Raw genomic sequence first — 144,179 nt, 5'->3', positions numbered from 1 at the left:
CTGAAATAAGCTTTTTTTAAAAAATAATATTTTTTACTCATCACGGTCTAATTGAAATCTGGGTTTAATGACCAATAACCAAACCATGTCCAAGCTCAAACCACACACCATTTTCCTCTTTGCTGCCTCCAATAGGCATTAACGCAAAACCTCATCTAACACTAAGTGGTTTTTACTGTTGTTGCTGTTGCTGTTTTAGGCCAAGTTCTCTGCTGGGATCTGCCAAGACAGAGTAAAGCCCTGGGGGTCCCATATGTTCACTGGTTCACTTCTGGCGGCTGAGAGTGCACCCCATGGGAAGGACGTCAGCAGGTTAGGCCACCCTGTGGCCTGAAGGTGGAGGGCTACATGACCACAGTGGCAAACACTTGATAAACACACCATTGGTGCTCAGATGTAACACCTAACACAAAGCAGAGGGTCCTCAGAAAGAGCCCAGGGTGGTACTAGGTTTATTTAAAATTTCTTTCCAGGCCCATCCTTATAATAACCCAGGCAGTGGTTTCTATAAAAGCCGGATTAGATCGTCCTGCCCTGCCTGTTAGAAGTTTCCACAACAGATGGAGGGACACAGCTTTAGAGGAAAGTCCGGCTCACATCCGTCTGCGTTCATTATTGGCCCTGTTCTCCGAAATGCTATATGTTATCTTGAGCCTGTTTGTTTTTATCTGTCAGAGTGGTTTATTGTTAGGGAAATGTGGTGTCAGCTGTCTCTTCCCCACCATCAAAGCCGCTTCATTAAAGTTAATAGTGTTTGACTTGCAGAGATCTCTTACGGAGGTAACCCAAGAAAGCCCCTGCTGGCTGTTATTTTTCCGGCAGTAAAGCCACCAAATGGACGCAATAACTGCAAGAATCTTTTAGGAAGAAGAAATAAAAACCTACTGCATGGCTCTATCTAGTAGCTGCTTAATAAATACACCTTGGATTCATGAGGCTAATGCCACTCTTCAGTGTGGGACGGGCTGAAGACCTAAATGACCTGTATTCTGACTCTCCCATGCAAGGCTCTGTGGCCTGGGGCTTACCACTTCCCCTAGTACAAACTTCAATTTATTAATCTCAGAAGTAAGAGGGTATAGAGTATAAGGGAGCTTTGTCTTTAAACTGGGGAACCCTCTGGACAAAAGTAATCTTGCAATGAAGCCTCATGTACAAAGCAGATAAAAGCAAACTTTTTCTAGCTAAAGGTAAGGAGAAATCAGAAGTCCCACCCTCTCAACGTATCTACCTCCCTTCATACTCCCTTCATCTAAACCCATCCTCATCCCTCCCCCAGGGGTCCTGAGCAACTTCTGTAACCTGCTACCCCCACCCCAGACTTCCTGGAACGTCATCTGAAATCCACTAGCCTCGAAGGACTTATCTAAGGTCTTGTCTGCTCAGAGTCTGGATTCTCTGGTTAAGTAACTGGCGTCAAACCCCACCAGGACAGTTTCTAATTAATGTCATACCTTCATGAAAGAGCCCCTGCTCAGTGCCGCACAACATGGAACAGTTTGGGTTTGGTTTTGTTTTCTGCCTCTTTATCTTATGATCACTATTTTCTATTGTGTGCTGTCGTCTCCCTTCACCACTGGAGTGGTGGGTCTCCAGCAAGCTCCATCATATCTGGGTCACTGTCACTTACTGCTAGTTAGTTCAGCTTCAAATGTCAACATGACTCGATTTAAAATATCCTCCCCCGCCTCCCCTGCAGGGCAGGCTACATCTGGGAGTGTGATGCTTCAGCGTGCTCCCTTGCCCAAAAGGCCACCCTCTTCTCTGGCCGGAAAACCAGTAAGAGAGTGGAACCCAACAGCCCGGCACCATAGTGCGCAACGACCACAATAAACTCGGGCATCCTTACCACATCGGCCAGTGCACGTGCGGGTGGCCCGGCAGCCAGCCCTGCGGCATCCGCCCATCCTTCTGTGGTCTTCTCCTCTGCTCACTAGGCCAGGGGACACATCTCCAAGGTGGCTACCCAAGCAGAAGTCCACTAGGGAACCTAACGCCAGTTTCCCCTTCTTGCAAGCAAGGAGGAATTTCTCCCCTCATTTAATTTGTTGAAGGAAGCAGCCCCCAGCCTCTGCCTCTCCCTTGTGTAAAGGGAAGAAAATTATGAACACCGTTGCTCCAAACGACTACAGCCAAGAAGACTCTCTTCTCTCTCCTTTCCCCCCAGAACCTCCAAAAAAAGGCCTTCAGGATGAGAGAGAAGGATCGGGTCAATGACCAGAGGCAGGAGGTCCAAGAAGACTGCCCCAGAGTAGAGAAGGGGAGAAGGGAAGGGAAGGGATGGGGGGAGGGCGGGGGCACGCTGTGTTATTGGCTTTCTTTAAAATGTTGCGTTTGCAGCTACAGTTCTAGTTGCCAAATCCAATACCACAGAAAGAAATCCCACAAAACATCCTGTACACATGTAATACTAGGATATCTACCAGACTACATTTGTATTTATATCTGTGGTCGAGACTTGGATGGGTACCAGCACGGTGCACCTGTGTAAAACTCAAAGGAATCCCAAATCACACATTTCGTTTTATTTTTTTGGCCCAAGTCTCTGAGGGAGAAAATAAAACCAGAGCAAAGAGAATTATTCCTTCCTTCCTCCCTTCCTCCCTCCCTCCCTCCCTCCCTCCCTCCCTTCCTTCCTTCCTTCCTTCCTTCCCTCCCTCCCTTCCTTTAAATCTGTCTATGCAGCCTTTCCTTACACCAGACAAGTGCTAGGCACTTGAGTGAGGCAATGGTAAATAAAACATATTCTCCCGGGATGCCTGGGTGGCTCAGCCAGTTAAGCATCCCACTCCTGATCTCAGCTCAGGGCTTGATCTCACAGTCTGTGAGTTCAAGACCCCTGTCAGGCTCTGTGCTATCCTGCTTTGGATTCTCTGTTTCCCTCTTTCTCTGCCCCTCCCCCACTTGGGCGGGCACTCTCTCTCTCTCTCTCTCTCTCTCTCTCTCTTTTCTCTCTCTCTCTCTCTGCCTGGCCATGGTTACTCAAAACCATAGAAATAATTTTACTTGTATAACACTTTAGCATTACCTTTACAGAGGCTTTTATACCTAATAGTTCATTAGGACCCTCGCATTAACCACAAGACGGCTATGATAGGTATAATCGCTGTTTTACAATGGAGAAAATAGAAACATAGCAAGGATAAGTAACTTGCCCAGCCCCACAGCTAGTTAAAGGCATCTGACTTCTGGTTCCAGGTTCTTTCTGTTTGACCAAACTGTACCCAAACTATCCTGTGATTTCCTTACAAGCGCCATTACAATGACTATACATTCCAGATTTTCCAAGATCCTTTCAATTTTAAATATTCTGTTCCTTTGTCTTCCAATTTTTGCTTGTCAGACCACTTGAACTAGTTTTGAAAATATAGTTACTTATACCGACTTTAGGGTTGAAAAATATAGCTATCGTGGGTTCTTTTTAGTTTAAATGGACTGAAGTTAGATTTAGACTTTATAGCATTAAGGCTATGCAAGAGTCACAGTTTTTTAATCAAATCATCCTTTGGTGTAGAAAATTATTTCACTACACACATTATTTAAGCTATTCTGAAAACTACTCTGACATTCTTTTTATTAATCTTTTTCCTGTTTCAAATCCTTCCATCAGGTGTTTCTGTCAGGCTTCTGAAGGGTCCCATATGCACGCTTCCAGTGCAGAAATGTGTTCTTTTTTGGTTCACTGGAATCTTTCAGAATGTCTGGCACTGAAACAGATTGGCTTTAATTAAAAGGCTATGATTTCTGTGAATTCCCATTAAGCTAGTGAAAGAAATCTGCATTTAAAAAATACAGTTAACACATTAGGACACAGTTGTACTGAAAAATGGTTCGTGTTCTAAAAACTACTTAAGCAGATGAAACTAAACTGCCTGTAATAAAAATATGCTCGTTTTTAGTAAAATCCTTCACTTCTAAATAGAAGGGTTAGTTTAGTACATATGTGCCCAATTAGCCATAAAAACTCAACTAGACATGAACCATGCAATCCGCCAATCTGCCTGTTGATGTTAAAACATAGATCCTATTAACAGAAATGTAATTTAAATGGTTAAAAAGTGATAAAGTACATAACTATAATCTGATACGGTTTGAAATATGATGCTGCTGTATACCACTGACAAATCAGTTTTGAATTATGACTCCAGCAAAGTTTGGAATAGCTCAAGCATGTTAATTAGTGATCCACAAATTCAAGAACTGCATTATATTATGTTATATGGTAATATTCAGTCAAAGCTGTTTGCCCACGAGCAAACGCATATCCTCTAACATTCGGAGAGAAAAGCCATGTGAATGAATCTTTTTGAATTCTAGGTCCTGGATATCGTAGAAACACCTGATAACTTTCCCTCATTCATCTTACTTGTCCTTAAAATGTGACGTAACTCAAGGAACAGTATTTCAGAGGACCCATGAAGTACAGAGAAGTTCACTAGTTACTGGGGAAATGCACAAAGAGCAATCAATATAATAACTTCTTTCCACATCAGTGACCCTCAGACTACGTAGGGACACTCCCACATTGGCAGGGGAAAGCCAATGATAACCAAGAACTGGGAGGAAGATACCGGAATCATTTATTATTAGCTTTATTAGAGATAAATGCGAGCTGATGCACCTTACTTTTTATTACAACACTCTATAAATTTATGGGATAGGCTTAAGCCCATCGAGAAGATCCGGATGGCTCAGCAATGAATTGGTGACCTTGTATGAGAATCACTGCACTAGGTGCTTATAATATTAAAGGCAGGATTTCTTTGATAAACATTTATAAATAAAATAAAATAGATTATTTTGGAAGGCAAACTAAACTCTCATCATCTAATTTAACTTTCATTTTTTTTCAAAGTTTATTTATTTATTTTGAGAGAGAAACAGAGAAAGTGAGTGCAGAAAGGACAGTGAGAGGGGGAGAGAGAAGCAGGCTCCATGCTATCAGCACAGAATCTCATGTGGGGCTTGATCTCACAAACCACGAGATCACAACCCGAGCCGAAACCAGGAGTCGGACACTTAACCGACTGAGCAGCCCAGCCACCCCAAGTGTTTATCTGTTTAATTGGCCACACAGCAGTTGCGCTACAGCCCCTTGCAATTCCTGTTATCTCCATCCTTAGAATCAGCTTCTCAGGTCTAATCCAGCCCCTGTTAGCTCTGGTTCTGCAAATTCCCTCTGTTTTAATACTCATTGGAAAAACCATTCTCCAAATACCATGCCACCGTCACATATTTAGAAAATAGCTTGGAATATAGTAGGCCCTACAGAGGACCTAGGCTCTGTCAAAATTACCAGATGAGATGCTGAATAATGTATTCTAGCTGGTATCCCTAAAATAACAAGTTTCTTGGAGCAAAGGGAGGAAATCAGCCTGCAAACACTGGTAAATCAATTTACTTAGCTCATGTATGAACCACTGGGTATGAAGACCACTGTTCAAAGTTCACCAGTGTTACTGTGGCTCTGTATCGGTAATAAACCTGCGGAATTCAAGAAAGAGTTTCTGTCACTGCTACCTTCCTAACTAAGGCTTTTCCTTTCTCCTTTCAGATTAATTTCTCCTTTCCATTTGCTGCTGCACCTCTCTAGATGGCATTGTATCTTGCCTGGACTATTGTAGTAGCCTCTTGGCTGGTCCCTCCACCATGAGCCTCTCATCTTTCACACTGCTGAAAAGTTAATCTTCTAAAAGCCTCGCACTGATAAAATTACTCCCCTGATTGAAAAACTTGAATTATTGGTTACCAACTCCTGTCAAGAGAATTAAGGTCATATTCCTTAGCCTGGGATACAAGGCACTAGCCTCTTTCCAATGTTGTTTCCCACTTCACTCCAAGCAATCTGCAAGGCCCAGTCCCCTCTGCACAGACTCTCCGGTATTTGTTCCAGCAGCTCCCCCCACCTAGTACTCTCCCCTGCCTCATTCCATCTCCTTATAACCCCTCTGAGTTGAAATCCTTCTCATGTGTAAAGTCTAGAAGAGAGATATTCCATCTTTGCTACAAAAAGTGCAAAGAGCAGTGCCTGGCTTAAAAGCTCAGTAAATGTTTTCCGTTATTATTGTTGCTGCTGCTGCCATTGTGTGCCATGAAGTCTTTAATCTTCACAAATGGACTAACCCCTTGCGCCTATGGGGTTTTTTAATTTAGTGCTCTTATGACATACCTAATTACTTTTTATGTCTTCCCATAGTTATTTAATTATACATTCATCTCCTCTTATGGACTGTGAGCTTCTAAAACAGATCTTATTTCATTCACCTTTGTATCTTCCATGTCAGAATACCTTACACACAAATCTTTGAAGAAAAATGTTAATTATATCAAGCCACAAGGGGGCATGGTTGAGCTTCTCTAACAGTGGAATCCTCTTCCAGTCAGTAATAAATCAGAGTTTAGAATTGAGAGGCTTTTTTTCTCTTGAAAGTCTATTGGTAAATCTGTTTAAAGTAAATATATATGCATTATGTATGATTACAAATCTTAACATGTTGACAGGGAAAGATAGCTGTGATATAGTGAATTTTAAAAAGGAATAAGCAAAATAGAATATATATGATCCAATGTTTATATAACATCTAATCTGAAATATAAGTGAGAGAAATAAAAGTCTGGAAGAATACTCACCAAAATGTTAATTGGTATCTCTGTGGTGGGAGGGAAAATAGAGAGTGGGAATATGGAGGTTTTATTTTCTATTCTGTATCTTTCTGGATTTTTTAAATAACCAATACATATTAATTTTATAATAAAAAATAAAGAAAGCCATTTACTTTAGGAAATCTCAAAGCAAAGTGTTTATTTCTCTTGCTACCTCATCTCTAGTCCCATACTTGATATATTTAAAAGTAAATACTTCAGGAATTTTCTGATAAAGTAAAAGCAAAGAATCTCAAAGTCTCATGGTACATGGTGCCCTTAGCGTCACAGTAATTTTTTATGGCACCCCTTGGATGAAAGAAATACTTAACAGTTCCATTTATTAAGTGTTAAAGTCCAAACAACTTACTAAGCATTTATGTCCTAACAATTTACTGGCCATTTGAAAGAATAATGCACATAAATTGAAAAAATCTACTTTTTCATTCTTAAATGGTCACAATTACTTCTTAATGGCCTGTGAACACCTACAGGATGCTGGACAACTTCTTAAACTTTAGAATCAGATTGGAAACCACTGCTCTCCTCTCCTACTCCACACTGATTTTCATTATGTCCTCAGTTTTTTATCACAGCAACCACCAAAAACCCAGCTTCACAAAGATATGACACCACTGGAAGGAATGTAGCACAATCTCATGTTAAAACTATGAACACCTCGAGCTGGTAGTTCTAGGGCATCCCACAAATGTCAAGTACAGTTGTGTTTCCCTTAAAAATTTAATATATCTCAAGGCACCCTGCAAGTTTACTGCAGCACCCCAAGGCATCAAGGCACACAATGCGTGAACCAGTAAATTCAAAAGATAAAACTGATTCCCTGTAAGGCTGGCAAAGCAGGAGAAACTCATTAAACTAGACTTGAAATTATTCCAACCTAATAACTCAGTCAAAACTACTTTGTTTTCTCTAAATCAGTCCTCAGGGAAGGAGAAAAGGGTGGTGTGGGAGCTGGGCTGAGCTCTGGACTCAGGTGGTCTCCCTGTCTCCACATCCCACCAAAGACCTCTGCAAATGTTGCCCCTACTCAACACTAGGAACCAGCAGACGCCTCCAAAGCAGCATGTTCCTGGGAAACACGCAAATTCTTTTCCATGGTGTCTAGGCCTGGATCTCGAGCCAACCTACTGTTCCACCCCCACCCCCACCTCCCAAAGCTTTAGGCTTTGCAAGGATGCAGGAAAGCGCAGCAAAGCCCCAACACTGAACTTTTAAGGGCAGAGTTAGCCCTCGACCACCTCCGGGGGGCTCCTGGGACCAAACCCCCCAGTCAAGTACAGAACTGTTGCTATCCAAATCCACTTGAAGTCTGGATTCAAGAGTATTTTTTTCTCTAAAGTTTAATGAACTCAATTTCACATCTTGATTTAGTGAGATGGTTTGTGATTTTCTATTATCAACTCAAAGATAATTAAAACAAACTTGAAAGGCATCTCCAATTTGGATGGAAATCCCATGCAGGCCCCACTTCAAGAACTGAATCAAGATCCTATAGAAGCAGAAACAACACAAAGGTCCACAGGCACATAAATGGATAAATAAGTGTGCTCTGTCCATAACAACGGCGTATTATTCAGGAAATTCTGACCCATGCTGCAATGTGGATTAACTTTGAAAACATTATGCTAAGTGAAGTAAGCTGGCCACAAAAAAAGTATATGATTCCACTTATAAGAGGTCCCTAGAGTTGTCAAATTCACAAAGAGAAAATAGAATGGTGGTCACCCGGGGGGGGCGGGGGCGGAGTGAGGAATATGGAGTTACTGTTTAATGAGCATAGGGTTTCAGTTTGGGAAGATAGAAAAGTTCTGGAGATGGATGGTGGTAATAGCTGCACAATAATGTGAATGTGTTTCATGCCACTGAATTATATACTTAAAAGTGGAAATGGTAACTTTTACATTATGTATATAATTTCATCTTTTTTAATCACAGTGATGACTTTCCAGTAAGGGAAGTCTTTGATTTAACTGGAACCATGTCCTTCAATGTCACCTGAAAAGCCTGCAGCAGACCTAGACATGCATCAATTTGGAAGATCTGGCATAAAATGCCTACATGATGTCTCAAACCCCAAGGACCTGTTCCAAAGGAAACAATGTATAAACAAGAGCTATAACAGAGTGCCAATAATAGACAAGTTTCTACCTCCTCCAAGCCTTCAGAAGAAGAGTGAAGAATTCCTAAGAAAATTCAAAGTTTCCCCTCAATTTCCCAATCTTACAGGCAGGAATGTGAAATTCTCACTCCTTTTTCTTTCAAAGTTGATAATACACTTTCCTTCTGCTGTAAATTAGAGACATGACAAAATAGGACCTAGAAGAACTGCTGGAAGAGACAGGCAAATGCACACTGACCCAGGTTCCAGAACAGTGTCCTGGGCTTGAGACTTCCTGGATGATGCTTCCTTGCTGTAATGTAAGGCTGAGGTTGTTAAAGGTCCAAGACACTAGGCTTGCTCCTTACTTGAAGTTTAGGGAGAAGGGGAGGGGTTTCTGTGGACAACCTGGGAAATGCTGTATGATACATTCTCTCTAAAGGCTCGGAGAAGTCCTGTAGAATAGAAATCTGAATTCCTCAAATCTTCACCCATTCATCATTTTTTAAAATATTTTTATTTATTTCTAGGAGAGAGAGAGAGAGACAGCGTGAGCAGGGGAGGGTCAGAGAGAGAGAGACAGACTCTGAAATAGGCTCCAGGCTCTGAGCTGGCAGTCAGCACAGAGCCCGACGCGGGGCTCGAACCCACGAACCGCGAGATCATGACCTAAGCGAAAGTCGGACGCTTAACCGACTAAGCCACCCAGGCGTCCCTCATCATTTTTTAAAATATGCCTAGCTCCTCCCCCTCTTTACTTCTCTATTTTGGAAGTGGCATCCAACCTCAAATCGTTAGAGTCTTTCTTATTTCTCCTTTTGTCTACACATTCCATCAGCCATCAAACTATAAACTGAGCTCCAGCCATGCCTCTTCCATCAACCTTTTTTTCCTTGTCCCCTGCCATTATACTAGTTTAATCCTTTTGACTATCCCCGTAGCCTCCTCCCTGGTCTTCATATCTCTGTTTTCATTTCTCTTAACAGCCAGTATCAGAAGAACGTTCCAGATCACAGTGCTGAGCCTGTCACAACTATGCTTAGAAACCTTCGGTGGCTCCCCATTACCAACCCCTTAGTCTGGCATATGAGATCCTTTCAACCAACCCGTCCTCCGAGTGGCTTCCCCCACTACAGAGGACCTATCACTATAGCCAAGTCAACTATTTTCCATTCCCTGAATTCCCCCGTCCACCGCCATTTGCTCATCCTCAACCAGGTTTGAGCCTCCCTCCTTTCCCCCTTGTACTTATCCAACTTTGAAGTCCAGCTCAAACGCCGAGACTTTGTGAAATCACTGATCTTTTCTTTGAATTCTCCCAAACACTTTGAGTATAAGAATCTCATAGTTCATAATACACTCAGCTTGGTATAGTATCATAAGTTTCAAAATGGTCAATAGCACAGTTGACCCTTGAGCAACACAGGGGCTAAGGGGTCCAGCCCCTGACCAGTCAAAATTCCATGAAGGCTTTACCGATAACATATAAACAGTCAATGAATGCATATTTTGTATGTTATAGTATATATATGTATGTATGTATTATATGTTGTGTTCTTACAGCAAAACAAGTAAAGAGAAAACATTATTAAGGAAGAGAAAATACATTTACAGTTCTGTATTATAGTTACCAAAAAATATCCACATATATGTGAACCCACACAGTTTAAACCCGTATAGTTCAGAAGTCAACTACATATTAATGTATTATATATTGAAGGTCTACAAACAACTTTCAATATCAAACTGTTCTATCATATCTTAGTTTTCCTAAGTGTGTAACACAATGCTTCATACATAAAAGCATTTTTAAAATGTCTGTTGAATAAAATTTAACACATACCATCAAATTCCTAACCCTCAAATCCTAAACACCATCAAATTCCAAGTTCCCATACCCTTAAGCCAGTGATAGTCAATTTCTTTTTTTCTGTCTTGCATCCCAGATCATTTTTCTAATGAAATCTTAAATGGAGTCCCAATATGTGTTTTATGAAGATTTTATATGCTCTATATACAGAGTAAAGCACATATAAGTGAATCTCATTTTATATACACTTATTTTAAATTAAAATGTATACATTTCTTATTATTAAGTGAACTTATGAGAATAGGAAGCTTTTTCAATGAAAATAAAATCTGAAGTAGAGGGTTAGGAGTGGCCATTTGCAGTCAGCTATTTCTGTATCCGGCTTATTTCTGTATTTTGACTTGGTTTCACATGACTCAAAAATTCTGACAGCTAAGTCACAGTGTGCAATTTTATGTGAATGGACATTGGCAAGGTAATGAATTCCCTTTTTTTTTTAAAGCTCTGATACAACCTGCTATATCTGTGACACATTAAGAAAGCCATACACAGGGCCTCCTGGGTGGCTCAGTCGGTTAAATGTCCGACTTTGGCTTAGGTCATGATCTCACAGTTCGTGGGTTCCAACCCCACGTCAGGCTCTGTGCTGACAGATAGCTCAGAGCCTGGAGCCTGTTTCAGATTCTGTATCTCCCTCTCTCTCTGACCCTCCCCTGCTCACGCTGTCTCTCTCAGAAATAAATAAAACATTTTTAAAAAAATGTTTTAAACCCATACACAGAACTAAGAATGCAGACTCTGATTTAAATACTAGCTTTCCTATTTAACAGTGCAGATCTGGAGCACCTGGGTGGCTCAGCTGGCGAAGCACCTGACTTCAGCTCAGGTCATGATCTCGTGTTTCATGGCTTTGAGCCTCACATCAGGCTCTGTGCTGACAGCTCAGAGCCTGGAGCCCGCTTCGGATCTTGTATTTCCCACTCTCTCTCCCTCTCCCACTAGTACTCTCTCTCTCAAAAATAAAAATAAATATTTAAAAAAATTTTTTAACAGTGACGACCTTAAACAAGTTATTCAACCTCAGTTTGTACAAGAATAAGATAGGTTGTACAAATTAATGCTGCAATAGTCTTCAGTGTATTAACATGCAGTACAGAATACACTGAAGTGTGCAGTTTTAATGCTTTATATGTTGAACAGTTAAACACTTATATGTGTAAAGTATAAAGAATAGCAGTATAATGAAACCTATGTACCCACCCAGGTTAAGAAAATGACAATTACTATTGAAATCCCCCATGTGCCCCTCTCGGATCCCCTTTCTTGTCCATTCCCCCATGAGGGCACTATTATCTTTTCCATATTTTACCTTTAATTTTTGTTTCGCACTTACCCCATGACTATGTGCCAGGTTCTGCTCTATGTACTTTCTAAAGCGTCCACATCTAAACCTCCCAACAACCCCATGAAGTGGAGAACATTCTTATCTGCATCCTGCAGATGCAGAGTGTGGCACCGGGACCAAGGCTAGCATGCTCACAGTCTGTTAACGGAGCTGCCAGGATTTGAACCCAGGCAGTGAGCCTCCAGAGTCTAAATTCTCAGATACGCCCAGGTTTGAAACGCAGCGTGAAGGGCACCTGAACGCACACTTACTGAATGCCCACCGTGTGCCAGGCACCATGCTCAGCACTGAGGAACTTAAGGAGACACTTCTTGCTCCAGCACCCGACAGTTCCCAGAACGCTGGTTCCTCCCTCAGCAGCAGACTCAGTCTGCCCACTCAACACTCAGGCCCCCGCCAAGGCAGCCTGTATGCCGCGCCCGCCCCCCCCCCCCCCCCCCCCCCCCCCCCCCCCCCGGCCATGGCAGCCTGTGAGCCCCGGGGAGCCGCCTGGAGCCTTGAGGAAAGGCAAGCAGGCCCAGCCACTTCACCTTGGTGTTGGCCAGGGTGGTTCTCTACAACAATCAATCCCCAAGGAACACGGGAAATTCCAAACTTTCTGCCCCCGCTCTCAGCCTCTTCCTCATCAGGGCTTCCTCTGAGAAGTGAACCACGTAGGAATCTGCAGGAATCCACAGCCTTTGCCAGCAAGCAGGCCAGTTGCAGCTTTGTGGCCCAGCCCACAAGGAAAGACCTCAACTTGAGCGCATGTCACTCCCCTAATTATTCCCTGTGCCTGGAGTCCAACAATAACAGAGCATCTTTCATGAGCAGCTCCCACCACGAACCTTGGGGCCTCATGCATACAGCCAAGTACTGGGAAGTGCTAAAGGGTCAGGGGGTTTGTGCGGCCAGCAGTCCCAGGCCTCTGGGGGAGAATCCCAGCCACTCTCCAGTCCAAACTCCAGCCCCAGAAAAACAGCCTGATGCCCCATCTGTCTCCAGGGCCTACTTCCTGGGGCTGGCCTGGGTCACTGTGGGTGGGGCTCCAAGAAGGGCCAGCAGATCAGAAAGCAGCTGCACCCAAGCCACCAAGGGGAGAAAAGGGGTGGAGGGCAGGAGACTAAAGATGTTTCCTCCAGGGTCACATTTCAGCAAGTGCTCCCAAGGCTACACTATACTGCAAAGATCTGGTTTTCAGTAAATTTATTCACTAAATACCATTCTTGGCAGACTCTGGGAGTGGGGGGTATGGTTCTGGGATATAACAGCAAGTAAAACAGCAGTGTCCCCTACATTACGGAGGTGCAGGGGCCAGGAATAATCATAATAATAATTTCAGATGGTGGTTAGTGCTTTGAAAAAAATAAAATATATCCTTGTCTAACCGTGTGGGTGGGCACGGAAATGGATATGAGCTAATATCTACATAAGGAGGAAATGGGGCGCCTGGGTGGCTCAGCGGGTTAAGTGTCTGACTTCAGCTCAGGTGCGTGAGTTCAAGCCCCGTGGCAGGCTCTGTGCTGAAAGCCTGGAGCTTCCTTTGGATTCTGTGTCTCCCTCCTTTCTCCTCCCCGCTCATGCTCTGTCTCTCTCTCTCTCTCTCTCTCTCAAAATTATGTAAACATTTAAAAAAAAATTTTTTTAAATATGGAGGAGCTAGCTAATCAAAGGCAAGGGAAAAGCATTCCAGCCAGAGAGAATAGAAGTGCAAGACCCTGGGGCCTCTGATTAAATGCTGATTAGGAGGTTTAAAAAAATGATGAAAAACTAGTGCTCTCAAAATTCTAGTACACAGTAGAATTATTTCCTTAAGAGTATAAAGATCAAAGTGCTATGTTGGAAAAAAAACTGTCCTTGACTTTAAATGAAGATGCAAAAAGAATGTATGTGAATATATATTTACATTTATGTGTTTCACAAGGATCTTTTTAAAAAGCCTTTCATGTCCTTTATCCTTTAAACTTTTGTAATATAGGTTGAAAGCATGATACAATCTCTAACTTCCAGCTCGTGCACTGGAAAATCTTTCTCCTAGAATTAATGAAGACATCCGTCCTGTCGGGATGTAATTTACCTCCCTTGTTCCAGAATTTGAAGTAAGAATGCCATGTACCCCTAATTGCAACTATGTAAAAACACAAAACAAAACAAAAACGTGTGCACATGGATTAAGCCGGTGGGAGTAGAGGAAGCGGTGGCAGTTGTTTTTCAATATTCCTTTTGTGCCCTTAAAACTGGGAAGAAAAGAATACATTGTGCATAACTGTTCGATCTTCTTGTCTTCAATGTTAATGAATGTGTTTTTTACTGCTGTTAATATCCCATTTCCAACATCACTACTACCACTTACAAACGATCCCATTTGCAAATAAAGTAGAAAAGTGCACGAGGTCTTCACAAACCCTTGTAACAGTGAGTGCATCTGCTCACGTACAATCCACGTGCACCCTTCTTTCTCTCTGTGGACGGAATTTCTTGGGGGATCTTTCAGGCCCCTCGCCGTATTTCTCCTTAGGCTGCTATTAAAACCAGGTGTGTGGGAGGTGGACCGAAAAGGCTTCGCTTGGCCCAAAGCTCCCCCTTACGGTGTGTTTTCTAGAAGTGAGCTGAGCAAAGAGAAAGTTGGCAGCTCGTCCCGGCCGGGCAAACGGGGTGTACTTGTCAAGAAAGACACGCGGCCTGGCTGCGCCAGGGCCAAGTGTGTAAGGGCAGAAAGTGAGGCCACGGTCGGGGGACACTGCGCCCCCAGGAGTGCGGTCCGCGCGCGGGGAAAGCCCCCGAACCACAGCTCGCCCCCCGGGCGGAAGAGAAGGAGCCGAAGCGCAGCCGCGAAGCCGCCGCCGCGGATCTGAGCTTCACAGCCCGGGGCGCGGAGGAGCCGGCGGAGCCCCCCTCCGGCCCGCGGCGCTCGCTCGCCGCCGACTTGCAGAGCGTCCGCGGGTCACCTGGCGCTTACCGTCGGCGGCCGAAGGCGCTCGCGTCTGCAGGGAGCGGGGCAGGCCCGGCGGGGGCGGGCGGCGCGTGGCGCGGCGGCCCGGCGCCCTGACACTGTGAGCCGCGGTCGGGGTCCTCGGGGCTGCGCGGCGCGTGATGCTGGGCTCCCTCCGCCCGCGACCTTCGACCCGCAGTCCGGACTGCGCCGGCGAGGACTGCGCCCCCTCTCGAGCGCGCAGAGTCCTGAGAAAACTACACCCCGCTCAGCCTGAACCCCGACTCCCGGCCCAGCCCGCGAGGGTGGGGGGTCGGCCACTTGTGCGGGTGAGAGATCCGAGTGTGGGCGTTTAAATCAGACTCTAGAGCTATTCAAAATAGAGACCACAGGCCTGCAAGAAAGAAAGAGGAGCATTATTAGGTTACAAACAGTTATGGGGCAGAGAACAAGGACTCTTAAAAGTATGGTTCCAAGTTTTGAGCGGCCATTACCTCTTCCTGGGATCAAAGGGCAAGCTGACTTATTTTTTCCTTTTGTCTAATTACTGTTTTTAAAAGCTCTTTCCGAAGCTCTGTATAGCTTCCAGCAGGCTCTATAGCTTCCAGCCCGACAGCTTTTGCTGTCTAAAGGGGTTGCATGAATTTTCAGTAACCCCAAGAAACAGCCGGTCAGACAAGACGGCTAGAGGGCCTACCTTCCCAAACGTTTGCCTGCACACTGGACTCCATGAAAACCACTCCATACTGGGCCACTAGCATGTCTTCTGGGCTTGATGTTCTGTTTGTTGGAGAAACGTGCTCTCAGCTTCACTCCCCGAGATCCCGTGACAGCTAACGAGAATTCTGGAGATGTTTTCAGATTCAAGCAACTCTAGTAATTTCCCGCATAACATAGTCTAAAGCCAGTTTGTCAAATCGTGGTCCAGGGACCACCTAGATCAGATTTCCAGAGACCCTCACTACAGATTCAGGATTTAGGGCCTACACTATGGCTGACAAGTTAGATTAAGAATGATGAGGCCCAGGAATCTGCATTTTAACAAGTTTGCCTTGTGAGATTTCTGCTCATTGTGGCTTGGGAATTACTAGATTTGACCATATTGCCGTTGCTGAAATGATGCTTGCTTTTCCATCTGGAGGCCTCCCTCAAAATGCTCAACAGTGTTAAACATTCTTTTTTGTTGTTGTTGTTGAGTGTAGGCTACAAAGTTTGGCTTCCAAACAAACTGTGCCTTATTTCATGGATTTTTAAAATAAGATTATGCCAAAGGCATTACTTCCCACTGTATACGCCCATGAGTGCATCCTGATGATAGAAAAGTAGGTGGGTTATATTGTGTGCCTTCTGCTAACATTGGGCTGTTCATCATTCTGAGCCAGACATCCTCCTGTCCTGCTGCTATTGACTGAATGTTTAGTCTCCCAAAATTCATGTAGAGACCTCATCCCCACTCTGATGGTATTTAGAGGTGGGGCATTTGGGAGGTGATCAGGTCATGCAGGCAGAACGTAATGGGATTAGTGACTTTATAAAAAGAGACTGCAGAAAGCTTCTTTGCCCCTCCCACCATGTGAAGACACAGCTAATAAATGACTGTCTGAACCACAAAATGGGCTCTCACCAGACACCAAATCAAGTGCCTTGATATCTAAGCCTCCAGAACTGTGAGAAATTTCTGTTGTTTATAAGCCACGGAGTCTATGGTATTCTGTTATAGCAAGCCCAAATGGGCTAAGACACCTGCCAATTTTTCTTCTACTGTTTCACTCAGGCCTCAATGAGCACAGCTTTCCTGGTCTTTTCCTGAGTCTGTGATCATGGTGCTTTCCAAAGTGAACTGTACAACAAAATCATCTGAGGAGCTTTCGAAACTGAGCCACACAGAATGCCAGCAATCCCAAAACATATCTGTTTGCAGAAAGTTTATAATTTCACAAAGCATCTCACAGGATTAATGAACTATCAAAAGTGGTACTGTCCTAAGGAGCAGTGAATTGAATTTGAGGAAATAAGGGTGTAAACAGGATTTTTGCAACAAAAATGCTTAATATGTTCTTCTTATAATATAAAGAATTTGTTGGGTTTCTTTAAAGTTTTATTTATTTCTGAGAGGGAGGGAGAGTGTGTGCAGGCAGAGAGGGAGGGAGACAGAGAATCCCAAGCAGGCTCTGTGCCAGCAGCACAGGGGCACGAGATCATGACCTGAGCCTACATCAAGAGTCAATCACCTAACCAACTGACCCACGTAGGCACCCCAGGAATTTGGAAATAACCTGAATTTGTCCAGCAGTAGAAAGTTGGTTAAATAAATTATGATACACTCAAATGAAGGAATACAAGACGGCTATTAACATAGTTCAGAGAATATTTATTGACCTGGGAAGATGTTCTTGGTGAGTAAAGTGAAAACAGCAACATGAACAATTGCTCCCTTCTTGTTTAAAAAAAAAAAAAAAAGTCTAGTGGCACTGACAGAAGACCCATGAAGGCTGACTTACAAATGAGTGATATGAACACCGACAGAGAATTCCAATTTCAAGTACAGAACTGGGAAACAGAGCAATAGACAGAGCTTTGGTTGGAAATCTGTTGAAGAAGTAATGAGATATCGTCTCCAGGTCATTACAGCTGGGTGACTGTCCCCCATGGTAGCAAAAACACTGAAGGCTTACTCTCTGGAAAGGATAAGTGCATTAAAAACAAGCGGATGACATTAAAATGTAAATACTGCCCAGACCCTCTCCCATAGCAGGCTGGAAGCCTGATCTACATCCTGCAAAGAGGAGATTGCAAGATTTCTTCTCTGTGACATGAAGGGCTCTTGATCAGATCCAGTAAAACTGCTTTGTGGTGACGAGACCACAGTTGACAAACCCCATCCACACATACAGAGCTTATAATCAGTGTTTTTCTGCCCACCTGGCAGATACCAAGAATCACCAGATGTTAGAAGGAAAATTCTAATGTCAATGACGTGGTAAGAACAAACAGAAAAAAATAAAGACTATAAAAGGAGGAGGGGAAAAATGATTTTTTAATTATAATTCTCAGAAAGGTAAAAGAAGATATGAATCCATCAAAGAAGAACAGGCTGTTAAAAAAAGAAAGTAAGAACAAGGCAGAGCTCTTCAACAGTAAGAATATGAAAATACAAAGCATAAAAGATATAGGTGAAAAATGTATGAAAATCAAGGAAAGACTGGATCAACTAAATGATAGGCATTCTAGAAAGAGAAGACAGAAAAAAATAGAGGAGAGACTATCATTAAATACATAATTGTTTGATTAATAAATGGGATTTCCCCAAATTGAATGACAAGAGTTTCCAGACTGAAAGAACCTCTTAAGTGCTCAGAAAAAAACGTTTTAAAAATAAACCTACACTAAGGAGCATCATTATGAAATTTCAGAAGAGTGGTACAAATAGATTTTATCCACTTCTAAAAAAAAGAAAACGAGTGACCTAGAAAGGATCAAGAATCAAAACAGCTTCAGACTTCTCTACAACAGCACTACAAGTTGGAAGGCAGTGGTAGCCGATGTTTAGGGTAGACTGTAACTCTGTTGTACTAACGTAAGTGCTTTACAATTCATCCTTACAACAGGCCTATGGATGATCTCCATTTTACAGGTGAGAAATCTGAGGTACAAAGGAGCAAAGTACAAACTTGCCCAAATAACAGGGTTAATAAATAGTAAGAGTTGGGATTAGAACCAGGTAGTCTGGCTCCAGAGTCCGTGATCTAATTGGTATATCATATTGAAACAGTGCTTTCAAAGTTAGAAAGGAAAAGTACATCCATCAAAAAATTATATATCCAGCCAAATTATCAATCAGTGAGAAATAAAGACGTTTTTTAAACTTTTTTTTTCTTTTTTTTTTTTACGAGAGAGAGGGTGCACACATTGAGGAGAGAGGCAGAGGGAGAGAGACAATTTTACACAGGCTCCACACTCAGCACAGAGCCTGATGCGGGGCCCAACCCCATAACCCTGGGATCATGACCTAAGCCGAAATTGAGAGTCAGACATTTACTGACTGAGCCCCCCAGGCACCCCAGACACATTTTTAGATATACATGTTCTCAAGAAATATACCTGTCGTATACCCTTTCTTAAGGACAAATATTATGATTCCGCTTTAATGACTAGAATCGTCAATTGCATAGAGACAGAAAGTAGAACATCGGTTGCCAGGGTGTGTGGGGAGGTGAGAACAAGAATTGTTGTTTAATGGGTACAGAGTGTCCGTTTGGGAAGATGAAAAGAGTCCTGGAGATGGACAGTGGTGGTAGTTTCACAACATCAGCATACTTAATGCCACTGAACTTTACACTTAAAAATGGTTAGAATAGGGGTGCCTGGGTGGCTTAGTCGGTTGGGCGACCGACTTTCGCTTAGGTCATGATCTCGCGGTTCGTGGGTTCGAGCCCCGCATCGGGCTCTGTGCTGACTGCCAGCTCGGAGCCTGGAGCCTGTTTCAGTCTGTGACTCCCTCTCTCTCTGACCCTCCCCTGCTCACGCTGTCTCTCTCTCTCTCCTAGAAAGAAATAAAAATATTTAAAAAAAAAATGGTTGGAATGGTAAATTTCATGCTGTGTTTACCAAAAAGAAAAAAAAAAGTACTAGAGGAGAAGGTGTGCCACCAAAATTAGGGAGTGGAGCAAGAAAGAGGAAAGCTGGGATACAGGAAGCAAGAAATCTAACTCAAGAGTAAAGTAGAAGGAGCCCCAGGATGGGGGGGGGGCGAGTCGGGGGGTCCTAGGATAGCAGCTGTGTTGTAGGTACAGAGAACAACCATTCCAGATGGAGAGGGTCACAAGGTTCTGGGTGTGATGTCTCCCAAAAGAAGAATTGATGAAAGACATAATGTTTTTTTGAACTTATTGAGAAGGTGTATAGACAACTGGGAGAGAATTTGAGGCTAAATTAATAATGATGTGAAAACCTAGGCAAACAGACAAACAAAATCATTATTATTTCTGGCAAAAATTCAAGTTGGGACAAAAATCAAAAAATAATCTCAGTACTCCTTTGTACTGCATGGCTCAACAGTGAATTGCATGTATCTCGTCCTAACAATGTGACCACTAAATATTGATGGAACCAAAATCATGATGGAATTGCGTTGAGAACGTGAGTGATGTGTGTACTGACAGGGGTGGAGAGAGGCAAATGATCGTGAAAGCTAAATTCTTACATGCCCTAATGGAAGTCAGCACATAATGCCTAAAAGAGAAAAATCAAGAAGTGGCTTAGACACGTGTTAAGTACCCAAATAAACAACTAAAAGATTTAAAAGCAACTGCTTTTTAAAATTGAGGAGGGGGCCTGGGTGGCTCAGTTGGTTAAGCATCTGACTTCAGCTCAGGTTATGATCTCATGGTTTGTAAGTTCGAGTCCTGCATCGGCCTCTGTGCTGACAGCTCAGAGCCTGGAGCCTACTTTGGATTCTGTGTCTCCCTCACTCTCTGCCCCTCCCCCACTCATGTTCTCTCTCAAAAATGAATAAATGTTTTTTTTAAATTTAATGTTAATTTTTTAGAGAGAGAGAACACAAGTAGGGGAGGGGCAGAGAGAGGGAGGCAAAATCCAAAGCAGACTCCAGGCTCTGAGCTGTCAGCATAGAGCCTGATATGGGGCTCAAACCTACAAGCTGTGAGATCATGACCTGAGCCAAAGTTAAGATGCTTAACTGACTGAGCCACCCCGGTGCCCCCTCCCCCAATTATTCTTTTAATTGAGGATGCAGAGTGATTTGGAAACTGTTATTTTTTGTGATAAACCTTGTCGAACTCTTTGACTCTTCAAACCATGTGGACATGGAAGTTTGGTAAAAATAAAAACTAATTTAAAAAAATACAAACACAACTCCAAAGCTCCGCCAGATAATCTGTTTCTCTCTTCTGGTTTTCTCAAATTGAACTTCTTTTTTTTCAAGCAGTAGTTTTCTGTATGCCTCCTCTATTATCCTCTGTCATTGTACACACATTTTCATAAATAGGCTTTTGTGAGCTAGCCTGGGAACTCAACCATTGCTAATATTACTTCTCCAGAAAGATGTAGCTCAAGTTATAACCAAACAACTTCCGAAAAAACTTTCAGAACTTCTGTTTCTTTACTGGAGACTGTAATATCCATTCCCATAAGACTTTATGATACAACTGAAAAGACATTTGAAAAGTCAGAGAATATTGTGATTGCATTCCAGACCTTTCCAATTGTTTGGTAGAGTCAGTGAGCGGTGTGGCTACTGGAAAGAGTAATGGCCAGGGAGCAGTCACTGGGGAAGGCTTCGTCAAAGAAGCTCACTCAATTCAAGCTAAACCTGCAAAGATGGATTATAGCTTGTGTAAACGGTGGTATCAATCAGGACTCCTTATGCAAGCGACAGATACTCAAGCCAAACTAGCTAAGACAGAATTAGAATTTTGGTTCGCCTAACTCAGACATCCCAAGAGATCTGGCTTCAGGCAAAGACTGATCTTGGATCCAGAGTGATGCTAAGCTCTCTCCATCTCCATCGCTCCCCTCTGCAGCTCCAGTCTTACCCTTCCAGCTTTGCAGCACAGGGTGCTGATGGGGTGGGTGGATAACTTTATTGGCTAAATTCCAGGGGAAGACCCTGATTGGTCCTCCTGTGGTACAGGTGAATGGGTACCATGATTAGCCAGGCCTGAATCAGCTGCCAGAAAAGGGAAGATAGGGAATAAACTGCTGGGGTGCCAAAAATAAAAACTATTACATCCCTGTGTAATTGTACATACCAAATATGCTCTAGTGGAGATTTATTAGAGCCTGCGCCAATTGGCAACGTATGTAAAAATGCCTCATAAATGCTAAAGCACCATGAAATGTTGGTTGTGAGTCAGTACTAAATGTAAGTCTACATTGACCCTGCCCAGCCAAACGGCAATTACTCCTGGATCCTTAGCTCTCTGAATGTTTCAAGTTTTTCTTTCGTCCTAGCAGATTCATTTGTCACAGTTTCCCTGCGTACTGGCCTCTTTCTTCTAACAGAGTCTGCTTCCAACTGCAGTGAAAAATTTGTTCATGTCGTTTTTCAAAGGAAGTCAGAAGGGGAAAAAAAATGTCCAAAGTTGGAATAGTTTGAAACTGAAAACATAATGGATGTATGTGTGTGTAATCAGATTGTTCTCAGCATCTTTCACTCTACCGTTTCCTTAATCTATTGAGTCACTTTCTTGGCCTCGTTGCTCTAGTCCTCAATTAAGCCAAAAATATTTTGCTGATACTAGCTGCAATTTATTGAGTGATAGGATATTTGTAATGTACTTTGAGACTGAGCTTAAAGCCCTAAAGATTAGGCAATTAATTAGCAGAGAAATATTTTTGCCATCTAGAAAAAAAACCACAAATTTCAGATTAATTAACAATCTATATTGGAATTTCCAGTTTTTATAAGGTTTCTTTAGATATCTGATTTTTAATTAGGTATGAGGTTTTTATTTACTGCTGACAGTGTGAAGTAGGATGCTGCCTAAATTTGCTTCTGATAAGCCTGTCGTTGTCAACACTTGAATATCCAATGCTACATTGAACTTCATATTAAAAAGTAGTATGGATGGGGCGCTTGGGTGGCTCAGTTGGTTAAGTGTCCAACTTCAGATCAGGTCATATCTCACGGTTCGTGGGTTCGAGCCCCAAGTTGAGCTCTGTGCTGACAGCTTGGAGCCTGGAACTTGCTTTGGATTCTGTGTCTCCCTCTCTCTCTGCCCCTCCCCCACTCGAACTCTGTCTCTCATTCTCTCAAAAATAAGTAAACATCAAAGGTAGTATGCCTGTGGGGCGCCTGGGTGGCTTAGTCAGTTAAGCGTCCAACTTTCGCTTAGGTCATGATCTCACGGTTCGTGGGTTCGAGCCCCACGTTGGGCTCTGTGCTGACTGCCAGCTTAGAGCCTGGAGCCTGTTTCAGTCTGTGACTCCCTCTCTCTGACCTTCCCCTGCTCATGCTGTCTCTCTCTCTCTCTCTCTCTCTCTCTCTCCTAGAAATAAATAAAACATTTAAAAACAAACAAACAAACAAAAGGTAGTATGCCTAAAAGCTAACTACCTTTGAGTCTGGGTTTTACTAAAAAGACCTTAAGCTAGATCTTGGTAATGTTCTCTGTAATGGACACTAACAGAATCTTAGGACAGAATCTTTGGCCCCTACTTTGTTAGCACAAAATTACTAAAACAAGACATTATTGGATGATTACCCAAGGCCATTCTAAATCTATTTTTTCCTCATCAGCTCCCCACTACAATGACTGAAAATCCCAGGTATTTACTTTCCCAGCCTCCCCTGCAGCTGGATAGCCATGTGATCCAGTTAAGGCCAGTCAGATGGAAGAAAAAGAGGATTTGGGGAAAAATTTTCCTACCTCATTAAAAGATAAGATATGTGGAAAGAGAGTTCTTTTGTTTCCATCCTTGCTGCTTCCTTCTTGTTTGGGTCACATTTGAGAATGTAAGGCCAGAGCGCTAACTGCCATTTGTGGCTGTTGCTGAAACACTGAGTATGACAAAGCAGAAAAAGTCCCGATTACTGGGGACATCCTTGAGCCTCCATGCCAACTGGAATGGCCTGCCTTTGCATTTCATACTAAGTATGACTAATAATCTATATTTCAGCCATTGAGTATTCTATCACTTTTAACCAAAGACATGCTTTCTCTTTAAATAGTACAAGGATTCCACTTCTAAATTATGAATAGTTTATCCACTAGCCATTCTCTGCTCTCCCCTTCCTAACTATACTCAGATTTTTATGTGGGTATCCAGTCTTCTGTGTTTTTCATGTAGCCAGGGGAAGCAGATCCTGCCCCCATTTCAGGGGTGATTATTGGTCAACAAATTTCATTCTCCTGGCCTTGAGTTGCAGTTGACTCAAGGATTAGCTGCAACTTTAAGTAGTCCAACCAGGATGAGTCTTTGGATTCTTGTTTGGAATACTAGGAAAAAAAGTGCACTCTCACCTACTCTCAACTACTCACATATGAAGCCTGGAATGCAAATAGAAGGCAGAACAGAAAGAAAGAAACTAAGTCCATGTCCTTGAGGTGCTGGATCAACCTCATTTTGGACTTGCCATTGCATGAGCTCGTAAATCTCCTTTATTAAAGTCAGTTTGAGTTGCATTTTTTGTTCTTTGCAACTTCAGAATGCATTCTGATTCCATACACCTCCTATCTGGACTGATAGGCAACAAAGAGGAAAGCCAAATGACAATCTCTTACAAGGCAAAAGCAAAATCATCCCTCCATATCTCAATCATATTAGGTGGAGTGGATGGTCATTCATCCTTTTTTTCAGTCACCAAAGCTGGAAGAAAAATTGATGTGTCAAGTTGTCACATGTATGGTGCCCTGCTGCTTACTCTGTTGAGCTTTGAGCAAATTGGTTAGCTTATCTGTGTTTTAGCTTCTATAAAGGTGAAATGGAGATAATAATAGTACCTGTCTCATAAGGAGGCTCTGAGATTAAACGAGATAATGCATGTCAAGTGCCTCTGATAAGGCCTGTTCAGAGTAAACAGTCAGTAGATGTTGGTTCTTATGGTGATCAGGAGTCCCCTGCTAACTAGGGATTGCACTGGAGAAAACAATGTTTCCTGCCAAATATTCCCAACAATTTTTGTACACGATATCATCTTGTTGTTGAAGAGCTCACTCCTCTTCTTTTAGTCAAAAGAGAGCAAAATAAGATTCCTCCAGATTTCTAAAAAGACCCCACAACTCCTTGGCTCACACAGGTCTCTTACTCATAGCTCAGTCTGCCTTTCAGAAGGATCTGGAGTACTTAAACACTATTCATTTTCACCCTCTGTGAAAGGGGGTTCTCACCTTCTGTATCCCCTTGCCCCAGGGATCCAGAATGAGCCCTCTTCATGACAGCTCATCAGCATCACGCCCAGTATGAGGAGAGAGCCCAGCTTGGGGCATGTTTGTATTTTGCAATTGCCACCTCACCCCCTCTGCCCCCAGGAAAGACCAGGATGGATTAGTAGACCAAGAGGGAAAGGGAGAAACCTGGAGACTGAGAAAGAAGCAGCCTCTCAACAGGGTTCATGGAACACTCGCATCAGTGACTTCATCCCTAGTCAGGGAAGCCATAAAAAAGAGAAATATTCAGTGATCCCCATTTCACATCGCTGTAAAAGACTTAGAATCAGGGCCCAGAAAGCTTGGGTTCCAGCCACATTCTGCTTTGACAGGACCTTAAAATGCCTTCTGGAGTCAAGTCAGGGAGAAAAATTCTTAAGGTAACTGAGTGCAGCAAATAACTAAGTATGAAGAATTTACTCTAATTGCCAAAAAGGAATATGGCCAAGGCTCCTCAGGAAAGGGGAAAAAAGTGAAAAAGAAAGCAGAAACATTATGATAAGAAGAGAAGGGATGTTCATTTTCAAACAGGAGATAAGATATGGATTAAAGTTCATCCTCAGAATAGTGTAGCAAGAAACTTTATAGCCAAACTGACTCCCAACCGGAAAGGTCCCTGTTTCTCGGATCTCTTTGAATTATAGGGAAAACTAATTGGATCTTCATGTTTACCATGGAGGAAACCAAGTGTTACTCAGGATGTAAATCCTGGAGGTACTTTAAAAGGACAACATTGACCTTTACAAGCCTCTAAACTTATAGATCTGTAAGGAGAAAAAAAATTGATTTCCTGACCTTTGACCAGTTCCTTGTCATTTTTTTTTCTCTCTGCCCAGGGGCCTCTATTCTCCGCACTCTCTCCGTAGTGCTATTTTTTTCTGACTGTACCCTATGTCCCTGGTCAGACCTAGGGCAAAGGAAGCGACCCATTCTCCAGTCCAGCCCTGGGAGAACACCAGCATGAGATGTGACTCCTCTATACACCAGCCCTGGGTGAAGGCTGCCGCCCCTCAGCGCACCTCCTCTGTCCCCCATCTCTAGAAGCTGACTCACCTCTTCAGCAATCCCTTGACAATTAGACTAGCCACCACGTTTGTGAACCTACTGTGTGCTGAGTATTGTGGTAAGACATTTTCAGACATTATCTTGATTAATCCTCACAACAACCCTATGCATTTGGGCCCCTAGCTGTCTACAGACGACTCTCTCACTTCACCTGTCAGGAAACTCCTGGTGTCCTCACCACATCCTTTCTCTGTCTTCCTCCTTTCTTCAGCCCACCTTTCCTGCAAGCAGAGAGGTCAGGTAAATGGAGGAAAGATCATTTGTAACTCAGAGTTTCGGGGTGGATGGGACAGTTGCTACTAAGATGAGGAAACGGAGGCCTAGAGACAAAAAGGGTGATTTGACGTACAAGCCCTTCAAGTTTGGAGGGGGCAGAGCCAGGAGCCCCCGCACCAGCATCGTTTGACTATGGCACACAGCCTTTTTTCATTCACCCAAGTTTGTTCCAGGAGGCCACGGTGAATCCCCAGTCTTCAATGTGAAGTAATTCCCTGTGAGTTAGCTGCCATCTTTAGTGTCAGAGTCTACAGGGAGAAAAGAAGGAAACCTGGAGGCCTTTGCAAGATTGGAGGGAGAAGTGGGGAGTGAAGGGGCAGAGGAATGGATGAGCAAGCGACAGAGAAGATGGACTTTGGGCATGGTTGAATAATGGGGTAAGGGGTGGACGATGCTAAATGATTCATCAATTTATTCCCAATCCTCAAGCAAAGATGACCCTTCTCAAAGTAGACAAGGGACTAGGCAGTGTGATCGGAGATATGTTTGCCTCAGGGGCCTGCATAGGACCCCAAATCATTACTCTTTGCTGCTCAAATTGTTTACAACGTCTCTTGCTTTTATGGCATTGCTTACCATTGTGAAGATTTTTGTCATATTTGTGAACCATCTGCATTATTTGCCTCACAGTTTAGATCTATTTTTAAAAACAGATATGTTTTAGGGAAAACTTTGGGTCAGTAGTGTAAATGGAAAGTCAGTGTCATTGCCAAAAATAGAAACATGATAATAAATACGATGAAAACAATACAATGTTATTAGGTGCTAGTAGTTGTCTGTCAAAGGCCCTGAGCCTGAGCTTTGTTCTCTTTTGTTAAAAAGAGAGATTACCAAGTGTTAGGTGTTAAAGGCAGGGCCAAATGGAAATTGTCTCCTTGACCTAAACCAGAAGGATTGACAGAGAAGTTAAATGCTGTTGAACATCACCTAAATCATCTTAAGAACTGCCAATGGTCTTCATCTCAGACCCTGGGGAAATCTGTGGGCCCCTTTCATGTTTCTCCAAAAACCAACGCAGTCACACACACGAAGGAGCAATTAATTCATCAGAGACCATTGTCCAGCTCTGTGAGTCGGGGTGATTCACTTCTCTGGGCTTCAGTTTTCCTCACCCACAAAATGGGAGAGTTAGACCAGATAATGCCTTCCAGTCTTTTCCAGCTCCAGAGCCTACTTCATTTGTCATCTAAGGAAACAAATATCAGATCTGGGACACAGGACAGCTTGGATGTAACGGGCAGCCAGATGGTACCGTGAAAGGTGAGAGAGAAGGTGCCCGAACCCTGGAGAAGGGGTAGGGTGTGGAAGTATCACAGATAAAAGTCATCCAGTTCCCAGCCTTGCCTGGGGCCACTGAAATAACAAGTCCAGCCAAGAATGCTGAAATGGTAAACATGTAGAACTCTGATCTCTTCATGTTCAACAATCACATTTCAGAACTGAATTGTATAATTTGTGGTCAGAAAATCTGACTTCGTTTTCCTTTTAAAAAAATCATTATCTACTTTCTGATAGGGAGTGTCCTGAATAAACCGATTTCTGTTTGACTGAGAGGTGGTTTGGGCACCGGTTAGGAACCTGGCCTGAATTTTGTCACTTACTAAGAGTATAACTTGGGCAAGTCAGTCTCCATTCTAAAAGGAGGGTTAGTGCATACCACTATTAAATTGCAGTGACTGGGGGGCGCCTGGGTGGCTTAGTCGGTTAAGCGTCCGACTTTCGCTTGGGTCATGATCTCGCGGTTCATGGGTTCGAGCCCCGCGTCGGGCTCTGTGCTGACTGCCGGCTCAGAGCCTGGAGCCTGTTTCGGTCTGTGACTCCCTCTCTCTCTGACCCTCCCCCGCTCACACTGTCTCTCTCTCCTAGAAATAAATTTTAAAAAAAAATTAAAAAAAAATAAATAAAAAATAAATTGCAGTGACTGGGCAAGAAAATATGTGTAAAGTGTCTAGCATGGTGTCTAGCAAACAGTAAATGTATAAACGAAAATATTAGCTGTTAGTGTTTCCTGCCCATACAGACCCAGTCCCCCTCAACTCCCGCCCTACTCATGCTCTGGCTGGCACCTTTCTATGTGCCTGTCTCCATGTCCTTTACCAGACAGTCAGCACTCAATAAATTGGTTGAATTGTGTAGAGACCGTTTTAAAAATAATAGAAGCACCCTTTAGCTGAAGACAGGGAAGACTTGTATATTTGTATACTGCCTTCGGATTGGTTGCTGAAAAGCCTAACCCCAAAGTGTGTTATGTATGAGGAATGTTTGTCCAGCATATGCAATCTTTATAGGACGTAGTTGAAACAAGTCCTCGTTTGCTAAATTAAGATGAGGAAAGGAACATCATCTTCCACTTCTGTTTCATTTCACCCCAGGATAAGGAAGAAGAGAGGATGCAAGTTTCCCAACTGTCCTGGTTTTCTTCTTGGATTCATCTAAGTGTGTTTACAAAATATACTCAATGGATTCCTTAGTAACACACACACGATTAGCCCCTTCTGATATCTGAAAGATATATGAATTGCTGAGCTGCTGATGAGAAAGATCCATGAAGAGTTTTTTTTAATTGGTTTAGTAAGATTATTTCCAGTCAACAATTCCCTACTTTAGTGGCAGAAGATAGATCTGTTTTCCATTAAAGTTAGATGCCAGACTTTTGAATCATTCCAAATAAAAACTATTCCCTTAAAGAGCCACTTGCTATCATTTGTTTTACCGCAAAAAAATAAAAGTCAAGATAGAAACTATTATCCCAGAATGGCATGCTGAAGAGGCACTGGCAACGATAAGGACACAGCTCTTCTGCCAGAACGAAATTTCCAACTACTGCTGCAGGATCCGCTGTGCTTCGTTGGAAACAAATAAACAAACATAAGCCAACTCGCCCTCATCTGTTTCCATCAGCTCAATAAAATCTGCTGCCTTCTACTTGAGAGTTAGAAAATGCTTTCTTGTCTCATTTTTATTTGGTCCTGAGAACCATCCCTCGGAGGCAAATGGGGTGGGAAAGGGAGATAACATCAGAAACAACCCACATGTCCATCAGCTGCTGAATGGATAAATAAAATGTGGTATAACCATACAATGGAATATTACTGAGCAATAAAAAGGAATGAAGTTCTGATCCTGCTACAACAGAGATGAACTCTGGCAGCATTAGACTAAGTAAAAGAAGCCAGTCACAAAGGACCATATATTGTATGATTTCTTTTATATGAAATGTCCACAATAGGCAATCAATAGAGACAGAAAGTAGATTGGTGGTTTCTGAGGGCTGAGGGAGTGTGGTGGGGTTGGGGTAGTAGAGAAACAAATGGTAAGGGGTTTCTTTTCCGGGGCAGGTGGTGTAAGAAAAATATTCCAAAACTGACTGTGGTGATGGTGGCATGCTCTGTGACTGTACTAAAAGCCAGTGCATTTTAATCAATAAATAGGCATATTGTGTGGTTTCTTATGTCTCAGGAAAGCTGTTTTTAAAAAGAGAGGGATAACCTTGTGGAGTCTATTTCTGGCGTTAATGTGGGTTCTGTCCCAGCTCTACCACTTAGTAACTGTATGACCTTAGCCACATTACTTCAGCTTTCTGAATCACAACTGACCTCTGTCAGAAATATTGCCTCCCTTGCAGGGTGGGGCAGAGGATCCGATCCGTGCTCTCCCCGAGTGCCTGGGAGTGTGCCACATATGTGGTTAGTGCTTGATAAATGGCGGCTCTGATTATGACCATTCTGATGTTGAGCTCACTGAGGCTCAGACGATGAAAAGCTTTGGTAATGGATGGGAAATGGGCCTGACTGGCCTCCTTATACATGGCACAGATCTACCTTCTCCATTGCCTTCCTTGAGGCAGAACAGAACATTTAAAAAATTATTTTAATATTTATTTATTTTTGAGAGAGAGAAAGACATGGGAGTGCCTGGGAGAGGCAGAGAGAGAGGAAGACACACAAAATCTGAAGCAGGCTTCCAGGCTCTGAGTTCTCAGCACAGATCCGGACACGGGGCTTGAACTCATGAGCTGTGAGATCATGACCTGAGCCGAAGTCAGACACTTAACCGACTGAGCCCCCCAGGAACCCCATGAACAGAAAGTTTAAAAGAACATCAGAATTGGAAGCAGAAGAAGCAGGCACTTACTCGCTACCATCCGCTGGCTCTGTGCTAGCAGTGAGGACACAGTGAAGGGCTAGGCGGATGTGGTCCCTGTCCTCATGGAGTTCACAGAGTAATGACTAGGAGAACCGGTTCAGGAGCTGGGTTGACTGGAGGCAGACTGCAGATACTACTGTTGATTTGCTCCGTAATCCTGGGTGAGTTATTTAACTTTTCTAAGATTCGATATCTGCAAATGTCAGATGAAAATAATACATAATCTGTGTGTCAACTATACTCAAAACAAATTTTTTTTTAGTTGTGGATGTGTTTTTTTATTTTTAAATTTTAATTTCAGCATAATTAACATGCCATGTTGTATTAGTTTCAGGCGTACAATATAGTGATTCAACAATCCTGTACATCAGTGCTCATCATGACGCGTGCACTCTTAATCCCCTTCACCTTTTTCACCCCCCAAAAAACTTCAGTAGTAATACATAATCTATAATATCGGTGCGACAATTTAATCACATTTTCTATGTGACATGTTAGATGGCACACAATAAACACTAAAGAAGCAACTGTTATCACTATTGTATTTATTATGATCACCAAGAGTAGTATTGGATCCCAGGACAGAGGACAATCTATTCAACTTCTATTATTTCCTTATTTGTGAACTGGACATATTATTCCTGATTATCCCCAGCTTTTTATGTAAGCCAGTTAAGGAGATTTGTGTAAAAAGCATTTTCGATTTGGGATTATTATTTAATCCCATGAAAGTAGCACCACTCAGAACCCTGAGTGAACCAAAGTATTGCTTTGTTTTGCCTCAAACGGCAAGCACTTCTAAATTACAGCCCTGGGAAATCAAGATGATAGTAAATTATCTGGGCCATCCCCTGGCCTGGGGGACTTGGGGTTAGGGTTCAGGTAGTAAGTCCTAGAGTAAGTGGATGTGTAGCCAGCTTGCAGATTGATGAGGGCTGAGAGGAGCTGGTTACTTGATCCCCAGGAAATGTTTCTGTGCTGGGGTCACTGTTGCCAGCTTTTGAATCAATAAGGCAGCACCTTTCAGACCAGAAAGTTCAATTCTATTTATCAAGTCAAGAGAAGTGAAAGAAGCAGAAGCATGATGAAAGCTGGGCACTAGTGAGGCTGCTGTGGAAACCACAACTTTACTCCTTCAGGAGAAGAGGGCAGAACCAAGGTAGAGCGTCCTGTCCCCTGGTTTGCACAAGCTTCAGGGGCTTCTGGGGACGGAGGGGGGTCTTCCTTCAAGAGCTCCACCACTTTCCAGCTTCTGACCAGAGAAACAAGCACCAGATACCAATTCATTACAAAAACTTTTACTGAACACATACCAGCGGCCAGGCACCTTTCTAGGCACACATGACAGTCATTCGTGCATTTGCACAACAGTAAATACTGAGCACTTCCTCTCTGCCAGGCACTGTGATAAATGGAACAATGAAGGACATGTAGCCACTCACAGAGTTCCCAGTTTAGTAGGGGAGAGAGGTAAATCAGCCATTACAGAGTGATAAACAGTATGAGGAAGGACTGGGTAGGGTGTTGTCAAAGCACAAAGGAGGGAAACCAGACCTAGACTGGAGGAATCTAGGATGGCTTCCCAGAGGAGGTGATACTTTAGCCAGGAACTGAAGGATGAGTGGAAACTACCCATATGGAAAGGAGGAAGAGACTGTAAGCAAGAGGGAGTAGTGTATCCAAAGGTCTAGGGGTGAAACCCACTGTGTTTGTTGCAGAATGGAAAATGTTCTATTTGGCTGTAGTAAAAACAGTCCATGATGGGGATTGTCCTGAAATACAGCTAAAAATATTAACTGATGCCACATCTCACCTACCTGCTCAAACTACTCTGGTGTTTCGGAACTGGCTGAAACACACTCGAGGATGTTGGCATGTGGCCGGATAAACAAGGCGAAGGAAGAATTGTTTGAAATAGTAACATGCATTTTCCCAATTTTTGCATGTTACCTTGCCACGTGTGCCACCATCTGGGGCAAAACCTCCTTCCTTGATTCCCACTGCTACAGAGGCTGCCTCCCCCGTCTGAAGGCCTGACAAGCCAGGTTCTGTCCTCCAGGAAGTATCTGTGCCCCAAAACCTAGAGCAGGCACACAATGTAAGTCATGACATAAAAGAAGCAACCATCCTTCAAATGTGGGTTCTCTCGGTGACTCTATGTTCATAATTTGCAACCCAAACACCCTTTTCCATGCTCCCCCTCCTCCCCTCTCCAGTACGTTGACTTGGCTTTTGAAGTCGCTAAGAACTCCTCAAAGAGGGAGACCCCTAGAGGCAGCCTGGCCACGTATCAAGGAAATGAATGAGACTCACACTTTTATGATATGGCATCAGAGTCCTCGGGCACTTTTCCCACTTTGCATGTTACCTGGCCTCCATGGGTTCCCGTCTACAGCACTCCTTTGCGTTGTTTCCCATAAACCATTCCTGAGATTTTCAGGCAAGGAGGCACTTGTCATGTGCTGGGTCTGGGGCAGAGGGGAAGGACACTCAGCAAACCAAGCAACATGGCAGCCATGGGCAGAGATCCGGTTTCCTTCATGAAGAGAAAGGATGGGGAGGGGAAAGAAATGACGCAAGATGAACTAACCTAAAAGGCTTTTCTTGGGGTGCCTGGGTGGCTCAGTCAGTTGGGTGGCCGACGTCAGCTCAGGTCATGATCTCATGGTCCGTGGGTTTGAGCCCTGTGTCAGGCTCTGTGCTGTCCACTTGGAACCTGGGGCCTGCTTCAGATTCTGTGATTCCCTCTCTCTCTGCCCCTCCCCCACTCAAGCTCTGTCTCTCTCTGTCTCAAAAGTAAAATAAACATTAAAAAATTTTTTAAAAAAAAGGCTTTTCTTGGGAGATACGTGTATGTATTTATATCTGTATTCTTGACTAAGAGTGAAGTGGCTCAGAATAGTGTTTCTCAAACTTAACGTGCATGTGAATCACCTGGGGAGTTTGCTGAACTCCACTTTCCGATTCAGTACATCTGGGGTGAGGCTTGAGGTCTGCATTTCTAAAAAGCTATCAGATGACCATGTTGGATATCTATTGCTGCATAACAATTCACCCCGAAATTCAGCAGTGTGAAACAAGTGTGTTCTCACACAGTTTCTGAGGGTCAGGACTCTGGGAGGGTTCTGGCATGGGCTCTCTAATGAAGTGACAAATACGCCGTCCTGTGGGGGGCAGTCTCTGAAGGGACTGGCCCCTCTTCTGCCAGGCTCACTCTTGTTGGTTACTATTGGCAGGGCTCCAGTTCCTCACCACGTGGTCCTCTCCAGAGGGTTGCAGGTGAGGAGCAGAGAGAAACGGGGACAGAGGATCGGAAGTGGGCTCCATGCTGACAGCAAGGAACCCAATGCTGGGTTCAAACTCACAAACCAAACTATGAGATCATAACCCAAGCCGAAGTCAAGCAGTCAACTGACTGAGCCACCTAGGCGCCCCTGTGAACTCCTTTTTTAAACCATGATAACTAAGGGGTACCTGTGTGGTTCAAGTTAGTTAAGCGTCCGACTCCTGATTTTGGCTCAGGTCATGATCTCACTGTTCCTGAGATGGAGCTCTGCATCGGGTTCTGAGCTGACAGCACGGAACCTGCTTGGGAGTCTAGCTCTCTTTCTCTGCCCCTCCCCCACTCATGAGCATGCAAATGCACATCCTCTCGCTCTCTCTCAAAATAAATAAATGAACTTTAAAAAACTCTTGAAAATAATAAAACCATCATAGATATCATTGCTGCTAGTCCTCAGTCCACATCTGGAGAGAAAATGGTTTAGAAGTAGGCATACTGCTGCGGTCGCAAAGTCATTTAACCTCTCAGTACCTTGACTGTAAAATGGACGTAACGATGGAAGTCATCGCATAGGGTTTTATGAGATAAGGCACAGAGACTGCTCAGCACAGTACGCAGTGTGTGGAAGTGCTCAATTAGTGGGAACCATTGTCATTATGATCCAGAATGTTGTCATTTGAGAAGCAGACATGTCTCCCAATGCCAGGGGCTGCAGCCTCTGGTCACTTGCTCCTCGGTCTCAGTGCTGCCCGGAGCAGGTTGTCTTTTGTCCCCTGAGGCAACAGGGTGAGTACTGAATTGTGCAGGAATCCCATAGGCTTTCTCACCAGCCTCCGGCCTCCTGCACAGGGGCTTCTGGGTGGCTGGGTGGGAAGTAGGGGAGCAATGCCTCACAGCATGAAACCAATGTTGGGGATGCAGCGCAGACAGTTTAAGGCGGGCGTTGGTTGATTCTCAGGGTCATGTTAGCACTAGACCCACTGAACCAGAATCTCTGGGTAACCTGCATTTATAACACATGCTGTAGGAGAATTCCTATGTACATTAAAGTTTGAGAGGCACTGCAGACAGATGCAGGAGATTTATTTATTCACCTACCTCCCCCCTCACCTCCCAAAAGAACGGGAAGGCTTGACTTGGAGTTCCTGAGAACAATAATGAGCTGTCCTCCTGGGGCCCTGTCTGAGGCCAGAGCTGGACTGGCCCTGGGGTTGACCCGGTGCAGAACTTCTGTCCTGGTGACTAATGACCCAGCACGGCCCAGCCTGGCTGCGGTTTGTCTCCAGGCCCCGTGACAGGCCCATCCACCCAGATAACCGCAATCTTGCTTTGTGGGATCAAATACTGGCTCAGGATTTATGAGTCCAAGAAACGACAAGGCTTGCTAGAGAGGGGGCGGCGGAGGGCAGGGGGCGGCCTCTTCTCCCTCCGGAGCCTTGGCTGCCTTACCTAGCTTCAGGCTGCGGGACAGGCCAAGGCGACAGGCTGCTGACCATCGTGGGTCGGAACAGGGTCAGAGGGCCAGTGAATAGCAGAGCGGCTGCTCCATGTCTCCACTCAACCCCTTTCACTTGTGTTCGAGGGTGAAATCATTGCATGGTACATGCTGGTGCATTTTGTCATCCTCAAACCGAAGATGAGGTCAAAAATAAAAAAGCAGCATTCTCCCATTCCGTAATAAGGGAATGGAAAAGACGTTTGTGTCATTGTTACCCCCTCAACCACTGGAATTAACGGCTTGCTGAGTGCTGAGATGCTGCAGGCCTGAGTTATGAATTCCAATGGGCATCTTTCTACCTTTGTTCCTCCTTTAGGAACTTGGGTCTGTGTCTCACGTGGCTTTTGAAAAGTAGAAAGTGTGGGCGAACTCCAACCTGAGCTTCCACATGTTCGGTTCTCACTGATCGTAGCGGGGCAGCATTCATTCATTGATTTATTGATATAGTTGTTCATTTAAATGATTTTGATTACGTACTATTTGCCAGGCACTTTCTTAGGCAGCTGAAGATACAGATACCGGGACTGATGATGGAATTTACATTCTGGGGAGTGGGGAGTGCCAGTGGAGATAAATAAAAAACACGGGAACATATAAATTAGGATAATTTCCGGTTGTGATGAAGCAGGGCTGGAGGTTGCTAGGAGCATTTTTAACGATCATTAACCTGTGTTGTGGTTGGAGAAAGGAAAGAATTAGAAACTGATTTGCAATTTAGACTTTCAATCTTTTTATTATTCCTCTGCTAAAATGGCTACCTGACTATCTGTTGCCTGCTTTCCACTCTCCGTTTCGTTTGGACGGGACATCATGCAGCCTTACAGCACAGGGCCCCCATTAATAGCACGGTTGTTACTGCACAGATCTGTCCAGGTCAGATTTTATTGTTTTTGGCTCAAGGCTGCTGCAAAATTTACAGAGCAAAGAGAGGTACAGTGTGGTCTACTGAGCAAGTTACTGAGTTAGAGTGAGTTTCTACGCTTGAAGATACTTCGCGTTTAAACGCAATTTCATAAAAGTCATCCTTAGACTAATATATCACAAAGGCAAGTCAGCAGTGATATATGTTTTAACTGTGAGTTTTGGAGTCCCAGTAGGAAAGAAAGTAGGAAAGAAAGCCTTGAACATAGGATTGGGGTGACTTTTCTTATATACTTTGGGGGTGATGGAACCCTCTGAGACCTGTAGAACACTCTAAACACTGGAAAATGCACACATGTACATTCACATAAAATTTGAGGGTCCGTGAACTCTGGAAGTCCATTCATTGACTTCTCAAGGGATCCATGGGCCCTAGCTTCCTGCTCTAAAATTTATATTTATGGAAAGATATCCGGGATATCTTTAAGTAAAAAAAAAAAAATTACAGACAGTATATATAGCATGATTCCATTTTCCTTTTCAATGTTATATATAAATGAACATTTGATACCTTAGGGGAGTGGGATCAAGTGAAAGCTTCACTTGTTACCTTTTATTTTACATACTCCACCTTAAATTACTTTACGTAGCAAACGTGTTACTTTTGTAATAATAATCTTCTTAAAAATCAAACCTTCAAAAAATAGAAATCATGACTATGAGTCAGAGAGTGCACTTACCATTTCTGGGAAACTGATCTTGACTGAGAATGAATACTTCCAGGAGGCTCTAGTGTGGACCAGAATATAAGCGGCCAAATACAAGGTCATGTGGAAGCTCTATTTCAGGGCACTTTAGATGTAGGGTTGCTGGATTTAAAAGCTCAGCTGGGTAGCCATGGAATAGTCTAGAAACATCTTTCTGAAAGAATTTGTCTCCAATGAGAAAAGAGCAAATTGGTCTAGAATGGTCTTACCAGATCATTTTAAGTCACCTTGGAGACATCTACCACATAAAGCATTTGGATCAAAGATCTCTGTTCTTAGAAATTGGTGCCAGTCTTCTACTGAGTCTTCATCAGAAAGGAGCAGAGCTGAAACAAGCAAGAGGAATGATAAACCCAACTCCCAGAATTCCATACTGGGGCACAGTTCACAGGGAAGTCTTATGTTTGAGAGTATTCAATCATGCACACATGTATCCTAACAAGGAGGTATAGAAGTTCGGTCTATCATGTTTTAAATCATGACTCCCTTCCCATCTGTTCTCTCTGGTAAGGTGGTGAGTAAAACATATAAAATTACAAAGGAAAGCACTTTGCATTCAGGAATCATTGACTGCTCTAAAGGTAGATTTTTGCAAAACCAGAGTTTAGCACATCGCACAGTATATTAAAGAGGGATCAGCCATGCAAGGAAGAAAGAGACCAAGTCCTCCTCTGAATTAAGTCCTGGTCTGTGTTTACTGCTTTCCTCCCACTGTGAAACCACAAGTTGTTGAGAACAGGCTTGGACCAGCTTCTGCTCCGTTTCTCCTGGCCTTGAGGAATGGAGGCCAGTTACATTCACTGGAGTCACTCCATCTGCTGTGCACTTGGCCAGTCCTCTTGAGCTTGTGCTGGACAGGGTTAACCACCACACTTCAGAATGGCTCAGCTATGAGACAGGAGAAGCAGTGATTAAGTTAGCTATTATTAACATGATTTATGTGATATAGGCAGAGACTAACCCTGCAAAGACTTATTTGGCATCTACGGGTGAGGGGGACTCTGCTGTCCTGCCTCCAAGGAGTAAAAGCATGTATGGGGTCGGGATCCTTCTGACCCCATTCCCAGTCCCTTCTTGGGACCAAGGCCATCAGAGTGTACTGGGACAGCCCATGACATCAATACCCCACATGACTCCATTATTAGCAACTGTCACTGCCATCATCTCATACTCACAGAGTGCTCTCCAACTGTGCAGCATAGCCACATGAATTAGTTATCTATTTTGATCTTCATGATATATCAGTGAGCCGCGGATAAACGTCCCCACTTGATACATTAGAAAACTGAGGCTTGTGGCAGATAAGGAATTTTCCCCAAGGCCTGCTCATCTCATTAGCAGAAGAGAAGGTACTTGAAACCAGGTCTTCTGCCCCCACGTCCAATGTTCTTTCCCCTTCCACTAGCTGAGATTAGACAAATAACCACAAAGCACTGTCCAGTATTGAGCCAGTGAGCATCCCCAGGCATGGCCGGTGTTTTTCTTGGACATAGCAAAGGAAGCAATCCTTTGCCCTCCAAAACAAAGATAATAATAGCTAGCTACACGTTCTTACCTCTCACTCTATGTCAGACGTTTCATAAGTATTATCTCCTGATCCTCACAGCTACTCTACATAGGAGGTACCATTATTCATTTTATTAATGAAGAAACTGAGGTCATGGACATCAGACATTGTCACAGACAAAAAGTAGCAATGCCAGGATTTCATCCAAGCTGCAGCTTGGCGGAGGTCTTGATTCTTAGCCACCATTCTTGCCTCCTTCTCCCAGTGGGCTTGCTCCTCCATGCATTTATCAGGCAACCCACCCCAGGTCCTGACACCCTCAGAACCTTTGCTTGGTAGCAGGTTAGCTGATTGAATCAAGCCGAATACTTCCACCTTGTCTATTAACACCCCTTCAGCAATGGTGCATTAGGGGCCTAAGAGCCCTTAAACCAGCAACACAAAATCCCCTCTTTCTGCAAAATTGCTCTTTCAGATGGCAGTCGAACTCCGTGAGGACACAGAGACAGATTCCTCAAACAGAGTCTCACTCGGCAGCATAATTAATAAATGTCCTGAAGAGGGTCAGGGGGAAAGATTTGCTGCCGTTTTGCTGGGCATCTGGGGAGAGAAATGCAAGCAATTCAAATACATTTTTTATTTCTACTTATTGCCTTTGTCAAGAGCCTCCCTATTCCATAGGCCAGATGCATCAGGGTTGTTGTTTTTTTAAATAGTTTCATGGTGAAGTGAAATAAGACTCCCCTTTCCACCTTCACTGAATAAAAAGGAAAAACTACATACAAAGAAAGGGAAAAGGCAAAAACCGAAGCCTCAGTTGTTGACACAAGCTGTGGAAGAAAACTTTCTTTTTCTCCAATTAACGCTTATTCTCATGTCTCAGCCTTTTTTCCCCCTAAAGCAACTAAGTGCAATGTTAGTAATACAATTTGGTGGAGAGTAATAAACTTGCAACAGATTGTCCCTGAAAAAATGTGCTGATAGTGAAGGCAGGGTTTAAGATCTTGGAGGTTTGTGCCAGAAAGGGAATGCAAGCCCCGTTGCCTGTGACCTGGAAGTCTCAGCCCGTCAAGTCCTGGAGTTCAGCTTCGGGTTTTGCTGTTCTCCTTGGAGACTCCAGTTGATAGCTGGTGTCTCTGCGGATACAACTTGAACTAATTCCCAGGATAATGACCCGGCCTCCCATGATTTACTAACCTCACCGCTTTGCAGCCGCCGGACCAAGACTGGTTAATCCTTTAATGGTCCCTGCAGTGTGTCCGAGGCTGCTCTGAAAATTCCACAGCCCTCCCTGGAACACTGAGGGGCATTGAATGCCCTCTCCCCTTCCCTCCCCCTCTCCCCGCCCCCACCCCTTATCTTATCAGGTGGCTAATTCCCACAAATTATTGTGTGATTCAGACCAAAAAAAAAATGAAATCGCTCTCAAATCATAAATTTGTCACTTTCTGGACAGCTGCTAAGTCAAGAAAATCTTGACCAAGTGGGGCTTAGTCACTGTTCTGAACAATTAAGACCTGTAAATGCATTTGGGCTTCTCTCAAGTGATGTTTATTGATGGGAAGGAAGAAAACAGTTTATGTAGTGGTTTAACATGATATCTACTCTTAAGTGGAGTGTAATCCCTCATCGACGGTAATGTGACTCACAACACACTGTCCCAGGCAAAATGGCTCTGTGGCACACACAGCACCCCATTTCCTGTCGTCATCCTCAGGATCAGTATTTGCTTTAAGATGGACAACACCCAAGCTTCCTAAATCCAGTATTACTCAGAGCCAAGAGTAATTACAACGGTTACAGGAGATATAGACCACACGGGGTCCCGCAAGCACTGAGTCTCAGAGAGGATATCGAGCCACTTTTCCTTTAAATTGTATATCCAGAATCTGCCTACTTCTCACTCCCACTACCACTACCAGCCTGTCCAAGCCACCACCATGCCTCAGGTGGATTATTTCAAGAACCGTCTCACTGGTCTTTGTCCCCACCCACTTCAATCTATTCCCACAGAGCAGCCTGAAGGATCCTCCTATTTATTTCTTTATTGGGGTAAAATTCATATAACATAAAATCAAGTATTTCAAAGCATACACTTGAGTGACTTTTAGTCCATTTAGAGTGTCACGTAACCATCACCTCTATCTAGTTCAAAAACATTTTCATCATCCCAAAGGAAACTGGTACCCATTAAACCATCACTGCCTACTCTCCGCCTTCCCTCACCCCTGGCAACCATGGATCTGCTTTCTGTCTCTATGGATTTTCCCATGCTGGACATGTCATTTAAATGGAATCATACTGGGGCACCTGGGTGGCTCAGTCAGTTAAGAATCCAACTCTTGATGTCAGCTCACGTCATGATCTCACAGTTCATGAGATCAAACCCCATGTCAGGCTCCACACTGACAGTATAGAGCCTGCTTGGGATTCTCTCTGTCTCCCTCTCTCTCTCTCTCTCTCTGCCCTTCCTCACCTTGCTCTCTCTCTATCAAAATAAATAAATAAACTTTAAATAAAATAGAATAAAATAAAATAAAATAAATGGAATCATACCATATGAGACCATTTATGTCTAGTTTCTTTCACTTACCATGTTTTTGTGTCTCATTCATGTTATAGCAGGTATCAATATTTCATTCTTTTTTATGGCTGAATAATATTCCATCGTGTGGATATACCACATTTAGTTTATCCAGTTATCAGTTGATGGACACTTAGCTCATTCCAATTTTTTACTATTATGAACAGTGCTGCTATGAACATTTTCATACAAGTTTTTGTTTGAATATCTGTTAAATACTTGAGGTAATATATTTAGGATTGGAATTGCTAGATCACGATCCTTTTCATCTTCAAGTCAGATCATGTTACTTTTCTGCTCAAAATCCTCCAATAGTTTGCTGCCCCAGAATCAAAACAAAAGTCTTTAGAATTCCCTACCAGGTTGATCTTTCATGGTCTGGTTCCTATAAGCTCTCTGAATTCACCTATTACTCGCCATTGACTCCAACACACCAGCCTCCTACTGTTCTCTGGTGTACCATGATGGAACACTCCCTCTTCCCTTCTCCCTGACTTCCTTCGGGTCTCTGCCCAAATAATCTCAAATAATGAAGCTATTTCAAATGGAGCTCCTACCCCCTTTATCCCACTTTGTTGTTCTTCACCTGACTAATAAATAAGTATTCATTTGGTTTTGTTGTTACTGTTTTCGTCTATTTCCCCCCAAATGAATATAAGCTCCACGGGAGCAGAATTTTTATCTTATTCATTGACATTCCAGTACCTAGAATAGAACTTGCACTGGCTAATAACAACAGGCACTTACATAGTGCCTGAGCTACCAGAGGGATGATTTTATATGAAGATATCATCTCCATTATCTCCAGTTACAGCAAGGGACATTAGTTAAATCTCTATGCACAGATCAGGTTAAAAAAAAGTTCAACACAAAGTAAATTAGGTATCATACCCAAACAGAAGCATTTACACATATTCACTGAAATAATCTTGACAAGAAGCCCATGTGTTAACCTAATCCATGGGCTTCTTGTAAAGTGGTTAAGTGACTTGCCCAAGGTTCACAGTTAGCAAGTGACAGAGCAAGGAATTTAAACCCAGCAGGCGCTTGCCCTGAATCAATCACTATACTGTATTATCTTACTATCTGAATTCGTTGAATGAATGAAGGACACACATAAATATGAGCTTTAGAGATCCAAATTTTCATTTCAAAAATTAAGATGGACTTAAAGCCCTTGTTGTGGTATGGGCTATTAAAACATATTTTCTTCCACAGCTAAGAAAGAGTTCTGAGTTGTGGCAGGACAGCTACTAAAGTAACAGAATTGGCTTTTGCAGGTATGGATACATGTGGTGGGTTTGAACACACATTCAAGAGCATGTGAACTCCTATAACTTTATTTTCCTAGAATGGAACTTAATTCCTATGTCAAACTCCCATGTCACTGGAGTCTAGTCTTGGCTAACGTTAAAGGGTCTAATGTAAATTTAAGAAGACTTACTGCCAAAGCCTGGAATATTGTCTTTTTACTGTTCTAGTAATCTGTGCACACAGGTGTTCCCTGAGACACCTCCCCTGTCAGCCTGTCCCTGTGAGGCCTGGAGGGCTCTAGGCCATCTACGGCACCCTACACAAGGTACATCACTCAGCCACCTCCCCTAGGGTCTTGCCATCTCCTTTCCCAAGACCTTCCCATGCCTAAAGGAATGTTTTCCTGGTCTTCACAAGGAATCCTTTCTTTTAAATTGTGATTTTTTTTCAGAGCCATTCCCGCCACGATTTTTTTTCATATTGTGGCAAATACAAATACAAAAATACGTAAACACTCACTCAAAGGAGGTACCAGCTGGCCACTTCTTCCTATTATGCCTATTCCCTGAGGAAAGAAACCCAGGGACCAGCTGCTAGAGCAGGGAAAGAGAAAGCAGATGCTAGGAGAAAAATAAAGAGGATAACATTTCCAAAGCGGCTTCACTGGCCAGCATACTACTGAGCACACACAATGGGCCAGTCACTGTTCTGGGTAGTAGGGATACAGAGATGAACAAAATCTACATAGAAGATATGTTAAGTTTCTATTGCTGCCATAACAAGTTACCACAAACTTAGAGGCTTAAAGCAACAAAAACGTATTATGTTACAGTTCTGAACATCAGCAGTGCAAAGTGATTCTCACCAGTTTAAAATCAAGGTATATTGTCAGGGCTGCGTTCCGATAGAAGCTCTGGGGAAAAACCTGTTTCCATGCCTTTCCTAGCTTCTAGAGGCCACCCACATTCCCTAGATCATGGCCCTCATCACTCTGAGCTCTACTTCCTTTATTATATCTCCTTCTCTGATTCTAACTCTCCTCTCTCTTTTCCTTATGAGGGCCTCTATTACATTTAAGGTCCACCTCAATAATCCAAGATAATCTCCCCATTTTAAAAGCCTTAATTTAATCACTACAGCAAAGCATCTTTTACTTTGTAAGGTAACGTGCACAGGTACTAAGGAGTGGGACATCTCCGAGGAACCATTATTCTGCCCGAAATAAGGGCTTAGAGTCTGGAGTTGCTGTGGCAGGAGCAGTAATAGGAGAAAGGTGGGGTTGTGTGAGAGGTCTCAGGAATGGTAGATTCGGAGTCCAGGAAATGCTTCTCTGTTTGGTCTCAGACCTGGAGGATGAGTAAGAGTTAGAGATTTAGAGAAAATGGGAAGAAGAGCTACAGAGGAAGGGATTCAGACAAAATTCAAAAAGAGGCTCAAAGATCGTAGACAATGAAGTCGATCTTTGGAGCTGTGAGTTGTTGAGCAAGGCTGCAAGGTAGGAGTCAGGTGTTCAAAGGCCCAGGAACCCCGTGGGAATTTAGGCTTTATTCTAAGGGCAATGGGCAGTGAGGTGAGATGACTTATTTTAGAGAAGTCCCTTGTGGCTACTGTGCCAGTATAGATGGGCAAGAGCAAGACTGGTGGTAGAGAGAACAGTCAGGAGGTTGTTTCAATAATCAAGAAACAGATGATGGGCCTGGAGAAAAGTGGAGGCAGTAGAGAGAGATTTAGATTTAGGATTGCCAGGGTTCCGTGACTGATTGGATGTTGGATGATGGCATAAGGAAGAAGGGGGGAGTCCAGAACGACTCCCAGGTTTCTGGCTGGAGCCGCTGAGGGGCAGAAGGAAGAGCCTTGGGGAAGAAGATGATGGGTTCCATTTTGAACCTGTCGACTTATTGGTACCTGTGGGAGATCCCAGTGGAGATGCATGGGAAGTAGTTGGCTACAGCTATGTCACTGGGTTTTTCTGAAGATTAAATGAAATGAAATGTCCATGGAAAGCATTTGGCCCAGCAGTGTGCACTTAGTAAATGTGAGGTATTAATAGTTTTATATTCAGGTCTGGGCTATGCTTCAATAAACCATGTGTTGAGAACCACTGGGATGAGGGGATGGAGACAAAAAGAAGGCAAATAAATGAGGGGAGAGCGAGGAAAAGGGTGATTCCGTAGCTGCATACATGTCAGGACCAGCTCTCATCTGAGTCCATAGATTAACAGAGAAAAGGTGGGAAGCTTGCCTGCTGAAATGAGGGCATCAATTAGCATTAACCAAATACAGAGGAAACAAAACTACTCTGAGTACACAGTATTCCTGGGGTCAGTCAGGAGGGAAACAGGTTGATTACTAAGTTTAACTCCAGGCTGGTTTTTTGTTTGTGTTTTAAAGATTTTATTTTTTAAAGTAATCTCTATACCAAACATGCAACTCAAACTCATGACTCCAAATTCAAGAGTCTCATGCTCTTCTGACTGAGCCAGCCAGGTGCCCCCAGGCTGGTTTGTTTTTAATGGGAAGCTGGGTAGGTGTGAGGAGTGGGGGAGTCCTTCCTCAGCAGTGTCAACAACAGCAGCAATGAGTTGATTCCTCTCTTGGCTCTAATTTCAACCAATTATTGCCATCAAAGAGAGTTCTCTGTCTACACATCTGGGCACACAGTAAAAAGACGAAGGCAATTTCTCCTGGTAGTTTAATATTAATACTTGTCCCTCAGAGAGAGGAATTATTTTTTTCTGGGCAAAGTTACCATTTGGTACAAGAAAAAAAGTTATGATTTATGAGGCACCAGAGGCGATGTATTTCCTTTAAATATTATCATTATGAATGTAGCAATTTCATAAGAGAAAAATGGAATTCAAGAAACATTAACCTCTAAATAGTTATAGCATTTCAAATTCTGGTCTGTCTTCATTGTCAATAGGATAACTTTGGAAGTAGTGAGCACGAGGTCAGGCAATGCAATGAGAAATATCCAGAATCCAGTTGGTTGTTGTTTTAATATTTTTTATGTGTTGTTGGACTTCAAGACTGGAAAAGTATTCAAAGAATGAAGGATCCTACCAAGTTTAAAGTTCTTTAAAACTAGATCAGACACATTTAAATATCTTAAGAATCAAAGAAATGCAAGATCCAGTCAAGTGAAGTAGCAGGCTAGGAGGTGTGCATACGTCTTGAGTAGAGGATGTTTAGGAAAATTGACCTGTATCCTAGGGAGACTGAGATACAGGATTGCAAATAAGGCTCAATGGGTCTGATCAGTCCGGTGGACAGTTCTATAGTCAGCAATTAGACTTTATCAACCCTGCCAGAGGCTTATTTATTTTAGAGACAGAGACAGCACAAGTGGGGAAGGGTCAGAGAGAGAGGAAGAGAGAATCCCAGCCAGGCTCCACACTGCCAGTGCAGAGCCTGAAGCGGAGCTCCAGTTCACAAAACCATGAGATCATGACCTGAGCCGAAATCAAAAGTCAGACATTCAACCGACTGAGCCACCCAGGTGCCCCAGTAAAAGCTTCTTTAATTCCGAAACCTGGGGGATTTTTTTATATATAAGTGGAGAAATGGTAAGAGAATCAAACAAAATATTAATGTTTTTGTGTTATCAGTACATGTTTGGTACTTTACATATAACATTTAGGAGACCTTGATCTATTAGAGTTGATGGTTTTGCAATTTTGTTTTAAAGTGCAATGTGAATAGATCTTGCCAGTGTTTCTAATTCCTGTTAAAAAGGGATTGTAGTGAGAGACATCCTTGTCCACTTTCATTTTCAGGAAGAATTCTTCTTCTATATAGAAGGTTCTTCTATATTAAAGATGCTTCCATTTTTGCATTTAATTTCTTAAAAAGTTTTTGTCATGGAAATTTTCAACATGCACAGAGGTAGAGAGAAAAGTATACTAAACCATCAGATACTCAACACCCAACCTCAACAATTTTTAATATTTCTCCATTCTTGTTTTATTTTCTGACCCTACTACAAACATTCTTTTCCCTTCCTCCTCCTCAAGGATGGTGAGGCAGACTCAAGTATATTTTTTAATTGAGGTAAAATCAATGAGATGTATATATTTTTAAATGAACAATTTGATAACTTTTAATAAATGTATATGACCAAGTAATCAAAACCCCAATCAAGATATAGAACAATTTCCATCACTCTAGAAAATTCCCTTATTCCCTTTTCCAGTTAATCCTCTCTTTCCATAGGCAACCACTATTCTGGTTTCTAATACTATCCAGTTATTTTGCCTTCTCTTGAACTTGATATAAAAGGAATCATTCAATATGCTCTCTTTTGTGTCTGGCTTCTTTCATTCAAACTGCTTTTGAAATTCATCCAGATTGCTGCATTGATCGGACATTCATTCCTTTTTATTGCTGAATAGTATTCCTTTGTGTGAATTTGCCACAATTTATTTATTCCTCTTCTTGGTGATGGACATTGAGTTGTTTCCAATTAAAACACTGTGATTGTAGGTGATATAAACATTCTGGTATAGTTCTTATTGGTGATGTATGTTTTCATCTCTTTTGAGTAGATATTAAAAGGTGGAATTGTTGGGTAATAGGGTAGGTGTATATGTGACTTTATGAGGAACTGCCAAAAGGTTTTCCAAAATGACTTTACCATTTTAAACTCTTAATAGCAACATATGAGAATTCCAGATGGTCCACATCTTTGACAGTATTTGGTGTTGTTAGTCTTTTTCATTGTTGTCATTCTAGAAAATGTGAAATTGCATCTCAATTGTTGAGATTAATGTGTGTGTGTGTGTGTGTGTGTGTGTGTGAAGAAACTCTGCCTATCAAATTTTTAAGTTTGGTCAAGGAAAATGATAGACTTTTTATTAAGGCACATGTAGGTATTACAATAACTATTATTTTTCCTGTTGAACAGGAAACTATTAATAGTTTCTACAAATTACATCTTCCATTCCGAGAATAAATCTCATATTACCATAGTGGACAGTTCTTTTAAAATGTGTTGTTTTATTCTAAACTGATACTATTTGCTACATAGCTTTTGCACTATTTCCCATGTAAAATTAGTTTAAATTATTTGGGAGTAAGGGGAGCAGAGTCAATGTGAGCTGAATGACCTCACACAATCTATTTCACCTTTCTGTGCCTCACCCGGAGAATGTAGTCAGGAGAGACTGGGCCTCTAAGGTCTTTTTTAATTTACCTATTTGCAACACTTGGGGATCCAATGAAGTCGCTTTCATGCAGGGAAATGTGGGAATGAATCATTAGGAAACCATGTGAGAGGCTGAGTGGTGGTATAATTGGCACAAACAGGTGGTGTTGTTGGGTGTCACCTCGGCATCACTAAATCCTGGTGGACAGGGGACAGGGGCGATCCTATTCCAGAGCAGCCCAGGCTGCAGCTCCCCAGAAAGCATCTCTAAAGATGTTGCTTGCTAATGATCATCATTCAGAGCTTCTAGCCTGTAGGATTGCTTTCATCTGGGAGCTTTTACAGGCTATTCAGGCTGTTCTTCTGAGCTGGTTTCTCATTAAATAATGGTGTTTATTACCACATAAATTAAAGACTTTAGTACACATTCTGGAAAATGTGGATTGGTACCCCCCTAGCAGGCATCAAAAGAACAGATTCTATTCACTAAAATTTACCAGGCATTGTGATAAGGACCCTGCATGTTGTCTTTCATTTAATCCCTCAAAAAACTTTTTTTTAGTGGTTTTATTTTTTTGTTTTTATTTTTTTACAAATAGTTTATTGTCAAGTTGGTTTCCATATAACACCCAGTGCTCATCCCCACAAGTGCCCTCCATGCCCATCTCCCCCCTCCCCCCCACACCCATCAGTCCTCAGTTTGTTCTCGGCATTCAAGAGTCTCTCATTGGGGCGCCTGGGTGGCTTAGTCGGTTAAGCGTCCGACTTTTGCTTAGGTCATGATCTCGCGGTTCCTGGGTTCGAGCCCCACATTGGGCTCCGTGCTGACTGCCAGCTCAGAGCCTGGAGCCTGTTTCAGAGTCTGTCACTCCCTCTCTCTCTGACCCTCCCCTGCTCACGCTGTCTCTCTCTCTCTCTCTCCTAGAAATAAATAAAACATTTAAAAAAAATTAAAAAACAAAAAGAGTCTCTCGTGGTTTGCCTCTCTCCCCCTCCCCCACTATTTCCCCCCTTCTTCTCCCCCGCGGTCCTCCGTTAAGTTCCTCCTAATCCTCCTATACGTGCAAACATATGTTATTTGTCCTTCTCTGCCTGACTTATTTCGCTCAGCATAACACCCTCAAGGTCCATCCACGATGCTACACATGGCCAGATAAAAACATTGGTTAGATGCCACGAAGTAGGTGGCAATGCCTTAACCGTATGCGTGTTGTCAGGCCCGAGGGCCTCTTCCATCTTTGTCAAGGGGAGTGCTAGCCTTCTCTCCTTCCATACAACACCCTCAAAAAACTTTCTGAACTCATGTGCCAGTTAATCAATTTACTGCCTCTCAGCTCTGAACTCACCCTTCAGTACATGCTTTACAATGATTGACTGGACTCTGAGCATTTCTTCTTCACACTGAACACTATGTTCAGCTCTGTCAGTCGAGGGCAATGGAGAAACATTAGAGGGGGAAGGAGTTTCTCTTCCTGGCTTTGGTGTGCTGCTTGCTCCTGCTGCGCCACGCCGTCCTCCCGTGTGTGCGGCCATCCGGTGGTGCTCCACTCTACCCAGGGTGCCCAGTCCCTCAGCAACCTCACAGCCTTGCCAGAGCTCCGTGGCCACCTGACTGTGGCTTTCCTGATGCAAACACTTCAGGCTTCCCCTCAGGCACCCTAACTCCCTGTGCACCTGCCCACCAGCCTTGGCTTGTCTGCACCCTAGAGAACTGTTCCTCATGGCATCAACCCCACAATCCTAGGCCAAGTGTCACCTGCCAAGAATCAGACTCCCAACACCCTACAACCCTTTGTCCACCCACATGGGCTCCCCTGTACCTGGGATGCTTCCTCCTGCCTGGCCACCGGGTACCAGTTCTGGGCCAAACAACCCAGCAAACTTCTCTGCCATCTGGTAGGTTACCACCGAGTCTGAAGGCCTGCCTCAGGGAAGCCCTCCCCACCCCAAGTTTGTCCTTCCTTGGGTACCTCCCCTCAGCTCTGGTGTACCTTTTAGAATTCTCTTCACATCTTTCTAGTTATTGACCTACCCATGCTTAATACTTCTTTAGGTAAAACCACCCCTGCTCAGATCACTGTGTGGTTTCTGGCTCTTGGCTGGACCCAGACACATACGGGCAAGTACTATTAGTATTTCCTTTTTAGAGATAAAAGAATGCACTGGGCAGAGGTGGAATGACTTCCTTGGGATCATATGAGGAGTAGGGCAGAGCTGGACACAAACCCACACCCATCGGTTCCAAAGCTTTAGATTTTCATCACTCTGCTACACTAACTAGGAGTTGGCGTGAAGACATCACATAGGACAGAGAAATGGGCTTGCCTCTCCTCACCCCTCCTTTCCCATGCTCTTATGTCCTGGGTGTTTCAGATGAAAACAAGGGCAAAAATGCAAAAAGAGGCCAGCTCCTAGAGGAAGGTTTTCAACAGTAAAAAATGTCAATAGTCCTCTCAAGCTAATGGCCAACATAAACATGCAGGAAAAGAAAAAAAGAAAAGAATCTGCTTAAAAATCACTTTCACATATTTTACATATGGTCAATATTCTGCTCCAAATACATTTATTATGAGGCTGATATTTGCTTTTTGCCAATTCCCCCAGCTTTGTTTTATCTGCTAAAATGCCTTATATTCTTAAAGAGAAAGCTAAAATCCCAGGTTTGGTCTTGCCGATATTTGCATTTGGCTCAAAGTAGCCAGATTTCCGGATGATGTATGTCCCATCAGCTCTCAGGGACTCTGGTTCCCACTGGGGTTGTGCTCAGAGGCAACATGTAACAGCTTCCATATTCCTGGAAATGAGGCTCCCGCCTCCTCTTAGAGTTTCTCCCTTGGAGATCAGAGCAATGTGAGTCCTAATTAGTCTCAAAATAACAAACCCCAATATTAATGATCTTCCTTGAGGGTTGTTCTGGTCTTCCAGCTTTGGTAGGAAAACAAGTCCAGTGCGAGGATTAACCACTTCCTGCTGATGAGATGTGGCGGACTCTGAACAATTGATTAGGATCCTAGATTGGAGTTCTAGCTTTGCTACTCATTATGTGGCCCTTTGTCTCTCTGTAAATAAGAGGAGTCGATTCAAGGCTTCCTTCCAGTTCTCAGTCCTTTGACCCTTAGACGTCTTTCAATCTACTTAGTCATAGCGAGCAAAACGTGGCAGCTCCCGTCATTGAATGGCCAGAGTGTACCTGGCAAATTGCTAAACACCTTCAGCGTATTATCTCATTTGATTCTCCCTATAAACCTATGAGGTGAGCACTATGGTTATCCATACTTACAGATTCAGAGAGATTTGAGTGTGGAAGCAATAAAGCCACAGCCACAAATGAGTCACTGAGTTTTTCCTCACCTAATGAATACACTCCAAATAGGGTCCAGCAGAAGAAATGTAGGTAGGTCCATCATTGATTTTTTATTTTAAGTCAGGATCAGACTCCACTAACCAAATGAGGATAAGGCAGCAGGTGGGAGTAGTCAGGGAATAGTGAGAGCTAAAGCAGAGGGGAAAAGACCTAAAACAGCAAAGCCAGGCCCTTTGCACACATGGTCGGTCAAGTCCTCACAGCAACCATGTGAGATGAGCTTGTTGCTCCCATGACACAGATGAAGAAAATGAGGTTCTGAGAAGTGAAGCAACGTGAATACACTTACCACCACTAGCCATCAGCAAAGTCATGGTCTGAACATGTCTTGTTTGACTCCTTCCATCAGACTACATTGGAGCAATTGTTTGTGGCCGGAGATTTCAGGGCCTGAGCAAGCAGATACAGATTTATCAAGGCCAATGCTTGATAACAGACAGTGAAATAACTGGTTGATTTAGTGAAAAGGAAGAAAAAACAATGTTTTTTTTTTAAAAAGTCAGTCCTTTCTCAAAATATAAGAGACTTTTAAATATGGAGAACAAATAGAGGATTGCTGGAGGGGTTGTGGGAGGGGGCATGGGCTAAATGGGTAAGGGGCATTAAGGATTCTACTCCTGAAATCATTGTTGCACTATATGCTAACTAGCTTGGATGTAAATTAAAGAGTAAATAATTTTTTTTTTAAATGAGAGAAAAAAGTCAGTCCTTCCTTGAGATGCCTGGTGACTCAGTCAAGTGTCTGACTTTGGCTCAGGTCATGATCTCATGGTTCGTGAGTTCAAGCCCCGCATCAGGCTCTGTGCTGACAGCTCAGAACCTAGAGCCTGCTTCAGATTCTGTGTCTCCCTCTCTCTCTGCCCCTCCCCTGCTTACATGCTCATGCGCACGCGTGGGTGCACTCTCTCTCTCTCTCTCAAATAAATAAACATTAAAAAAAAATTTTTTTAAGTCAGTCTTTTCTTGACAATGGCGCCCAGCTGAGATCTGCATCTGGGGCCCAGCCCCCTGCAGGGGCCCTTTCTGGACAAAAGGGAGGGAATCAGGCCATGTGACTGACCCCAGTAGGGCTGACTTTAGGTTGGGCCCCAATGAGGCTTTAGAACAGGCATGTGGGAGGAAGTAGAAGGATATGGTGTGAGGCAGGCACCTGGCCTGTGCAAACCAAGCCATCTTCAAAACAGAAAGAATCAGATTGTTGTCATACTTGTATTTTGACCCCATCTTTAAGACCAGATGCTTAGGAAGAACCACAGCTGGGCCTTCCTGGAAAAGGGGAATAACTGACCTTGAGAATGAAGACACCTTGTGCAGACTCTCCAGGGATGTAACCATGCACCAGAGGAGCCTACAGTGAGTGCTATGCTGGTAAACTGGCTCTCCAGGAGACAAACGAACAAAAGCAGTCCTGTTTTGTAGCACTTGCCAATTTCAATGGTATAAATACCCCCAATCCAAGCTACTAATGTTTTAACAACTGGCTTGCAAAATTCTAAATATTTAATAACTGGCTCACAAGCAAGTGGAAGCCGGCTTTAGGCACCACTGGTAACACCATCCTGCGAAAGCAGGAGTCTTTTTGAACAATGGCTCAGGTCCCTCCTTCCCCACTATGGCTTTAGGTACAGTAAGATATTCGCTATCCTTTTCATTCTTGCAATTCCCTCTGCCTGGAATGTTCTTCCCTCCTCTTCCTGCTCAGAAACTCCTATGCATCCTTCAAGACCAGGCTGAAAAACATTCTGACTGTTAAACTTTCCCAAGCCCCTTTAAGCAAAGCTCATTCTTGATCTCTTGACCAAGCTTGTACATCTGTTTAAGTTTCTGCCTGCCTCACAGGACTGTGAGGCCCCTGGGGAGAAGGCCATGCTTACTTCATCTCTGAACTAGGGGTCAGACACATAGAAGGCTCACAATATGTGTTTGCTACATGAATCCTATCTCCGATTTCAAACTCAGCAGTGAATAACATCACTCCTTAACCTAGATTGAATGCCTGTGTTTCCAGAAGGCCCATGAAAGCAGTTCTAACGGTAGTCATTGGGCAACTGTGACTGGTAGGATGCATCCTACCTTCTCCAGCTCTGGGCAGGAACTGACCACTGCAGAGGACAGAGCTCCTCTGGCCAATCCCAGTTCTGAAGGGATGTTCTGGGAAGACCCAGAGTGCTACAGTTGGCCTTAAAAATTTCGGTAATTAAAAAAAAAGGTGGGGACTTTAAGGCTGGAAGTTGATCCTTCCCTTAAGTTCCCCTCAAACTTATGAGGCTTCTATAAAGATCTACTGCAAGCAGGGAGAGTGTCTTCCAGGGAGGTCCCCTCAGGACTGCCATGAAAACCCAAGCATCAGAGGGAAGGACTGTCTCAGACTATCTCAAACTGGGAACTTCCACCTTGCAAGAAGAAAGTAGAAGGAAAGAATGAAAAGGGAGAGAGTGAAAGAGAAAGGAAGAAGAACAGTGGCAATAAAGGGTGACTGGGTGGCTCAGTCGGTTAAGTGTCCAACTCTTGATTTCAGCTCAGGTCATGATCTCACGGTGCGTAGGTTCAAGTCCCGTGTCAGGATCTGCTATCCTTTGGGAGCCTGCTTGGGATTCTCTCCACCCACCTCGTCCCTCCCTTGCTCACGCACTCTTTCTCTCTTTCAAATTAAATAAATAAGCTTTTAAAAAACCCACAACAGCGACAGGAGAGAGTAGCATCATTCTTTACATGAACAGGTGATAAAAGTGGATAACAGCAATGATAAAATTAGGAAACTAAAAACACTGCTCTGAAGATTTATAGACCGGCTAACACAGGGCTAACTGGGCAATAATTCGGGCTGGTAAAAAGCACAGGGCAGTAGCCACATAAACCTCTCGTCCACTTCAATGCTTCTGTGTACCTTATGATGACTCTGGTTTGTTGACACCACATGGTCCCCATGACCCCGGGCACCAGGAGTGGTGGCTAACTCAGGAAAGAGGTTGTGCTGGGTTGACGCTGATGAGGAGGTTTTTCGGAAAGACAAGCTACCCTTGACTGGATGCAGATGGCCCAGTGAAAAATGAAATCTGCCAGCAGAGGCTGCCTTTATCAGCCAGAGAGGTTCCGCAGGGACGAGACTTCCCCATCCCTGGCTCGCCTGAGCGAGCCTCCGGTTTCAGCACCATATCACAGACTGTCCTAATGAGTTCTTCTGACGGGTGGGAGCCTACACATATCTGCTTCCAGGAGTGCAACCTGGCAGTCTGGGGCATGGTACCGAACTCGCCTGGTGTTTGCATTCCGTCTCCTGGAGTCGGCAAGGAATGCTTGCAGGCAGGAAAAGGGCTGAGACTTACCAGGACTGAATGCCCTCTGGATACCGGGCCATCTTGTCATTATCCTGGTCGCCTCATTAACTTTCAGCTTGGAGACGGTGCCCAGGAAAGGCCAGGAGGTTCCCGAGGGCATGCTCACCCAGATACCCTGAGACCCAGTGGGTACCCACAGTGTCAAAGACAAAACAACAAGTGCAAGTTGCTGTTTATTAACTTCCCACTATGTGCCAAGCACCGCACCAGACGCCTTGCCCTTTTAACCTGTACCCCTGTCCTATGAGATCAGTGTTATAGTCCCACCTTGCTGATAAGCAAAGTGGGAGTTAAGCCAACCTGCCCAGAGTCGCGGGGCTGGCAAGTGGCAGATCTGGGGAATGAAACCGAATTTCATCTATTCATAGAGCCTGTAATCCTAAAAGGACAAGTGTGGAGGAAAGTAGGCAAAATAAAATGATGTTTCTGGCAATTGGGCAGTAGATGGTCAGATAAACAAGTGAAGGTTTCAGTTTCAGCCAGGTTTGGTGGCGTCACGGAGATGACCATAATTTGAGAGATGAATCTATCATTATGGATTAACCACACACATGCCGTAAATTCATCTCAGAACCCAGCACCTGAAGTTTTTAATCACTGCTGCTTTGGATCAATGGAGCCACTATTCTGCTCACTTGGGGCACCTAACCATGCCATGCAGCCAGCAACTTAGCTTAGGAGGCAAGGTGTCTCCTAACTGGCCTGCAAACTGAGACCCACGGAGTTCCCAGTTCTCTGATACCATCCTCCCCTCCCACCCCCCCCACCCCCCGCAAGCACACTCCCAGGGAAACAGCTGCACTTGTGCCAAGCCTTCTGCATACTTTTCCCCTCTCCGTTGGGAAGTTGGACCAGCAGGAGGCGCTCTGATGGGGTCAGAGAGGACCTTTACAAGAAGGATGCCGCAGGACACCAGATGAGGGTGCGTCCCGGCCAGTCCCACCTGACAGCACCCTCCTCTCTGAGGTGACTGATGGGGGTGGGGGGGGGTGAAGTGACCCTATATCCCCAGACCCTTCAACCTACTGATGTGGGCAAGTCAAACAAGGAAGATGGAGACAATTGTGTGACAAGAGGAGTTTGGCCAGCTTCGCCCAGTGCAGCCCACCTCCTTCTGTGCCATGGGGCGGGACCATGGCTCACCTGCAGGGGGCAGTGGGGAGATGCCCAGAGCCTGTTTGAGGCACAGCCAGAGACTTGGCTGCCCTTGACTGAGGGTACGTGGGCTAAGCATCCCCTCCCATCTTCAGAACAAGCTCTGGAGGTGAACGATTTTGTTATGAATGGATGCTCTGAGGTTCAGATGGTGTATGATGTCCCACGGGTGTGATAGCAGGGCCTATGCTCTTAGCATGTCACACGGCTGGGACGTTCCTCCCTCCTGGAGGACACGTTCACCCCATGGCCCACTTCGACAGCCCTCATCCTTTGCTCTGGGTTTTCTAGGCTGCTCTCATCAGAGGTGAACGAAGGGACCGGCCAGTGGTCAGAGCAGAAAACAGAACCACCGTGTCTTGCCGCTTGTGTCGGAGGTTGCTAGAACACTTGTAGAATGGGGGAATCTTTCCAAATTCACATTTCTTCGGCTGCTGCCCCTGGGGCCTGGGGGTCCCTGTCTAAAAGTGGTGGAAGCTGGTCTCCAGAGGGCAGCATCAGAACACACTCTGTGTTACCCACCCACTGAAATCAAAGGCATCTTTATCAAGAAGTCTCCGAGAAGAGGTAAATTCTGCCTCACGCGGCCCACTGCTGGGATGCAGGCAGATGCTGACCCATCGGCCCACCTGGTTATCTCCCCCCACAGGATAGAGCTCCGTAAGCTCTGACCCGGGATCACCATGCCTGCCTCCTCTGCTACGGTGGGGGCTAGAAGGAAAGCTGTGCCCAAAGTGAGTGATAAAGGCTACTGGCATGGGTCATTCTATTTTTAGAATTTCTATCAGAAAAATTGGGACAGAAGACATCTGTGACAGTCTCCCCCGCCCTCTTCACCTGGATAGTAAGGACCCAACAACACCTTAGAAAAACGGAGGCGGCCTGATGCTGAGACCAGGGGACAATCCTCTCTGTGGGACACACCCCAAGATCCCGCCTCCCCCACAACCACTAGACATGACAGCTTCCTCCTCAGCCTGTTCCCTCTGACATACGGCTCCTTGGGAAAGCAGGATGCTGCTTTTTAAAAGTACTCATTGACCTTGAACTTTTAAATGTGTTTCTCAATTTTCCCCTTTTATCACTGTCCGGCTAACATTATGCTATGTCATTTCTTAAGTTCCGGTATTTAATATAAAATACTGAATGAAAACATATTTTACAAAACAGCTCTACAATTGGATATGTGGGGAGATTTGCCAATCATTCCTATCCCTTCTCTGGGCACTTGACAAGCAGTCCCAGTATCCAAACAAACCAGCAGGCAAGGTATTGCTGTTGTTCCTCTGGTTTGTGGGGCCAATGGGCCCTGAGACGGGAGAATAAATATGGTACAATGCAGGGGTTAAGAGTCCGAATTAGGGGTGCCTGTGTGGCTCAGTCCGTTAAGCGCCCAACTTCGGCTCAGGTCATGATCTCATGGTTTGTGAGTTCAAGCCCCATGTTGGGCTCTGTGCCGACAGCTCGGAACCTGGAGCCTGCTTCGGGTTCTGTGTCTTCCTCTCTGTCTGCCCCTTCCCCTCTCATTCCCTCTCTCTCTCTCTCTCTCTCAAATGAATAAACATTTTTTAAAAAGAATCAGAATTAGGGGCACCTGGGTGGCACAGTCGGTTAAGCGTCTGACTCTTGATTTCAGCTCAGGTCATGATCCTGTGGTTTGTGAGTTTGAGCCCCACATCAGACTCTGTGCTGACAGTGCATAGCCTGTTCGGGATTCTGTCTCCTCTCTCTGCTCTTTCCCTGCTCTTTCTCTCTCTTTCCATTTCTAAACATTAAAAAAACATTTTTTTAAAAAAAGAGAGAGTTGGGTTAGAATCTCAACTCTACCATATATAAGGTGTATGCCCCTTGTATAACATAACTCCCTAGAACCTTAGTTTCCCCATCTGCAAAATGGGAACATTCCCAATAAGAGCAGGCCTGGCACTAGTCCACACACAACGGTCTGATAAATGGCACGCGTTGTTGTCACTCGCATGTTAGTGCAGGAGTACCTCTATGTGGGAGAGCTCTGGGTGTGTGTTAACAGTGCTGGTGTAGGTTCATATGGGGGTCAGGCCCTGTCACACAGCAGCCCCTTCTTCCTGTCAGACCTCCCTGACATCCGCACTTCATTCCTCATCTGTCTCATCTTTCTTCCCAGAGTTTTCTCCTCCCTCCTTCCATCCCTCCTTCCTCTTTCTCTCGGAGTCCAGCTGCCTCCTCAGTGGCCCTCGGTATCCCTGCCGTGTCAGGCAATCCTTCTTACCCAGTGTCAACGTCACCAGCGCTCCTGGGACGCTGCGAAGGGAACCGCCGCTCGTTTCAACCAACCCATGCTCTGCGTTTATCTCAGCCCCATCTCCCCCGGACCAGCCTTCAATCTCCCCTGCTCCATAAAAATACCGTGTTATCTCTTAAACTCGCATTTGCTAATTTCGTCTGCCTTAGCTGCTTCCATCAGCAATCTCTCTGTCTGAGACTTCCACTCATACCTGGCTGATTTTCAGTCTCAGCCAAAAGGCACTGATTCTCCAGAGTCTTGGGTCTTCAGGCGTTTGTTCTCATCTGTCTCTGAAAAACCAACCTTTTTTTAGGATTTGACTACACTGGCTGGGCTGGGTAAGCTGGCTGCTGGCTGGCTGCTGGCTGGGCTGGTGGGTTTTTGCCCCCTTCCTATGCTGTCTGGCTCTCTCATTCCTTCTCAAGGCCAGTTAGAAAACTAACAGAATTAGGGGTTTGCTTGAAAAATGGAGAAAAGCCCAGAAGCCTCCACTAAAGCAGCTATTTCTCAGTGCAAGAAATCAGACCAGGTGTGCTTTTCATCATCATGATCATTTAAATGTATTTATTAAACTTTATACAGACTTTAATCACCTAATACATAAGACAGTTTCTAGAAGCAAAGACCTAAATGAAAAGGACCAACACCTTTATATTTTCTTAGGGATTAGTCTGCTTTGCTGTAGAAGCTTACTTTTCTTTATGCATTTACTTGTGAGAAATTCTTTTTTTTAATGTGTGTTTATTTCTTTTGGGGAGGGGGTGTGAGCAGGGAAGGGGTAGAGAGCGAGAGAGACAGAGGATTTGAAGCAGGCTCCATGCTGCCGGCACAGAACCTGACGCGGGGCTCAAACTCACAAACCTGTGAGACTGTGATCTGAACTGAAGCTGGACGCCTAACTGACTGAGCCAGCCAGGCGCCTTTACCTGTGAGAAATTCTTACAAGCCACCCTGCCTGCTGCGAGGCTTTGAAGAAAAACGCCCCCAGTTGAGAGCCACTGTTCTCCTCAAACACACACCTCTCCCTGCCACACCTATTGGTCCAAGACCAGAAGTGCAAAAGTCCTGCAGGGAAGGTAGAGTTCTAGAAGCCACTGCCTTTGCTTGTTGATTCCCACGGTGCTCAAGAAGTGGTTCCTGGTAAGGATAAGCCATGGGGAATTCCTGCCTGCCAGCAAGGCTGTTGGTTCACAGGGAGTAAGTCCTCTCCAAAGCCACCGGATTCCAGTTTACAGATGTCAGGGAGGTCGAGGCCTGCTGCTGAGATGTGGACTGAGCAAAGTGCAAGGGCTGGATGTACACGTGTGACCACATGGCACGCTTCCCCTCATTGAGGGTGGCCTCAATGTTTGTGGTAAGTCACTGGCAGAAGATGGGGAGACTGTGTTGGAAAACAAGCCTCCTTGTAGATGGATTCACCGGGATGGATACACATGCAGTGCTTCTGGCCACATTCAAGATGAATGTCCCCACCCTCAGCCCCATGGGTCACTGCAGCACAGCCCTGGGCTGTCGTCCCTGCCTGCTCTTTCAGGGGTAGAAAGGTTCAGTGTGGTCCCACGACCGGCAGCTGCAAATCTCACCCGTCACCTTTCAGCAAGTATTTATTGAGCCCACTCTTTAGGTCCTTGCTACATAAAGGGTTGTCCACAGCCCAGCTGGGAGCTTGGGAGAAATGAAGACTCGCAGGCTCTGCCCCAGACCTTCCAAATCTGTGTATGCCCCTTAGCAATTCCTCAGGTAACATGTATGGTCACTTATGGTTGAGAAGAGCTTTATGTAAGTGACACAGAAAGGGGAGATTTATTTCTCTCCAGAAGCTCACACTCGGGTTGGGAAGATAGGATTTATGGATACCAAACAATGGAGCAGAGTGCAAGTCGGCATCATCAAGCATGATTTGGTAAATATAAAACATCTACCTCAGCCACTTGCTTCCACTGAGCCTCCACTTCCTCATCTGTTAAGTGGCATTAATACTTGCCTGTCTACTTTACAGATTGTCTAGATGGGAACACACTACACCCATGTGAGGTACTATTTAATGTTCTGTACTTAGAGTGCAACACAAGTTTGGAGGTGAGAGTGCTGAGGGTGCCTGGAATACTCTGAGAAGATCCAGCAAAGAAAGAGCCTTTTAATGACATTGAACCATATACTGAACTAGACACTACAGTAAAGCACGATGGAAAAATGCACATTTTGACAAGTGCATCCACCAGAGCCCCTCACCAGAGCTACAGAGAGCTCCCATTGACCAACTTTCACCAGCTCTCACCCTGACAGTCGACTGATGGTCAGCTCCATGGGTCTCAGAAGCACACAGTCGGGGCCACCAAGTGCTTTGCAAGACACAAAACTAGATGTCTCTATGAGGATGCTGGCAAGCGCCCTATTGCTGCAAACCTTAACCCTGGTTGGGAGCATATGAAAATGGGAGCACCATTTTGCAGAGTTAAAGTTGGTGGACACTGAGAGAGGATGCTCGGTGGGGGGGTGAGGGGGCAAACAGAAATTAGCAGGTGAATTCCTGGATAATAGTTTCCCTAGGTAATGCTCATTAAGACTTTGTAATATCCCAGATGTTTTCTTTTTTTTTTTTCTAAAATATTTATTTATTTACTTATTTATTTTGAGAGTGTGCAAGTGCACAAGCAGGGTAGGGGCAGAGAGACAGGGAGAGAGAGAGAATCTCAAGCAGGCTCCACACTGTCGGTAAGGAGACCCAGTCGGGGCTCAGTCTCACAAACCATGAAATCATGATCTGAGCCAAAATCAAGAGTCGGATGCCAACCAAATGAGCCACCCAGGTGCCCTCTTTTCTATTTTTTAAATTTAATCTTCACAACAATCCTATCCGGCAGGGGAATCTTAGGCCCCTACTTTACAGATGAGGAAACTAGGGATTCTGGATTTGAACCCAGGTTGGTCAGCTTTCCAAAGCCCAAGACCTTAACTGCAAGCTAAACCACTAGGGCAGTGTGAGAATCTCTGGTCTTCCTCCTGCAGTTGAAACAATGTGGCTTTGCTTTTGTTGTGAAACCTGGCTCGCTCTGACTTGCTGACGTTTGCCATGCTTGTCCTGAGCTTCTCCAGAGAAATGCTGTCTTCTGGCAGGAAAAGATAAAAACGGCTGATACAAATGAGTCACCATACTCGCTATAATTAACAGTGATGCAAGAGCCAGATGCAAACGAAGAGGGGCCTCAGGACCTTACTTTCAGGCGGCCCAAACTTTGAGATGCTGAAAAGTCTTCATGGCTGAGCTGCTGTCTGCTCAAGATACATTTTAAATGAAGAAATGAAACCTGGATGCATGCAAACTCCAAGCTAATGGAGCTGAGAGGGGTAGCGCCAAATTATTTTCCTTATTTACAACGGAAAAACCATACACTAGAACCAGAAAGGGAGTTTGTAGATCATGTATGATGTATAATGTGCTTTTACACTCGGCTGCTCTGGAAAGTCTAAGCAGTTTTCAACCTGCGGAGCTAATTTATAGCAACTACAGCTGGAAACTCAATTGTGCTAGGTGTTCAGCTATAGCCTCCTGATTGTGGTATATACCAGAAAGTTCTGGAAAGTGAACTTTCCAGAAAAGGCCAGTTATCATTAGCATCCCTATGCTCTTTTGCTGACCTGGAATAAAAAGTGATAAAATGATAGCCTAACTAAAATAAACCCTCAAGCATGCTTCTGACCATACCATCCACAAACCCATCTGACTACAGCTTAAGCATGATCACTTTATAGTGCTGGCTGCTTCCAGAAATGATAATTGCCTCCTGAGGTTTGACAGAGAGAAACAGAATAGTCGGGACCTGGATAAACTACACTAGTGACTGTGACTGTCGATGTCGGTAGCATCTTCTCACCTGTTTAAGACAGCCTCAACTATCTTAAGATTTGAACACAATACAGCCAATACAATCTTGCCACTATCCTTTTGAATAGCCTTTAATTAATTGAGAGTGAAGTGAAAAATGCAGGTTACATTTTTAGTGTTATCATTGATATGCTGTAAGATCAACACCAAACAGTGATGCATCTAACATTTATACATTTCCTAATTTTAGTTGTCAAAGAGCAAATCATGATCAGATATTTTTATTTACACAATAATTTCAAGCAACAGTAAATAATAAACACCCTCCTTTGAACACACACACACACACACACACACACACACAAGCATGCACACATACACACACGCCACCACCTTTAAACAATGGATTTCCTCACACTAGTAAGTCTCATTTTTTCACATACACTGGTAGACTCAAAGTTATCAGTGGAGATCCTGGACCAGCCCTATTTTCTTTTAGAGTCACTTTAATTTTTACAACTTGAAGCCACATAACCAGCGTGGTCTGTACACTCGAAGGACACCCCAAATGATAAAAATGAATTCCACTTTCTTTGTGTGAGGAGATAAGTACACCTCTGAAGATGCATAGGATTACCTCTCAAAAAAGTCAGAAATAAACAAAACCAAAATCTCAGATCTTCAAGCACAGTTTCTTAACAGCATGTGCTAATGTTAACATTGTATTAACTGAATGAAAAAATTCTTTCAGATTTCTCTACAGAGGTACTGGTTAGTTCAGATTCTCTTTTCAGCTGCTTGAAACGCACGGAGTTTTAAAGTTGCATGGTTAGTGCTACAGCCTGCCTTCCAGGTTAGCGGCCTGCCTAACCTCCGGAATGTCGGACGGAACTCAGCCCCCGTGCCTTGCTCTCTGATTTATTTCTTGCTGTTAGTAAATGGAAACCATGACAAAGTTTACATTAGCAGACACATACACATGCCCTGGCCTATAAATATTCTACGATGGAAAATGGTACAATGACTCCATTCCTAGTGAAAAGGAGCGTAAAAGGAGAAGAGGGCGGGGGGACGTTATCAACAATGGCTCTTCTTACAGTGGAAAATCCAGACCAAACGGCAGAGATGGGCTGTTAGCTAACTGGACATTGTTAGCCGCTTCGCCAGGGCCTTCGGGTCGACTAAAAGCAGGCGGAGCAGAGTGCACCTCCTCCGGGCGAACCTGATAGGATCCAGTGGTACAGGCATCTTGTCTTGGAAGCTGGATGAAGATCGCCTGCCGCTTCCGTCTGAGGGAGGTGAGTGAGGAGGAACTTTAAAGTCAGAGCGGGAAATAGTTCACACACAGTCCTGCCTGGGACGCAGAACCGTCCCCAGGTCGGACCCCTCAAAGCGCCAGCTGCAGTTTGGTCATGTTTCTCTGGTGCATGTTGTGATGGCGGACTAGTTCGTCTGACCGGGCAAACTTTTTCTGACAGCTAGGCCACCGACAGCTGAAGGGCTTTTCACCTGTTGACACAATTGCCAGTCAGAGACACTTGCAGCGGAGAGACTGGGCACAAGTTCAACTATCAAAGGCCCAAGTTAAATTATCCCAAGATACCCACTCTAGATCCCCTCTAGTTCTTTCCCTAGGCCAACAAACTGGGCTCACTTCATAGGCAGCCTTGAAGCGGCAGCACCTCTGGGCTCTTAAGGAGTAAAAAACTAAAAATTATAAAATATTATTAAGTCAGAGGACGGGGGAAATGGCAGGGAAGGAATGAGTCTCGTTAACAAAAGTTTCTGGGCAATTCACATGTAATCGAGGGGGTTTGTTTCAGCCTCTGCTGTTAGACCATTTCAGGAACTGTGTAACTGTTTTCCCTCCACTGTATCCCCAGGGAATTGAGCTTAACTGGGCTTCAGGGGCTCAGGATCATTACCCTGGATATTACGGATCCATTGCCATCCATGAACAGAGCTATGACTAACTTTAATATCTCTGTCTGTGTAGATATTCTGGATGGGCTGGGTATTTTAAAATAAATCACTGACACCAGTTTTCAGGATATTTGCATCTTTTACCTTAAAGCGTTACTCAGAGTAAAATCCCTATTCTAGTTGAGTCATAGTTTTAAGATTCTTAACAAGGTTGCCAAAAGACTGAGACTTCTCCATCTAAAGAGCTCTCAGAAGTTCGTCCCAAGCCTCTGGGAAGATAATTAGGGCCTTAATATATGCCCAGCCTTGTGTTGGGCATCGTCTATATACATTATTTCGTGTATTCCTTGCAATATGTAAGGGCAGCATCAGCATCAGATGTGGACACCTGGTGAGGGCAGACCCAAGCAGGATTTAAATCCAGGTCTGTCTTTTCCAAAGCCCGTGCACTTTGCAGTATCCTGCCTCCCAGGCCTGGCCATAGTGGAAAGAGAGCTGTGGCTTTATCCTAAGTAAAAGTGCCACAGGAGCCAAGGAGATCCACTAGCGAGATCTGTAACACTAGGGAGATCTTTCCAGGATGTCACTGGTCCCAGTTTACCTCTCCTATGAGAACCACTGTTTGGGACAAGCACCAAGAAATGTCCCAGGGGAGGCACTGCACCAGGGTCAGGACTGGGGGCTGGTCAAATATCGGGAAAACAGTCTGCCAGTGACACAGGTCATTTTGCGCATCTGCAGATATGCACAGGGTTCGGTGGATGGAGGCGGGGAGAAGGGCAGAAGGGGTGGGTACAAGGGATGATGAGTTTCTCACCAAATGATGAGGCCAGGACTAGGGAAAAGAAGCAATACCAAAGGCACCTGCGTAGGGCAAATGACATGCCCATCACAACTCCGGGGCACCGGTGCCTTGACTCTGTAAATGCAGCCTGTTTGGGCTGAGAATCTGGGACTGCGTGAGGGCTCATGAGCTCACATTTTCCTTCACCTCCCACTCACTATTCCTGTGCTCTTCCTGCCCCTCCCCCCAACCTCCAGCCACGCTGTCAAAGGTTATCTCCTGATACACACATCCCAACCCTTTCTCTTGTTGGTCAGTCACTCTCCTCAGTCTCTCAAGGGCATTCTGCTTTGCTGACTTTGGCTCCCTTCCTCATTCTTATACTCTCTGGGCTGCGAGATGAACCCATGCTCTTTCTCCAACAAAGAGAGAGATGGTGGGGCTGGGAGCAGGCTGAACTGGGTTTGCTACTTACTAGCTTTGGGACTATAAACAAGTCATTTCATGACTATGCGCCTCAGTCTCCTTATCTGGTAAATGGGAATAAAACATGCCTACCCTCCTCTTCTTACAAGGACCTTGCAAAAATACTAACCCTAAGCCTTGGCCTTCCTTCCAAAGTTAGAAAATACATAACAAATATGGAGCTGTTTTCATTATGAATCACACCAGTCTTGTGGAAAAGCAAAAACTTTCAGCAGCCAGGGAATAGATGTCAATTCCCCCTCTATACTAGTATAAAGGAAATACTAGCCATATGCTGATACGAGTCTGGATAAAACCATGAGTGCTCTTGGGACATTAAATTTTTAGCACAGCAAGGATTCACTATGAAAATAGTGTCATGAGATGTGAGCTCTTCAAAGAATAAACATCTGGCTTGGGAGAATTTCTGCTGTTTTTCTATAAAGTTGATTATCCTATCAAACTGAGCGATACAGTGTGATTTAACAGAAAATGGAGACCTACTTCACCTCTTCTTTTTGTTCTGGACACTCAGTAGTACGTTCTTTTCACATCGCCCTCTTGCTCGTTGTTCCCACCCTATCTGTTCTGAAACAATGTTATTATTTAAAAACAGCCCTGCACTGTTCTACCTCAACTGAGTCTAAACCTGCTCAGAACTTCTAGGCTAGACTTTTCCAGTCACTCTTTCATCACAAACAACTTCATTCAACAGTATTTTTTAAAAAAATAATGAAAAATAAATGTGAAGAAAAGTTTACGCACTTGTTTTACCTGTATGAGTCCTGGTGTGGGTCTTCAGGTGGTCAGACCGGGAGAACTTTCGCTGACAAGTTTTACACTGGAATGGTTTCACACCTAAACGGACAGAGAAGGTCTAGCCGCAGCCCTAACAACGTGGGGGCATAATGAGGCCCACGAGACCTCCTCCTGGTGGCCTGGGGAGCCGGGCATTTCCAGCCACCTGTGATGTCTGTCTCACCCTCAGATTCCCCCAGCTCCCCAGGCCTAGCACGAAACCACCTGATTCTGCCACAGTAATCCTTGAAGACCTGCTTCTGTTTTGGGAACAACTAGTCCTCAACCACAAACATCCAGCTTCTCACCAACTTCCCAGCTGTGTCCGAGACTGAAACAGTGAATCACAGGCTACAAACTGGGACTGTGCTCTCCACCGCCCTGTTCTTTACTGCTGCTCGACGTGTCATCAGCAGATGGCTGGTGGGATCCCACTGTTCTGCGGTTTGCAAGAGAAATGTGGGATGCTTCCTTTTCTTTCTTTCTTTTCTTTTTTTTTTTTTTAAGAAAAGGAAAATCCCCAGATATTGGGTGGGGAGGAATTATTGGAAAAACTAAACAAATGGCTAACCCTCTCACATCCATATTCAACAACAAAGAGAATCACAAGAGCAGCTGCAACCCAGAACATAACTGCCAGCAAGCAGAAGTGAGCCTACAAACCTGTGTGTCTCCTTTGGTGTCTTTTGAGCTGGTCTGAACGAGAAAACCTTCGCTCACAGTCCTTGAAGTCACACTGGTATGGTTTCTCACCTTGGGGAAGACACACATTCCATTTGAAAATGACGCTGGAGATGGGGTTGTCATTAAAGGCAACTTCTCCTAAGGGGACTGAAGGGATCCAAATGCCTAAGGCACTGGGTGGACCTTGTTGGGGTAGTACGGCCAACGGCAATGTGAGGCTAAAGGCCCGCCTGCACACAAGCTGGGTGTAGAATGGGGAACTGGGCGATTGAGGATGGTCCCTAACCTGCGAGCTATAAACCCGTGAGTTATAGTGGACAGGAGCTCAGGTTCTGAAGTCTGCACTAGGGTCACATCCAGCCCTGACACTTAAAGTTCTGGGTGAGGTGCTATTTTCTTATTGAGAAATGGGACCGATAATATGACAGCGTCGAAGGATTTATGAACATAGTAAACAAGACCATCACATAAAGGGCTTAGCACAGAGCACTACTCAAAAATAAATAAATTAAATAAATAAATAAATAAATAAATAAATAAATAATACTGGTAGAGAATCTTTAGATCAATAATAAACCAAAGAAGTCTTAACGCCTAAACTGAGTTGGAGGCAGAATTCTGGAATGGATACACCTTGGAGCTGGCCTCATGATGTAAGTGTTTTATGTGTTATGGCCTAAAGGTTTGGTGCTCTCCACTACTGACTTCTCATTCCTGAATCAAGCACAAACAGCCCCATGGTTGTGAGACACTCAAATCAAACCAGGAGCCAAAGTATTTAGAAAGTTTCTGGTATCCCTTTATCCGAGAGAACTCAGTAGTGGGATTACACAACTTTCTGCCTCAGAATGGAGAAGCCCCACCCATGTCCTTGCTAGGGAAAGTTCAGCCAAATACTGGGAACGAAGCCCCATGAGTGCACTGCATGACCTTGGGCCTTCCCACCTTCTTATGAGAATTCTGAGTCATCAATGTTCTGGGATGGGGAGCAAGCTACCCCAGGACCAGTGAGCCTTCCTGGTGCAGGGCAGTCCTTAGTTGCCTTTCAGGCCTCATAACTTCCTCTGTTCCCCCTGATTAGTCTGCATTCCTGCTGTACCAGAGCTCACCATTCCCCAAATATGCCTTGCACTTTGCTGACCCCAACCACATGTCCCTATCTCCACATTCCTACCCATCAAAAAGCCTGCTGTACGTCCCTCACCAATGCCCCTTGCTTCCTCTGCAACGCCTTCTTGGAAATTTTATGTTCAGACTGAAAGCCCTTTCTTCCCTCAGTACAGAATTTATCATAGAACATCTAACGTGAGAGGCTGTGTCCAGGGCTACCTTCCCCCGTGGGCTGGAAAATCCCAAGGGCAGGAGCTTTCCCTTAACTTTGTATTTACATCTGGCCCAGTGCCTTATACTTCAACGACCCTACTCAGTCCAATTTATTTTTCCTGCCTTTCTGCTTCTGCTCCTTCTTGACTTCCTCTACCAGACCTTACCCACTCTTTGATGATTAGCTTAAGCCCTTCCTCCTTCTGGGATGACTTTAGCTCAAATCAGCAACTCTCCTCAAGTTCCTCTAGCCTCTGATCTAGTACATTATCCTATGCTCTCTTCATCTCTTTTCATTTGTGTGTATCCTAGCTCCAAAACAGACTATAAACTTTTGAGAAGGAGATTTGTGACTTGGAGTTAAAAGGCATGACTTTGGGCCCTGCGTCCACTACATTCTACCTACCTGATAACTGTTCAGCGTGTGAAGATTAAATGAAATAATGCATGTGGAGAATCTGGCACATAAAAGTATTTAATACAGAAGTACTTAATATTATTACATGTAGCTAAGATTGCATTCTTTCAAGAAAAGGGCTGCAGGACTATTAAATACCAGTCTTGTCTTCTGCAACGAAGAGCTTCTTAGAGCCTCAGGTGGGTCTGGGAGTCTTGGCCATCTTGTCCACTGCTTTCCCTTCACACAGACATCTCCCCTTTACCGTTTGCTAAGTGCCTCTTCCCCATTAAAGGTTTTGACCACCATATTGCTTTCAATGCATTCTCTTGTATCTCTCCAGTCACAATTTTACTCTATCGTTTTCCTTATAACATAAACAGATACTTTTCAAATGATCGTATTTGGGGACACATGTAAAAATTTAATAGACCCCTAGTTCTCTCACCTTTAGCCTCAAAGCATGTGGTCTACTGAGTGTAAACTCACTCTCTTCTTCAGCTTCCTCAAAGCAAAATAAGCAGTAATAACAAAACAGTAAGGGTAGTTGTAGCCATGAAGCTGTCCTTCCAGTTATGAGGGGAAAATGGCACCAATTCCCCTGCAGGAAAGCTTGTGTTTCACACGGTTTCCCTACAGCAGAGACCCAACCACACTCCTGTCCAGTGCCCACAAGACCAACAGCAAACATTTGTGAAATGGCTGTTCACATCCAAGATGCCAAGAACCAGACGAGGCCATTCTCTTTCCTAGAAGGAGGCAAATCTTTTGACCTGTGGGAAAATCCAGTTTTCCTGGACACATCATTAAAAATCATCTTTTTTCTTTAAGATCGAAAACAAAAATTAAACCTACAAATCCATTTTCCTATTCCTATCTGGTTGGTGATTACTAACTCTAACCAGTTAAAAGTTTTTCTTTGGACCATCTCTCCTTAAGTCTTATGATGACCTTGTCCATCATTCTCTCAAAATTATCTGAATACTGAACTCCCAGAATAGGTCCTCTCTCTTTAGAGAACCTAATAGTATTCTAATCCTTACACTATTGTTTATTCAGACCTATTCACATAGGGTACTATACTAGGTGCTTTATATCTAATGCCTTTAATCCAATTTGATTTTAAAAGTTAATCTAGCCTTGGGGTACCTGGTTGGCTCAGTTGGCTACGTAGCTGACTGACTCAGGTCATGATCTTGCTGCTCATGAGTTCAAGCCCCTCACCGGGCTCTGTGCTGACAGCTCAGTGCCTGCAGCCTGCTTCAGATTCTCTGTCTCCCTCTCTCTCTGCCTCTCCCAGTCATGCTGTCTCTCTCTTTCTCTCAAAAATAAACATTAAAAAATAATTTTAGGTTAATCTAGTCTTAACAATTATATAAGGTAGGCATTGTCATCTCCATCTTCCACAAGGCAAAATGAGGTCCAAAGAGAGGTTAAGTAACTTGCTCAAGGTCTCACCATTTGGTCATGTAGCCTGAATTCAAACACAAGTAAGTCTCTTTAGTTATGTGGAATTCTCCTTCGCTCGGCCCTTCCTGAAGACAGTTCACTGATGTTTGTTATTAAAGGATGGACACTCAGGATGCAAAATGCCCCTGTAGCCTTTTTTTTTTTTTTTTTTTTTTTTTTTTTTTTTTTTTTTTTTTTTTTTTTTTTTTAATCACCTTGGCCAGACCTTTCAAAGCACTGCCTACTGTCAATCCAAGAAATGTCCTGTGTCCGTAGAGGTGTGACAGCCAGGAGCAGGAGCTCCTGAACCACCCTTGCCCCAACGGCACTGGAAACAAGGCTGGACTGCGCACACACTTACCAGTGTGCTTCCGGCTGTGCATCTGTAAGTGTGACAGCTTAAAATATCTCTTATTGCAGCCCGGGTAAGCACACATGAAGGGGCGTTTCTCACTGGTCTCCGATGCCGACCTGACAAGAGTCGGGGCAACTCCGGGCACACGTCGCACATCCTGCAAGCAGAGTGTAAAAGAAATGGAGGCTTTAAGCCACATGTGAACATTCATGTCAGTCCTGAGGGAAAGGGAGCTTTAGAATATACCCAAGGAAGGGATGGCAGATATTGAGACTTGAGACCATTCCCAGGCATACCCCAGGTGCCCACAGCAGACATCACTAATGGGTGACAGATCAGGACATTCTACAATGCAGTGCTTCAACGTCATCACTATTGATCAACCAGAATTGGTACTTCATTGAAATCTGTTTGGGGATGCTGATCCAGAGGATCTGGAAAAGAAATGCTGGAGACTGAGAGAGCTCCTAATCCATCCCATCCCTCAGCTTCTCCGCTTGAAGCAGTGAAGTCTGGAAGTCCAAACTCCCAGGTTCTATTCTATTTCCTCCCATCTGGACACATGGCCACATGACCTCGGGCCCCATCTGCAATGGGTAAGGAAGTCCTTATTGGAGAAAAATATGGGATACTAAATGACCCAAACTGACCAGACTTTCCATGTGGAAGTAAATAACAAGAAAGGAGCCCCTGAGATTTGAGGGTTCTCTCTGTGAAGGGACTAAAACCACCAGAGGCCAATGGTATAGCCAATGTAAACGTTTAATAAAACCACCAGAAGACATTGTTTGCCTTCTGTGCACTTTACATGTTCTTCATTGTTTATGCCCTTGATCTTGTGGGAGTGGGTAGGTGTATGGTCAGTCCTCCATGACAAGGTGCGAAAGGTACCAGTGAGGCAAATTCTCCTTTCTGCTCTCAGGAGCAATGACTCATAGACAGGAGCAGTGGGAGCACCCCAGTGGCCACTGACTCCTCCCCACTCTCTTACAGATGTGCAAAAGTCAGGACCAAAGAGCACATCTATGTTTTAACACCTGGAACTGCCTCTGAGCTTAAACCATTCCCTTCCCTGTGCATTTTCCACACTATGCTTATGTTCTAGATTCTATTTCACACTGCCTTACACTGTGAGATCTTCTTTTCTGAAGGAAAAGTACTTAGTGACATACAACTTTGCTTTGATAGAATGCTTCCCATCCTTGCAATAGATTTCTGTATTTCTGTACCCCTTGGAAGGTTTGGGCTGGGGAACATACTGTTCTATCACCCTGATGCTTCTGGAAACATCAATCAGATCATCTCAGAGCACCCTGCCCCACACATCATGTGGGGGCCTGGCTCACACACAACTTATTTCTAGGGTACTGACTATGCTGGCGAGACTATCACCACAGTTATTCATGTTACAGCCAGAGTCACAAGTGAAAGTCACACATGCAAACCCTTGGTCACTGCATATGGTTCTGACTTCCCAAAAGCAGCTTTGTTGAGGTGGCCTTCCATTGACTTCCCCAAATTCTCCAAAATGTTTACCTTTTTACTTTACTTTCCTCACTGTCTTTGGAGACCCCTCTTCCCCAAACTGTTCACAGCCTTCTGTCTCCCTAAGAAGCAATGCAACATGGTGGTTCAAAACAGGAGGTCTGGAGTCAGACAAGACTTGTGTTATAAGTAGATATGTGACTGTGGATGAGCCACTCATCTCTGGCCTTCAGTCTCCTCATCCATAAAGTGGAGATATTAATACCTACCTCATAGAGATTCAGTGAGGATTAAATGGAAAAATAAAGTTCAAGTATAGAATGGATGAACCTTAAATGGCTATTGTTAAGTGACAGAAGTCAGTCTGAACTGTATGATTCCAACTAGATGACATTTGGGGAAAAGGCAAAACTATAGTGACAATGAAAAGATCAGTGGCTGTCCGGGGGAAGAGAGAAAGGGGAGGGGGATGGATGAATGGGTAGAACATAGACATTTTTATTTTTAGGCAGTGAAATTATTCTGTGTGATAATGTAACGGTAGACCCATGGCATTATGCATTTCACAAATCCTATAGAACCACACAGCACAAAAAGACAACTCTAAATGTACACTATGGACTTTCATTAACAATAACACACCAATACTGGCTCATTAATTGTAACAAGTGTACCACACCAATGCAAGCTATTAACAATAGAAGAGACTGTTGGGGAAGGGTGAGGAAGAAGGAGGATATGGGAACTCTCTGTACTTTCTGCACAATTTTTCCTTAAAACTAAAACTGCTCCAAAAGTTAAGTCTGTTAAGACAAAAAGCCCATTACAGAATTCAGCACAATGCCTGGCATATAGAAAGTGTGCAGCACCAACAGAGTGGATGCTGTTATTATCGTTACAGTTATTAGGACACTCGGCAAGACACAGCCTACCTTTGGGCACTTTACAATGCAGACCATGTCAAGGGTCTGACTTGGGTAGTCAGGAGTCCAGGTCATTAGTTACAAGAGCTGCAAGCCCATCTGGAGGAGATGAATTAAGCAGTGAAGGGGCAAAGGATGGGATTCTGCCAGAAGCTTCTTGGTCTGAGTTAGAGAGATGACTGTGTTCACAATGACCTGTGGACAGGAGGCTGCCCTCTCTGCCCAGAGGGAGAGGAGAGGACCTTATTGTCAGAGCAGCCTATAACTAAGAATAGACTTACCAGGGCCAAATGACCATCATCAGCAAGGAAGTGAAAGGCTGTTGAGAAGGAAAAGAGACCGACGACCCTTCCAGCCAGCCCCCTACCCCCCCCCACACCCGAGTTCTCACCTGAATGCCCCTAAAGACGCCATGGGTGTGTATTCTGTACTGGGCTCCGCAGAGGATGGGCGTGGTGTGGTTATCACTCTCATACCCTGTGCCGTGGCTGCAAACACAAAGAGGGAAGAACAAGGCTCAGGTTGGCCCGCAGGCGCCCTTTGGAAATGCACATCTGCAGCAGAAGGAATGTTTTTTAAAAGCTCACAGGACAACAGCCATTGGTTTTTGTGTCCTTCTACCGCCTTCCACCGGGGCTACTCTGAAAGCAGGGCTCTGTGAAGGGCGAGGGGGGCCATTCAACCCTTGCGTCACCACCATGTGGCCCTCCCTTGTGCTCAGGGAGGCTGTCTGCACCTACGCCTCTCAGACATGCTGGGAAAAGTCACAATGGCTTTCTTCCCTGGCAAGTTGTTTACCATCTAGCCAGCAGAACAGACGGCTGCGAATATCTCCAGAATGAGCAGATACCTCAAGCTTCACATTAAGTGCAATGGATTTTTGTCAGCAACGTGTGACTCAGTTTTTATCAGATAGCCCCAAGTGATGACACAGAAGAAATGTCACATTCTCAGAAGTGGGGATTACATATCAGTGACCCTGCTCCACTTAATGGACGGATCAGTTTTCCACATCAACTTAACTCTTTGCAGCCAACCCGTGCCGTAAGCGGACACCACATAATCTCTCCCAGCAGTAGATTGCCTGGTCCTAGTCGGTGCCCAGGCTAATCCTAGACTGCTAGCAAGGGCTGTGAGATGTGGAACACTGAAAAAGTACAACTGGGAGAAGTGAATGCTCTGAAAGTGTTCTCTCCTTTAGGTCAGGTATCTTCTCTGCAGTTACTTTACTTCCAAACGAGGAGAGTAAGGATTCTTATCTACATGGGTAGGGCATTATAATCACATCTAGAATCACCACAGGGAGCTTTTATGAAATACCTCAGTAAAGTGGAAAAGGTCTGTCAGTTCCTCAAAAGATTAGACATAAAGTTACAATCTGACCCAGAAATTCCACTTCTAGGTATATTCTCAGGAGAAATGAAAACATGTATCTACACATAAACATGTACACGTTGTATATTGGCGGCAGTATTTATATAGCCAAACAATGCAATCAACCCAAATGTCCATTAGCTGAGGAACTGATGAATGAATCATAGTATATTCCTAAACTGGAATATTATTTGGCAATAAGAAGATACAAAATCCTGATACATGATAATGTGGACAAACCCTGAAGACATGCTAAGTGAAAGGAGACAGGAACAAAGGACACACCTGTTGCGTGCGTCCATTTAAACAAAATGTCTGGAATAGAATAGGTAAATTTATAGAGAAGAAAGTGAGTGGCTGCCTAAGACTGGGGAAGCCGGGGGGAAATGGGAGAGTGACTGTCGAAAATGTCCTAGAATTGTGGGAGCGGTCGTACAACTCTGTGAATATACTAAAGACCATTGATCTCTTTACTCCAAATGAGGAGACTGTATGGTATGTGGAATTTATAAAGCTGCTTTACTTAGCTTGGGAGAATAATGGGATCCACACACAGTTTTTCCCCCTGCAAGCCTCCAGGTGTAATTAACTCTCAGGGCTGAGAGCCTCCACCCTCTGCCTCTGTTACCCTAGAAATGCCAGGGGTCCCGGTGTGGGAGGCAGGCAGCTTGGCTGATCGGCCCACTCCATCTGAGGGTGTGGGGAAAACCTGGGGCTGGTTTAACTCCCACTTCCCCAGGGGAGAAAACTCCTGGAAGGAAAGGGCGTCTGCCAGGATGATAGACATGGTCCACACATCCCGCAGCCACAGCAGCTGTGGAATTTCATGTTTCATTCTGGCTCCAAGCTTTTTAGAAAGAATTGCCTGTCTCCCTTGCATAGATAGTGACAGCAGTTTCGGGAACTAGGCGGAAGTTTTGCTCCCCTTGACTTACTCTGTTTCTGCATCCTTCAGGTGATTTTTGACACATCCGGGGAGAAATGTCCCAAAGAGCTAAACCAGAGTTGCACACGCAAAACTTGGAAAGAAATGCTGAACACAGATAGCATCTGCCTTTCTGAGCCTTACAATGCACTTGCCAAAGAAGAGGCCATGTCTGCCTTCCTCACAGTTACACTGTAAAGGCAGTGGGGATGTTAGAGTTGATGACAGTGGTGATGTGGTAGCAGAAAGGGGACAGGACAAGAATGACATGGCCAGAACATTTTGCCTTGAAGTCAATGAAGACATGCCCCCTCTGCTTGGTTTAGTCAACTGTATGGAGCCAAATTGTGACTTACACATTTTCTAGGGCGGAGGGCTCTCTAGGGACACAATAGGAATTTGTATTATTTTTAAGTTCTGCTATCAAAGGGGAAGAATTAGAAATCTGTTGTGTTAGCAGCTAATCTCTGGATGTTACTTGGGTTCCTGGAGGGCGTGAGAGATAGACTTTCCTCAAAATACAAAAGTCAAAGGTAATGATGATCCTCAGAGCCAGATGTAAGCCAACGCACCAAAGAAGCAACCAGAGAGGCATCTGGGTGGCTCAGTGGGTAAAGCATCTGACTCTTATTTTCAGCTCAGGTCATGATCTCACATTCCTGAATTCTGGCCCTGCCTGCACTGGGCTCCATGCTGACAGCACAGAGCCTGCTTGGGATTTTCTCTCTCTTCCCCTCCCCAACTTTTGTACTCCCTCTCTCTCTCAAAAATAAATAAACTTTAAGGGAGAAAAACGGCAACCAGAAATAAGACTCTACCTGCCAAATAAACCCCTGGGTTCTTCTATCAAGTCCATGAATAAAAACTACAGCTGGGCCCTAGCCTACTGGCTTTGGTATCTCCAGAAGACAAACACATCAATGCAATTCCACACTATGGAAACCCTGCAAAGCTCTGCCCAGTGTGATCCGCACAGAATACTGAGTATAACTCACAGGTATTTACTATGGTGACAACTCTCTCTAGATAAGTCAAGGAAAGCAGGTCAGTGGTCTTGGGACCATACACTAACACAGGTAGAAAAGTCATCTACTCCAGCCCTCCTTTCAAAGCTTCTGTAGCTCATCTTCAACAGTTGGACAATATGACTGGTGGTTTTAAGTTTCTAAGGCAGCCCATTCCGTTTGGGGAGGGCTTTAATTGCGAGGAAAGGCCCTTCTAAGCCAAGCTGAAATCGGCCGCCTCCTGTCTGTCTTCCGGAGAACCACAGCGTCAGTGTTTTACAGCAGTCCCTGTGTGTCTCCTCTGCTCTGTGATAAATTCGGCCTTGAAAACAGGCCAACTCGCTCCTCTCTGTATCCTCTCAGCTTGGTGACTGAAGTTAAGGCACAGAGTCCATAAATGTTCCATGAGATGGATGGAATCTAACTCCTCTTCCACATGACAGTCCTTCAAGTACTTGAAGTATCTGAAGACAGCTTTCCAGGGTACAGAGCTGGGGTCCTCTCAATGATTATAACATAAACTGCTGTCTAATTCCTTTACTGTCTGTATCATCTCTTGATTCCCTTCCTTTTGTTATGTCTCTCTCAAAGTGTGGGCTTAAAAATGGATCCCAGTGCCCCCAGAAGGGTGGGGAAGGAAGACTATCCATAAACACAAAAAGTTTTAAGAATTAGGAAAATAACATAAATGCGTAAGACCAGAGAGTACATGCCTCATCCAAAGAGATTCCATTGTAATTTTTTCAAAATCAGTATACCAGTCAATCACAACACAATGCGTTAGGCCCACAGGCTATCAGGACTCAATGAACACATCTAAAGGGAAATCACTTCTAGCACTCAAGTCACGGTGGTCTCCCTCCCTCAAACAGAATCCTCATCATCCACAACAGCAAGACCTGCAAGGAAGGCCCCTATCTCCAACCTTGAGCTTGAGGACATGATTTTTTTTTTAATGCAGTTGGAGACTACACAGTTATCCTTCAAATTCCATTTTATTTCTTTTAGCAAGTCATCTCCAACAGTTGAAGTCTTTTAACTTATCTGGCTAACTAAACATTGGCTTTCCGTCCCATTTCATATTATCTCTACCTTTGAAAATTACTTTTTCTTTGTTTCTACTTAAAAAAAAAAGATGATCTTTCGTGTTGTGGAGAGCTATTATATTTACAATACATATAGTTGTTCTCTGGTATTCAGGAAATGATGGGATTCTAGAAGGTCCGTCCATGTGGCAACCTGAGAGAAGCCATCACAGAGAATCTGGTTATTTGGATGGGCAAACGTCATTGGTGGGAGTTAATCTGAGACAGAATTGGAACAGTCACCACTGTTAAGACCCAACCAGTAGCTTAGATGGTCAGGTAAAGCCAAGCTTTTCCCTGAGAGAATTAGCCTTAAACAGTTGCAGTGACTAAGCCATAGATGAACTAAGATAGAAGTGAGGGTAGGATTCTTAAAGGTCTAGAGCCAGAAAGCCTTCCAAGAAGAGCAAGGAGCTACTTGCCTAGTGAGGAGGTATCTGAGGCCAAAGATGCACCTTCCAAATAAAGCATTCGCAAAGCCCTGGACAGTTGTAGGGTAAAAATTTATCATGACTCGGTGACAAGGGTGTTATCATTCATGGAGCAGCTCTAGAGTGGAGAGTGAATCCCACCAAATAAAGCAATCAAGAGACCCAACCTCTCTTAGGGTAGAAATGTACACAGTGGCTAGACCTACCCTCCAACCCAGATAGTGAGGAAGAAAGAAAGGACTCTGTTCTATCAGCCAAGGACTGGCAATCATATGAACCCAGTGTTATCAGATCTTTCCATTCTCCAGAAAAGTCAGAAACCAAAATATTTATGTGAGATCATTTCAGTTTTTAATTCTGGCAAATAATTGAGATTTTACAGAATCACAGTTGGTCAGACAAAAGATCTTTGGCTTCAGGGACACCGGAGGTTTGCAACCTCATTTTTAAAGGTTGTGCAGTAAGTTTAAGCTGCAAACTAGAAAATTCCATCTTGATTTTGTTGTCTCCTTCCATGTGGCAACCAAGTAGAGGTAGGGATTTACCAGGTTCTTGGAAAACTGAGTATTAGAACCTTCTGAACCCTTCAAAATGTGAAAAGATGCTACATTTATACAACAAGCTTGGCCAGTGCCACGACGACAAAATCCAGAAGCACTTGTCATCTACAGGTATCAGGGGTTTACCTCTAAACTTCATTGGCCCACTTGCAAGTAGCTTTAAGTATTGAAGCTGTAGACAGAAAACTGTAAATTCTAGTGTATCAGTTTCCTATAGCTGCTGTAACAAATCATCACAAATCTGGGATCTTGAAACACAGATTTAATCCCTTACAATTGTGCAGATCAGAAGTCTAAAATCATCCTCGGTGTCCTAAAGTCAAGGTGTGGGCAGGGCTATTTTCTTCTAGAGGCTGAGGGGGGAAAAAACCTCTTTCCTTGTCTTTCCTGGTTTCTAGAAATTATCTGCATCCCTTGGCCTCTTCCTCGCATCACTCTGACCTCTTGCTTCCTTTGTCATATCTCCAACAACTCCTCTGTAGTCAAATCTCCCTTCTGTCTTCTTCTTATAAGGGCACTTATTCCATTTGGAGCTGATTCAGATAATTCAGGATAATCTCCCCCATCTCAAGATCCATAACTGTCACACCTGCACAGTCCTTCATGCTACAAAGGGCATCATTCACAGGTTCCAGGAATTAGGACTTAGATATCTTTGGCAGGGGTGGGGGGTGGGGGGTGTGTGTGTGTCATTATTCAACCTACCATACCAAGGGAACCAGACTTACTCAGTTTCTAACAGGTACATTTGAAAGAGCTCAATTAACCTGGATCCTTTATCTCCAAATGAGTCTAGAAGACTAGTCCCAAGAAAAACAGCACCTCCCCATCAGACCATTAGGGCATCAAACGAGACTAGGTAAATAAAGCACACTTCTTGGCACATGGTATGCCCTCAGTGTTTGCTATTACTTACTCGTACGATCTGCATTTTGCAGCCAAGAAAATTGAGACTTAAGAAGACATTGAGTTATCTGCCCAAAGTCACACAGATGGCAAGTGGCAGGGATGGGGACTGAATGCAGGACAGTGCAGCTCTTCTTCCTTTAAAACTAGCTAGACAATTCTGATGGTAGAACCCCATCTTGCGTTCACGTCTATCGTCGTGACACTGGACTAATTCCCAGCTCTTTCCTCCAGCGGTATGAATGAAATTAGGCACGCTGAAGGCTTAAACATGTCATGGGAGTGGGTAGAATAAGAGAAGAGGAGCAGTGAGGAAGAACAAGTTCAAGACACTCACCCTTCAATATACTCCAGCTTCTGTTCTGAGGCACGATATTTATTTTGATATAAAGAAAACACAGAGCCAACTATGACAAAAATGGCCTGCTTATATGTGACAGAGCACTCAAAACTGAGCACAATTTCTACAAAGAAAATATTTTCCACATAACTGGGTAAGTACACTAAGGAGAAACAGTTATTAGTAGAGCATGTACCTCATGACTTTATTCTTGGTGGAGGTGTGGACTGTGCATTTTCCTAAACAGCTTTAAAATGCATAAAAACGCATCCTGAGAAAGTCTGCTTTTCCTAGACAGCTTTAAAATACATAAACACGTGTCCTTAGAAAGTTCACAAAAAGAGAAAAATGTCCTTCATAGAACACAAATTATGAGCCCTCTTCATGCTAAAAACTTGTACATTGAGGTTTGGCCCAGAAAAAAACCTTAATGTTAGAAGAGTAGCTTCTTTAGAAATGATTAATTTTGATATTCCACAGGCACAAGAAGATTAATAAAAAGGAATTGAGGTTTTACAGATGAAGAAAACCAGAGCTTCCCTGAAATCCCTTATCAACAGAAGAGGTTTAAAAAAAAAGATTGGGGGGGGGGGGAACAAAAGAAAGAAAAGAGACTTTTGAAGGTAAATAACATTTGATATAAATATTCAAAAAAGGGAAAACTCCACCTGTGACTTCTCTCTTCCACCTCTAGTCCTTGGGCAGGTAGGCAGCCCCCTATCCTCACCTCTGTCTTCTCACCTCTGCAGAGTTAATCTGGTTGAAGGAAAGCACCTGGGAAAACTCCAGACTCTTGCATATCCAGAAAATGGAATTTACCCATCAACCTCTCGTCTCTGTCCATCCTTGATACTCAGGCTTATATGTGAGACCGTCAAATGCTTGATTCTTTTTGGTGTTGAAAATAAACTTTGCTGCAAGCCTTGAAAACCGTCACCCCTGTCTTGTGCACCACTTTTGAGGGAAAAGAGCACTGGAACCATGTTCATAAAGTGCCTCTTTAAAGGTTAAACACAAGAGGTGAAGCTGAACACACCAATCTTCAGTTATTGTTGTGAAGGAAAGAAGGAAGGAAGGAAGGAAGAAAGGAAGGAAGGAAGGAAGGAAGAAGGGAGGGAGGGAGGAAGGAAGGAAGGAAGGAAGGAAGGAAGGAAGGACCAAGTCTAATCAAGCCTCTAGATCTAACTACCTATTTATATGAAATCCAGGGGAAGGGATGGAGGTCCAAAGTTAAAAAACTGTAAAAGGAAGCAATCTGCTGAATCCAGATTGTGAGATATTCTACCAGCCAAGTGATGTGCTATCTCCAGCATTATCAATACCATGAGAAAAGAAATAAAAAAAAAAAAGGGGGTGGGGGTGAGAGGGCTTAAGGGAGGACAACGAACAAAGTAAAATCAAGCCCAAAGAAATAATAAGCATCTGCACAAATGCTTAGCGTTCACAAGGATACACCATGCACAGAGATAGTGGAACTTTAACTAGAGGACTCAGAGCCAAAAGAGCAGAAACTTTACCTAGGAAGCCTTAGTGGTCACACCAGAATGCTTACGTTTAAAAGCTTTGCTGAGTGAAAACCTAATTTCCCTGTAGCCAGAACAATTTCAGAACTCACTTTCCCATCCACTTAGAAGATGTGACTTGGGAAAATGAATACATACTGAATCCTCTTTCTGCACATAGTCAGAGGTGGTGACCATGCAACACAACCACCTCGAGCTCAACATGAACGCTGTTTTATTCTCTGCCTGAATGTGATGTGCTGAGGGCAATATTTGAATAAAATTCTGTGCAAACATCATTAGCAATGCCACCCAGCCGTTCTCTTTTCATGTGATTTCATCTTTTATAGTGGGAATACAGCAAATCAACGGGTATATAAAAGGCCAAAGCAAAGGATTATTCTGTTCCTGTGAATATAATGGGAAAGAGTAAGCAATATATATGTTTCTTTTATGAATCGAGCACAGAAAGTAGAACCTAAAAATAAAACAACTAAGTTAAAGTTGATGGAGTTAAAAAAAATAATAATGTTCACAATCTGATGAATCATGGGTATAAAATTTCCTCTGAAGTATATTTGTCTTCCTCCTCCGTTCAGGTATTTCATTTCAGTTCAGATCTCAAGAAAAAGATGCATTTTGACTTTTACCAAAAACATAATATAGTTTGTGTCACTTTTTTTAAAAAAAGATTTTTTTTTGAGAGGGAGAGAGAGAGAGCATGAACAGGGGAGTGATAGAGGTGAGAGGCTGCTGACAACAGACAGCCTGATGTGAGGCTTGAACTCACAAACCATGAGATCATGACCTGAGCTGAAGTCAAATGCTTAACCAACTAAGCCACCCAGGCTCCCCTATGTGATGTCACTTTTAGCTGAAAAGTAACTACAGTAAGTCGAATGTACCTTTTAATGAACACATTTCCCATGAGCATTAGAAAGAAGGCTTCTCCCCTGCGCCATCCTTCATTTTATTTTCTATCCAGGTCTCATACGTCCCTATGGTATCCGGCTCCACATGTTATCTGGAAGGGAAGAGGGCTCACCCCACTTTTATTAACTTTGTTTTAATCCTCTTTTGAGTAGCTCTTGTTCTGCCCACTCCACATCCATCCTACCTTCCTCTGGAAACAGAGCTCTTTTCCTTTCTAGGAAACCATCCTTCTTGTCTAATAGTACCCTCAGGCTCCAGGGGCAAGGACATGCTCAGGACCAGGCCAATCAGAAACTTCCCTGGGTCTTTTGCTGGAGAAGAACCAATAGAGAGGTATTCTCCTTTTGAGGTTGTAATTGCCAAAAACTAGAGCTATTTTTGCCACAATGGAGAGAGCCTGTCTGAGAAGGCAGCCAGCACAGAAAACAGCAGAGACAAGTGACAATGAAACCATGTCCTAATGACGCCATCTGAGGCCCTGAATCCAGACATGGAGTTTTAAAATACAACATAGTAAAAGGTGCCTGGGTGGCTCAGTCAGTAAAGGGTCCTACTTAGGCTCAGGTCATGATCTCATGGTTCATGGGTTTGAGCCCCATGTCTGCACAGAGCTTGCTTGGGATATTCTCTGTCTTTCTGCCCCTCCCTGGCTCTCTCTCACTCTCCCTCTTTCTCTCTCTTCTTATTTCAAAATAAATAAATAAACTTTAAAAAATACAATACAATAAGCTGCCGAATTTAAATCTATCCTTTGATCGATGCCAGTTACAACTGGGATTCTGCCACCTGCTAGAGAAAAAGTCTTGACTCATACATAATCTAGCAGTTACCTAAAAGTAATTGGATTTATTGTTTCAGCAAAGTTCTCAAAACATGGTATCTATGAATGAGTAATGGTCCCTTCAAAGCACTATCCTTTGGAAGATGCCTACTTGTTTCAACCATGTTATCATTACTAAAACCTAGTTTGTATTCCTCTTTTGAAAGTTTCTTTATAGTCCTGGTTCCTATGTCTTCACTTCCCACCTTGTCATCAACCGCTACTTAACAGGGGACACAGGCTGAGTGGATAACAGCCTGACAGCAAGGCTTGTATAAATCAGTCCTTATGAACCATCAAGCTTTTCTCACCACTTGAAATGGCACACAAACCTCCTCCGACTGACCTTTTCCCTTTTATTTAACACTCAGAGCAGAGCTAAGACATATTTTAAATATTTGAATCCAGTTTCTCACAACTGTTTGGAGAGAACAAAAATGTGCAAAAACGCCATAATTTTACTGGGCCCTACCATTTGGAAAAGTATTTTTAGGTGGGACTTTCATTCCTACTTCAACACACACAAACACAGGAACTATATTTTCATAGACCACCTCATTTAGACCATGTAAGAAATATCTGATCTCTCCTTACATGTGTCTGGCATAGAGGAGATAGTTCATCAGAATCTCAATTTCATCTAACTCACTGGGTTTACTACTATCGGTGCTTTGGCTCTACGGCCACAAACTGCTACTAGGGTGTCCCAGATCCACACAGAGACAAACCTAACAGGAAAAGATGGAATAGGATCTTTTCAGCCTGGATTCCTAAAGGCTCTTATCCAGCTAGTTTACATGCTCTTGAATCTGAAAATTTTACTCAGCTATGCTCAATTACTTCAAAAAAAATTATCCTCCCTAAAACTCTAGGATTAAACACAGTGCTCTTAAGACTAGATGTCCCCTGGGGTGCCTGGGTGGCTCAGTCGGTTAATCACCCAGCTCATGATCTCAAGGTTCATGAGTTCCAGCCTGAGTCAGGCACTGCACTGACAGTGTGGAGCCTGTTTGGGATTCTCTCCTTCTCTCTCTGCCTTTCCTCAATGTTTGTATGCTTCTCTCTCTCTCTCTCTTTCTCTCTCTCTCTCTCTCAAAAGTAAATAAATAAACATTAAAAAAAATTAGGGGCCTCTGGGTAGCTCAGCTGGTTAAGCATCGGACTTCGGTTCAGGTCATGATCTCACGGTTCATAGGTTTGAGCCCCCAGTCGGGCTCTGTACTGACAGCTCAGAGCCTGGAGACTGCTTCAGATTCTGTGTCTCCCTCTCTCTCTGCCCCTCCCCTACTCGTGTTCTGTCTCTCTCTCTCAAAAATAAATGTCCTCTGCTTCTCCAGTTGAAATGGAGGCTTGCAGGTGTGAAGAGTGTGCATAATTATCTTTTTCACAGGCCCCACTCTCCAAACAAACATTAGTAACACAACAAAAGATTTCAAGGTGAAGAAACAAAGGAGAATCTTTGTAATATGTTCATGGAATCACACTCATTCTCAAAGAGATTTTGAAGCCAAAAGCATTACTGCTAAAAGTCTTGAAAAGGAAGAAATTCAAAATAGAGACATCGGACACAGTACAATACTTGAAAAAATGTTGAGGAATGTCACCCATATTCTTGAAGAAAGGATTAGTTCTTTTTCGAAAGTCAATCATCTCCAAAATTACTTTTGTTAAGTAGGCTCCAGGCCCAGCATAGAGCCCAACACAGGGCTTAAACTCATGACCCTAAGATCAAGACCCAAGCTGAGATCAAGGGTCAGATGCTCAACTGACTGAGCCACTCAGGTGCTCCCAAAATTAATTTCTAAACAATCCATTCAAAATTCTAATTAAGACTTAAAAGTAAACTTTTTATTTTAGAATTGTTTACATATACAGGAAAATTTCTCAATAATACAGATAGTTGCCATATATCTCATATCCAGGTTCCTCTCTGATTCATATCTTGCATTAATATAAGTGCATTTGTCACAATTAATGAACAATATTGATAAGACTTTGAAATAACAAGGTAAATCTAAAATTCATTGTGAAGAATAAATGAGAGATAAGAGCCAGAATTAGTTTGAAATCTAATTGGCATCTACAATGCTAGTAAACTTTTCTACCAGATATTTAAACACACTATAACATTATAGCAAAGAAAACAGTCTGATACTTGACAAAAAGAACCAGACTGATCAAAAGAAGAGAGTAGAGTCTAGAAATGGACCCACAGAATTTGACAGGATCCAAGAATTGATAAAGGTAATATCTGAGGTTAATGAGGAAAGACTGGATTATTCAAAAATAGTTTAGGGACACTGACTAGTCCTCTAGAAACAAATCAAGGTGGAATCAAAATTGCCAAATAAATAAATGCAAGATGAACTAAATGTTTAATTGTAGAAAGGTAAGGGGCACCTGGGTGGCTTATTCGGTTGAGCATTCAACTTCGGCTCAGGTCATCATCTCACAGTTCTTGAGGTCAAGCTCCACACTGGGCTTGTGCTGACAGCTCAGAGCCTGGGGACTGCTTCAAATTCTATGTCTCCCTCTTCCTCTGCCCTTCCCCTGCTCATAATCTGTCTCTCTGTCTCTCTCAAAAATAAACATTTTAAAAAATTTAATCTAGGAACATAAATTTAAAAATAAACTAAAAAATACTAATAAATAATTAAATTTTAAAAATTGAGGTGGCAAAAATCTTTTAAAGAATTTTTTAAGCTTATTTATTTTGAGAGAGAGAGAGAGTGCACGTGCAAGCATGTGAATTGGGAGGGGCAGAGAGAGACGGAGAGAGAATCCCAAGCAAGCTCCATGCTGTCAGCACAGAGCCCGATGCAGGCTTGATCCCATGAGACGTGATATCATGACCTGAGCTGAAATCAAGAGTCAGACACTTAACTGACTGAAACACCCAGGTGCCTTGATGGGAAAAAAAAATCTTTTTGGCATCATATAAAAGCCAAAAACTTGAAACAGTAGAAGTAAAATTGATAATTTTTACCATAAAAACAAAAATTTCTGCCAGGAAAAGATAAAACCATTAAAAGAGTTTAAAGACAAACCAAAGAAAATACTTAGAGTGCATATGTCATACAAAGGGTTAATATTCTTATCATCAAAGAAACCTTGCAAATCAATGGTACTAGATGAACTATCCCAGCTCTTAGCTAACCAGCCATCACTTTCCCATGGAGCCTCTTCTCTCTGAGGACACTCGCTGTTCTAGCAATTCTATCCTCTCCCACCAACAACTTTTTCCCTCGTCTTGGTCATTCTCATTGGTAAATAAGCACGTCGGTACTTCTCTCTAAATATAAATAAGTAAAATAAAGCAAAATTATAAGTAAACACCCTGTCCTGACATTCTAACCTCATTGAGCTAGAACCCCATTTCTTTGTTCATTTTTGCAGCAAAACTCCACGGAAGTGTCTTTGTACAAGTGCTTCCCATTTATTTCCTTCTAGGATCTCCTACACCTGTCTATTTCCCTCTTTCCCTCTAATCATTCCATAGACAACTACCGTTACTAGTTCAGTAAATGTTTCCAGGAGTTTCTCTCTGCAGATACAAACTCACCCCAATATGTTGAAAAATTAGTTATTGTGGGGTGGTGAGAGAACAGGTACCTTTTCTCCTCTATAATGTTTTGGTATTGGCCTGAATTTTTAAATACATAAGTAAGCCTGTGTTACTTTTATGGTCAAGGAGAGGAAAGTTGTTTTCATTTTGATCAAGCACCATCTTAGCCTTAAGAACATTATACCTGTGGCTTTGCTTTTAAAATGAAGAGTTAGAAATTCTAGTTAGAAAGCTAGAAAATGGGGTGACTGAGTGGCTCAGTCAGTTAAGCATCTGACTTCAGCTCAGGTCATGATCTTATAGTTTGTGGGTTCGAGCCCCACAGCAGGATCTATGCTGACAGCTCAGAGCCTGAAGCCTGCTTTGGATTCTGTGTCTCCCTCACTCTCTGCCCCTCCTTGCTCATGGTCTGTCTCTTTCAAAAGTAAATAAACATTTTAAAAAGTTTAATAAACATTTTGAAATTTAAAAAGAAATAAAGTTAGAATAAATGAAAATTTTCACTTTTAATAAGAAAAAAAACCCCTCCTAATATATCCAATAGCCCCTCACTTCAGAGAAGCATTTATATGGATGACTTTTTACCAGCATAGCTTCCATGTCAATGTTTTCCTAGTTGGAGGTTAAGATTTTTTTCTTGGGTAAATGATAATGTAACTCTCCCTCTCCAACATCCATCACACACACACACACACACACACACACACACACACACACACACCTTTATCGACAGGCTGGACTCCGATGTTATCTTCTTGTGCTGAGTCCATCTTGGACCCCTTCACAACCACTTTCCTTTTCTATCTTTCCTGCTTGACCTCTTTCTTCTCCTGATCTAAACAAAACTGTCATTTTCCCTCACTTTTCCAAGATGAAAATAACTCCTTGCTTAAAAGTAAAATAGTTAGAAACATAATGTGGTGATGATGCCTATAAAGGCCAAAATATTTTTTTAGTTTTATTTTATTTTTGAGAGACACATGGGGGTCATGGGGGAGGGGCAGAGAAAGAGGGGGACAGAGGATCCAAAGCCGATTCTGTGCTGACAGCAGAGACCCCAATGTGGGGCTTGAACTCATGAATGGTGAGATCATGACCTGAGGTGAAGTCGGATACTTAACAAACTGAGCCAACCAGGCGCCCCAGCTCAAAATAGATTTTTAAAGGAAGTATTTAAATGAAATTGAGAATATTTTCAAAAATGCTCTCTTGATGATTGAAACACAGAACTTTGCAATGGCCTACAAAAGCTGAAGCCCAATCATTTGTTATAAAAAAGAAAAGGATACAAATGTATATATATGCATAGAAAAATGTCTTAAAGTGTATGCAACATAAAATAACAGTAGTTAATACTGGGGGTGGGGTTAATTTCCTTCCTTTTATAGTTGTATTTTCTAAATGTTCTATAATTTGTACACATTACTTCAATAAATTAAAAAAAAATTTAAATATATTAACTGAATACATGCCCAAAGAGAAAAGGTGGGAAAGGCAAACAGCAAAGGAGGCAATGCAGAAGAAAGAAGTGGGAAGGAAGTGAGAAGTGAGGACAAAGAAGCAAGTCTGCTCTAGATGCAGGGAACAGGAGACACAACTCAAGATCAGCCTCCATCCCCATCCTGCTGACCCAGGAGCCCCAGGTTTGTCCTGGCAGTACGGCTAACAGATCCCAGTGAAGTTCAAGTCAAGGCAAAGAACCATTTTCCCTGGCATAAAGGTAACCATTTAAAAGGAGAAATTAACCAAGTTTTGCTGGGGGTGAAGCTGGAGGAATATTTACTCAGGAATGCTGATATTCACAGAACTGCTTCTCTCCACCTTCATTCTGCATCCTAAGCTCCAGGAGCCACTTAAAAGCAGGCCATCTATTTTCAAGAAGTAAATCTCTTGGACGAGTACCTTATGTTTATGAGCTGGAATGGGAAGGTGCTGGGCTGTGTGTTGGAACTCCCAGCCAGAGAAGACAGTTATCTCTTTTGGCACAGGTTCTCAGGGATGAGACCATGTCTAGTGGGGATTTTCTCCAGATTCGACAGCCTTGGCCCTACCAAAACGCACAGCTTTGTTTTCACCATACATCCATCACTCATCGTGAGTGTTTCGTTTTTCCTTTCAACCATCCACAGGTCAGATACTGTGTGTTCCCAACAGTCTGTGAACTTCTTGGACCAGCAAAGGGACATTCATTTTTCTCAGCACTCCTTCAACATTTCTATTGTGTTCGATTTCCCACTCCCCCTGCCCAACTCCCCAGAGAGTGACTTCTTCCTTGTTTTAATAACTTGGACCACAGTCAAGGTTGATGTGTTACTCCATTTTGCAGGATATTTTCTTCAGAAGAGACAAAACAGAGACTAACAGAGTAGCTGGGGCTTCTGAGCAGCTTTAGGAAATCAGCGGCCATTAAGAACACACAGGAAAGGGTTTTAAAGAAATAAAAAGCAGGCAATGCAAAGGCCCCATAAACAGAATTATTCATAAAGGTGGACTAATGCTTTCCCTGGCAATTTTCTTTCCCAGTGACTCACTTTAAAAAATCTAATTTCATCTGTGACTGATGAGAAGGGTCAGAGTTAAGAAAGTGGGTTCATAAAGTACCTTCTCTGACTTAAATTGAAATACAATACTCTCCTATTTGAAGTCATAAAAGTAGTTCTGATCTCAATGGGCACACAGACATCAGAAAATGAATAAAGAGAGGAGGAAAGAGGAGTAAATCAGGGTCAAGAGTATCCCCTTCTTCCCATTATATCAGGTTTTCATCTCGTCTTGCCCATGCTCTCCCTAAAATCCCATCCCCTCCATTGTAATAACACTGCTCCCTGACATCTAATGAAAGATGTCTCCAAGGACCTGCTTAGGACATAGGAAAAAACACTGTTTTGTTTTGTTTTTTTTTTTAGTAAAATTTTCAAGGAAAAAAGACGTGAACAAATATTTAAAATGAGGGTTATTCTAAAGTCCACAATCTTTTTAATAAAAAAAATTGATAATGCCTCATTTTTATGAGTGATATGAAAATTATCTTTTTTTCTGCAAAACAGGAGTCAGACCTCCAGTTTTTCTGTTATATATCTATTGTGTCACCATAATTTTTCTTACCATTGATTTAAACAGTGGCAACACACTAGCTGTGGATTTAAATAAAAAAACAGTTATTTATCTTTCTTCATGGAATATCTTTATTTAAATGTATTTTCCATATTAACAGTGTTTTCATACCATGACAAAAGTAAGTGAATCTGGCATCAGAAAGAAGAATGACCCCTACCCAGATTGTGTCTCCCCCGGACAAAAGCCCAATTTTCTACTGGGATAACAGATTCAACTGGATTCAGTTCTTGGCAGTTCATGGGCTTAGAGAGAAGAGCTAAGGAGTAGCCATTTTTAAGAACCATAAGAGAGGCAAACTGTGGGTCATGACACATCAGTGGGTTGTAAAATCAATCTACATATCCCAAGAAGCATTTTTAAAAATGACCTGGAATACAGTAGAAAAACATCAGCATGCACAGGTTGGAGTAAAGGTAAGCACTGTTTATGAAAATGTATGTGTATGTGTGTGTGCATGTGTGTATATTGGATCTTGGTGCAAAATGTTTTCAAAGTGTCACTATCTAGAAAGTTTAAGACACTCTGATCAAGGGCTCAGATCCTAGACTCAGAGAGAAGTGGGTTCCAACATGGCTCTGCCACTTACTTGCTATGTGAACTTGGATTAGGTGGCTTAGTCTCTCCACCCTCTTCATCTGAAAGATGGACATACCATTTCATCCTAGGATTGTCATGAGATCAAAAGAGGAAATATACAAAAGCCCCTTACACAGGGCCCAAGAATGGTAACATCCATATATGGCACAAATCACAAACGGAAACAGACATTCATTGACTTACAATATGTTCTAAAGGGATAAATCCAGTGTGAAAGAAGATGTTAGTATGTTAGACAACTGCAACTTTTTTTTTTGCTCTCCAAAGAGTTGCTTCTCTGTAGGACTACCTATCAAAGATATCTTATCCTTTTCATTCAGCTCTCTGAATAAAAATAGTGTGCAAGAAATACATTTTGGTTTCAGAACTCCCTTCCCAAAATGCAAGTACCAGACCAATAAAAACTCTTCTAGTTTTTTTTCCTTAAACAGGATTGAACAAAACAAACATCACTTTGTGCTTCATCCTTACAATATAGCTTCTGATTCCCCAGCAAGTGACTCATACAATGTGTTTAAAGGTATCAAAATTATCTCTACTATGGAAAGACCCTGAGTCAAACACGTGCCAAGATTCCTTATCTGTCATTTTTGTAACCAAGCAAACAAACAAACCCTGTACTCCAGCATGAAGAAATTTTAAAAATTGAAACATACTGCTCACTTCACAATCATGTTCTGCCTGTTCTTGTCATTTAATCTGGGGACAGCTTCTGAATTCTGAGAATGGGAGACAGAAGAAAAGGAAAGGCTCCAGAAAGAAACAGTGAGAGCAAGAAGTCAAAAGACATCAGACAAGTTGAAGGACAAAATGCTAAAAATTGTCAGCAGCCCCTTGGATGGAAGTGTGGAGAGGAAAATTACAAATCAATAGGCTTTTTTACTTTTGGGTCTAGAGAGAGAAAGGTGAGATTTGGATAAAGTAGAAAAATTGGGGGAGGACGTGGGTAGAAGGATCTACCAGTAACTCCTGGAAGACTGAAAAATAACTCTACTGATCACTGAAGGGTGATTCAAAAGCCAGGACTGAGCAAACGAAAGAAGGATGAGAAGAGGAAGATCAGTTCTGGGGTTCCAGAAGAGAAAATAAAATCAAAAGAAAGAGCTACAGAAATGTCCCAGGGTGCAGGCTATAGGGCTGGGAAGTCACAGATGTTTGAGAATGGAAAAAAAAAAAAAGTTTTTGCAAGAATTCTGGCAAGCCTTGGGGTAAAAATTAAGTTCTCCCTGAGAGATTTAAAAGCAAATAAAGAAAAAGAAAGTCATGTATGCCTGAAAGATCTGACTGATCTAAGAGGACTATGTATAATACCACAAACGTATTTAGTAAAACATTCCAGAGGAAATGAGCAGGGTTCCTGCGGCATCGTTGTAAAAGTTGTTTTCTAGGAGTATGTTGATGAGAATTGTCACCACCTCCATTTTGTCCACAATATGTCAATGATAAATAAGAGGCAGAGAGAGAGAGAGGGAGGGAGGGAGGGAGAGATTCTTCCCATCCCATTGCACCAACTGCTACCCTGATTACCCACTGTCAATCCTAATTCCTGCATCACCCAAGGCGCCAGTCAACAAGGCCTACATCATTGGCTTTGCCTTCATCGCATCGTCCACTCACTTGCTCTGCCCTTCTGTCCATTTCACTGAGCTGGAGCTCCCAGCAGCAACTCTAGAAGAGAAGAAGAGGTGGGGAATGGGGAATGGAGCATGCGTGGCTCTAGCAAGCCCCCCAGATCCCAGAATACAATGAAAAGCCACTAATACACAGAGATGCAAAGCTAGTTGTCTAGTTCAAAGTATTGAGCTTAGCCCCCAGTGCCACTGGAGCTGTGGATGGGGTGGAAGGCGGCACATGGAGGCTGGAAAGAGCCTCTGCTTTGGAATTAGATCCGGACTTGGAATCCCAGCTCTGCCACTTAATATGATGTGAACTTGGGAAGTTATTTAAGTCTCTGAGCTTGATTTACTTATTTGGAAAACAAGTGACAATACCTAAGCCTTACAATGTTGTTAGGTAGATTAAGTGAAGTGACTTAGAAGAGTACCTGGTGCATCACAAGGGCTTGACTAGAATCATATCCTAATACCCATCAACTTAGACTTGCTGGAAAATGAAAAGGAAGTTCTTGTACTGTTGAAAGCAAGTCCCACCTGTTTGCTTTTTTAAATTTTCAGGTGCAAAGAATTTCCCCTGCCTATACTGTGTTCTCCCTATTATGACTATATATCAAACAGGAAGAAAACCTGTTGGTACAACCAGGTGTGAGCACATCTTATTCTACAGTGTGCAGATCATCATCATTCAAATACAAATTTGGATCTTGGGCATTATAAACTGCAAGTATTTCTCAGTAAGATAATGTAATAGCTAACATCCATGATATCATTGACAAAACAAACATTAAATGAGGTTGAGTTGACACAATTTTGAAGAACTCTACAACATTCAATAAGTAAGGGCCACATTGCATTATCTCAATATTCTCAACTCACTTATTCCAGACACACACAAAAATCTCCTCTTTATAGTCCTAAAAATGTAATATTGACCACAAGCCACCAACCGGTGGAGGGAGGAAAGTATCTTAATCCTACATAGAGCCATGACTATTCTAAAGCTGCACTTTCTTCGTGAGTTATAAGCGTCTTTAAAATGGTTCAAGCAGGTGTATTTTTTAAGGGCCATGGAACAGAGAAAACCTTACCCCTTTAAAGTGGCTCCTAAGTTCATCTGATTCCAGGTCATGCATTCAAGCTGGGAGGTCATTTGGTATAAATTGTCACTGTTAGAAAAACATCCAGAGTTAAAAACACATAATTACAAAAGATATACAGTTATTTCTTCAAAAAGCAATGGCGGTTTACCTTTTGCTTTCAGTGAAAGCCTTCATGTTTTCCAAAATGACAGAATATGTGAATCTGAAACAATTTTCATTTCACCCCACTGATTCCTGCACAGCTATTCACTTCACACACAGCAGAAAGGATGTGAGAGTAATCTGGAAGCCTTTTAAAAACCTGAATACAGCAAACACAAGTTTCTAAAGAGGTATTAAACCTTTCAGGGGAAGAGGCTAAAGGGAGTGGAACTCTTTAAAGGCAACACAGGCTGGATAACTCAACATTAAAGTTAAAAGCCTGGAGCTGAAAGTAAAAAGACAGCAGATTAATTATTCGTGAAAAGGCCATTAAGTTGTTTTAATCAAAAGGATAAGTATCATGTGGATTATGAGGGTCTAAAAAGTCAAAGAGTGATGTGTGGTGGATGGGCTAATACTCCAGGGTGACAAGGAAAAGGAAGGGGATGATAAAGTCTAGGCACAACTGAAGGAATCACTCTCAAGAAATTTTATCACCCTAGTACAAGTGAAATGGAGTTTTAAAAAAAAAAAAAAAAACCCAGCCCCTGTTCTAGAAAGTTCTAAGAAGGTAAATAATCCCTGGTTGTTTACATTAAGACTCCAAAGGAGAAAGTACACTCTCATGTAAACCAACCAAAAGTTGTTCTCTCCTCTCCTCTTATTTTTATCTCATTCTTAGAAAACCGGCATATAAATCAGTGAGCAGAAATCTCCTTAATTACCCAGCTGTAACAGGAATACATTTAGTTCTGAACCGACATGGTTAATTATGAAATTTGAGACCAAGAGATGAATGGGTTGTCTGGGAACCCTTGGTCTAAACACATTACAGAGGCATACCTTCATTATACCTTCACAGCAAAAAGAGAGAAGCTTTCAATGTCTACCGTGCGTTATCAGGCCCCAAACGTAGACAGTCTCTGTCTTGTCATGGCATACCTTTGGGCTGCTGCATTGGGCAAAGGCAAAACCAAATTTTAATTAAGAGAAGGTATTGTCAGGCCAGCCAAACTCATGGAGGGGGTAAGGGAGATCGCAGCAACTTGTAATAAATGGATACCATGCTCCCTCTAGGCATAACTTGATAAATCATGGCAGAGTCCCTCTGCCGTTCATATAGTCACTCTGAAAATGATTTGGAACTCCTTCGTGGCAGGCATGCGGGATAAGGAGAAAATCAGATTCCAGGAGGGAATTTTACATATGAAATGTGAAGTGACTCCAAACTTGAAGTATGTGTCCTTTCATTAGTCAGTGTCTATCTGGACCACATCATTCATCCTTGTGTCTGACTGGCTATTATGCTACTACAATATCCTACATATCAATGAAAAAAATGATTAGTTTCTCCTGCAGCTTCTCCATTTGCAGTAGCGGCCCGTGCTGGTCTGTGCCACTACCGTTTCGCAATTCCACAAATTCTTGCTGTAAGGCTGGTGTAATTAATTCCTGAAGGACCCCAATTTTTATTAGAAGTGCCAGCCCTGCTGCATTTAACACAGAAGAGTTTCGTGAACTTTCTTTGGGCTGACAGCTCATTAATAAGCAGCCTCCTCCACAATCTCTACTGGTTTTTGTTCTCTTGCGCCTTTTCATCAAGCAATCCATTTATTAATCTCGCCATTAATCTCAGCCAACAGGCATTGTATTCCCCAGGCAGCTCTGTATTTTTGTCACTGATTTTTAAAAAATTGTTCACCAACTAAAATCACTCAGCTCTGGTTGACAATTTTCCTAGGCCCTATTGGGATGTGGGGTCTTTCTGAAATTATTTCATCCTTGCATAAGACTAAGACCGTAATTTTCAAGAGAGCTGGGAAGCAAGACGAGGAACAGAAGTTTAAGCACATGGGTTAATGGGACCCAAATATCTAACTTTATGATTTAGGAATTTTCTCACAGATGTAAAGTATAGTCCAGTAGATTCCTGAGGGTCTCTATAAGGAAGTACCCCAAAAATAAAATATTTTTAAGGCCATTTTCTCAGCCCCAGAAAGCAAACTTTCTCAAATATTTGGCCTATGTCTTAAATGTATGTATTGCCCTAGTGTGTGCTTAATAAATATTCCATACTGCCTTAAGTGATAGCTACTAGTCAGACATGACTATGTTGACCCCTTGAAATATGGCTAGTGCTACAAGCTGAAATAAGATTTGACTATTTTGAATTAAATAGAATGTATTAAAAATTAATTTCACGGTCTTATTTTTTAATGCAGCTACTAACAAATTCCAAATTATAAATATGGTTTGCATTGGTTTTATTGGACAGTGCTGCTCTGTAAGTTTTAAGACACTGAGCCAGTCAGTTCAGCTCTCTGCACCTCAGTTTTCTCATCTGCCAAATGGAAATATTAATCTCAGTCTAACTCTACAGGGATATTGTAAAGCCCTAAAAATGGCCCTTTGAAGACTATACAGATCGTACATTTTAATTTTTTCTCATCTATCAAAATTTGGACACTTCTTTTCACACATCCCCAATATGCCCCCACAACTTTGTGAGGCGAGTATAGTTATGATCCCCATTTAGCAGAGAAAGACTGAGGCTCAGGGACATGCCTGATGCTGGCCTTACTGATGCTCCCACCCTACCTGCCCCATCTCTTTGAAGGCATCCTGGCATCATTTGGCTTCTAAGCTCATCATCTACCACTTAAATAATAATAATCATAATAAAATAATAATATAGACAAGTATGGAGGTGAAAGAGAACAAGTTACAGAAAGCATTGTGATCGTTTCTGTCTCCAGAAAAGTTGAAAGATGTAAGATGCCCAACACATCCTTTTCAGGTAACTAAAACTACTATGCCAAGATTGCAGGAGGAGCCCCACTTCTTGATTTAAGGGTCCTGACAGCTCAGCTTGCAAATCCCCGAGGGGAGAAGAGATGGGATGGGCCAGTAGGGGAGAAGGACTTTTAGACACCCCCTAAGCTACTAATAGGTTTCCTGAGTCCGGTGATAGGATCAGAGCACAAATTTTTTAATGTTTTATTTATTTCTAGGAGAGAGAGAGAGAGAGAGACAGCGTGAGCAGGGGAGGGTCAGAGGGAGAGGGAGTCACAGACTCTGAAACAGGCTCCAGGCTCTGAGCTGGCAGTCAGCACGGAGCCCGACGCGGGGCTCGAACCCACGAACCGCGAGATCATGACCCAAGCGAAAGTCGGACGCTTAACCGACTAAGCCACCCAGGTGCCCCGCACAATTTTAACCACATCCTGCCTTCTACTGGCTGAAGTTCCTCAGTGGTTCCATCAGTCAGCTTTGGCCGGCACCACCTTTTGACTGGAAGTCAATGACAGCAATGACAATAACTGCTCTGCTGGGGAGGAGACAGAATGTGAACCCGAGCTAAAAATACTGGCCCAAGCATGCTGCAGCTCTGATCTCTTTGGGCAATCGGTCAACACCCGGCTTTCATCGTGAAAACCCACAGAAAGAGGCAGCACTGGTCAAGGAATACATGGCCTCGGACAAATAAGCATCTAATTATTAAATAACCACCGTAGGTGTTGACCACCTCATTCCCAAAGGAGATAGATAAGCAGGTGGTTTGGCTCAAAGTAACCACAGTGATCACGTAGGCATTTCAGCTCGCCGTCTAACTCTGTTCGGAAGTGAACTCTGCAATTGCAGGCTGCCAAAATATATTCCAAAAGTCGTGGTATCCTTTATATTTTTTTAAGTAGATTTTTTTAAGCCCCTTGTTTCCTATGTAAGAAATGTTTGAAGTTGGAAGCAAGGGAGAGAGGAAAAAAACTTCTGTAACTGGGATTAATGCAAGTTGGAGTAAAATAAAAGGAAGTCAGTCCTAGCAAAAAGAGGAACTTAAAAGGAAATCGGTAGTAGATCATATAGAGTTTGTTTTGGCCTGGACTCCAGTATTACTGAGTTCTCGACCTCCACACAAAAAGAAAGGAGGAAAGAAAGCCCTCAGCTAGTATCTGGGCTGGGACTCCTCCACTCTTCAAATGTGTGTGTAATTCAAGTACATTTTCACTTTAAGAGTGTTTACTATATATTCAGCAGAACAAGGTAGAAAAGTTCATGTCACCACTGGAACGGAGCCGTCGAACCTGGTTACGGCTGGTATTACTTCTGCCAGATGGTTGCCAGCTGGCAAAGTAGCACCTTGGCGGAAGTAAGGAGTTTCCCCCACAAGACTGAAGGAAAAAAAAAGAATGAATGGATGAGAAAAGAAAATTCTAACCAAGAAAAATGCAGATATAACTGCCATCTGTGATCAGAGTTCACGATGTCCAGCTTTTGCTGCAATAGCCCTGCCCCGCACCAACAGAGAGGCCCTTGTGGGTTCACCTCTCCACCTGATAACCGAGGCTCAGGAAAAAAGGCTGCAGCCAGACTTCCACACAGCCCTTTTCCTGCGTTCTTCCCTCCAAGGCGCCATAGAGGCTGCTTGTTGAGAAATTTCTGCCCAGCAGGCCATGGTGAATAATTATTTTACAGTCAATCTCTTGGTATTGTTATTTCTCTCCAGCTCACCAGTTCACCAAAGAAAAACCCACTGGGGATTCAACTTCTATTAATAAACACTTGGTCAGCACAAAAGTTGCAGGAATATTTGAAACTACATGTTTCCCCCTCCCTGGAGACAAGTCCATTTCAAGCCTTTGGTTTTGATAACACTGCCCACCCTTGGAAACCATTTCAGACTTTCTGCCTTCATGCCTACCTATGTGGGAAACAAGTATCAGTATTGTCATAAGTGAAACTTGTACACCATGTAAATATATGTAGACACACAAGCGAAAAGAGGTATTATCAAATATAGCTTTATTTCCTTGGGCACGAGCTGTCCTCTGGCTCGTGTCTATGTTGAAGGCCAACCTAAATAGTATATGGTGCACTTCCCAAAGACCTGGATTCCCCAGAAACTCTATGGCTGCTACGGAAGTCTCTCTCACATGAAAAACAATCTGCTGGTAAAAGCCTACACTGTCAATTTCATTGCTCATGAATCATCAACATTCCAGCATTTAAAAAATTTTTTTACTTATTTTAACTTTTATTTATTAGTTTTGAGAGACACAGAAAGCATGAGCAGGGGAGGGGCAGAGAGACAGACAGACAGACAGAATCCAGAGCAGTCTCCAGGCTCTGAGCAGTCAACACAGAGCCCGATGCAGGGCTCGAACTCACAAACTGTGAGATCATAACCTGAGCTAAAGTTAGACACTTTACCGACTCAGCCACCCAGGCACCCCTGAAACATCACCATCCAATTAAAAATATTTGAATCAGTAATTATTGCTTCCCAAATTGGGAGCAGTTTTACTTAGTAAGGGGCAAAAGGAAATATCCTCATTTAAATTGTTAGCAAAGTTGCTAAAGAAGCATATGCAGGGACACCTGGGTGGCTCAGTTGGTTGAGCTTCTGACTTCAGTTGGCTCAGGTCACCATCTTGAAGTTCCAGTGTTCGAGCCCCCATGGGGCTCTCTGCTGTCAGTGAGGAGCTCCCTTAAAATCTTCTGTCCCCCTTTCTCTCTGCCCCTCCCCCACTCACTCTCTTTGTCTCTCTCAAAATAAATTTTAAAAGTTACAAAGAAGGATATGCAAACCTAATAAAAGAGCAAGAAGAAAGGGAAAGGATTAGAATATCTTTAAAAAATATTGTGGAGAAGAGGATTTTTCAAACATAGGGCACAGAACTCCTTTTCAAAAGTAGCCATGAAAATCCACCCAGGAACTGGGCACAGTCAGGGATCAGGGGCTCCACTGAGGTCAGCCAGCAGGGGAGGCAGAAGGGCTTGTGGAAGAAGATTCAAAGGAAGTGAGCAGGGAAGGCCCAGCTAGCTGCCTGTTTTAGGCAGAAATCAGGGGAAACTTTCATGCTTAGTGAGAGTGGATTTCACTACCGTCTCCCCTCAGTAGAGCATGGGGTCCGACCTCACCTGGAACCTTACCTGTGAGCAAGCACAATCACAGTGGCATTACAAGCCATAATTCCTCCTCTATCTGGAGGGATGGGAAGAGAGGCCTTTAGGTGCCTGGACTCAACTTCACCCCCAGTAGTTCATCCCAGCAGTAAAGGCAAAGCTAGAGGTGTCTGAAGTCTGACAGGCAGACAGCTGCTTTGTGAGTGAGGGCTTCAGGAGAAAATCTGCTTCTGACAATAGTCAGCAGGGAGAAAACTGCCCCAAATCCATTAAGGGCTTTCTATTTAAAGTCATGGGCAAAACTAACAGATAATAGTATTTCTTTCATTACTGGGAAATAAAGACCTTTCTCTACTGAGGCTCAGGACAGATGCCCCCTTTGGAAAGAAAATGGCACTTACTTATTCATCAGGAGAGGTAGCAGGGTGAATGGATTCTGAAGCCTCACTACCTGAAATCAGGGACTTTACTGTGTCATCTGGGCAAATTCAACTCCCAGGGCCTCCCCTATAAAATGGGGATGATAACCTATTGCCTGCCTCAAAAAGTCATCATCTGGATTAAGAAGTCAATACTGGTACAATGCTTAGAATGGCACCTGGATGAAGTAAGCATATACAAGCATTTGCTTTACACACTTAGCAGCAACAGTGTTGGCACAGATTGTATAGGGGGAATATTCCAGATGGAGAATGCTGATGGTCTGGAATCCCTCAGTGATTCAGAGCACAGATGAGTTTTGAAGTCAGAGAGACTGAGGATCAAGTCCTGGTCTTGATTCTGACTTGCTGTGTGACCAAAGCAAGTTACTTTGCGTCTCTGAATCTATTTCCTCTTCAGGAGGGTAGAGATTAGAGTATCTATCTCACAGAGTCCTTGGAAGAAATTAAATGAGTAAACTGAGTGACACACTTAGCATAGTGCCCAGCAACACACAGTCAGCATGCAAAAAATCCTCATCATTATATTAAAAGGATTCATAGTTCACCCAGCTATGATCACAGCCCCTATGGAGGAGCCAAAATCTGTGACCTTTAGACAGAACTCTACCCACCTTCATATGGGGAGTGGGGAGGCAAGGCACAGAAAGGATGGAGAAAACCATCTCCTATCATTTCCCATAAGTCAATTGTGAGCATTTTCTATTCACTACTGTTCACATCTACACACAAATGTGCACAGCCATAACTCCCCAGATCTGTTCCCTGAGCAAGGAAAGAGAGTCACTGTATAACAAGAATTTTAAGAATTTCCTCAAAGCAAATACATATTGTGCACCACTTGTTTTATATCAGTATATGTACCATTACCTTTATTTCATGCTGGGAAGGGAGATTAAAGATTAGAGAGACAGAAGCTTTGGGAAGGCAGTGGGGAAAAGGCTGGGCAGGCTGCCGCAGGGGTCAAGTGGAAGGAGGCAAACAAAATACAAGCAAGCCTTTCCCAGGAGGTCCCAATTTTAGACGGAAGGGAATGGAGCCAGGGACCAATAGAGGCACCACTAAATACCTAAAACCCAAAAATTAAGCCATTAAGTGGTTAAAATTTAGTCTAGTTTCCTATGCTTTTTCAAACACTGCATTCACATAAGCATTTAAATACCCTTCCAAACCTTTTTTTAGGAGTAAGAAAGAAGGAAGTGACATAACTGCAATAGCGTTGATGCATATGACCGATTTTAAAACATCCTCACACCTGTCTGTTCCATCATTATTACTGTACCTAATCTCTGAAAAGTGATAAAAAAAATGTTATGAATTTAGGGTGAATGGAATTTCAAAGACAGTACACAATTCAAGAGAGCAGACTCTTTTGCTACAAATCCTTTTTTTTAGGAGATTTACTGCTTAGAAGTTTTCTCTACATTGGGGTGGCTGGGTGGGTCAGTCAGTAAAGCCTTTGACTTCGGCTCAGGTCATGATCTCAGGGTTCGTGAGTTCAAGCCTTGCGTCTGGCTCTGTGCTGACACTTCAGAGCCTGGAGCCTGCTTCGGATTCTGTGTCTCCCTCTCTCTCTGCCCCTCCCTTGCTCACACTCTCTCTCTCTCAAAAATAAACATTAAAATTTTTTTTCTCTAACAGAAGAAGATGGTATATTTGTGACATAAATATAAAAATGAAAGCAAAAAAGATCCAGGGCAGCTGGGTGGCTCAGTTGGTTGAGTGTTGGACTTTGGCTCAGGTCATGATCTCATGGTTCATGAATTCCAGCCCCACGTCAGGCTCTGTGCTGACAGTTAGGAGCCTGGGGCCTGCTTCGGATTCTGTGTCTCCCTCTCTCTCTCTGCCCCTCCCCTGCTCATGCACTGTCTCTCAAAAATGAATAAACATCAAAAAAAATCCAATTACATAGAAAGAAGAAAGAGATAAGCAAATCTTTCCAAGAGATGAACCTGACAAAATTGCTTTATACAATTGCCAATCATGAGCTGGATTAGAAAATGTTTTCCTATAAAGAGTTTTACCTATAAAATGCAACCCAAGTGACTTTTCCTATGTCCATGACAACCACAAATTCAGCACTAAGTCAGAATCCACCAAAGGAGCAGAGAACTAGGAAACCAGTGGCTATGAGGACTTTATCCCCACCTCCTTCTCTTTCTAAGCTGCTCAGCCCCTCTGATGGTACCTTTCCAACACCTCCCAGTCCCCAACCCCCAAGGAGGTATCCCAGTGCATCTAAATGGCACCCACTCTAGCATCAAGGTCTTTGTCTCTGCCTGGGGTAAGGTACCAACCAGGAACCAAGGAGGGAGGCGTGGGTTAAAGTCATTCCATGGGGAACCATTCCAACTGCACCCCAATGGCTACTAGAATAACAGCAATGCCACTCTGGCAATGAGCAAGACCAGCTCCTCAAGGATGACAGTGACCTTGCCACCACAGTTTTGCCGGGGTGGGAGTAGGGGTGCTCACAACAGAGAGTGGTTGTAGGCTCTGCACCCATTCCAGTGAGGTGACCCACCAAAGGGAAGCACGGAAACAAAGAGCTTGGGGCAGGACACTGGGCCTACCGTGCCAGAGAACCGAACTAGATTCCAGCTAGTGAGAATGAAAAGAAAGAGATGATGGTATGGTCATTCCACCTCTATCTGTGCAACCTTTGTGCATTTCTTTAGAAGCTCCCTCTCACTCAAAGAAAGAAAGGAAGACGAAAGGAGGCGAGGGGAGGGGTAAGGAAAGGAAAAGGAAAGGAAAAAAGAGTGATCTCGAATCCAAGATCCGATTAGATATGCCGGATTTTCCCATCAAACGGAAGGTTTCCGAAGTCCGTGGGTCTCAAGCATACAAAACAGAAGGGGCTCGACCCCGTACTTCCCCCGGATAGGAGAATCAGTCCAGTGCCAGGCTCAGCTTCATAAGCACACCCGGACTTTGGGACGAGCCGCCGCCGGCTCGGGAGCGAAGATTCCCTCCCCTCCTCCACCTGTGGGACTAGACGTCCCCCAGGCGCGGCCATTCCCCCCACCCAATCTCCCAGGGCAGGCGCTTTTCCTTCCTTCATTACCTCACTACCTCCTTCCCTTGACGTCAGCCCCGGGTCCTCGAGCGGAGGGGGGAGGATGGCGATGAATCTGGAGGCAGTCGGTATCAGGATCCCCGTAGCACCGGGGTGGGGGGAGGGGGAGGGGCGGAACATGAGGTAATGTGCGCCCAATCCTCCACCTCAAAGGCCTGGAGCGGCCACTTCCCTCCCCCCGCCCCACCTTCCAGCCCCGCGCGCTCGCCGGTGTGTGCACCAGTTACTAGGCAACCCTATCGGAGAAGCGGGATCCCGGCCAAGTTCACCCAAAGTTGAAGAATAAATTTGGGGGAGAGAAGGTGGAGGGTGGAGCGAGAGCCGGGAGAACGCACAAGGGACGGGGAAAAACGCTTGGAAGGAAAAGAAGCTGGTCTTCTGCCTCCCGGCAACAGGAAGGAGGGCTGGCGCGGGCTGGAGCCGTGTCCCCGGAGGGCGCTGCCGCGACCCGACCGCAGCCGCGCACACAGTCCGGGTCCCGGCGCGGAGCCCGGCGCAGGGACCACGCCCACCGTGCACCGCGGCGCGGAGAGGACTGCGGTCCGAGCGTACGCGCCCTCGAATTACAACCAGAGAAAGCCGGCCGGTGTGGCTAGTGGGCGTGGAGGGGGCCGAGAAGGGAGAAGAACCGAGTGGGAGCGGAGTCCATGTCTAATCTTTGGTCGCAAGGAAGCTAAAGTCCTCCCATAAGAAGCCCTTTTAAAAAATGACTTCTTGAAACCCCACTCCCCTTCGGCTCCAACAGTAACCGCCCTCACTTGTATTTAAACACACACACACACAGTAACACTAGGAGACGAGGAAACCTACTTCTTTCAAATCAGAGCCTGGAGCTCTGCTTGAATCTGCTTTAAGTAGCTAAAGACTTCCTTTGCCTCCAGGCCCCTGCGCGCGCGCGGCCCCGGCTGCCCGCGTCGGACGTTGACGCTCCCGCGGCTCGCGCGCCCCCGACACCGCGGCGAGCGCCTTCCTACCTGCTGTAGGGCGTCCTCAGCAGCAGGGCCTGGCTGCCGGTGCAGCTGTCGGTGGGGGTGTGGCAGCCGTAGACTGGGGGCGGCACAGAGTACTGCTGCTCGCCTGCGGAGACCCGAAGAGAGCGGGGTGAGCGCGCCCCAGGGGCTCGGGGTGGGCCTGGGGACGCGGGGCGCGCGGCCGAGGCCAGCGGCTGGGACGGAGAGCATCCCCAGCTAGTCTCCTGGGCTAAACCGGGGGCAAGGGGTCTGGATGCTGGCGCGTGCAGAGAGAGGGCGTCCAGATCGTAAGGAGCTAACCAGCTGCTCATTCCACAGCCACTTCGTAGTGCACGTAAAGATATTCGTAGGCTTGTTTGAGTGGAGCTGTCCCTAACACACTTAGGGGGCACGGGGGGGGGGGGACAAAATTCAATCTTTTCTTTTAAACTGAGTGAGATTGGGCTGAACATTTCTAGAAATCCCTTTAGCTGCCCTCTTCTCCCCTTCCCAAATTTGCTGTGGTTTGGAAATTAGGGGGACAGGGGTGGCAAGGGAGAAGGAGAGAAGGACCCGCCATCATTCCCGCCTGCTTACCCAGAGAGCCCTGCTGGCCCATGGGGTCCTCGTGCTTGAAAGAGTGGTTAGGGAACTGCGCCGCGTGGTGAGAGGGCGTGTGACCGTAGCTGGGCGTCCCGTCGAAGGTGACTGTGCTGTATCCTGCGAGCGCGGCGGAGAGAAGCACAGCGTCAGGGCCGAGACTGGGTCGGCGGTTCTGAACCAGAACCGGGGTGGAGGAGCACCTGCCCCCCATCCCCGTACCCGAAACCCCAGCGGAGGGTTATGCCACCCCACCGGTCTCCAGAACCTTCGTCGGGGCGCCAGGCCCAAGCCCAAACGTGTGACCTCGGAGCCGGCTCCCCGCCTTTTCTCCAAAAAAAAAAAAAACCAAACCCCTGACCTCCCCGCCGTTTCCAAATTCATTTACGCCTTTGTATTCTTCCACCTTGCCTGCTGCTTCTGAGCCGAACCTTGGGCAAGTGGAGTATGAAACCGCCAACTGTTCGCCGGAGAAAGTTCTCCAAAAACAAACACCGCGGCTCTTGCTCAGGGGCAGCGCGGGCGAGCGAAATGAATCTGTTCGGCTGACCCCGCGCTGACTCGGAGCCGTAAATCAGGGGACCGCGCACCAACTTTCATTAATTACTCGGAGCCAGTTAAACGGCATGGGCTTTAAATGGGAAGAGTAATTACCGAGTAACGTTATCTGAGGCTGCGCGACCCTACACCACGACACCCAAGGCCCTCAGGAAAGCTGGTGAGGGTTACAAGAAGGGGCCCTTCCAGATGCGCCCCGCGGGCCTCTGTCCTGTGCCCTCCTCCTTACCCTCTCGGACCCAACTCGCACCCAGTGCGTCCCTACTCTGACTACCACTGTGGGGGCCACGTTCCTCGCGCTCCAGGCGGGGAAGCGTGCTTGTTTTAGAGTGTGCGGGACACTGTTCCTCCCTTTCCCTACATAGCAGTGCCCGGATCCCCTGCTATAGTTGCCCTGCAGAGAAACCAAGGGCAACTGTGTTCTTCCCCAATTCCCCAAACGAAGGCTGGGTTAAAAAAAAAAAAAAAAAAAAAGTGTTGATTAGTGCCTTGATTGAAAAATGTAATCTCTTTGTGTGATTATTGTTATTAAATTGTTTTAAACATATTCCCCACCAGCTTTCGGAAAACTGTCGACATCTCTGGGGAAAGGGCATCCTCCAACTAAGATAAAGATCAGTCCTGGGACCCTGAACGGCCTGGTGGGATTCCCTCCTTCTACATGCAGGCCCCAAGAGTCTCAGGACTGAGGTCCAGGCCAGAGGCCGAGATCCAGCACGAGGCGAATGAGATCTGCCCCGACCCTCACACAGCCTTCATGCAGGGCCACAGTGCCGCCGCCACCCCCCCCCCCCACTGGGCTGAGTCTCCAAACTCCACTCACTTTGGGGGAATGAGTGGGTGAAAAGGCCTCTCACCCCCCACTCTTGCCCCAGGCATGACAGAGGCTCTGCGACAAGTATCTACAAAGACTTAAAATGATAAGAGGAAGGAGATTGTTACCCCCATCTTTGAAACATAACCCCCCAAACAAAAACAAAACCCTGCGTCTTCTGCCCCCTCCCGGCAGTGTGGTCTGTACAGGGCGGGTACAGGTCGTAATTACCGGATTGTACTAGGCAGGCCAAGTGTCACACACTGCTTAGTGCCACAGGTCGCCAACTTAAGAAACCACCAGCTTTTATAATTTGCATGACCCGAGAGCCCTACATCTATCGCCTGCTAAGTAGGCAAAGATAACCCCCGCCCCCGTTAGCGTCAGGGCTGGGTGAGAACCTTGGGCTTCCTTTTGGGAGCAGAGGCACAGCCCTGATTGAGGCCTGTCAACTTACAAACGAAATTTGGCTCTTAGTACCGCATTTTGCAGAGAGAAGGCCGAATTTTGAAAGTTTTTTTTTTTTTTTTTTTTTTAAATAGAGAGGAGAAACAGAAGCCACAAAGAAACTGCCTCTAGACAAACCCTTCTCCATTCCTGAGCTGATGAGTAGAGGCTGTGGACCCGGGCACGGTGCTGTCCTTGGAGGCGGGCTCCGCAACTGTGGGATTGCAGGCTCCAACTCCCGCACCCGCTGCGTCGCCTCCGCGCCCTGCGAGGCTCCCAAAGCCCCCTCCCTGACAGGACTCGCAGACCCGGGGACAGAGGCCAGCCTCCAACCCCCTCCCTCAAGACCCTCGGGAGAGGCCGCGGCGAAAGCGCCAGCTGAGGGGAGGGAAGGTTCCTTTAATTAGAAGCTTATCCGACGCGGGACTGATTAGATCGCGCAGTCCTGGGGCCTCGTGCTGGGCCAGGCGCTGAGAGCGCGGGGGCGGGGACCGAAGGAGGAACAGTTGCCGGCGAAAAGGGGCAGCGTGTTCAAAGTCTCCTTGTACAGGCCTGGGAGGGAGAGGCTCTAAGCGACCAAGGTAGCGGTTTTCCCACGGTTAGTCTCTGCTGGGGAATGGAGTGCAACCTTGGCCGCAAGGAGAGGCGAGACAAGCTCTGCGCGTCGTTTCTCCGCCCGCGGCATTGGAGGAACCCGGGAACCGCCTAGCCCGGCCGGGGCCTCCGGAGAGCTGAGGGGTAGAATGGAGAGCAGGCTCTGTCAGGAAGGGGGTCAGAAGGCTGAAATGATGACGCCATAGCTGTGGCAAAATAAGGGAAAATCTGTCCCAAAACGGAATACTCTCTCCAAGTGACTCAAAGAGGAGGGTCCTTCTATAGATCTGGTCTCAACACCTAACCCTAGAGTGGCTTGGTGATGCCACCAGCACATGCCTGACTCCACTTCTGCACTGGCAAACCATGAACCTTCACATCGAGACCACTATTGGTTCAGTGCCTATCCAACAGGGCAAAGGAAATCCATGTCAACAGAGGGGCCAAAATCCTGGAAAAGGAGGTAGAAATAACATTGGTCTAGGTTCGAGTCCCAGCTCTGCCACAGAGGGACCTCTTGCACACTTACTCTAAGAGTAGAGCCTAGACTTTCTTTTTTTAGAATTTGTTAATGTTTTTATTTATTTTTGAGACAGAGTTAGAGACAGCGTGAGCAGGGGAGGAGGGTCAGAGAGAGACGGAGATACAGAATCTGAAGACAGGCTCCAGGCTCTGAGCTGTCAGCACAGAGCCCGATGAGGGGCTCGAACCCATGAACCGTGAGATCATGACTTGAGCTGAAGTCCAAAGCTTAGCCGACTGAGCCACCCAGGCGCCCCGAGCCTAGATTTTCTCATCCAGAGACAAGGGACTTCTCTGTCAGGCTGTGAGATATTTGCAAACATGCACTCTGTCTTAATACTCAGTCACCAGTGCCTTGCACAGCGTTGAGGCTCAATAAATGTTTGCTGAGTTAATGGTTACAATATTAGGAAGCTACCTATACTATTTAAGAAATAATAAAAAAAGGGGGGGGGGACGATGGTATGATCCCTTGGAGGAGAGAGGTGAGAAAGTGCCAATTGTCCTCTCCTATGGGCCTTGGCGAGGCTGCCTTGCTTAGGAACAGGGATTCAGAGTCTTGATTCCTCTCTGCTGGAGTTTGGCTTGGGTCTGCTGATGGCCATTCTCATACTTTGGGGAAGGAACTGATACCCTTGCTTTTCCCAACACACACACCCTGCCAGGCCCTGCATTCCTGGGGGGAGCCACAGGAACCCCAGAGATCAAGAGAATAAATCTAGAATCTCAGGGTTGCCAAGGCCAGGGCTCAGCAGCTTCTGACATTCCCATCCCATGGCCCATTTACATTTTCAATGCAAGAAAAACCGAAGTCCACGGACAGGAACCGACTTACAGGTTGTGGCACATGTCTGGGGCTGGCTCTCCACTGGGTTTTTCCCAGAGTAGGGAATAGAACTCCTTCACCTGCCAGTTCTGGTCCCCAATGCCCAAGCCTTTTATTTCTTCGCATTTGAGCCTATCTACTAGACAGGAATTCAGATATTTCCCTTAAATGTAGTGCCTGCTGGCTAGGAAGTCCATAGTCTCACCGCTCCCTACCCTCATGCTAATCCCAGGCATCAGACCAGCCTACAGAAGGGGCCCAAACAAAGTGAGAGAGCCCAGGTTCCAAAAATGCCCACAGAATCTAGATGGATTCAAATAAATGATAATAGCACAGTAGTATTTTGAGCCCCAGAAATAAACCAAATGGCTTCTCAGGCTCTCCAAAGAGGAAACAGCCACACACAGACTCACTCACATCATATACCCACTGGTCCAGTCAATTTTAGGTGGTCTCCTGCCTTATGAATTTAGAACCGAAGTCAGGGGAAAGTTGGATTTCTGCTCCAGTAGCATGGAACTTCAGGTGAGGCCCAACCCCCAAGTTGCCCATCTCAGATGTCCTTTTACAGATGGGGAAACTGAGACCTGGAGATTTGCAAAAGGTAACAACAGCCTGCTAATTAGAGGTGACATGATCAGTGAACACAAGCATCTGAATCTACACTGACTTGTTCCAACATCCCTTGCATGCGAAACACAAACTTCCTTTAGAAAGACCTTGAGTGTAGGGACCCTGTGAGCCTGCCTGTGGTTCCTTCTGAAAACACAGATCCCGGATTGCCTGAACGAAGAGGGGAGGGCGGTTTCGATTTCACTAGGGCTTGGGGCGAGCCAGGTGCTCTAGGTTGGGTGAAGGTGGGAACTGCCTGAAGATGCTCGTTTAGAAGGTGCGGGCGTCGGCGGGAAGCATCGAGCCCTTCCGTGCCTCGGAAGCCCTGGCACCTCTTGCAAAAGGTACACCTTCGGCACCTCCCATCCCACGCATTCCAGAAACATCGCAGTCCCAAGGCTAGCGTGAAATTTTGCTCCAGCGAAAACCTCCGCCATTGCTACTGCAAGGCATTTCCTAAAATAGTGACTCAACCCGAATTCGTTTAGTTTCTCAAACAGCACAGAAGTCCAATTAGGATAAATTTGTAAGCCAAACTACAGGGGCTGGGCACGATTGGTTCCACGCTAGCTCCTGACGGGAGTAGAGGTGCGGGCGCCAGAGAGGGACGAGAAAACTGTTGGCGGTGTCCTTCCACATACACGGATTGAAGTCGGCAAGTAAATTGTTCTTGTTCTAGCTCCCATGCTTTGCAAATCCTTCCTCATCTGAGTCCCGAGTTTAACGACAAGGAGACAAGGAAGGAAGGCCGACGTTTGGGCCTCATTGCATTGCCTATAGTAATGCAATATAGTAGGACCCGGTCCCACACAGCTTGGAATGATAGGATAAACAGAGGTCTCTTCCAGCCCTGGAGCCCTCGTGGGCGCCGCCTGAGCTGGACGCCAGGAGACATCCGCTTCTCTACCACCATACGGACGTGGTTCCAGGAAAGCCACTGTTGACTTGCTAGCGGGTTCCTTCACTCGTTCTTTGCTCCGTGATACCATCACCGTATCAGGGGCTGGAGCGGCTCCTGACATTTTGGCGCAGGGTAGGAACACCGGCTGCACACCCGATGCTGGTCCCTCAACTTAAAAGCTAAAAAGGTCCAGTTTCGGGGTGCCTGGAGCCACAAAACTTCCTGAGACGGAGCCAGACACCGCACGGGTTCCCGCTTCCCCCTCCCACAAAGACTCTAAGTCCCGGAATTTCCCGGGGTGTACGGGGCCGCAGATGACCTCCCGGCTCTTGCGAACCAGTCCGGCTCCTGGCTCAGGAGGATGTCGGGGGGCCTGTGCCGGCACGTACTCCCTCTCCCCGGCCTCCTCTCCCTTCGTCCGCTACCCACACAGCCCTTGGGGGGACAGCCCGGCAAGGGCTGGGGTCGGGGAAGGGGGCGCACAGGGCTGTGCCAGCGCGCAGCGGGAGCCCCGGCGCCACCGCCCCGCGTGTAGGGGGCGCTCCGCGGCCTGCTTACCCTGGTTTCGAAGAGCGGGCTGGCTCTCGAGGCAGCTGGGCAGGTAGGGCGCATTGGGGAACATCCTGGCCTGGCTGGAGGACGCCTGGCTGGGCGGAGGAGGACCGAAGGGTCCGTAGCGACAGGCTCCAGCTGTGCCGGTGAACTGGCCCGAGAAATGCACGGTGAAGGCGCTCAAGCACTGCTCCTCGTGCGGCTCCGCGCCGCCCCAGCTCGGCTCTTGTTTGATGAAGGAGTGAGGCGGCGGCGGCGGCGGGGGTGGCGGCGGAGCCGGCGGCGGCGCGGGGCCGCCCAAGGAACCGTAAGCCGAGGCGCCCGGGGGCGCAAAATCCAGCACTGGCGCCCACTGAGCGGCGCCGCTCACCGGCAGGGCGCAGCCCCCGCCGCCACCCAGCGAGGGCACTGCGGGCAGCAGCGCGTTCAGGTCCCGCACGTCAGAGCCCATCTGCGGCGGCTCAGCCCCGGACGCCCCGCCGCTCCGCTGGCCGTGCAGACGTTGGGCGCCGGACTCGGCCGCGCCTAACTTGCCCCAGATGCCACCCGGGCCCCGGAGCCCCGGCTGTTCGGGCTGCTGAAGGCGCCCAGGCCCGGAGCAGAACGAGTGAGAAGACGCCGGCTCCGGGGCACACGTGGAAGCCGGCTCCTGCGGCAGGAGGAAGTCCAGGATCGCGGCAAGGAGGCAGCGGGGACCCGGCTCCTGGGCTGCCGTCCCGGCTCTGGGTGGGTGGGTGGCGGAATGAGTGGGAGGGAGGGCGGGAGAGGGGGAGCGGACTGGCGGTCGGCTTGTGGAGAGCCCCCGGGTGTGGGCGCTGCCTTGAACTCCTTACCCCAGCTGCCTGGCTGCCCCCAGCTTCCCAAAGCTCAAATAAGAGGGGCCGGCGGCGGGGGAGGAGGAGGAGCCAGGAGCCTCGGCCGTTCCATTCACACCGCAGCCCCAGCCTGGCCCGGCGGCGCGCGCGGCTCGGTGGGGGCGCCCTCGCAGCGGGGGTGGGGGGCGGGCCCGAGGGAGCGTACCTCTAGGAAACACCCTCCTCTCCTACCCGCCACGCGCTCCCAGCCGGCCTGTGGGACAGAGCCCTCCCCCCACCTCCCCTCCTCGGCCTTCGCAAGTGTGGGCGCCTCTGGGCACTAGCGAGTCTCTCCAGGTGAGCAGTGAATGTCCCCACTACACCCATGGGGGGGGGCAGGGATGGGGTTGTGAATGTGAGAGGGCGGGTTCAAGGGAGGGGCAGGTGAGCTCGACGCGGGCGGGAACTTCAGGAAAGCACAGAAAACTTTCCTGGGCTTCAGCGAAGCGAATTCCTTCGCTCTACGCCCGCAAGTCCGGCTTGTGCTTCGCTTCTGGAGCCGCCGGGCAGGAGTGGTGGCCGTAATCTCAGGTTCATTGGGGTGGGGATGACACCTTGTGGGTTCCAGAGGCCAGACTCCAGGTGAACGTGGGTGACCTAGGGGGCGGGGTGCATCAGCTGTGATAAATGGCGTATTTGGATCGTCTGGTAGTTGGTTACTTGGTGAGATTTGCTCCCAGAGGAGGGCAGTTGCCACCTGCCGAACAAATAGGTGCCGGCGGCGCTTAACCTCCCTTTCTAGTGAACAGCGGCTCGTTTGGGAGGGAAGAAAACCCTTAGGGAAACACCCAGAGCCTGTACATATTCTGACTGGAGAATCCCGGAGCCCGTTTAGGAGGGTGAGGGGTAGGTAGGACTCGAAGACAATCCCGCAGGAAAAGGTTGGATGCTGGAGCTAATCCCACCTAGTTCGGCCTCTGCTCATGGTCGAGAGCACCGTTCTGGATAAGCAGTAACCGATAAAGAGGCGCAAACCGGCCAGGAGGACCACGAAGGAAAAAGCGCACAGTGGCCCACGGTCGGTGGCAGTGTTCGCGTCGTTTGGAGCAGGCCCCTCCCTCCGGTTAGTCAGTCTTCGGGAGACCCGCGCCTCAGGGCAGGTGTTTGGGGGTTGGGTTGGGTTGGGTTTGGTACTGCCAGAAGAGTCAGGGTTTAGGGGGATGCGGACCCAAGGAGACGCGCTGGGAACCCGGGTTGGAGTGCGTTTCGGGGCACGTGGAGACACCCAGGAGAGGCAGGCGGCAGCCGCGACGGCGCAACCTGGAGCCGCCTGGAGCGCAGGCGGGCAGCAGCCGGTTGCCACCAGGCCTCTTATTCCGGGCCGGCCCAGGTTAGGGCCCGAAGCTTTAGCGAAGCGACCACCAAGGTAGCTGCGGCATTACAAAGAAACGGGGCGTTTTAAAAGCTTTGACTGCTACTCCATTTCTTGCTTTTTGGTTTAAGGTAATTTGCTCTGAGTAAACGGAGGGGAGTTGCGTTAGCGGGCTCCGGACCCGCAAGGCAAACAAAATTCCCTCCTCTTGGGGTCGCTAGTCCTAGAGGCTCAGGAAACCAGGAGGGCAAAGGTCGGGCACACGCGCTACCCGCCTGTTCCCCAGGCCACCTACAAGGACCTGCACCCCTCTCTGCGCTACTTTGGTGCTTCACTGTGCTTGTCCCCACTCAGAAGCTTTATATATTTTTAAAGAAATGGAAAGGCCCAGGAGACCATGTCCTTCTCCCCCTACGTTCTGTGGGTTGCCCATCACGCTCCCACAAGTGCCATCTCTAAACCTGCAGCTGGGCTGAGGGCTGGGCAGAGGGCAAGCACGCTTGGTCCTTTCGGTGCAGAAAGGCCCCGGACAGAGGAAACTTCTCAGGCTACTTTGCCCTTAGAGCGCCCCAGACCCCAGTCTCCTACTCACCACTTTTATTTCTATTTCGAAGGACTTTTTCTTAACTAGGACTCACTCAGGCGCCACGAGGGAAGGAGAGCCCTTTATGAAAAGTGAGGGATTTTTTTGTTTGCAAACGAAAAGATCGAGATTGTTTCTCTTTCACCCAACATGGCAAAGTGTTTTGGTGGGTGTTTGGAGGAAGGTGGCTTGAACGTGAGCTTTTGCGTTTTTGAATCCCAGAGAGGGCAGAAGTGCTTAATTCCCTGCCTTTACGTTTTACAGAAGAAGTTCACGGGTGGGGTGGGGTGGAGAGGAAAGGGGCCAGATAAATTTAAGACTTCTCTCTCTCTCTGCCGCCGTTTGCTGCCTGAAAATCCTGGGGGGAGAGAGGAACAGTAGTGCATCCCCGCTTCAGCCCTGGGGTGCCCCCTCACCCCGATTTCGTAGTCCCAAGCAGTGGGAGGAGTTCCCTGCAACCCGCGGGGCCAAGAAGTCAGTGCTGTGCGTCCGGAGCCTTGGAAGTCGGAGGGCCTCACCGGACAGGGCCTCCTCACCCCAACGCCCCCCGCCCAGTCCCACGCCCGGAAGCCCTGGAGCGCCTGGGCCGCCTCCGGGGAACCAGCCAACTGCGGTCCCACCGCCTCCGTTGGGGAACGTTTTCTGCGGGAGCTCGGCGGTTAACGCGGCAGACGCGCCCGCTGCGGGGGTCTCGGCGTCCTGAGCCTGCCGGGCGGAGGGACAGACAACCTGGCCGGGAGGAAGGTCCACTCTCTGGCCCGCCTCGGCAGGTAGGCGGTGCCCTGCACCTCCCGAGCGCGAGGTCCAGGGAAATGAGGGTTGCGTAGACCTGGCCGCGCACTTCTCTATCCACGTTCCCGCTCCTGTCAGCGCGGAGACCTATGGCACAGAGGATCTGATCCGAATCACCTTTTGGCAGAGATGGAAATTTAACTCCCCGTCTATAGAGAAGGAAGCTGAGGCCCAGGCAGAGGGAGGAAAGGCAGCTTGGAGCTCAGTGGTTAAGAGCAAGGAACTGGGGGTCAGAGAACGGAACCTCAGGTCCACCAGGTAACAGCTGTGTAACCCTAGATGAGTTCCATAGGCTCTCTGAGCCTGTTTTCTTACTGATCAAACGGGATAATAGAACACTAGCGTCCAACTCAAGGGCTCATAAGGATTAGACTGGAGGATAGTGTTGGTTTATGCATTCAATAAACGTTACAATTCTGTAACTTCTGTAACAATTGTAACATACAACTCACTATGCTTCTTTAAGGATACGTAGCAAGATAGTGGCAAAGCCGAGCTGAAACCCAGGTCTCTCAAGGTCTGGCTCGGGCTTTACCCCCACGACCCCTCTGCCTCCCTAGAGCAAATGGAATGAGGAGTAAAGAAAGGGAGAGAGAAGCCGACATCCATGTGGCTTTGGTGCATTGGTAAAACGCATCCTGGCCTGGAAAGGGCTTAATTATTGCAAGATCAAAAAAATCGCTGCTGAATGGGGGGCGGGGGGAGGGGTTCTGAGGACCTCTAAACCCCCCACTCTGACCTCGGCTCTGACCAAGAGCCAGTCCGGCCGTGCAGCCCCAGCCCCAGGGGGCAGCGCGTACTCCCAGGCTGCGCTCCGGGCGTCACCCCGCGGCCGTCGACAACTGAATAAACACACCGTAGCACTGCGATCTGTCAAGGGCCGGGGCCGCAGACGCCCGAAGAGGAGCGGCTCAACCGCCAGCCGCCCAGGAGGAACTGGCGCTGGGTTAGCACCTCTCGAAGGACCTGGAGCCGGGAGCTCCGAGCGCAGGACGGGCAGCCTACCCGCTGCGCCTCCCCACCCTGCGGACTCCCAATTCTTCGATGCCTGCTTACCCCCGGCCTCCGGGCAGGCGCTTAGGCCCGTTTCCAGCCTGGGGCTGGCGGTGGAAACCCCAGCTTCATTTCTTTAAAAAAAAAAAAAAAAAAGTCAGGGAGGGATTTTCGTCGGAGTACACCCTCCACCCCTGGCTACCTCTGCTCATTTGAAAAATTAACCGGATCTTTTTGAACAGCCACTCATCTACAGTTCAGACCCCGTTCTCTGACCCAATTTGGGGGCTCAGGACCGGTGAGCACCGCCGCCCCGGCGGTGCAAAAATTTCCCCTCTCCCCCAGCGCGCAGTGCCTGGAACCGCCAGTTACCCGTCTGTTCTGATGCCACCGCGAGATGATCGTCCCCAAGCTCCCAGAGAGTCCCCATTGGAAGGATTCCGCAGCGCTGCCTCTATTATTATACCGTAAATCTTTTTAAATTCTGGAACTAATTATATAGAGGATATGTCTCAATTTGTTCTGCATTAATGCCACAGTGGGGATGGAGGCCGGGCCGTGGCCAGAGCAGATACGTAGGCCCATGAAATTGATGAACTGAGAGTTGCTCGCAGTCCTCAGCGCACCATCTGGAATTCCAGTCTGAGGTTACAATTAGAACTCCTGACCCCAGATTCAACTTTGCAAACAACAGGGGGAAAAATAGGGGGAAAAAAAAAAAACACAAGAGAAAAAACCCCCAACTTATTCTGCACCTGTAAAAAACAAAAAAAAAAAATCCCACACAATCTTAAAATCTTCCCATCTTACAAGATTCTTTCCAAGTATTCTTTTGTGTTTTTTTAACCTATAAAAGATAATGGGATATATTTTATAGACTGGGTTTTATCTTATCCCTTTCCCTCTCCCGGGCTCACTCAGTTTAATAGTTGTCAGGTTTTTTTTCCCCTCCTGTTTTTCTTAAGTGTTGGATTTAATTATATGGGACCAAAATATACCTCAGTAAATTAGCTTGCTAAATATTCTGTCATTTTGTGATTCTGCCTTTGAGAAACAGCTTAATTACAGAAATCTATCTGGAGATAGGAATTTGACTTGCTCCAGCTTAACTGTAATCAGAGATTTTATTTGTGTTGTAATTTTATTTGTGTTCTAAATCGGTGAGACCAGTTTCTTCCTTCTTTCTTTAGTAACACGCTGCTTTATTTTCCTCTTGCTTTGACCCTCTGAAGAAAATGAAGGACCGGGCAGTACTGGGGAATCTGTTAAATTTATTAGCATAAATGCTTAGACAAAACGAGATATAAATCATTCAGATGTATTAAGCCATAAAGTATCCCAATGAAGTCAGTGCCTCATAAGGGTCCCGGTGTATAAATGTTCATATAAAACAAGGTATCAGTATTATCTTTCAAACTGAATATATGCTGTGAAAATATCCAAATGTTGAGTAAGGAATATGGGGGCGATAGCAGGACAGGAAGGGAACGTTCTTCAGAGCAGCCTGTTAGCATTGTGGTGGCTCGAAAAGTATGGCCTAAAGGAAAATGCACAGTTTGCATTAGGAATACTCAGCAGACAATTTTTGAAGAAAGGTATGAGGCATAGATTTGAAGAGAAGAAAAGAAATAAGGAAAGAAGAGATGAATAGCAAGCAAAGCATTGCTTTCTGTAGAATGCTTTGTGCTCCCCCCGCCCCGCCCGCCGCCCCAAACAAAGGTCAATTTTGCTTTAAAAAGAAAAATCTACTTAGAAAAGGCACTGACTCTTCATACAGATAACGGATGAGCCATTAGAAAGAGCCACCTGGGCCTTTGTCTGTGAACACGGATATGCTGGTGCAGGAGAAGGATGTGTATTCACTAGAGGTGGCCTGGGAGAAAGGGACGGAGGGGTGAGGAAAGGGAGCTGCCAGAATTCCTAGCAGAGGTTTACCAAGACAAAAAAATCTGACCATGTTTAAGGAGCAATGGCTTGCAAAGCTCATAATCACAGCTCTCTGTAATCTTGGCAAACCAAGGCTTTCTTTGCCTTTTAGAAATGATTGTTCCAAAGCTTTCGCTCTCTCTCTGTCTCTCTCTCTCTCTGTCTCTCTCACATCAAGGAGTTTACCAGAGAAAGGGAATGGTCCTCCTTTTCTTCAGCAGGGGCATATTCAGCTTTTGCATGCCATCAGTTCGTTCATTCACTGTGAGGCAAGCTGTTTACTGGCACTTCCGTTGTGCCAAGCAGCAGGGACTGGAGTAAGAGCACAGGCTCCATTCGGCTCCCACAGAGGTTACATTCAGTAGGAATGACGGAAAAATTACATACCATCAAGGCGGATACTTTCAGATAGGGATAACTGCTATGAAGGAACAAGGAGATTTGCTAGACTAGAGGACTAAAAACAGATAAGACAGGGATGGGAGCAAATATCCCCACACTCCTTCCCATCTTTTACCTGCACCGCCCTATCTTAATGTGTTTGTTAGTATCCCACCTTACTGTCGAGGGGCAGGAAGGGCTTGAAAGATTTGGAATGCTTGGTCTGGACGAATCTTTGCCTACAAGGGGGCTGGACTTTATGGAATCAGGAGAGTGGCTGTTTCCGTAGGGCTGGATTAAAATCACCACCACCAGCTGAGTGTGAAAGTTCCCTGCAAAATGCTCCATTTTCTCCTCTTCAAGATAAAAATAACAGCACCTATTCAAGTTGAGAGAACTGGATGGGGAAAGGCATGTAAATTTCTTAGCCCATGGGGAGCACTCTGCAAGTGGTGACTATTACCTATATTCATATAGACTCAGTTTTCCTTTGCTTCTAATTAGTTGATAAGTTCTAGACTTAGTATCGATATTGGTGTGAGTTAAGAACATCTTCACTGTTGTTGGGTCAGGGAGAAGGGCAGAAAGAGAAGCCTTTTGCCAACAAGTCTGACTGTAGGCAAGGTAGTTGCCACCTTAAAGTGAATCAAAATCGTTCTGTCCTACAGCCATGCCTGAAACAGGAAATATATGGCTTCTGCTTCAAAATCAAGCTTAGATTCTTTCCTCTCAGTACAGAAGGCTATATAGGTCAACATCAGCTCGAAAGGTTTGAGATTATACTGTTCCTTACAGCTGCATTTCAGATCTGCAACCTGGTACAGAATAAAGAATCCTGGCTAAGTATACAAATACCTGGGCTTGGGGTGCCTGGGTGCCTCCATCGGTTGAACATCTGACTTTTGATGTTCTCTCAGGTCATGATCCCAGGGTCGTGTGATTGAGCCCTGCTGAGTGTGGAGCCTGCTTAGGATTCTCTCTCTCTCTCTCTCTCTCTCTCTCTCTCTCTCTCTCTCTCTCTCTCTCTCCCTCCTTCTGCATCTCTCTCATATTAAAAACAAACATCTGGGCTCAAATTCTGTTTCTGCCAATGACCCGATGACCATAGTCTTAGGGAAATAGCTTAAGCTCTTGATTTTTCAATACCATTATCTGTAAAATGAGGATGATCTAAAGAATGAAATAAAGCAAACAGTGATTTGAAAACTGCAAAATGCTAGGCAACACACATTGAGAACCATCAGAACCATCTGTAACACAGAAACCAGGGAAAGAAATGTCACTGGGTGCACTAGGGTACATCACTTTCTCTCCTGTTTCTCTATTTGTAAAGTGAGCACAGTACCTTTCTCATGGAGCTGTTGTGAGAATTAAATGAGACCTATGTAACTCTTCCTAGGATAGAGTGCTTGCTACCTAAATGTTGCTGTTACTGTTATTGTTACCCTTCTCTGGCCATCCTCCGTGCTCACAGAGCTGAGCTTTACATTTTCACACTGATAGTTTTCACTCTGGCAATATGAAATAGTATAATGAGCAGGGCTTAGAGATCAGATGGCTCAGGTCTTCTCCTTATTCTTTATTGTCTCTGTGCCTTAAGGTTCATGACTATAAAATAGAGCTAATGATACGTTCATCTCACAGAGCTGTTTTGAGAACAGATTAACACTTGTCAAGTGCCTACATAGTGGCTAGCATGTAGTAGAAACCAATAAATGGAAGTTCTTAAATTTTCAGTTTGTTTAATCAGAAAATATTAATTTACTTCAAAAAACAGATCAGCCACCAAGAACTTGAGTTACAGCATGATCCTGCACACACACAGAAACAAATTCCCATTTTATTTTAAATTCACCTGTACCACATTGAAATCTCACTCCACATAGGAAATACTTTGCAGTCAAGGCATTGACAATGACTTTCCTTTTTGCTATGAGTCCTTTAGGTAATAAATTAGAATCCCATTTCTTTTCACTGAGTTTTTTTGCAGAATATCCAGCATATATCAAGGACTTCGGTAATCTCCTATTTTTCAAAATAAGCAGAAAACTATTTCCAGCCAATGAAGAGAAAAAAGTTTGACTGTCTTCCTGGAGTTGCCACATAGCTTTTATTAATAGCTCTGTAAACAGGCTTGAACATAGTATCAGCTGGCCACTCAAGATATTACAAAAGTTTATGAGAAGTTGCTTAGGAAAAACAAGATAGAGTCATGAGAAATCTGATACTGGTCAATAGCGCCTTTATCCCAAGTCTCCATAAATCACACACAAATGAAACTTCTATTGTGATCACTGTTCCAGATCTAAAGGATCTCCCTCTCCCCTTTAGTAGAAATTAAATACATTTAAGAACGTCCAAGACTTTTTTCTCTCCCGATACAGAGGCTAATTACAAAATTTCCCAAGAGGTAATAAATATTAAACTCTAACCAACAGATGTGACACACAATGAATGATAAGCACATAACTTTGATTCTCTATTTAGGGCATATGTTTATCTTTAATTATCCCCAAACTGAGAATGGAATAACTGTTGTTCTCTGTTATGTTTATTATTTATTTATAGAGTGACACCACATTTTTATCTTGCCCAAAACAGTCTCAGGTTAAGCTGTTGTCCAGCTTAATTATTAATTGCTCTCCCTTTACTTCCCAAAGTGTCCTGGTTGGTAAGGACTCCACTTGCTTAAAATTTTATTTTATAAAAAAAGATAGATTCAAGAACGCCATTAGAACAAAGGTGAAAGACAAGAGTTAATTGTGGCTAGTGAGGAGAACAAAAGACTGGATTAATATTAGACATCGGGGCGCTTGGGTGGCTCAGTCAGTTAAGCATCTGACTTCGGCTCAGGTCATGATCTCACAGTTTGTGGGTTCAAGCCCTGCATCTGGCTCTGTGCTGACAGCTCAGGGCCTGGAGCCTGCTTCAGATTCTGTGACTCCCTTTTTCTCTGCCCCTCGCCCACTCATTCTCTCTTTCTCTCTCTTTCAAAAATAAACATTAAAAATTTTTAAAAAGATATTAGAAATCAAAACATGAAGAAAATTATTGTGATTGAGCATAAAACTTAGTTTTGAGCTTCCTGACAGCCAAGTCAAAAAGAGAAAATAAGACTACTTACATATCTCCCATTATGCAACAGGAAGAAGAAACCCAGTTTTTTCAGAAGAGATAGAATTTTCTAGTACTAAACTCTGGCATAAACTTATCTTACTGGCCTTCCTCTAAGGGTCATCAGACAACGGTTAGTGACTTCAACAAAATGTTTCAAAAGATGCAGAGACATTCTCTGACTGGTGGTTTGTCATTTCAATCCAATGGTGTAGTAATAAAATTATAATTCTTAGAACAAACAAGCAAACAGACGAAAAACCCAAGTTTTTTCTAAAAAAAAAATAGGCAGTAATATAATTCCTTTTTATAGTTTTCTATGAGTCTGACCTGATTCAAACTAACCTAATATGTTAATTTTCAGAAACTGCCAACTGATAATTTTTTTAAATGCCTTTATTCATTAATCATCAAATAATTTTGAATTGTGAACATAAACACTTCTAGGGACCTGACCCTTGTTCTCCTTGTGATCTGATTTGAGGAGAGCCCTAGGGCAGTAGTAGTTCTTAACTGAGGTGATTTCCTACCTCCCTCTGGGCGGGGCATCGTGCAAAGTCTGGAGACATTTGTGATTGTCTCAACTTGGTGGAGGCAGGAAGGCGGATGCTGCTGGCATCTAGAGGCCAGGGGTGCTGCTAAACACTCTTCAGTGCACAGGACAGTCCCCCCGCCACAAAAATTCTTTAATATACAGGACAGTCCCCCCACCACGAACACTCTTTAATGCACAGGACAGTCCTCCGCCCCCAAAGAATTATCGTGCCTAAAATGTCAACAATGCTGATGGTGAGAAAGCCTGCTCTTAGAAGAGATTATTGTTTCTAGCTCGGGCAAAAAGAAGCTTCATGGAGGAGGGGCCCTTGAGCTAGGTTCCCCCACCCCACTCCAGTGGAGTGGGAGGGCGCCTCTCCTCAGGCTCAAGAAATGGTGAGAACGAAAACAGGCAGGTGAGAAAAAGCAAGGCACGTTGTAGGGGTGCCTTCCACAAAGGCAACCGTGGGTAAACTAATTTAGCCAGAAAAGAGGGAGAATCTATGTGAAGCAGTGAGAGAGAAAGCCAGAGAGTACACATGAATTTAGAGCAAAGAGATTCTGTTCTGATGTTATGCTCCAAGATCCCTAAACATTGCTAATGTTTTTTTTTTAACTACACAAATCAAAAGCAGCATAAACTTTTATGTTCACAAAGATCATCTTTTGAAAAGTGACTTGTGCTGTATATATATGGATGAGTACGTGTTTTCTTCCACTCCCCTACATCATTTTTCACCACTTACATAGTAGGGATTCCTTGGAACTCAGTTTTATATCACATTAAATTTTTTAAAAAATGAGTGCCTACTTAAAAATACAACCTATCAGGGCACAGAAAATTCTGAACCACTGCTGTAATTAATAGAACATTGTAGGAATCACCATTAAGAAATATTATTCTGACCTAGTTCTCCATGTCACGCTGCAGACTGTCCTTTTCTTGAATCATGGAATGCTTTGTGAGAAAGGACTGCAAAGCTGGTCCCTCGGTATTAGCTGTCTCACCCCTCAAAGTTCAGCCAGAAGTGGGACAAAACCCTCCTCACCATGTCGACATGTTTACTTCTGGCGTAGGAAAATATTACTGTTGCCCAATTCGGTCTTCCAATCCATTCACTTGCCTGGGAACATATGTTTTATTCTTTCCTTTGATGATTTACAAATAAATTAGCATGATCCAGTAAGGTCTGCCAACATATATGTGTTACTGGAGGAATCTGAGATGTTGAAAAATGATTGTAATTTATTGTATCCCGATACTTTCTTCTTACAGACCAAATAAATAGCATCAGTTAGTTTATATACCTGACATATTTATTGCAGTTTTCCTGCTGAGTGCTTCCCATAGTCATGTGTTCTCACACATTGTTTTCACGAATTGTGTTTTGAAAGAAGTAGAGGGAAATTCAGGCCAGAGAAACAAGATGTTATCTTTTGGAAAGGATGAGCCCACTCTAATGGAAGAGGATAATCCATTCAGAGCTTTCGAAAGCCAGTGTCCTCCAGTGGGTGTGATAAATCCACAGGATCTGAATCCAAGATTTTGCACTGGGACCTTGAAGTCAGCAGGAACAACTTAGTTGTGCTCCAAATAAACACAGTGTGTCATTATTATTATTATTATTATTATTGGATAAATAGGAACATCTGTTAGGCCAATTTTGCCCTATTTCCTTATGGCAATTGCATTCACTGAATAGTTTTAATTATGTCTATCTTAACTGGTTCGGAGATGAGTGCAGAATGCCAAAGCTACTCCTTGATCATCTGTGTTTGAAATCCAGATATAAAAAAGAGAAAAATTTACCTGTCATCCTAGATGAGTCACATGCTTGGGGACCCCCATGGAGACTTAGAGTTCCGTCCTGAATTCCATCAACAGAACCATTTTCAAAAGACAAGTATATTAGAGATAGCTGGCCTTCCTCACTTTTAAATAAATGTTGGACATGTTTTAAGTAATTTGGGGGGGGGGAGGGCAAAAGGAATCTAAATATTATTTTCTGAGAAATTTTCTATCATCTCCTTTTCCTAATTCAATATCCTACACTCCCAGGTATCATTCACTTCACACAGGATATGTAAGGTAATTTTTCTCTGGGTTGAAATAGCGGGGGCACCTGGGTAGCTCAGTCGGTTGAGCATCCAAGTTCAGGTCAGGTCATGATTTCATGGTTTGTGGATTGGAGCCCCACATCAAGGCTCTGTGCTGAAAGCTTGGAGCCCAGAGCCTGCTTCTGATTCTGTGTCTCCCTCTTTCTCTGCCCCTTTCCTTCTCATGTTTTGTCTCTTTCTGTCTCAAAAATAAATATTTTTAAAAATTAAAAGAAACAGCAGTTTTCAGCAAGTTACAGCTACAAGGGACTTAAAAGAGCATCTAGTTCTATCCTTCATTTTTTCAGATAAAACATTATATGACTTGCCCCAGATTACCCTGGGAGTTAGTGGCAGAGCTCTCCCTGAGGTCAGGCCCATGGGAGGCAAGATCTATCATTCTGTAATAGCAGTCACTCGTTCACACTTACTGAGTACATATCATAGACCCAATAATCAAACAGGAGACACACAGTCCTTGCTCTCAACTTGTTCTGTCTGGCTGTGCTGTAGGACTTGGTCACTACTAAAATAGGGTGTGAAATCTTCACTATAAGAAATGTCCTTGTCAAATACCATATGTTTGCACGTATAGGAGGATTAGGAGGAACTTGACGGAGGACCAAGGGGGAGAAGAAGGGCGGAAATGGTGGGGGAAAGGGAGAGAGGCAAACCATGAGAGACTCTTGAATGCTGACAAAAACTGAGGACTGATGGATGTGGGGGGGAGGGGGGGATGGGCATGAAGGAGGGCACTTTGGGGATGAGCACTGAGTGTTATGTAGAAACTAATTTGACAATAAACTCTTTGTAAAAAAAAAAAAAAAAAAAAAAAAGAAAGAAATTAAAAGGAAAAAAAAAAAAAAGAAAAAAGAAATGCCCTTGTGGGGTGGCTAGGCAGCTCAGTTGGTTAAGCATCTGATTTTGGCTCAGGTCATGATCTAACAGTTTGAGCCCCCAAGTCAGGCTCTGTGCTGACAGCTCAGTGCCTGGAGCCTGCTTTGGATTCTGTATCTCCCTCTCTCTCTGCTCCTCCCTCACTAAAGCTCTGTTTCTCTCTCTCCTTCAAAAATAAATAAAAACATTAAAAAGATTTTTTTTAAAAAAGAAATATCCTTGTTACAACCCTCCCTTGTACCAGGTCTAGAATTCTCTTCAGTTCTCCCCTGTGGTATATCAGGGAAACTAAAAGCCACTTAAGTTTTAAAGAGAGGGCCTCTTCTGAACCTTTAAATAATTACCTAATCACAATATTGTTAAAATTAGGAAGCATCATTATAACTTATGGAGGACCTGACATCCAAAGATACCTCACACACTGACAACCATCTTTTTTATTTGAATTAGTCAATGATGCCTTGCAGACGTTTAGCAACAAGGATGCCGGAAGGGGGAGCTCTTCTGGTTTGGAACTGAGTTCAAGTGAGTGGCTGGTCAAAGCCAAAGCACCACAAACCTTTCTGAGCTGCATTTAGTAGCATAGTCAAAAGAAGATAACCAGAAAGCCACAAAGAAACCGTTAATCCTCTCCACCCTATATTTTTGTTGCCTGTTTGAAGTTGATGAAATCCTGACAGCATGGGGTGGGGGGTGGGGGGGAGGCAAGGAATGTTACACAATGTGTGCAAGCATCACAGACATTTACCCAATACCAAGTTCCAAGATGTAAAACAAAATAAAACAAAGATTTGCTCCTAATTTGACTCCCAAAGGACTCAAAAAGCATTTCAAACGTGTCCAGTAAGGCATTAAAAATAATTATCCCAGAGAGTAGTTACTCGCTTGGTTGTTTTAATATATTTTTGTCTACAAACAAGAGACATTTTCTAAACTGCTCCCTTGGCTTACTTTGAAAGGTCTCTAGAACAAAAGTACTTTGGGTGACCCCAGGATACCTGGCAACAGTAACCAAGGATGTGGATGAGGCTGAGAAAGATAAAAACAGACGATGCACTTTTTGATGTCAGAGCTAAAATATTGTATACTTAAAACAGAATAAAATGCTGAAGCCTACAAAGAATAATCCCATCAGGAAAATTACTGAGCTTATTTAAGAGAATGTTAACTAAGATTTCTCAAAGTGTACCATAAAATCACTCTTACGCCACCCAGATGGCCCTGCGGGGTGACTTCTTTATGTAATTAGAATTGGCTTTCCTCCCCCTTGCCTCCTCCTTCCCCTTCTCTTCTTTTCGTAATAATAGTTATTATTATTATTGGCCATCATTTACTGAGTGGCTGGGCTCTCTCATACATTCTCTCTACTTCTCATAACAACCATTTTAATTAACGGTTATGATCCCCATTTCTGAGACCAGGAAATGGTTGCAGAGAGGTTGGAACTGGCCGCTGTTAACCACTGAGGATGTAACGCAGCCAGAACGGCAGCCATCGCTCTGTATAGCGTAGCTATACAGAATTCTGGAAGGAAGTGAAGTAGATAAACTTTGGGGATCCACTTCCGCGGAAACCCTTGGCATAGCTTATTCTCGGATTCAGACTTACGGTCCTGCACAATTATGACAAGATCCACCGACCCAAGTAAAATTAAATTGCTTTTGCCACAGACACGGTTTCTCACCATGTCAACTAAAGTCTGACCCACCCGCTTCCTGTTTGTATCAAATTCTGGCATACCCTACTTCATACAATGGCTGTGTCCCTGAAATTAATTTTTTTTTTGTTAAATACAGTGAATAACAGTGTCACTGCCCTGTGGGGGAGTTACAGAAAGAATTTACTATTTCAAGGAATCCCAAGGCTATTTTTCTCCCCTTCTAAATGATTCCCCCCTCTCACTTTCTCTGCCTCTCCTCAGACCTGAATTTTCATATGCCAAGATTGAATCGAGAGGAGAGATGGCATGTTTGAGCACACCACTATTGCTTTTAAATAAAGCAGGAGGAAGCTCTATTGAAGGGTCCACTCAGGCTTCCAACAAGGTGGCTCACAAAAGATCTCAGAGCTAGACCTTTTCTGATGGTCACAGGAAGAGGAAAAGACACCTTTGTAAACCCAAAGCTTACACATATGTATGGATGTTCACCTGTGCATGCATAGATACATGTGCGCACACATACACCCACACATATGTTCCTGACGTTTTCTGAGCTAAGCCTTCTCAATTTTTCTTCTTACAAGGGCAGCTTCTGTTTACATGTCTCTCCCTTCCTCACCCCCACTCACACAAACAATCCCGAAGTTGTGAGCTAAAGAGATATTGCCAATTTAAAAAGGGAAATGGCTTCATAAGGGCAAATTGGCACCTTAAGTTATATGAAAAGATAAGACTCCATCACAGTTGACTTTCTGGAATTTCTCATACAGTTGGTAGGAGAGAGGGGTTAAATACCCCAGGGAGGGAGTTCCCGACTCAAAAGTTGAGACAGCTCTTGGTGGCTGAGTGCCTTAGGAAGACAGCCGTGGTTCCTCGGTCGGGTATTTGTGACTACCACTCTTCTCAGAAATGCATCTTGGTTCCAGTTACCCCTTTATCTCTGGCAGTGAGCACTGTGATCATGAACTGAGGACTGTGGGTAGAACTTGGAGCCAGCTGCTGAAGGATGCCCCATCCTGCTGAGGTCCAACCCAGAAAGCAAGAGCAGCTCTTTCAGCCTAAGCCAGGCTGCAAGGGCTGGGCATGAAGCTTCTCCACTTGGTTCAGTTTTTTGTTGTTATTGTTTTGCTTTGTTTTGTTTTTGTTTTTGTTTTTGTTTTTTGTTTTTTTGCAAACTTTCAGGATTCGCAAGCTTTAAAGCTTATGAGGGTGGCAATTCTTGCCAGTTGGGTCATTTGGCTTCTTTGAAGAGTGGGCAGGTCTGGGCAGGCTAGCAACAGCACAAGGATAGGAATAACACCAATAAATAATAGTAGCCACCTTTTATTGAGTGTTTGTTGAATGACTAGCACGATGCTACATAACTTCTTAGATTATTTCATTTTATCCCTACAGAAACTCTGAGGGAAAAGTCATATAAACATCCCCATTGTATACATGAGGCATAGAAGGCTTGTCATTTGTCCAAAGTCTCACAGGTAGAAAATGGCAGATTCCCTCCAAACTCTGCCAGTATTTGCCATTGGCCAAATCCTACTGGAGATGGAAGGCAAGGAAGCCCATCATGGCAATCTATCCAGGTCAGCCTCCAGCTTGATTGATATTTGGCTAGCTATATAATTATAGATTGGAAATAATTTTCTCTTGGAATTTTGAAGACGTTGCTCTTTGCTTTTTAGCTTCTAGCATTGCTTTTGAGAAACCCAAAGCCTTTCTGGTTTCTGAGCCCATATATAAATTACCTTTTTCTTCTTGAAAGTTTCTAGGATCTTCAGGAATCCCCTAAACTGCCCAATTCAATTCCCAAAAGCCCTTGTTAAAAAGAATTGGCCCATTAAATAAATTATCCCAACAACTATTTTGAAAGACAATTTATAGAGACAGGAAAAGGAATTACTTATCCATTTTTGGAGAAATTACTTTTCCCTTAAGGAACATTTAGAGCCCAATCTAATAGAGGTATTGAATTTTGAATTCAGAAAATACATCTTCTGGGAAAATCATATCAGAAATGGGGAGGAAAAATACCATGATAGCGGGAGTATCCAAAATTATAGTATTTCTACTCAACATCTAAAAATGTCCATTATCCTATCCTCACATGAAATTGCTGTTGAATAAGATCAACCTAGGTTATCACTAAATAGCGGGTGTCTTTTCAATAGCCTGGGGCTGCAGACTTTTCAAAAAGCAGATTTAAAAAACATTTCTCTTAGAAAAATGGTAAGCTTTGGTGCGCCTGGGTGGCTCAGTAGGTTGAGTGTCCGACTTCGGCTCAGGTTACGATCTCACAGTTCATGAATTCGAGCCCCTCATCGGGCTCACTGCTCTCAGCGCAGAGCCCACTTTGGATCTCCTGTCTCTCTCTCTCTCTGCCCCTCCTGCCCCAAATAAATTTAAAAGAAAAAGATAAATGATAAGCTTTATTTTTAATAAAGCTTATTATTTTACATGAAGATATCATAACTGGGAGATTACCCTGTTGTAGAAACAGCATCCAGTAAGTTGCCCCAGCAGAGAACAATGTGGGTGACAGAAATTCTTCTGTGGGTTGTCATCTCCCAACAGAGCCAAAATTGTTTGGCCTGAGATGATTTCCATGGTCTGTTGAACACCAAAGATGAGGCTGGCTCTTGGCCTCAAGCTAGGCTGCCCAGTCAGTAAGACCTGCTTCCATCAACCCAAGGCTGCACTGACTTCTGATTTTTTTTTAACAATAGAAATGAAACTGCCACAGGGAAGAGAGAGAACAATGGTGTTTTGACAAATGGAACAAAGATCTAGCTTGACTGACAATTCAGGTCAGAAAGAAAACGAAGGAACAGGAAGACTGGTGTGGGGCTGCCTTCTTGCCAAGAAGCAAGCACTCTGTGGGAGGCTTCCACCCACATGACAAACTGGCTCAACAGTGGCCATTTGGGTTCAGCAATTGTGTTAGGTGTTTTCTGGCAACAGGGCACTTTTTCTAGGACTTCAAATGTAATGAGAGTAAAAACTACAAAATCAACACATTCAGCCAGAGTATCTTTGAAACCTAAGGAAAGAAGAACCAGTGAGAGCTTTTGAGCTGCCCTGAAAAATGTTATTGTCCTCTTTCTTTGGAGATCTGCTAGAATAGTTCAGAGAGAGTTCTGGCCTGCGGATGGAGCTCGGCTAAGAAACCTCTAGCTGCCCTTTCGAGACTTGTAATCCTCTAAAAATGGAAATTAGGAAGCATTCATTCATGACCTTGAAAAAATGTTTATAAAAGTATATTATAATGTATCAGTAAAACGAGCTGGGGAAAGGGTTTATGTGAAAGTTCATGTGAGAAATGCAGCTATTAGCAGGCATGCCATTCCCCACCTTGACCCCAGCAGGAATGTGTAAATTGTAACATATGGAATGTAAGCGTCTGTGGAGATGTTTCATAAATCTGCCCGGCAATGAGCATCACAAGGCCCTGTGTGAGAACGGGCCTCAGAAAGGGAGAGGCAGTGAGTGTCACATCTAACGTTAGGCTGCTAACCAGCCCAGAATCTGACAATCAAAAATGTGCAGACAATGTTCTTTAATCATATCAGTTACTTTCTGACAAAGTGAGCTTTTCTAGGGGACCCAGCCTAGGAATAAGTAATACATTCATCCATTCATTCAAGAACTGTTTATTGAGAGCCTGTAACATGACAGGCAGTGTGCTGGGCACAAGTACAGTAGAGGACCAGAGGGACCCTGCCCTGCTGCTCTACAACCTGAGATAATGTAGAAAAAACAGATGCTAAACAAATAATAACAGAATAATTTTATAATTACAATTCGGATAAATACTAGAAAGGAAAACAATAGCTTATGCTAATAGCACACACATTCTTCCAAACTTTCTACATGGATTATCTCAATTATAATGTAATCCTCTGTGGTAGATGTCATTATTAGCTCCATTTTATTTATTTATTTAAGGTTTATTTATTTTTGAGAGAGAGGGAGAGACAGAGAGAGAGCATGAATGGGGGAAGAGGAGTAGAGAGAGAGGGACACACAGAATTCAAAGCAGGCTCCAGGCTCTGAGCTGTCAGCACAGAGCCCAGTGCGGGGCTCAAACCCAGGACTAGGAGATGACCTGAGCTGAAGTTGGACGCTTAACCAACTGAGCCACCCAGGCACCCCTGCCCCATTTTATTTTTTTTTTTAATTTTTAATGTTTTATTTCTTTCTGAGAGAGAGAGAGACAGCGTGAGCAGGGGAGGGTCAGAGAGAGGGGGAGTCACAGAATCCGAAACAGACTCCAGGCTCTGAGCGAGCTGTCAGCACAGAGCCTGAGACAGGGCTTAAACTCATAAACCATGAGATCATGACCTGAGCTGAAGTCAAATTCTTACCCGACTGAGCCACCCAGGTGCCCCAGACCCTGTACCCTTTTAAAGATGAAGAAATAGGGGAGCCTGGGTGACTCAGTTGGTTGGGTGTCTGATTCTTGGTTTCTGCTCAGGTCGTGATCTCAGAGTTTGTGAGATCAAGCCCTGTGTCAGGCTCCCTGCTAACAGTGCAGAGCCTTCTTGGGATTCTCTCTCTGTCCCTCTATCACTCGTGTGCACACACATGTGCACACTCTCTTTATCAAAGTAAATAAAATAAACATTAAAGAAATAAAGATAAAGAAATAAATTCATGAAGGTCTGCACGTCTTGCTCAAGGCCACACAGCTAATGAGTGGTGGCTCAGAATATAGTGTCAAGCAGTGTGACTCCAGGCTCCCAGTTCCTGACTGTATGTCATTTTTTTTTAAATGACTTTTAAAGAGTGAAGAAAGACCACTGATTTAGATTTGCAGGTTAAAGAAAATGTCTCTCAGCATATCATTTTAGGCCAAGCCCAAAGATAAGTAGGAATTAATTGGGCAAAAGAAGTATTTCAAAGTTAGTGAAATAGCAAGTCAAAAGGTCCTGCGGCAGAAGGGGTTGGCTTTGGAGACTGGTGTAACTGGGGTGTGGAGGGTGAAGGCAAGGCTGGAAAGTAGGCAAGGGTCAGAGCAGGTGGGACCTTGTAAATTCTGCTAAGAATCTTGAGCTAAATCCTGAACAGCCTGGGAGCTCCTGAAAGACCACACTTTGGGCCTCAGTGGAGTTACTCCAGGCACAGCTTCCATAGCCGGGAGAGGAGAGGCGGTCTCCCCATGGAGGAGGGGAGCTGCTGCTGAGCTAGGAACTCGCCCCTCCTTCCCACTGTCCTTTCTACATAGTTCTGTTCTAATCAGATCTCTGTCCTCTGCTGTAGTTAGAAGATGGTCATGTCAAGAAGAGACGGATGCTGTGTGCTGAATGTTTGTGTCCCCCTCCCCAAATTCATATGTTGAAATCCTGATCCTCATTGTGATGACATTAGGAGATGGAGCCTTTGGGAGGTAATCAGGTCATGAAGGCAGAGCTCTCGCAGATGGGATTAGTGCCCGCATAAGAAGAGACAAAGGGGGCGCCTGGTGGCTTAGCCAGTTAAGCATCCGACTTCAGCTCAGGTTATTCTCTCATGGCTCATGAGTTCGAGCCCTGCATCAGGCTCTGTGCTGACAGCTCAGAGCCTGGAGCCTGCTTCAGATTCTGTGTCTCCCTCTCTCTGCTCCTCCCCTGTTCATGCTCTGTCTCTCTCTTTCAAAAATGAAACATTTAAAAAAAATTTTTAAAAAGAAGAAGAGACAGAAGTAGCTCCCTGTGAGGATACAGTGAGGCATTGGCCATTTGTAAACAGGAAGAGGGCTTTCACAGAATATGACCATGCTGGCACCCTGATCTTACACTTCCAACTTCCAGAACTATGAGAAATGTCTGTTGTTTAAAAGCCACTTTGGGGCGCCTGGGTGGCTCAGTTGGTTAAGCATCTGACTTCGGATCAGGTCATGATCTCACAGTTTGTGGGTTCGAGCCCTGCATCGGGCTCTGTGCTGACAGCTCAGAGCCTGGAGCCTGCTTCAGATTCTGTGTCTCCCTTTCTCTCTGACCCTGCCATGCACACTCTCAATCTCTCTCAGAAAAAAAAATTAAATTAAATTAAATAAATAAATAAAAGCCACCCAATGTATGGCAATTAGTGATAGCAGCCCAAACTAAGACACTAGCAAACCAGCCGCCTCAGTGGCTCAGTCTGTTAAGCTTCTGACTCTTGGTTTAGGCTCCGGTCAGGATCTTATGGTTCATGAGTTAAACCCTGCGTTGGGTTCTTCACTGGCAGCAGAGCTTACTTAGGATTCTCTCTGTCCCTCTCTTCCTGGCTCTCTCCTGTTTGTGCACGCCTGCTCTCTTTCCCTCAAAATAAATAAGCATTTAAAAAATTAAAAAAAAAAAAGACAACTGTCAAACCAAGAATTCATTCAGCACTACTCAATATTAACTTCAGTCACAACCATTAATTTCGTCATTGCCTAACCCATGGGAATTAAGATGAGGAAACTATCCCTCGCCCAAATTTCCATGTTAAAAACAGCAGCATTTCCTTACACTCCTTACAGATACTCTGTTATTCTGGGGTGTTTATTTAAATCAATTCTTTAATTTATTCATTCATCAAAGATTTGTGTACCTATTGTGTGGCAGACATGAAGGACAGGAAAGCAAGTAAGACTCAAGCCCCTGTGGAAGGCAGAATAATGCATCCTCAGAATGTCCTGGGAACTGTGAGCATATGACCTTTTGTGGCAGAAGAGCCTTTTGTGTATCAGTTAAAAACCTTGAGTGGGGAGATCATCCTGGATTATGCGAGTGGCCCAATGTAATCATTGAGAGTGAAAAAGGTAGACAGGAGGGTCGGAGTCAGAGAAGGAGGTGTAAGGACTGAGGCAGAGTGAGCGATGCAATCTTGGGTTGGAGCCACAAGCCAAGGAGCAAGGGCAGCCTCTGGAAGCTGGACAAGGTGAGGAAACGCTCCTCCCATGGAGCCACAGAAAGGGATGTAGCCCTGTCAGCTTGCCTTGGATTTTAGCCCAGTAAGACCCTCTTGGGATTTCTCATTTCATAACTATAAGATAATTTGTGTTGTTTCAGACCACGAAATTTGTGATCATTTTCATTCCAGCAGTAGGAAGCAAATGCACTCCCCACTCCAGCCTGAACCTGGCCTGGGACAGACATTTTAATCCCTCAGTTTCCCCCTAGTCCCCAGATGCAGCCTCACAGTCTCCCAACCCAGCAGTCTAAGCAGTCAATGAGATACTACTCACTTTCCATCCTGTGGGGTCTGTGCACAACTTACCCCTGAGTGTGACCCCGCCAGCATCGCTATATACCCAAATATTAATTATGTGCAAATTTCTTAATAATTCTTCTAGAGTAGGGTTTCTAAGTTAGTTCCATTCCCCTGATTGCTGCGTCTCCTCGGGCAAATTACATACATCCCAGGGCTTCAATTTCATTATCATTAAGATGATAATATCTACTGGGACACCTGGGTGGCTCAGTCGGTTAGGCATCTGACTTCAGCTCAGGTTCATCTCACAGTTTGTGGGTTAGAGCCCCACATCAGGCTCTGTGCTGACCGCTCAGAGCCTGGATCCTGATTCGGATTCTGCATCTCCTTCTCTCTCTGCACCTCCCCCATTTGTGCTCTGTCTCTCAAAAATAAATAAATGTAAAAAAATTTTTTTTAAATAGAAAAAAGATAATAATATCTACTTCCAGGATTGCGAAGCCTAAGTGACTTTGATATTAAAGCATTAAAAATCATCCCTGGCACACACAAGTTCTCAACAAATTTTAACAACGAGGATGATGTGAGTATTCCCTATAGCGTTTCACATGAGGCTTAAAAGCCCTTGGGGGATGCTGTGTATAGTGTGGGACCCACACTGGACAGAAAAGAGTGGGTGTCAGTGAACAAGTGCTAATTGGGGGAAGACTGGATTAGGGTGAGATGGTCAAAATGGAGTGAAGTGGGTGGGCTTGACAGATACTGCAGAAGTAAAACCAACAGGCCGCTCAATGAATGGCATATGGGGGTAGAGAGGTGCCAAGGATGACAGAGTCAGAAGAGAAGCCTTATGATGACATGCTAGTACAGCATGAAATAAATCCTTATTTTGCTTTTGTGCTCTCCCGCCCCCTGTCTTTTCTTACTGCGGTACTCTTACCTGTCTTCCCATAATAAAAAAACATTATAAAAATAAAAATTAAAAAATGAGAGCAAAAGGAGGCATCAGGTATAGAAGCATAAACTATTTGGCAACATGCAGCAAAACAGCAAAAGACTTCTTCCACCTGAATTTTGAATTTCTCTTGCCACTGTGGGAAGAAGGCATCATACTTGGGAGGAAAGAGCAAGTGTAAAAAGGCAAGAGAGGAAGAAAAAATAAGTAGAAGTAAAATGTCAGAATTGATTTTTAGAAAAATAAATTAATGAGCAGCATAAGAAAGTGGCTATTTATTTTGAATGCCTGTGATGAGGTTGGGCTGGGGGTGTAGGCAGCAGGTAGAGAATGTAGGAACCAGGCCTTCTGTGCCCGTGCAGGGTATGGGATGGGGACAGGGACTGACCGATGGGGAAGAGGGAAGCGTTTTGGAGACAGAGAAAGGGGAGCTGGTTTCCAGGCCCCACTTTGCCACCAATGAGCATTTGAGCACGGAGTTTACCCACAAGGGTTCTATGAGAGAACTCTTGTGTTCTTGAGGTTTATAAAGTTCCAGGGAGCTGAAGGGATGGGTACAGTCCTCAGAAGGAGCCCCTCTCACTGGCATGTGAGTTGCCATGGGCAGTACATTACATTAGTATCTCATGGGCCTCGCCGGCTGGAGGGTAACTAAAGGGAACCACCTTCTCCCAAAAGGATCTTCATGCCCTTCTGCCTCTCTCCTCCCAAAGTGACGCTTATGAAAGATGAAGTGTGTCAGAGCTGGCCCACCCTGGGATTGCTGAACGGTGGAGTTTATTTCTGCATGAAACAAAACACCTATTTTTTCCCCTTCTGCCTGGGCCCTTGATTTGGCTGTATTTAGCAGAAGAAAGGCAGGGGAAAGGTACACTTTGAAATTGTAGCAAGCATTTGAGCAGATAGAATTTAATTTTGGATACAAATTAAGGACCCAGGAAGTCTCCCTTGGCTCCTACTCCTTGTTCATTGAGGCGTAACGTGATGCTCCATTGTGAAAGGCCTGCTGATGGAAGCCAGTGCCAGCTGATAATGACAACACGCGGGAGGAGGGGATGGTAGGCTGAGCCCAAGGAGGGATGACCTTCCCCAGGATGCTTGCAAAGACCGACCAGCTCCACCCTGCATGGTGGGACAGAGGACAAGAACTTGAGAGCTGCGCAAGCCCGAGATTGGCCACAAACATGCTGCATGGCCTTTATCCACAGCTTAGGTTTGAATTTCCTGGTCCATGAAATAAAAAGACTGGAAGAGACAAGCTATAAGATCTTTTCTTTCTGATGTTTTTGGATTCTGACATTTGGAGCACATATAGCTGATGGAGAGGAATGCCAGCCAAGTGTGTAGGTTAAAATTTGGCACGACTATTTGAAAGGGCACTAGCTTTCAAATGTTTTAATGCACATACCCTTTGGCTAGGTGTCAATTCTTGGGATGTATCCTGTGGAAACACTAGCATAAGTATGCAAACATGGATGTTTATAATGGCAAAACATCAAAAACAACTTAAGTGTCTACTAGTAGGGAAGGGGTTAAATCAGTCTACTACATAACCACAATAAAGAATGCAGATCCATACATACTGAAAAATAAAAATATAATAAATATAACTTTAAGTGAAAAAATTAAATTGCTGAGTATATATATATATATATATATAGTGTGATTACATTTTTTCTGAGATGAAATCCCAGTATGTGTAATATATATTATATTTAGTTATATATTTATATGCATATGCCTAGGGAAAAAGCTGAGAAGTTTCCAAACCAAAATTAATGAGGCTTGCTGTAGGGCTCCACAGTTCAATATGGTAGTCACATGTAACTGCTGCGTTCAAAATGTAGCTGGTGTAACTAGGAACTGGATTTTAAAATTGTATTTAATTTTGGGATGCCTGAGTGGCTCAGTCAGTTAAGCTTCCGACTCTTGATTTTGGCTCAGGTCATGATCTCACGGTTCATGAGTTTGAACCCTGCATTGGGCTCTGCACTAGCAGCTCGAGCCTGCTTGAGATTCTCTCCCCCCCACCCCACCCCTCTTCCTGTCTCTCTCTCTCTCTCAAAAATAAATAAACTTTAAAAATAGAGTAAAGTTTTATTTAATTTAATTACTTCATATTTAATTTTAAAACTGGTACTTCAACTGTATGTTTTAATTTTCAATGAAAATTGAGCACCTTGGGGCGCCTGGGTGGCTCAGTCGGTTAAGGGTCTGACTTCAACTCGGGTCATGATCTTGCAGTTTGTGAGTTTGAGCCCCGTGTCAGGCTCTGTGCTGACAGCTCAGAGCCTGGAGCCTGCTTCAGATTCTGTGTTTCCCTCTCTGTCTGCCCCTTCCCCGCTCACATTCTGTCTCTCTCACACGCACAAATAAATAAACATTAAAAAAAAAAAGAAAATTGAGCATCCAAATTGAGATATAAGTGTAAAATACACACCAGATTTAGAAGAGTTTGTACCAAAAAGAAGTAAATATCTCCATAATAATTTCATATGTTATGAAGAATTTGTTAATGTTGATTATATGTTCACATAGTAATATTTGGGATACAGTACATTAAGTAAAATATATAATTGAAATTAACTTTACCTGTTCCTTTTTACTTCTTCAATGTGGCTACTAGAAAACTTTAAATTGCATATATGGCTCACATTATATTTCTACCAAGTACTGCTGCTTTGGGGAGTGGGATAGAGGAGAGGCTAGACTAACTCTGTATTTATATGATTTTGTATTGTTTGATTTTGTTACAGTAAGCCCAGATTACTTTCATCATCTCTGAAGAATAAAGACCTTGAAAACGTGAAAATAAAAGTTAATTTCTAGGATATATTTTGATATATAAAGAAAATATTTGAGAAAACACTCCCTCTAATTTATTTCTTTTGGGATGGCCTGTCAGGGTCTGAAATACATGCTTTGCCATCAGGTTATTATAAAGTGAACTCTCACTGTGGTATCTCTGTGATTTCCCAGCATCTTCTAATTGCTTGACCCTTTTTTGGATGACTGCTATCCTCAGCAAGGATACTTCTGCCTGACAACCATCCCAGCTGTGTTGGAAAAGGATTGTTTCTCAGAGAGCAGGAGTTAAGCCCAAGAGAGGGGAAAAAAAGAGAAATAATCCTTAAAGAAATCTCCCCTGTTCTCTCCAGCTCCCTCCTTCTCCTGTATCAAGATTCCCCAAAGCTTTAGGGGATCTTTAGTCCTAGGCTGAACTTCCTACCTCACTAAATGACAAGGCCAGGATGTTAATGTTCCCCACACAGACACGTCTGTGTTATACATAAAGATGTCTGTGTTACACATAAACACGTTATGGCTGTAACAATATCACTTTCAAAGGAGCGCTAATCCGCTGAAGTCATCGAGTCAGAAAACATTTGTTTCTCCATGTCTTGTGTCTGAGCTGTATGTGAGAGAGAATAGTAGCAAGGAGGGAAGGAGGAAGAATGGAGGGAAGGACAAAAGAGAGAGAGAATGTACTTTACAAAACCGTCTTTTGCAGAGGGAGCTTTTCAAACTGCCCCTCGGTTTCTTACTTATTTGCTACAGTGTCACTCCCTTATACAATCTTCTGTTTAAAAATTGATTATAATCTTTTCTATACAAACTGACAGATACACAGATGAGCCTGGTCATAATTTTGGGTATGAAGTTGTTGGGTTTGAATGGATGTCATAGGGTGATGGGTAGAGAAAAACTCAGCTGCGGTTCTCAAAGTCCAGGAAATAGTCAGCTCTGTGCTCCCCCAAAACCCTGTATTACCCATATCATAGCTCGTGTCTCCCTAGATCATATTCTCCTGTTTTTTTATTTGTCTTCCTTGCTAGGCACCTCTATCCCCAGTACTTAGCACAGAGTCTTGCAAAGAGTAGGCATTTAATAAAAGTTTGTTAGTTGAATGAATGAAGAAATCAACAGACCTACCCATCAAGGGTCAGTCTTATCTAAAACATTAATGAAATGAGAGTTTCATATAAAAAATGGACTTGTAAAATTTTCCATCTTATTTATACTATATTTATTAAATGCCTATTATGGGCTAAAATCTTGCTAAACAAAGCCAGATTTTACACACACACACACACACACACACACACACACACGGTCCCTGCTCTTATGAAGTTTACGGTCTGAGGAGAGAGGGAAGGCAGAGGTCAGGCATAAATACATAAAATTAAAAATTACAAATGGAATAAGTGCTCCCAAAGATATGATCAGGGATGATGACAGAGAATAAAAGAAGGGGCTATGACAATTTAGCCAAGCTAATTTTTCTCTTCTCTGAGAAAGTGACATTTAAGCCAAAGCACAGAGGAATGGGAGTCAGATATTGAATAAACAAACTGGGGTTGGGAGGGGTACAGGAGACAGGAAGAGCCTTCCGCACATCCAGGAGCAGCGCATGCTGCTTCTGTGACTTACCATCTACATGTGCTGTGTAATTCGAACGTGACTTGATTCATTTGCGTGTTAGGACCCCTGATAATTTGCATGCCTGGCTAGGTGTGGATGTCTGTTGGGACCCACATGCTCAGAGTGTAAAGAGGCTGATTTCCCTTGTTAGAAGGACATGTGATTGTAAGGGGGTGCTCTGGGAGTGGGCTGAGGAGTGGCTGGCGGTTGGCTGGTAAATCTCATTCCCTTGTTTTCAAGGTTGTCTCATACTTTTTCAGCATTAGCTTCTGCATTTCAGATCTGCTCTCACGATGCAATGTCTATTTTAAATATGTATATTCCCGTTGGCAGTAGTTAAATTGGATTCACAAGAGAGAGAATTCTTATTTTTCACCTTATACTCCTTGTCCCGTTTGACTATTTTAAAATATGAATTTTTGTAACTTATAAAACTAGTAAATACAATTATAAGCTATATACACAGATCTGTTTAACATGTAGCCCTATGACTATGGATGGGAATTAGTTTTCTTCTAATTATTAATGCAATATAAACTCAATACATTTAGATTTGGAAAACTCAGAAAAAAAATAAAAAATAAAATAAAATTCTCCATAACTGCATCATCCAACAATTACAGCTAATAATATCTTGTCATATTTTTCCCAATGCCTTTTTAAAAATAGGATCTAATTCCACTTGTTAATTTGTAAAACTGGTTTTTAAAAACTCAATATATGTAGGAACCTTTCCATGACAATAAATGCTGAGCTTCTGTATGGCTATATCATAATTTAAGTTAATGGACATTCAGGTTGCAATTTTTACCACACAATTAACTTTTAATCTAAATTTTTATGAAATTTTATGCATCTGTCACCATCCAGAGGTTTTGCCTGTTTCCTCAATATTCAGCAAACAAAAGTGATTCTTACTTGGTAATCAAAAAATAGGATTTTCTTTGCAAGGATAGAATTAAGTACTTTAGGCAAGTTCCAATGAGTGCAAACTAGATGTTTGAAAATCTAGACTGGCCAAATCAAATTCAGGATTGTTTCTGAACATTGCTAAGCAATTTAAACAGCAAGTTTCACCCTTTCACTCCAAATTCGCTGTCAAGTTTCCCTCAAAATGCCCTTTCTTAAAATATCGACTTCTCAGAAGGTTGGTGGTGAGGGATAGGGAGCCATGCCCCTGAAGTATCTAATGCTTTAAGACTAGCTCATGTCTGTTGCGTGGAGGCGGTGAGATGAGGCAGGGGTTGGAGTGGGGGGGTGAGTAATCCTGGAATCCACTGCTCTCATCATAGCTGTTACCGTGTGACAAACACATCAGGCACGTGAGGAGAGTGGGACAAGAGGCAAAATTCCACGTGCCCAGGAATCAGAAGTGGGTAGGTTGGAAGGATTCTAGCCATCAGAAGCCTCACATGGCAGGACTTGAAAAAGAGAACCTCAACCAATCTCTGTCCAACAAAACAGAACATCAGCACGGCTAGATCTTGCAAGATCATTATGCAAGATCAGCCTGTCTCAAGCCAGCAAATACACAAAGATCCATTCCACCTCCAAACCTGACGTTCCCCTTAGTTACAACTGTGATTTCCAAAAGACTATTTTCTGTTTCTTTTCAGCTATAGCAACCTGCTCTCTTAAATAGCCTTTTTATCTGGTGGGGCAATTACAGTCTGTGACTAACAGCTGTGGTTCATAAACATGAGTTTCACTGTTTGGGTCAGTAGTTCTTAGCCTTTTCTGAACGGCAACTCCCCCAGCTGATCTTGGCATTAAGAGAATCACCTCTCCTTCAGCACTCGGGTGGGTACTCAATAGTGCAGTTTACTGGTGGAGGGCTCTGTTTTCCCATTATAAAGGAGGTGACATTTTTATTAAGTTGCAAGTCCTAGTATCTAATACCAAACATATTTCTGGATGTTGGTTTTATTAGTGATTTTAACTTTCCCCATTGAGTTTTTCTTTATATTCCAAATAGGCATGTCTTTCTTTTAGAAAAAAAGATCCTTTCAAAAAGTAGTTCTTCACTGTAAAACTTTAAGGACAAAATCTGCAAGATCTAAGGCTTGATGACGAGTTCTTAGACCCTACACCTAAAGCACAATAGATAAAAGAAACTAGATAAATCACACTTCAGAAGAATTAAAAGCTTTTGCTGTGTGAAAGACTATGTAAAGAGGATGGAGAGACAAGCTGCAGACTGGGAGAAAATATTTGCAAACCCACACATCTGACTGAGGGTTTGTATCTAGAATATATAAAGAACTCTCAAATTTCAACAGGAAAAACAAACAACCTAATTAGAAAATGGACAACATAAGGGCTGTGGCATTGAAGACGGTATACAGATGGCAAATGAGCACATGAAAGACTGTTCACCCACTAGCCATTAAAGAAATGCATTTGACCATCATGAGATACCACTACACACCTATTAAGATAGCTGAAGTAAAAAAAAAATTGTGCCAATGAAAGTGCCAAATGCTGACATGGAATCAGAGAAACTAGATCACTCATATCATGCCTGGTGGGAATGTAAAATGGTACATTGACCGTGGAGAATAGTTCGGCAGTTTCTTAAAAAAAACTAACCATAGGGGTGCCTTGCTGGCTCAGTTGGCGGAGCATATGACTCTTGATCTCAGGGTCATGAGTTTGAGCGCCACATTGGGTATAGAGGTTACTTAAATAAATAAAAACTTTTAAAAAACCTGAACATAGACTTTCCATATGGCCCAGCAATTTATCCCTGAAAAGTTACCGCATATAAATGAAAAAAACCTGAACACAAGTATTCAGAGCAGCTTTATTGGCAATGGCCAAAATCTGCAAAACACCAAAACATCCATCAATAAATAGTTAAACTATGGTCCACCATGCAATGGAATCAAACTCAGCAACAACAAAAAAACCAACTGTTGATATATGCGACAACCTGGAAGGACCTCAGGGCATTATGGTGAGTGAAAAAAGCAAATCTCCAAAGATCACACACTGTATGATTCCATTTATATCACATTCTTGAAATTACAGAGATGGAATTATAGAGATGAGCAGGATGTGGGAAGGAGGCTTAGTGTGATTATAAAGGGTAGTATGAAGATCTTTGTGGTGATGGAATGGTTCTGCATCTATATTGCAGTGGTGGTTACACAAATCTACACATGTAATAAAATCACATACACACACACACAAACACACACACACACTGACACACACACACTGTACCGATGTCAATTTCCTGGCTTTCATATTATACCATAGTTAAATAAGACGTAACTACAGAAGGAAATGACTAAGGGTATCCAAGATCATTCTGTGCTGTCTTTGCAACTTTTCGTGAATCTGGAATTATTTCAAAATAAAAACTTTTCTTTAAAGAAATTCATGCTTAATGTAGAAAATTTAGAATATGTAGGAAAAAATATGAAGAATATGGTTTTAAAATTCATACCTTTTTGATACATGTATTATTTTAGAATGTTTGAGTTAATTGCTTAATTTTTGATTCCAGATAAGACTCACTGAACATAAACCATCACCTTAACTTTTTTAAGTGTACGATTCAATGGTGGTTTTGGTTTATTCACCATATTGTGCAACCATCACCATTATAGAATTCCACACATTTCCACGAGCCAAAAAGAAACTCCATAACCATCAGGCCCTTTTCCCTCTGCCACAATAACTAATCTACTTTCCTCATATATATGATTCCACGTTTACAAAGTGTGCCTATACGTGGAATCAATACAACATATGGTTCTTTGTGACTGGCTTCTTTCACTTAGCATAACATTTTCAAGGTTCCTCCACGTAGTAGCCTGTATAAGTACTCCATTGCTTTTTGTGATTGAATGATATTCCGTTGTATGATATATTTAATTTTTATTTCTGATAAAAGTTTTCTTCGTTCCCTCGCTTCAGGGTCTGTTTTAGTTAGTTTAGTGAACCCTCTCCAGCCTGGAATGCTGACCTGTGACCTCCCATTATTCAAACCAAGGCTGACATACGTGGGCATCTGGAGCTTCCGTTCCCTCGCTTCTCAGCATCACCTTCTGAAATGAAGATGCTCCATCAGGTAGGTCATTACTGGGACCCACAGGATCTGTGCAGGGAAGGATGTCCTTGTGGCCCCTCAGAGATGATAAGCCGGGCCGAATGAATGGTGTCAGGGTGGCAGGGATGGGAGACAGCCAACCTGTCTATGGAACAGCGGAGTAACTTTAGTAGACTCCTTGTCACAGGCTTCACTCACCTCTCTAGAACAAGGAGCACTAAATATTTTTCCCAAAACAATATTTTTCTAGACTGTTTTGGAAAAACAAACGTTTTGCCAGAGTGTCTCAGCTCTCCACATTGCACTTCTGAGTCTAGAGCTCTCTGTCCTACAGTGTTGCAGTCACCTGCTTATCCACTATCAAGCATCCTTTCCTTCTGTCCCTGATGTTGGAGTACCATGGGCTGTGTTGACTGTGCCCATAGTACGTTGGTGTCTTAGTAAATGCGAAGCCTATTTACTGAGCCCTTAAGATGGGTAGGCCCTGGACTGAGCCCTTTTTTTCAATGTTTATTTATTTTTGAAAGACAGAGTATGAGCAGGAGAGGGGCAGAGAGAGACACACACACACAGAATCGGAAGCAGACACCAGGCTTTGAGCTGTCAGCACAAAGCCCAATGCGGGGTTTGAACCCACAAACCATGAGATCATGACCGGAGCCAAAGTTGGATGCTTATGCAACTGAACCACCCAGGTGTCCCTGAACTGAGCCCTTTGCATTCACATTCTTAGTTTAGTCTCACAGCAATTCTATCAGCTGGGAGCTGTTTATTTCCATGGTAAGGTTCAGAGACAGAGGCTTAAAGAATTTTAGGGTCCAGTCCAAGATCATATCACCACTGAGTGGCTTGGCTAGGGTACAACACAGACCTGTTAATCATCCAAGTGTTTTGAGAGCATAGACTCTGGAACCAGACTTCCTGGGTTCAAATCCTTGCTCGTTGTCCATTAGCTATTTGGATTTGCCTCCATTTCCCTCTCTGTAAAATGGAATTAATAATAATACCTACCTCATAGTGTTGTAAAAATTAAATACATGAATCTGTCTACAGCTTGAGAGCTCTGTGCCATGTAAGTGATCACTGTTGTCATAGTTATTGTCATTATTACAGTGACTCTTAAAAACAGGACAGTGAGGCAGGAAAAAAACAGATGACCCTAAGAGACACCATTTTGTGTTGCCTCACGAGATTTCTCCTGGCTAAGTAACACAAGATGTGCTGCCTCCAGGTGGCTGCTCCCAAACCCAGGGGCTTTCAGCAGCCAGCAGAGTGAGGCCAGCCATTTGCAAGGCCAAATTCTTCAGGTCAGCAATAAGTCTTTGTATTAACAGGAAAGGGGACTTGGTGGGGCTAGCTCTTTCCTATAAGAGCCAGCAATGGATTTCCTTTGAAAAAGTATATTATGTGGTCACCCAGAACCTCGCCTTTTGTAGATATTTGCTTAGTAGCATCCAGTGCTCATATTGTGTGTATCTCTATTGTCACAACACATCATGGACTATCAGTGCTACCAGAAGTACAGCCATTAGTGACTTTAAATCTAACCAGATTAGATAACCAATTCCAGAAACTCTAGAACCAATTCCAGAAACTCTAGAACCAATACAGAAAATTCATCTTTATGATTTTGTTCTTCTAGAGGCACCTGGATGGCTTAGTCGGTTAAGTGTCTGACTCTTAATTTTGGTCCAAATCATGATCTCATGGTTCATGAGTTCAAGCCCCACATTGGGCTGTGTGCTGACAGCAGAGAGCCTGCTTGGGACTCTCCCTCCCTCCCCCTCCCTCTGCCCCTCCCCCATATGTGTGCATGCACATGCATGCTCTCTCTCTCAAAATAAACAAATAAAAATTTTAAAGATTTTATTCTTCTAGAGCAGCTCTAGATACCTATAGGATCCAAACGGTAACATGAGACATTACCTGCCTCACAGTGGTTGGTTGCAAAGATTAAGAGCCCTGGTGTTGCTTGAGTCTTAACTCCTTTAAACTGGTGATTGTCAAGCAAATGATGGTTTCAGTCAGGGCCAAAAATTCTTTTTACTTCATTTAGGAACATGAACCTCGAAGCCAAGAGGCATAAACTAGCCCACTGACACAACTGGTGACTACACATGTAGCAACTTGGTGATGGGTTCAAGAAAAATGACATTTTTAAAAATCCAATGACCACTTAGTTACAGCTTAAATTTTTACACGCTTTTTGAGCAGGCAATGAATTAAACACAAGGAAGATTAAGCAGAGAAATATGTTCAGTAAATTAAATAACAGAGGCTTTTGCTGACACCATTCTTTTAACTTACTGCTTTTCAACTTAAGCTAAATGTTTTAAAATTTTTAAAATAATTTTTACACAAATCAAGGTTTTGTCACATTCAGGTAGATTCTCCTGGCTCATGTCCAAAAGGCTTGGTCCTTTTGAGAATAGCATTCTGTGCTTTTCTTCGAGTACTTTTTAAAAAATTTTTTTATAGTTTATTTGTTTTTGAGACAAAGAAAGACAGAACACGAGTGGGAGAGGGGCAGAGAGAGAGGGAGACACAGAATCTGAAACAGGCTCCAGGTTCTGAGCTGTCAGCACAGAACCTGACACGGGCCTCGAGCCCACATACTGTGAGATCATGACTCGAGCTGAAGTCGGACGCTTAACCGAATGAGCCACCCAGGCCCCCCACTTCGAGTACTTATTAAGACCTTTTATTTGTCAGGAATTATGGCAAGTATCGAGGCCACAAAGGAGTAAGACACAGCCCTTGTCCTATGGGGACTGGCACGGAGACTAAAGGCTTAAACTAGGGGCACCTGGGTGGCTCAGTCAGTTAGGCATCCAACTTCAGCTCAGGTCATGATCTTATGGTTTGTGGGTTGGAGCCCCACACTGGGTTATGAGTTGGCAGCAAAGAGACTGCTTGAGATTCTCTCTCTCAATCTCTCTCTCTCTCTTTCTCTCCCTCTCTCCCTGTCCTTTTTCTGCTCACGAACTCTTTCTCTCTCTCTCAAAATAAATAAACTTAAAAAAAAAAAAAAACTGTAACAGGAGAGAATAGCATCATTCTCTACATGAATGTTGGGCTCTGTGCTGACAGCTTAGAGCCTGGAGCCTGCTGCAGAGTCTGTGTCTCCCTCTCTCTCTGCCCGCCCCCTGCCTCAAAAATAAACATTAAAAAAATTAAATGCTCAAATATTTTCTCACAATGCTCAAATATTTTCTCACTGTCACATTATCTTCCTTCTTCAAATGCCATCAATCTGAGCTTTATAAATAATCTTCCTTACACATCCTATGTTTTCTCTACAGGGTTTCTACATACTTGCTCTACTTAGTTCCCTTTAAGATGTACACATTGTTCAATTTAACCAACTTTGGTTAACCAATCTAACCAAAAATGCTGCTGTGCATTTTTTTTCTTTCTTTAACTTTTTTTTCCTCCTGGGTTCTTTCTTTGGCCCTAGCTAGCAATCTGAAATATTGAGGAGCTAAACTAAGAAGGGTCTGCTTGTCTCAGGTGCCCCACATGGGGCTCACTGGTAAGGGTTTTATTATATCCTTCTTTCCCAAGTTTGTTTAGCCTACTTATCCCTAGATTGTCTTCTTTCATATTAATGAACCATCACTATTATCCAGAGAAGCATTATTCATAATAGTTAAGAATAAACCCCCAGAAGTAACCTGTATCTTCATCTGTAGGGAGGTAGTTAAATAAACTATGGCACATCCGTGTAATAGAACTCTCTTCATGCTTTAAAAAGAATGAAGGTCTCTAAATGTGTTGAACACATAAAAGAAGATGTTAGAATGGTGGTTGTTCGAGGCTGGGGCTTGGAGGAAAGGGGGAGATGTTGGTCAAAGGGCATACAGGTTTAGTTGTGTGGGATGAGTAAGTTCTGGAGGTTTAATGGACAGCTTGGTGACTAGGTTAATAATAATACTGTACTCC

General features: G+C 44.2%; 1 protein-coding gene and 1 non-coding gene across 3 annotated transcripts; both read right to left on the bottom strand.

The window, feature by feature from the left end:
• Positions 1-48,315: 48,315 nt before the first annotated feature.
• On the bottom strand, positions 48,316-48,441 carry LOC120232591. Its single transcript, XR_005528600.1, has one exon. It is a non-coding gene; the product is annotated as a U6atac minor spliceosomal RNA (small nuclear RNA).
• A 12,793-nt stretch (positions 48,442-61,234) lies between these two features.
• On the bottom strand, positions 61,235-108,959 carry WT1 (WT1 transcription factor). Of its 2 annotated transcripts, XM_039233371.1 has the most exons (9): positions 108,515-108,959; positions 102,680-102,802; positions 102,107-102,209; positions 91,557-91,634; positions 72,085-72,181; positions 69,292-69,442; positions 65,741-65,830; positions 65,045-65,137; positions 61,235-62,616 (listed from the first exon to the last, which is right to left on the bottom strand). In XM_039233371.1, the coding sequence occupies exons 1-9, from the start codon at positions 108,957-108,959 to the stop codon at positions 62,495-62,497; spliced, it is 1,302 nt and encodes a 433-aa protein (XP_039089302.1). In that variant the 3' UTR covers positions 61,235-62,494. The 2 variants fall into 2 exon arrangements, with proteins under 2 accessions (XP_039089302.1, XP_039089303.1); XM_039233372.1 differs by lacking the exons at positions 102,107-102,209; positions 102,680-102,802; positions 108,515-108,959 and adding exons at positions 90,470-90,520; positions 101,943-101,998.
• Positions 108,960-144,179: the final 35,220 nt, after the last annotated feature.

Source organism: Hyaena hyaena, unplaced genomic scaffold (assembly GCF_003009895.1).
Source record: "Hyaena hyaena isolate Hyena2069 unplaced genomic scaffold, ASM300989v1 scaffold_74, whole genome shotgun sequence".
In the NCBI taxonomy this organism is placed as follows: Eukaryota; Metazoa; Chordata; class Mammalia; order Carnivora; family Hyaenidae; genus Hyaena; species Hyaena hyaena.
The sequence above is the reverse complement of the archived record's forward strand: the minus strand, read 5'-3'. Positions and strand labels throughout refer to the sequence as shown.

Bases quoted from the DNA above. Each gene is read 5' to 3' on its own strand.
- WT1 (XM_039233371.1), bottom strand. From the start codon at position 108,959: ATGGGCTCTGACGTGCGGGACCTGAACGCGCTGCTGCCCGCAGTGCCC. The intron at 102,803-108,514 runs GTAAGCAGGCCG...CCGCGCTCGCAG, and splicing joins GCCCGCTCTTCGAAACCAGG to GATACAGCACAGTCACCTTC. The intron at 65,831-69,291 runs GTAAGTGTGTGC...GTCTTCCCCAAG, and splicing joins GCACAGCCGGAAGCACACTG to GTGAGAAACCATACCAGTGT.